The sequence below is a fragment of the Doryrhamphus excisus genome, linkage group LG12 (assembly GCF_037039965.1).
Source record: "Doryrhamphus excisus strain RoL-2023G ecotype Guam linkage group LG12, RoL_Dexc_Guam_v1.1, whole genome shotgun sequence".
Taxonomy (NCBI): domain Eukaryota; kingdom Metazoa; phylum Chordata; class Actinopteri; order Syngnathiformes; family Syngnathidae; genus Doryrhamphus; species Doryrhamphus excisus.
The window spans coordinates 17,294,197-17,416,092 of NC_136368.1; the positions used below are offsets into that span (position 1 = coordinate 17,294,197).

Here is a 121,896-nt window from a genome sequence, read left to right on the forward strand (position 1 = left end):
ACCAGTCCAGGGTGTACCCCGCCTCTCGCCCTAAGACAGCTGGGATAGGCTCCAGCACCCCCGCGACCCTCGTGAGGATAAGCAGTAGAAAATGAATGAATGAATGAAACTTGTAGAAGAAAATCATGTAGAAGATACATTTTCTAAGTTAAACTACTCTAACCACATCACATCACCATCATGATTTTCCATATTTCATATTATCCACTTCATGTTTTGCATTTTTATGGCTATTTCTTATATTCTAGGTTCAGTATCACAACCTTGACATCCAACTTCTGGTTCCTGCTTTACAGAGACGTCACAGTATGTGCTACAACCTGAAAAATATAATAAAATACAATTTCACTTGCTTTACTATTTAAGCAACGCTCCTTTGCGCGGGTTGTGTGAAGATTGGTACAAATGTCACAGTGACAGTTTGAAGGTAGCTGATTACGACTGATCTCCTTGGCCTCGATTTCGACCTGAGGCTCAGAAGAAAATGTTCCTGTTCCTGTTCCTGAATTGGAATAGCAATTGAGACAAGCGATGCTTTTTAGAAACGAGACTACTGCTGCTGCTGTTTCTCTCATGTGCAGTCAACTTCTCAACTCCAAAAAAACTCAAAAGTTGCTTTCTGTGTTCTCCTTGTGCTCCACGACTCCTAAATCTAAAGTTTTGAATCAGCTTTTTAAATTGCTACTCTAAGCTGCTGCTCTGCATTGTACCAGTGACACTAATGCCCACTCAGCTCGGATGGGCTCAAGACAGAGTATAAGTCACCATACTTCTACTCTTGAGAAAGCTGCCAGGCTCGCTGGGATCATAGTCGACTATACTATGTGATGATAGGACCACATAGTCGATGTGGGTCCTTATCTCTGCATCCTGGGGTCGAACCGCAAAACTCACAAGCCGGAACTTGGAACTTGACAAGTTGGACAAATGGTCAAGAGGTAGCGGTTCTCATCGTGTGTCCATGATGTTGGAGCTTTTTCATTTTAAAACACAAATTTTAGCGTTTGCAATTTGTCAAGATGGACTTATTGTGTACTTCCTCCTGTATTGTGTAATTCTGTGATAACCGACCTAATAACTGCTCGCCTACTCGGCCAAGCAAGCTTTTGGATCCACAGATGAACCAAAAAAGGAACCATGACGATGGACAACAAAAGCTCCGAGACACAATGGAAAAAAGGAGTATTCGTGCACTCAGACGGAAGACAGGGCTTGCGTACAAAGCCAAGATGAGACACTCACGAAAGCCTCATCTTAGATTTCCACCTTGCATTTCAGTGGTCGCCAACCTTTTTTGAACCCGAGATCCCTGGTCCTGGCTGTGAACCTGCGCTTTACTTTTATTTTGTAGAAAGTAAACCTTTTAAAGCTGTGGCATTAAATGAAAAGCTGTGTGTTATTATTGGCTCTTTGCATCAATTACTTAGCAATTTTTGCTGTTTTTTTTTTTTATTTTATTTTGTTTTTGCAGTGATGCAATAACAAATGAACACCCCCTACTTTTGTGAATTGTCATCAGGTTTGAGCGTCTGTTGTCGGCTCTAAGAGCAAATCTGAACCGTGACATTAAAATTGAGGTGCATACCGAATACCGAAGCATACAGCTAAAACCATAGCAGATACTGTATTAATAGTTGCATTACCTGTCTGTGCATGTCACTCGCAAAAGAATGTACATTACATAAAAAGCACATTTTTCCATTCCAATAGTAGTTTGCCTCGCTGCCATCTGAATATGAATAACTTATAAACAGAGAAAGTCAATGTTGATGTCAACAAGCTGAGAAAATTCCCAAGTGCTGTAGAGTTCTCACTAATGGATTTGCAGTGTCACAGTATGAGGCGGTTTACTGTTAATGTCAGTCGCATTGGAAACGTACTCAAACAGCATAGGGAATATAACCTCGTGCAATTTGTTGCTGAAAGTGAGGTGAAATTATAGTTGCAGGGTAGTATCGCCGCGGTGTGCAAAATAGCATACATTTTCCCTTAGCAAAAGGAAAGAAGTTTGAAAATATCCAATTATAAAGCAGGCTAATTGTGCTAAAAGCCTTTTGACGACCATGGGTATGTCGAAAGCCCCGGTGGGGGAGCCATTTCAGATGTCATTATTCAGCTAAATCAAGCCTCACCGACCCGAGAAACCAATTGGGTACAAACAAAAAACAAATGAGGAAGATTGCAATAAAGAACATGGAGTGTGTGATCAAGGGGAGACAAAACAGTTTAAAAAACTTAATCAACCCAAAAGAAGCCATGCCATGTGTGTATAAAAAGTGATAGGAATATGGTACAGTCTAAGTGGAACACATGGACATTTTGTTTTATAACATTAATTCATGGCAGAGATGTGTCATGTTAAATACACTATATGTTACATTGTACGCATATATTAAGTGAAAATCACTGCAACAGCAACATTTATGAGCAACAGAGTCTCCTATTAGCATTTTTGCCATTGTGACAAATTTGTTATGTCAGCCTTACCATAGAAATTTTAAAGCCAAAACCAAGAAATCTGCTGAAAAAGGTACCAAAAGCGAGCAAAATGTCCTAACCAATTTGCATTTGAAAATAAAATATCACTTAGTAGTAATAAAGTATATATTGTCACATTGTGATCTATGTCAGGGGTGTCCGGGGACCATTTGTTGCATTTTTTACTGGCTGGTGGCACATTATAAAAATATAACAAACAAAACAATTAAAATAAAAAAAACAACAATGGAAAGAATTGCAAAAAAATGTCATTTGAACATGCATCAGATTACAATTGAATGCATCACATAATCAGTTCACAGTTCCACATGTCCAAAAGGAGTAGGAAGAAGCAAAGCTTATTAAATCCTACCCCTCCATCTGGTACTTTTACAATCAGTAACTGTTACATTTGTTCACTTCCTGCTTTCTATAATACAGTTTAAGGATTTTTTTGTCCGTTTTTTTTTTAAACCCTTTTTTATGTGCATCTACGTTTTCTACCCGATGAAGTCAGAATGATTCAGCATGGTCGTTACTCGTCACTTATAAAGAGGTACAAGCCAAATTGTGCAATAGTCTGTATATATGTAGAGCTCAACTGTCCCAATCTGCTTTTCTGCCCCATATTCCGTATACTTTTCCTATTGGTTTAGTTTTGCATTCCCTCTTCAGATTCCTTCACTTCCAGGGCGCAGCATAGAAAACCAAGAAATATCGATACATGGTCATTTACCCATCAAAACGTTTCCCCGTCAAGCATTCGCCCATCAGAGCACAAGACACATTCATATTAATCAAACAGTAGGTTTTATTGATGTATGTATGTACAAAAAAACACCGTCAATGACTGATGCACGATCGTGCCACCTGTCTTGTAAAAGATTGCAAGATGCATACTGCAACGTATTGAGAGGGGTGTAATATTTTAGCACGCTTATGTCAGCCATAGATGCAGAATGCCGCTAGGTAGCGTGGCTGTTTTATGACTTCATGGAATAAGAGTTAAAACCAGTGCTAAAGATTCGTCTGAAATATACTATTTTTACATTTGAAATCGTCAATTTCCTTGGCCTGAGTCATCGTATTACGCAGACGTTAGATTACTTTGAAATATTTGACGGTTGGAAATAACAGAGATAAGAGACCCCCTTGAGTCACACATTTTGTTCTTTCAAGTAAATTGCATGATTGTGTCTTAATTAAACACATAACGATAAATAAAAACAATACAATAATGAACAACTGCATCAAAAAAGAAGGTATCGAGAGTTGAGTGGAGTGGTAAAAATGGAGAATAGTGCAGCAAGACGCTACCATGGCAACACATTACCACTGGCCATTTGGTTTCCAGATGTCTTTGAAACGGTAGGCTTCCATCTGCTTCAAACAGCACACCATGTTGTGAGCTTTTGAAGCATCCTTGGTCTTACCTCACTCTTTCATCTTTGAAAAAAAATGAACCATTCTTTTTCACACAGAACAGAAGAGGGACATTTGCTCAATATTTAGACTGTCATAACTGCTAATGCTTTTTGAAATGAACGCGAAGTTTAAACTGCAAAATAGACACCAAAAAATGTCTATTACTAAGCCAGTTCTAACCTAAAGAGGGCTCTTGGGACAGGGGACTTAGAACTGAATGAGCATTTAAATGGTAAAGCACATTACAATGTGACTGCCTCATTAGGCTTCCAGTATTGTCCATGGCTCATAGGAGTTAGGTTTAGGATAATGTTCATGGACTCTTTTGGTGATTGGAGCCATCAGCCAGTGTGCATGTACAATGGGGAAAATAAGTATTTGAATTCTAACAGAGACACAGAATGTCATAAAAAAAATGAAAACAACATGAAAAAAGGTTCTGAATTTTGTATCGATTGAGAACTATAAGACGCTACTTTTTTTCACACGCTGTGAACCCTGTGGTTTACAAATTTATGGCTAGAAGTACAGTTCCCAGGATGCTTAGAGTGCAGAAACAGAAAATAGTACATTTTCGCAATAGAAACTAATATCACATGCTTTGAAGTCTTAGCAGCTTTTTTTTTGTTTTGAGCTGACAAATCTTAAGTACTTTTGATCAGGTGTAGAATTATTACAGCTTCTGCTTCCACTGTGGCAGCTGTGGAACTCAGATTTAAAAAGTTCTGATGAAACTTTTGAAATACTCACACACATTTGTACATTGTTGAAATCTATTGCAATAAACCTACTATGGACTGGGCTGTTTGTCTTTGTATGGCGGTAAGCTTACAAAATCAGCAGGGGCTCTAATAATACTATTTTATTTGCAACCCATTTTTTAAACAAAATCATTTAAAAATAAACTGTAAAATACACAGGCAGCCACTGGAGTGAGGTCTCTTTCTCTTACCTCTTAAAATACATGAAGCGGATTTTGGACCAGCTGCAGACAGGAGAGAGAAGACAGGCTGACTCCAAAATAAAGTGCATTGCAGTAATCCAGCCGAGACGTGATGATGGATTAGTACTGTCTCCAAGTGCTGCCTCGAGAGAATAAGTTTCACCTTTTTTTAGCTGTCGTAGGTGAAAAAATCTGGACTTTACTACTGTGCCAATGTGGTGGTCCAGTTTAAAATCACTTTCACTGTAGACTTTACATACAATAGGAGAGACTCACATGACCTACTAGCTCCAATAACCATCACTTTTAATATTTAATTCATTAAAGTATAACAAACGTTCAGGGCCTTTAAGCTTTTTGGAGTGGTTGACATTAGGAGGCAACTCTAGCTGTCATCAGCATAACCGTGAAAGGAGATTGTATGGGACTAGAACTGTAGAAATCCTCCCCCTGAGGACTCTAAGTGGCTTTCGAATAGAGGATAAGGGAATCTTAAAGAACCAAATTATAGAATGAGAACCAGATTGTTTATTCCTGACAACAATGCCTAATACAGTCCCTGTATGCCTACAAGTAAGCGGGTCTTATTACAGTGCAGCTGCAAAAAACACCCTTCCTTTCCCAGCCCGGCCTTTTATACACTCAAGATTGTGTAAGAGGCTGGAGTCCTGGACTAATCAGCTTTCGTCACTGCTCTTGCTTGAACCGCTTCTTTCATGGTGTTTCTGCTTTCGTTTGTTTGCTGGGGCATCAAGGCATCTTTTCCTTTGTTTGCAGGGGCATCAAGGCATCTGGAACATTCTGCTTTTCCTTTGTTGCAAAGCAAGCTGTCAGATGCGTATCCGATGTTTGAGTAAATAAAACAGAGAAATACAGAGGCCCTAAAATTGAGCCCTGCAGGAACCCACATGACGAAGAGCAGAAAAAATAACACAAAAAGCTCTGTCAGCGAAATAGGACCTGAACTGTTTCATAGAAGTGCCACAAATGGCTACCTGATGCTGTAGACAGTATTTAAAATAGTGTGGTCCACTGTGTCGAATTCTGCTGTTAAGTCAAACAAGACCAGAGTTATGAGATCATCACAATCAGTTGCAGGTAGAATATCATTAAAAACTTGATTCAGTTTTATTTTGAATGTGATGCTGGGCCAAGTGGCCAATAAAATATGCTATCAATAACTACAATACATGCTTTTAAAGTTTGAAAAAAAAGCAGCAGCAGTATTGCATAACGAGAGTCACACTATGGGCAAAATCACTTCTTCCTTCAAAGGAGTGGAATATCTGTTGCATGGTTTGAAATGTGTTTTTATGTCTACATTCACTGAAGATGCAAGAATAGTCGAACGGAGATGGATTTGGTTTGGTAAGGGAGTGATTAAACATCTATTGTGGCAAGCTAAATACAAGAAGTGTTACTTTGTTGGTAAGCCGATGTGACACAGCAGACATGTCGTTTTTGTGATTGGCTTTGAAAGGCGTTTGCAGTGTGCATAGAGTTGTCAATGCCGCTTACTGAAAGTCAAAAAACATACTTGGGGCCAATTTTTGTCATTCATTCATTTTCTACCAATTATCCTCATGAGGGTCGAAGGGGGATGCTGGCGCCTATCCCAGCTGTCTTTGGTTGAGAGGCGGGGTACACCCTGGATTGGTCGCCAGCCAATCAGAGGGCACATATAGACAAACAACCATTCACACTCACATTCATACCTATGGACAATTTGGAGTTGCCAATTAACCTAGCATGTTTTTGGAATGTGGGAGGAACCCGGAGAAAACCCACACACGAAAACTCCACACAGAAATGGCCGAGGGTGGAATTGAACTCGGGTCTCCTAGCTGTGAGGTCTGTGCGCTAACCACTCGACCACCGTGCAGCCCCAATTTTTGTCATAGTTTTCACTAAATATCACTAATTTTGCGTGGGTTTTCTCCGGGTACTCCGGTTTCCTCCCACATTCCAAAAACATGCTAGGTTAATTGGCCACTCCAAATTGTCCATAGGTATGAATGTGAGTGTGAATGGTTGTTTGTCTATATGTGCCCTGTGATTGGCTGGCAACCAGTCCAGGGTGTACACCGCCTCTCGCCCCAAGACAGCTGGGATAGGTTTCAGCACCCTCGCGACCCTCGTGAGGAAAAAATGGTCGAAAATAAATGAATGAATTAGTTCTCCTCCTATTTTGTGTGGAAGTGGTAACTTTTTGGCTTCTTATTTTGTCTTTCCCCAACCTTGGCCACCTTTGTATGGAGTTTGCATGTTCTCCCCATGCATGTGTGGGTTTTCTCCGGGTACTCCGGTTTCCTCCCACATTCCAAAAACATACTAGGTTAATTGGCGACTCCAAATTGTCCATAGGTATGAATGTGAGTGTGAATGGTTGTTTGTCTATATGTGCCCTGTGATTGGCTGGCGACCATTCCAGGGTGTACCCCGCCTCTTGCCTGAAGACAGCTGGGATAGGCTCCAGCATACCCAAGTGAGTATAAGCGGTAGAAAATGAATAATTGGACGTTATTATTTTGAACATGTCACTTTTTTGGCTTTGTCGATTATTTTTAATCCGTTCCCTGAATGTGTTTCTGGTCGTGACATATTAGTCAAGATGGTGTCAGTTCATAAAACTTGCTGGGGAGCATGCCAAAATCAATTCATTTCACTCCTATTGTTGTTTATCTATGACAACAGTATGAAAAAAAGATGTTTTATGAAGTGAGTACTTTCATTTTGCTATTGGTGTCATGAGCACTTTCAGGATGCTTTACTATTGTTATGACACAGGAATTACGGTAGCGCTCATCTTTTCTTCTCGGTCTTCAGCAGCCCAATTTATGTACCTTTTGCCAATACCAGTCTGTCCCTGATATATAAGTGGCTTTTTTTGCTGCCCTTCTTGACACCCGGCCAGTTTCCAAGAGTCCTTGCTTTACTGCGAGCAGATGCACTCACACTGCCTTCTGCCATCCGTGAGCAAGCACTGCACTAGTGGTGCCCCAATCCTGCAGCTCAATGAACTTTGGGAAACTGTCCTGACGCTTGCTGGACATTCTTGAATGCCCCGATGCTAGCAGCAATATTGTTATATTGTTGCCCGTGAATCCCTTTTTGTGCTAAGCAATAATGACTGCATGATTTTCCTTGCAGGTTACCATGGTGAACAGAGAAATAAAACAACAACAAACACAACAACAAGCACAACCCTCCTTTTAAAGCTTCCAGGCTCTTATTTGAACTCAATCAGCATGACAGTCATCTTCAGCAAAACACAGTCAATGAATCTTTGGAAGTACACAGAAAACAACATGAGTACTGCAGCTATAAGTTTTAACAAGGATTAAAAAAAACATCACAGTACAGTGGAACGACACCAGGACCCAACGGCACGATCACAGGAGTGAAAAATATGAGTGACTTGGTAAAAGATATAAAGTGTATGGTGAGGAGCCAATCACAGGGCACATATAGACAAACAACCATTCACACTCACATTCATACCTATGGACAATTTGGAGTCACCAATTAACCTAGCATGTTTTTGGAATGTGGGAGGAAACCGGAGTCTCAGGAGAAAACCCACACATGTACGGGGAGAACATGCAAACTCCACACAGAGATGGTCGAAGGTGGAATTGAACCCGGGTCTCCTAGCTGTGAGGTCTGAGCGCTAACCACCCATCCGCCGTGCAGCCTTTTACAGCTTTAAAACATATATATTAATGAAATTGACTACTTCTCAGATTTTACTTATTGCAGGCTATTTTTGGTAACCTATCCCCTGTGATAAATGACAGAACACTGTACATTATACAAACAATAATAAGATTTAATAATAATAATGTATTTAATAATAAATCAAATAATAAATCATAAATTGTGACCAGTCCATGGTCTACTCCGCCTCTCACCGGAAATCAGTGGCATAGAAAATGAACGATAATAAACAAAAAAGCCTCACAATTAAATATGTATATATATATATATATATATATATATATATATATATATATATATATATATATATATATATATATATATATATATATTTAATGAAAATTAAATTAAATTCAGGGCTTTTTTTATTACAACTTTTGCCGATACCGCCGCAAATATTTTTGTGTTCTTCATTCACGTAAATGTTATTCCCAAATGCTAATGCTGTGTGTGAGTGCATCGAGGTGAGGTTTAATAATTAAGATAAGATATGTCTTTATCATTCTTACAAAGCGAAATTTCTAATTATGTCTGTATTGAGCACTAATTTGCATAACCTCAATTTAATTCATGTTAACACACTACCTGTCACTCAAACAATTTATTTCTGGAAAACAAATTCCATGCTGGTACCAATGGTGGGTCCATATTCATTTTGTACTTTTAATGCAATACAACTATAATTGTTTATATAATTATATAATATATAATATTATAATATAATATTATTATAAAAAAATTATATATATTAATTAATATATATATTAATATTTTTATTATAATATTATAACATAATTATAATTGTATATAATTGTATATTGTATATAATAAGTGAAATTCCCATTTGCTTTTCAAATGGTTGTGGAACAGAGAATGCCTGTCGTGACGTGGAGGCTTCAGATCGGCTATTGATGGAGTGCGAGTGATAAAAGCAGGAAGGTGAATAAAGCTGGAAGCACTTTTGCTTCTCAAATGCTACAGTGAGTTACAGCATCTACAAAGAAAATGGACTTTTAATGGGTGCACAGACGTGCCGACTCATGCATATGTATGCACTCAAGCTTGAGCTTATGAATGGGGAGAAAAATACACACCAGTTTATATCTCTGTGTTAACTCTACATATAGCGAATACATCAGCGCTGACACTTATGCTTTCATAAGCAATTTAAGTCCCATAACCCTTGCATGCCAAACATTGAATGAAGTTTCCATTTATTTGATTCCAAATGAGTTGTGTCAACCTATTACTGTTTGTGATGAATGTTTTGCTGTCCAGCTAAAAGCCTCCAGTACTGAGATTTATTGAATAATTTAATTTAGGCTGTCGGCAGTGTAGTTGTTTTCCTGACAAGTGTAAGCCTCATAAATAAACCCATATTTATATCAACTAATGGCTCCTTCTAGGTACAGGTGCTTTGCCTTTTATTTGCCAATAAAACTGCAAACATTTATTAGGATGATAATTACATGGGGGTATACTGATCAAAGAGATTATTATGACAGTGAATATAGCCGTCTTCGATGGAAATGCATATTCGTTCATATTATTTCTTTGGAAATTTACTGTTGTGCTTCCAAAATGATGGCAATGAACTCTTGAAAAAAATATTTATACAGCGGCAACAGTGACAACATAAACAATCTACAAACTATTGCATATTAGCTTTACTATTATGTCTTTTATTATGTCGTATGTCCTTTACTGCAAAAAAAAAAAAAAAACGGTAACTTAGTAGATATACACAAGGAGTAGGGAACAAACCTGCTGTGTACCCGCCTTGTCACATGCATATCCTGATTGCTGGTGTGTTGCAGAATTCAACCCTGTCTCTTAAAGTGGTCTCACTATTAAAACTTAGTTATCCCAATAAGACTGTCTCTCCTTTCCTTGCAACAGCCCTTTTCTCTTTCTTGTTACTTGTGGCAACATGGCGACAAGGAGAGATTGGCACAAAAAAAATCCACTTCTCATGGCAGCATGGAACACATACCAGAAGAATAATTAATAGAAAAAAGCGCTGACAACACCGTGGGAGTTTTGCCCAAGGAAATAACTAAATAGATCAAATTAAAGAACTCAATATTCATTACATGGTAATGGTTTTATTTCATTTGAACATGCATCAGATTACAATTGAATGCATCACATAATCAGTTCACAGTTCCACATGTCCAAAAGGAGTAGGAAGAAGCAAAGCTTATTAAATCCTACCCCTCCATCTGGTACTTTTACAATCAGTAACTGTTACATTTGTTCACTTCCTGCTTTCCTAATATAGTTCTTTTTTTTAGGTAATTGGGTATTTTTAGCCTTATGCATTATTTTAGCTGTTTGAAGATTAACTATATCAGCAAGTTTAAGTATTTGTGATTTTAGAAATAAGTAATGAATAAATAATATTTATTAATGAATTAATTTAATAATAAATAAATAATAAACAGCCAAAACTTATTTTATAATTTTTTTTAAAGCATTAAAAGTTGTGACGTAAAGTACTAAGAGGTTTAATCAAAATAATTAACTCAAAATGAATATACAATATAAAGCAATGGCATCATGTCTGTGCCAGTACTTTTGGATTATGAAGCTGTGTTAATAAATACAAATTAATTATAAAGGGTAAACATACAAAAACAAGGAGTCAAATAAATACTTTTCCCCACTGTGTTTAAATATATTTTCAATCTCAAGAACCACTTGGGAGTGCCTTCAAGTACCCCATTTTGAAATCATCGGGAAACCACTTATATATATACACTATAATGTGCAGAATATACTGTATTCATGGCTTCTGTTGACAGAGGTGCCCTGCACATTAATGAGTACATTAAGTAGCTCCCCCATCAACACACACACACACACCAACAATGGGAGATTTTGCATTGTGACCACTGTGACAGAGCTGAGTTATGACATGTTTGAGACCTTTATCACCTTGTCAACAGGAATGATGCATGCCTCATGGTGCCCCTTTTCCCCTTTCACAGTTTGTCTGCTTCTTGCTGTGAGACACTTATTTATGAATGCGGAGACAGCTATACATTAAAAACTGTCACATGTGCATCTTTGAAAAAAAAAAACAGACAACACTGTAAATCACTGTTGTGAAAGTGAAATGAAAGACTTGTGTGTGGAAAGGTCACGGTGTGTTCCTCACATCAGTTGCTATATATTAGAATAAATTGGATAGAACTTTATTGATCCACTGGGCATTTGCCTTGAGAGAAATTAAGGTTCTAGTAGCAACAACAACATATATTGCGTACCAGGCAGTGCCAGATATATATATTTTTAAATGTACAGTATTTCCATGAGAGACATATTTTTTTAAACACTGAATACAAATAAATACATTCTTTTTTAGGCAAGACCAACAATTTCCTTATGGAAATCTCTTTGTGGCAAACAATTCGATGTGCAACTACAACCATAGAAAAACAATAAAAAACAAAAGCAAGCATATTTTTGTATGACTATTTTTCTTTATTATTAGCATATTAGCTCTTAACCTCACCCACAAACGTAGCAAATACAAACTTTTGAGCGAGTGAGACCTCTCACACTGACACAAACATGTTTTTGTTTATTTGTTTCAACTCAAAATAAGATTTGTTTATTTATAATACTGGTTTTAAATTCTAAATGCCTACATATGAACATTCAGAAAGGATTATTATTAAACATTTGCCTTAATGGAACTTTGATGTACAAATGAAAATACCTAAAACACAAGGCAATAGTCATAAAACATTTCATCAAAATTGCAAACTCAATGTCTTTTAATTTCTCTTTAAAAAATTTAACATTGACATTAAAATATATAGAAATTAATAGTTATATTACAGTAAATATTATTTTATTACAATACTGTAGCTTTCAAATAGAAAGCCCACATTTTTTGAATGTTTCATGCGAGCTGTGATTTGTCCTACTTTTCTAGGTCAATGAACGCACCATGTACATGCACAGAGGGCTGTATGATGTATTTGGATGTATTTCTCCCCTTTTTCTTTCACCTCATATTACTTAATGGTTTCATGTTGAAGAAATGTTATTTGTATTTTTTGTAATGTTACAATGCAAACAGCTGGATGTTGTTTTGATATACAGTATTTGTTGTGGTTTATATATTGATAAATAAATATCTCACATAAATAAATACATAAAAATGGTAAATTAATTTCAGCAAACACACACACACGCTATAGTTTCATGTTGAAGAAATTTTATTTGTATTTTTTGTAATGTTACAATGCAAACAGCTGGATGTTGTTTTGATATACAGTATTTGTTGTGGTTTATATATTGATAAATAAATATCTCACATAAATAAATACATTAAAATGGTAAATTAATTTCAACAAACACATACATGTTATAGTTTCATGTTGAATTAATGTTATTTGTATTTTTTTTGTAATGTTACAATGCAAACAGCTGAATGTTGTTTTGATATACAGTATTTGTTGTGGTTTATATATTGATAAATAAATATCTCACATAATTAAGAATACATAAAAATGGTAAATTAATTTCAGCAAACACACACACACGCTATAGTTTCATGTTGAAGAAATTTTATTTTTATTTTTTGTAATGTTACAATGCAAACAGCTGGATGTTGTTTTGATATACAGTATTTGTTGTGGTTTATATATTGATAAATAAATATCTCACATAAATAAATACATAAAAATGGTAAATTAATTTCAACAAACACATCCATGTTATAGTTTCATGTTGAATTAATGTTATTTTTATTTTTGTAATGTTACAATGCAAACAGCTGGATGTTGTTTTGATGTACAGTATTTGTTGTGGTTTATATATTGATAAATAAATATCTCACATAAATAAATACATAAAAATGGTAAATTAATTTCAACAAACACAAAAGTATTGTGTTTGAGTACCGGTGTTAAGTCCCAGTTATCAGTTATCTGTACAATTCATGTGTGCACATTCTCTTATCTATACTTTCTGACTGTCCTGCCCATCAAGGCTCTGCTCCATGCTTCCATTGTACCACATTTCTCATTTCCAAATCAGATCCTTCCCTTTTTCCTTCTGTGTCATACAGATGTGTCAGTGGTGTTCACCCTGTTAAACATGGGCTCAGCAGGTTGCTGGAGGAATAGATGTAATCCCCTCCATGTTTGAATTTGGCTTACAAAGGCAAAGCTCCCCTATACACCTGCCTCACTGATAGCCACATGCAAACAGCTGTATTGGTGTTTTCAAAAAAGCACCAGATAAACCCAAGCTTATCTCCACGTGAACAAAGTGCAGCCGAGAAGTGAACATTTCAGCCCAAAGGGAAGGCATCAAGGATGGTTGTTATTGTGGATCAAAAACTCCTACACATCAGTACTATCATGTGACGGCCAGTTCGGTTTTTGAACCCCGATGCAAAGAGTTGTGGGTGGATGACAAATGAAAACGGTCTATTGCTATGAAGCACAATGAGCAAGAAAATACCTCATCCAAAAAATATCATGCTGGCAAGAACGAACAAAGGACTAAACTTGAAAAATAACTAGCTGGAGGCAGAGCAACAAGCTAATACAGGAACAGTCAAAAACTGTGCTTTTGTGCTTCCAGTGGGAAGAATGAACAGCAGTTCACTAAGCATTTAATATAACACTCAAAAAAGGCAGCCACAACAGGTATGTTGTTTGATTGACACTTGACACAACACGAGTAGCAGCTTCTTTCACTTGATTGACAGTTATCTATTGCTGAACAGTAATCAGTGACCATCCAGTCAGGAGTCGGAGCGTGGTACGTGCATTTATCGTAAAAAAAACCCAACTCTACACCCTGGCTTTTTAATGCATGACACTATGTTGGGAGGGGAAAGAGGAAGGATGATAAATACAATTAAATAATAAATAAACAAAAATAAATAATAATAATAACTATAATTATTATTATTATGATTATTATTCAGTTCAACATACATTTGAAAAACTATCAACCATACGGAAACTCAACCAGATCACCATCTACTGCTAAGAACAGGAACTATGACTTTATATGCTGTGTTAATTTAATTAACGTTTACATGAACCCAAATATTCCAATTCCATTCGGGTTATTTGCTCAAACGGAAAGAATCTAACCTTTGTATACACCTCATTCCGAAAGAAAAGTGCCAAACCGAATGAATATATAATCGGATTCACAGGGGTGGAATATTCCTTTCCCCAATCCGATTGAGGTATCTTGTAGTTGTCAGGGTGCGTTCTTCTTCGTGGTGTTTTTCTTCTTCTGTTGTTTATTGGCGGTTGGCAAGCAGCTTTCGTGTGCTTCTGTATACGCCATTCACAAGTCCAGTTTTATTAAAAAAGAAAATAAATATCTATATAAAACATGTGCTGAGCTTAATTATAAAATATTAGCAAGATTGAATTTTATCTTTTCCTGTTCCTGAGTGCGTTCGTTCAGCGAATGCTGAGATATGACGTAACATGCAGCTCGAGACGTTCTTGGATTAAAAAAAATGGAGGCGACTGGACTGCTGCGGAAAGTTCGTTTTTGATCGAAACTAAATTTCAAGACTGGACGAAGGAAAAACTGGCAATACGGAGTTATTCCAACAAGCGAAAGAAAAACTCGAGGAAGTCGGTATCACGTGATGTTGGTGTTTACGTTTTACTGCGCATGCCCCATTGACTATTCTGGTTGATTATAGCGGCGCAATTGGAATATTCCTTTCCATATATACCATTGTTTTCGGAAAGGTCATTCGGAAAGAGAAAAACTCCTCCTGTAAACGTGGCTATAGTCAGGAGTCAGAATAAAGTAACTTTCAACCTGTCGTGAATACGCTGCAAATTTTGAGGTGTGTATTCATGACATCAAATATAAACATGAATTTTTCATTCGCATTTGAGTACTACAACTGACCTTAAAGGTCTTTCAAAATACTGTATGCACTTCTCTTAAGAACAACTTATTGGTCTTCCTCTCTTCCCCTCTTTTTTATTCTGCATTTCTTCTGCACTCACAGAAATATAAAATTTTTATGGCTAGAGTTGGGACGCTGCATGTGCAATTGTACAAATGCTCTCCTTCTGAGCTAGTACATACTACGCAGTCAACTGTGTAGTAGTGTTTCTTATAGGTCCCGGGGTCTAAGCTTCTGGTTTCTATCTGAAGACACAAACCACTTTCTATAACTTGGAACATGTATGGATGGAGAGTAAATGTTACAGTTGCATTAATTATATTATTCTACCAAATACAATTGCAGTGTCACCACATGTACTGTAGTTTGATAACATAAAATGTGAGACCCAACGGCATCATTTCTATGAAAAAAATCAATTTGTTTATGTCGCTATGTGTTGTAATATTACAAACTTAATCATTATTGCTAAACAGCCTGAAGGGGCAGAAGGGTGGGAGGCTGAACAGGAAACTGCAACTTACCTTCAAAGCTTCGGCATCAAACCAAAGCACATTACTTCTTTCACGGTCGACTTCTCAGCCGTTCTTTCATGCCTCGTTCCAAATGTGTTGTGTGTGGGTACTTGATAAACCAGTAAATATCACTCAGTGTTCTCGCATAAGGAACAGCAACATAACTACTAACGAGTAATGGTGGGCGGATTGATTCAAACGTTGATAATATCGATACCAATATTCATTGATACCAATGAACTTTTTACTGCTGAGCCAAATCTTCCTTTTGGTATATACCATGTTTATATAACCTTAGAACACAATATGATGTGTGCATTGGAAATCTGTCAAAATCATCAAAAATGGCCAGTACTGAAGGGGACGGCTTTTGAAAAATGGATGGGCTTGAATGAGTTATTGATGGTCGTGACAGTGAGTTGTGTGAGTTAAGTTAAGTTAACAAAACTTGGACAGTAAGTGGAGGTACAACCGTGTATGGAAAGTGTGGAATCCTGAGAGGGGATTGAGAGAAAAGAAGGTGAATGATCTTCTTCCTGCTGCTGCCACTGTGCTTGAGAAAGGCTCTAATTGCTCAGTGAAAGTGCTGAAAGTTAGGGCACCTGGGGAGGAAACCAGACAGAATGACAAGGAAGCAACAACAAAATAGGACACCATTATCACCAGCAACAACGCCATAAACAATGCTTCCTATTTATGCATCGACCTAACAAGTTTCATTGCTCAAATAATATAACATTTTGTATTATAGCAAAAAAATGGTGTATTTGAAACAGAGTCCATGTTCACCTGGAGTTAAGAGGTCAGCGAAGCAGCAGTGAAATCCAGCTAGCTCATTGCGAGCCAAATAGGATTAGAATCAAAGTCGTAATCTGACGGTGACTTTGTTAAAACATGCATGATGGAGGCTGCGGAACTTGCGTGCCTTGAGACGAGACACGCTTTTGCTAAAATTAGCCTGATGAGGGAATACTGGGGCAGAGAAGATTTCAGGACCATTGGAAGGTTTGGTCATTTTAGACATTGCTCACATTCATTGTCATTGAGGAGTTTTTTATTTTTGTTATTATTATTTTTTTTATTATTATTTATTTATTATTATTATTTATTTATTATTATATTTATTTTTTTATTTTATTTTTTTTTTACAAATTCGGAAGGTTTGGTCATTTTAGACATTGCTCAACTGGCCAATGAATAAGATCATTCATTGTCATTGAGGAGTTCCGTGAGTTGTTGCATTTTTATTTTTGTTATTATTTTTTATATTATTTTTTATTATTATTTATTATTATATTTATTATTTTTTATTTTATTTTTTTTAATTCGGAAGGTTTGGTCATTTTAGACATTGCTCAACTGGCCAATGAATAAGATCATTCATTGTCATTGAGGAGTTCTGTGAGTCGTTGCATTTTTATTTTTGTTATTATTTTATATTATTTTTTTATTATTATTTATTATTATATTTATTATTTTTTATTTTATTTTTTTAATTCAGAAGGTTTGGTCATTTTAGACATTGCTCAACTGGCCAATGAATAAGATCATTCATTGTCATTGAGGAGTTCCGTGAGTTGTTGCATTTTTATTTTTGTTATTATTTTTTATATTATTTTTTTAATTATTATTTATTATTATATTTATTATTTTTTATTTTATTTTTTTAATTCGGAAGGTTTGGTCATTTTAGACATTGCTCAACTGGCCAATGAATAAGATCATTCATTGTCATTGAGGAGTTCTGTGAGTCGTTGCATTTTTATTTTTGTTATTATTTTTTATATTATTTTTTATTATTTATTAATTATTTTTATTTATTTATTATTATACGTATGTATTTTTTTATTTTAATTTTTTTTACAAATTTGTTGATAGAGATATATGTGGTTATTTATGATTACGTTTTGTGAAAGTATAACATTTTTCCTAACGTATTGTAGGATTTTACCAGTCTGTCACATTGAAGATCGAGGCTCCATCATGTGGCCCCCTGAGATAAATGAGTTTGACACTGTTGAAAAGCACTCGCAGGGACTGTTTTGCTTGCATGTAATTTTCCACTGAACGTGATGAGTACACATTGATCAAAAGGCTGTTAATAAATGTATTGATCCAGGTACAAAAACCAAGACCGAATGCTGAACAAGCAAGGCGGGTTCAAGAAGATGACCTGAATGTAGGATGCCGGACAAGCAGAAAACCTCAGATGGACCGTCTAATCAATAGACAGCCGTTGCAGGGTCTGAGAGCGATGATGAGACGTCAGGCTGACAGTCTGGGGACTTGACTTGAACGAACCCAAGGCAGACACAGCCTGAAGGCAGAATCAACAAGAGCTGCCAACTTCCTGAAAGATAAATAAGGGACACCTTGTTGGCTGGTCCTGCTGACCCGATTGTCTTCACCCCTTCCAGAGTGCGGGATTTGTTTTTATTTATGTATGGGAAATAATTTGTACACCATTTGACTGTCTGAAACAGATTAGTTGGACTTGCGTTATTTCCTATAACTTCAGTTTTTATACATTTTTCTGACATTTTCGAACATAAACCCATAATCGCAATTGTAACCTGGAATGATGCTGATACAGTCATGGACTTTGAGTGTGGTTGAAAAATATGTATTATTAATTATTGTATTAAATATGCATATTTAAAGATTGAAATCTGAACTAAATCAAGAATTTAAATGTTTGAAGGCTGGAAACCGTCACAGAATATACATTCATCCCTCGTTTATCATGGTTAATCAGTTCTATATTTGACAAAATGCGTAAAAAAAAACTTATATCAACATTCAAACACATTTATTACAGAAAATTTCACTTCATGTTATTTTTCACAGCAGAAATAACACAATTAACATATGTTTTGGTGACATAAGCACATTAAAGACTGTCCACCATCCACTAAATGCCGCAGTGAATGTCATTTGCTGTACCCTGTCCTATATTGCAGCTAATTACCCAATCACATTATCAGCATCGGTGGACCAAGCGTCATTAAGGAAAAATGGGGACGGAAAGCAATTTACTGACATTCAGAGAGGTAGGTTCTAACTGAAAGGGTCGCATTATGACTCTTACCAGATATAATTCAGATTTAATGATTATTAAATTGATACTAGCCATTATTACTGACAACCACAAAGATGTACTAAACATTGATCTATGTGCCCCTTGATGGAAAACGCATGGAAAATGGACTGCCCTGTGCTAACAAAACACCTTAGCTCTGTTTAATATGTAATAATATTGTTAAATGGCTTTAAAATATTAAATATTAGACATATGATATTAGATAGATAAAATTGTAGCTTTGTTGCTCATATCTACTGAACAATAGCGACACACTCAGTATGTTTAGTCACATTACTGAAATAATTCATTTTTTTTGTTTGTTTTTTTTTATTCAACATTGTAATTCAACATTTTCTCACTCACTCACTGATCTCCAAGTCCTTAAGGAGGCTTGTGGTGAACCTGGCGATGAAAACTGTGTACCCCAATCTCCTCTGACCGCACTTCCGCCTTCCAGCATCTTGTTGCAGCTTCCGTCACCAGGTCTGCGTAACACCGCAAGGGCCTACTCTTTGGCATCCACCAAATAAAGATATTCAGTTCAAGTGATGCTTAGTATATATTCTTACTTCAGGATGTCCTTTTCCTCTTTGTCAGGAAGTCGAAAGCAAAGTACAATAGTGAGTTAATTAATTCTGTAACATTATAGATTTTAATCACTGACTTGAAAGTTTAACTGAATGAATAGAAATGCTAAGTAGTGATTTTCCGTTCTCATCTTCCTAAATAGAATGAGAGAAATGCGTGCATTTAATTTAGTGGATAGGTCCGTCGTACAAGGTTCAAAGAAAATGCAGACACATTTCAAATTAGGTGTGAAAGCCTGTATTTCTTAACTGCTTTTATCAGTAATTGCATGCATCTTTTAATCACAACCTGATCTGGATTAATCATGAAACACGTGGCCACCAAGGTAAAAACGGGTGTCTTTATTATTTATGTATGAGGAAGAAAACAATTCCAACCATGCACCCATCCACTTTAGTATATGCCACTAATCCTCACTTGGGTTGCGGGGGTATGCTGGAGCCTATCCCAGCTGACTTCAGGGGAGAGGTGGGTACACCCTGGACTGGTCGTCAGCCAATCACAGGGCACATATAAACAAACAACCATTCACACTCACATGGGCATTTTAGAGTCGGCAGTTAGCCTAACATGCATGTTTTTGGAATGTGGTTGGAAACTCATGCACGCACACAAAGAGATAATATGAGTGTAAAGGTGACTATAGAAGTGTTAGTTCATGTCTAGAGAGCTCTAATAATGTTTACATTTTTTTAGAAGGTTATAAATAGGTAAGAAAATATCTAATTTAAATGTCATTGTATGGTCATGTCACCTTGTACTTCGGTATGAGGTGCATTATTAAAAAAAAATGAAAAAAAACTTAAACTGTATTATGGAAAGCAGGAAGTGAACAAATGTAACAGTTACTGATTGTAAAAGTACCAGATGGAGGGGTAGGATTTAATAAGCTTTGCTTCTTCCTACTCCTTTTGGACATGTGGAACTGTGAACTGATTATGTGATGCATTCAATTGTAATCTGATGCATGTTCAAGTGAAATAAAACCATTACCATTACCAAATAAGGACTTCCACTTCACAGAAATTCACTTATCACGGTTGGGTCTGGAACCAATTAACCATAATAAAGTAGGGATGAATGTACTCTGAGGAAAATACATGCAAGCACACTGTGTGGCCAAGGTGATTGTCTATTTCTATATTATATTTCTATATTCCAACTAAAAATAAATATACATACATTTAGCTAACATGCAGATCAGTGATGTTGGGTCTAATTGGCATAACAGTGATTGCACATTGACAGATTACTTGAGTGAAATTAATTCAGATCTACAGTGAATGTCGTGAATACGAGCCAGGATTTTATAAATGCAGCAAGGTCAGTACAAAAGTAATAATGCGAGCGGTTACCTTCAGGCCAGTGGAAGACAGGTACTTTTGTTGTATTTTTGTCTGATAAACCTGTTATTTCTCAAGGGCACGTAGTCAGCAGGTGCCATAGCTAAGCAATCTTCTCCTATGATAAATAGCTGTCTTTGAATTGCTTCATCAGTCAGTTTACATTTACTATGCAGTATGTTTACTCCCTCTTTAGTGTCATATGCATACTGTATGTACTGGAGCTATTTATCTCTGCTCTCTTATGTATTTTCATTGTAGCCCCTTATACTGCTAACAAAGCTTATTCTTCTTAACTACTCTTATTCATGGAAAATGTATACAAGTTTTAACTTCCTTCACTGTGGATAATGGGAAAACTACTTACAGAACTGCATACAGAAACTGTTTAAAGCATTGCATGTTATCTGATATCATTCAGATATCGAAAAACATGTATCTCATTTTAAACATCTAGGCTATGTATTCTCAGAATTTAATTTTAAATTAACAAATTTTTTTTACCCAGTTAAACCATTCCAGCATCCCAAAATGTCCCCCTGTTCCTGAAAATCCATGTTTTCCATACAGTGTTTCATTTCAGCTTCAGCTGTTCCGCAGCCACACAAAATGTTCAATTGCTCGCTCTCAAATGTCTCAAATGTTCCAAAACAAAATACCGTCTGCTGGGTTCAATATGCTTGTTATCTATAAATTGTGCTATTTTTACCAGCACTGATTTCACAAGAAGCTTTGAAAAATATATTTGCATGTTTGCTCCACTTACAAGTGGCCTACTGGGTGTTGTTAGTTTGTATGTGTTCAACCCCTCGACCCAGACTACAAGACATTTTCCAGACTGTTTTTCTCTCGGAAAAAATATGAGCTTCGGCGAGAGGCGGGGTGCACCCTGGACTGGTGGCCAGCCAACCACAGGGCACATATAGACAAACAACCATTCACACTCACATTCATACCTATGGACAATTTGGAGTCGCCAATTAACCTAGCATGTTTTTGGAATGTGGGAGGAAACCGGAGTACCCGGAGAAAACCCACGCATGCACGGGGAGAACATGCAAACATCCACACAGAGATGGCCGAGGGTGGAATTGAACTCGGGTTTCCTAGCTGTGAGGCATGCACGCTAACCACCCGTCTACCGTGCAGCCTACTTTAATTAAAAAGTATGTTCAAAACAAGTAAAAAGTAAGTTTTACTTTATATTTTTAGGTGTCTTTACATTTTTTTGTTGTCTACTGTCTACTATTTTGGACTACTTTATTTTGTACAGTACATATTGCCATTGACTTATGTACATGTTTTTATATTAATTTGTAATAAACTGTGTTGTACCACGATCAGGACTCTCCTGTCTGTCTCGGAGTCCAAAACCTAGACGGGCCTTCACAGTCAAAGGACTTTATGCTGTTGTGCTGACATGATTTGGTGTCAGGTTTCATGGCCTACTTGTCTGGCATGTGTCATCCCACTCTGAATGGTATCTACAAACACATGGTTTTCCTAGGCTCTGTCTCAATTTGTTATTTACAAGCTCCTCTCACCTGAAATATCATCAAGGGTGAAGGAGAAGTGTTTGAAAAAAATGACACATCCTCCCCTCTGTGCTGTTATTTAATGGAGGTGTCAATCAAAACGACGTGTACCAAAACTCAACTGGCTGAGCTTTTACAATTCCAACATACTGCATTCTGCTTTCGGAAAACAAGCAGGTTTTTAAATGTGCAATGCTGGTCATGTTATTTTTTAAATGTTATTTTCTGTTATTTTCTTCCACCTCGGTGTACATCGTGAGAGTTGTTGTTATTATGTACTAAAATTTTCTTATGTACTTTACTTACTTGTGTACTTGATTTGATAATTCACATGAACCTTCTAAAACTACACAACCCCATTGTGGCTGTGTTGTTATTGTAATTGTTCAATAGCAAAAAAAAAACACATATCAGCGTAACTGATAGAATGTCTTCAAAAAGTGAAATAGAACACAGAAGATTATTCAAACCACAAGCACTTAAATGGGCAAATGTCAAAAACAAGTCAAAGACCAGCACATGTCATGAATAATTTCATTTTTTTTAAAAACCCACTAATGTGACAATCTGAGCCGAGCTTGAAAGCTAACACTTATGCCTTCCAACGTATCATTCCTTTCCTGCTAAAACTCATTCAACAAGCAGCTTCATGTACTTCCATCCATGAGTAAAGCTTTGTATTCTATGCCGCCGATTTTGATATCAATCATCCATAAGTGAAATTGGCCGATACCAATGACATGGATTAACTATACATTTTAAAATCAATTAAATGTTGAATGCTATTGAATTAATGTATAAGGGTTGAAAATTAGGATCTACTCGTGACGGATAATGCATTTTTACGAGTACATGATGTGATATAAAGCCAGTTGGAAAACTGCTTGTAATACTAAACACGGTTCTTTTGAGAAAAATACAGTCAGTAAGGGTGACATATTGTTGTTAAGTTCGTTCACTTACATGGATGGAATACATTTTGCGAAAGCACGAAATCCAGCTGGGAAAGGGGCATCATTCTGGAAGATCTAGAAAACTTTCAGTGCTGGTTATCTTGTGTCGCTGCTCTACATGAGTCCACAACTCAATACAAAGGGTCGAAAAATTAGCATTATGGGTCCCTTTTTAAAAAAAAGTTGCAAAAATGCTTGTATTTGTTGGTATCGACATGTGACAAAATGTTTTGATTGTGTTTGCACGCACAAAACATTAACAAGGAGCGGTTACAATTACTGTCTAATTAGAAACAGTGAACAAATGAGCCAAAATGACAACAAAAATGTTTGTTGTATTTTTGTTTCATGAACTGATTCTCCTAAGCAAAATGCAAGAAGCCAGAGGTCCTGCATTGAGACAAAAAGATAAACTAATACAAACCCAACAACTGAAAGCAGGCACACATAAACACTACACTTCATTTTGCTTGTAATTACGTTAATGGAAACCTCATTGTTGGACCCAGTGCTTTCAAACCATGGATTTAAAAAAGGAACAAGGCACTCTGTTAAAGGGCCCATTGTCCTCGGTAAGCCCCTGGCTTAGACAGGGAGGCAGACAGGACCAGTTGTAATTAGTTTAGCTCACATCTTGCTGTGTGAGTGTTCGCCCATGCAGTGAAAGGTGTCTCCATAGGGCTATCTGGTTAAAATGAGCTACGATCTAAAAGGATTGGAAGTGTACAATAGGTGACAAGCCTTATAAGCCACAAAGATGGCTAAATCAATTTAGACGCATTTATGACTGAATATGCAATATAAAACACAATTCAGAAATATACAACAGAGTTTACTTAACATATTGACTCCTGGGTCATTTTGCTCAGAAAGGACCATATCCAAAAGAAATACAATTATCTGGATATGGGGGCTGCACAGCTAGGAGACCGAAGTTCAATTATCACGCTCGGCCATCTCTGTGTGGAGTTTGCATGTTCCCCCCGTGCATGCGTGGGTTTTCTCCAGGTACTCCGGTTTCCTCCCACATTCCAAAAACATGCTAGGTTAATTGGCGACTCCAAATTGTCCATAGGTATGAATGTGAGTGTGAATGGTTGTTTGTCTATATGTGCCCTGTGATTGGCTGGCGACCAGTCCAGGGTGTACCCCGCTTCGCGCCCAAAGACAGCTGGGATAGGCTCCAGCACCCCCGCAACCCTTGTGAGGATAAGCAATAGAAAATGAATGAATGATTGAATATCTGAATATGGATAGTCTAGGTATCAAAGTAAAGGGAAAACTCTGATGGCTATTATAAATATAAACATGTATATATATTTTTTACTAAGCTTTTTTGCTTAGTGAGTATAAGGCCTCATTAACACAATGTTGTCTGCCAATGAGTAAATTGGTTGTAAACAGTTGTAAAGTACCGTATGTGTAAATTGCATAATCTCAGTGAACTAATCATAAATGCGCAAAAAATTTGGGCGATGCGTATCAAAGTATGCCTCTGTGTGTCTCACTCAGATGAATGTGCTAACTTTTCCACCACCTTGAAGCAAATCAAGAGGAATTTTCAAGTAATATCTCTAGCATCTTTAATAAAAAAGGTGAGAAACACTATTAAATTTGAGATATAACTCACTCCATTGAACATCAACAGGGTTTTCAATGTTCATTTATCCCTTCCATTTGTAATGTATGTGCAGTTCTACAAGGGTGGGCAGGGGTGGCCATGCACTATCCGGCCACCCCACTTACTATGTAGATATTTCAGGTACCAGCTTATTGCCACTCGTATGTGAGTAATGGTCTCATCTTGGCCAGCCCAATGAAAAAATTCTGGAAACACGCCACTATGTAAAAGTATCATTATTTGTGTTTTTTGGGTGTTTGGAACAGATTCATTGGAGTGACGTTGTTTCCTATGTTGTTTTCATAGGATTTTTTTCCCCCCTGGAATAGATACTGAAAACAGAAGTACCACTAAATGGTAATGACTCTCCCAATATACACTGAGGTCTACAGAGAGGTGGAAGACTGTGATTTGTTCATGGAAAATACAGAAAATAAATTGCAGCTACAGTTTTACTTGATTTGTTTCCGAGTGTTTCTGTTAACACTCCACTGGAGGCTTTCCAATTTTATTGAGATGCTTTTTTTCTCACTGTGGATGTTTTTTTGGGAGGTGGGCTGTTCACACCTCGCTGAGCAGCCTCAATGTTTCCTAAGCGAAATTCGTTTTCCCAGCCTTTTCCCCCTTTTTGAATGGATACCCTTTCTCCTCATTTATCCTCACCACTGAAGACAAGGTTCTAAATAATCTCCCCTTTGCTGTAATCAGGAGAGCTCAGGAGGATTGCACAGAACCAGAGGGTTCATGTCATTGTGCTGGCCTTGACGGTCTTGATTTCATTGGCGTTTTATGGCAAGGTTCACCACCTGGGGGCTTTTTAATTTGCTCTCTATTGACTCTGTGTTAATTGGGTTGTTGAGAGATGCATCCAGATTTCAACCTTCAAGTTCAGTCGTCTTAAACCTTAATCGGGTTTTTCACACACTCGACAAAAGATGCCATGCCTGCTGTGATGCAAGTATGTGTTGAAGGGGAGGAGTGGGAAAACAGTGGAGGGGATATGTAAATAGGAAGGTGGAAGTGGAAAAACTGTAATTTTTAAAAGGGAATGTAAACGCGGATCTTGAAAACCTTTTAATTAAACCAAGTAATTAGCATCACTGTGCTTATGTGAACTCTCGACTTATTAGAGGCACAAGGATTTTTTTTTTCTCCACAATTTATTAGGAGTGTACCAGTATGCCATTATTGTGGTTTGGTACATACCTCAGTTTCAAGGTCACAACGTCATTGTGCCTTGATTTTCTGCTTTAATGACTTTTAAACGAAAAAATAAAATGCAAATGTATGGCAAAAAATTCTCAAATGAATGCAATTGTCAAATTAAAATTAAAAATACAGTATATAATGTATAGTATTAAAAAAAAACAACAAACAAGCGGTAATTTTTGGCTGCTTATTTTTTCTTTCCTCCACACTCATTCTTATGTCAGTCTTCTTTTAACCCACATTATGTTTGTAATACAACAACTTTCCCAATGCTAACAGTAAGTTATTATGTATTATTGTGGCTTATCATGTCTTCTGTATGAGGTAATATTTGTATAAAGGTGACTATAGGGGTGTTAAATAATCGTGTTCTACCATAGCCCCCATATTGTGCTTTAAACGGCTGTGCAGCTTGATATGAATTAAGCTATCCTGCATAAACACTGCTCAGACGGCTATGAATCAAATCTCGGAAAGTGACGATTCAGAATGGACACAGAGTAATTTGATACGGATGGAGAAGCCTCCAACTGCCGTTATTCCGACAGAGCAGAAACACTCAGCGGCGGATTTAACAGGATAATGGTATTGGTTTCACATCAGCGCAGACCACAGTGGATGAACTGTGAAAACAGAGGTTTTTCTATCTCAAGTCTCCCACTCTTTCACTGACTAATTATTCTTTAAGACCACCTACTCAGGCAACAAAAACACAATTGATTATCGAATATGGAAACCATCACTCCTGCTGGGGGAGGTCCTGGCATGTTGACCGGGCACACCCGCCGCCATGTCTTACTAACAGCCATGTGGGACTCTAGCGTGATGCTGCTGCACAGCATTATTGATTTGTCTTTTACTTCGTTTCCCAAAACATAGCATGCTTACTGAGTTTAGATCCTTCCCATGAGTTGTTTTAACCAAAAACAACAGTAAATTCAGTCAGGCTTGGCAGATAACAATGACATATGACATTCATTGTGTTTATATGCACTGCAGCCGTTCCAAAATTGCTCAATTTTTTACATTTGTATGTGAAATCCCACTTTATATGTATCACTAATTCCATTCGGGAAAAAGCATTGTGTTTCAATTGTAATGGTTTAATTTTATTTGAACATGCATCAGATTACAATTGAATGCATCACAAAATCAATTCAAAGTTCCAAGTGTCCAAAAGGAGTAGGAAGAAGCAAAGCTTATTCTGCTTATATTCAGCTTAATACTGTACAAAAATAATGGTGACCTCATTATTGAGACGTCTCTCCCTCCCTTGCAACACCCCTTCCAGTGTGCAAGACAACCATAGGAGTAATAATGTCAACTTTATGTTAAAAATATCAACTTTATTCAGGGCAATGAGAGACATATAATAATTTTGATGCTATCTGCCGCTGTTAATGTTGTTTACTTATCACTGACTAATCAAATGCATTGTTTTCACTCGATTTCCATTCCTTTTTAATAAACAAATGAAGGTTTGGTGTTAAAATATGAAATATTTATATTTCTACACAATAAAGATGTGTTTAGACATCATGTCTTCTTATCTATTAACAAAACTATTGACTTATTTCAGCTTTTGTGGCTTTAATTTGTCTTCTTGTTGATGTAAACATGTGCCCTCCTTCCAGCTTCCTCTGCCTATTTTGTGAATTAAATGTTGCACTGTTAGTCTTCCATGGAGAGTGGAATGCTGCGATGATCAAAGTAATCAAAGTGAATATTAGATCTGGGATCCCACATAGTCTACATGTGTTTATCTGACCTTTAAAAAGTCAAACATGACCTAATTAAGGTCTTAAATGAGTTTTAAAAGGTTGCTTTCAACCCAGCTCTTGCAATATATATTTTTTTTAGTGAATGTAAACATTAAAGTGACAACATGAGGATGCAGTTGAAAGCATGCAAGGTTTAATGCTCTAGAAATACAAGTACAAAAACAGAGTCCAAAAGTGATGACATATGTGCACCGTACTTCTAATTTTAGTACCTGCAGTCGACCATAAATACTTGACTTGCGCTCTCGTATGATTGCTGTGAGATGCACTCAGCTATGTTTTGCCTTTCATCCCATTTCACAGCCATGATGTCCTCTTAACAAGATGTCAGTCACAGCAGAGCTCTTAGCTGCTGCAAATCGCTGAAAGATTTTGAGAATATACTGTATAATGACAGCGCATCCAGAGATCAATATGCGGCCTCCCTTTGGGCAGGGAGAGGCTAATCAGCAGGGGAAAACAAAATGTGCTCTTGTCCTGCAGGTTCGCTGCGGACGCAAAGTGATGAGGAGGACGGACGATAGCTGGAATCTGAAGGCTATGAAGGACGGTGTGATGGGTCGACTGTGAAATGAGGAAATTCACCTTTACAAGGACATCCAAATTTTGCAGCGTTTCTGTTTGCATTAGGCAGACCTGAAAGTATTTGTTAGGTTTTTTTTTTTTTTAGAGAACAGTTAAAATAATGTCTAAATTCACTTAATTCTATCAATTATTGAATAAATATACATGTTAAAACTCTGGAGTCACTGAATTTCTGTGTTTGGTTTAAATTGCACAGCATGATGACACACTGTCACTAAGAATGCTGAGTATCAAATCATGTCAAAAGTGCTGACTTCAACTTTCATACAAGTTTTCAAATGGCGTAAATTGTAAACCAAGGTACACCCTGGACTGGTGGCCATGCAGCCAATCACAGGGCACATATAGACAAACAACCATTCACACTCACATTCATACCTATGGACAATTTGGAGACACCAATTAACCTAGCATGTTTTTGGAATGTGGGAGGAAACCGGAGTACCCAAAGGAGAAAACCCACGCATGCACGGGGAGAACATGAAAACTCCACACAGAGATGGCCGAGGGTGGAATTGAACCCTAGTCTCCTAGCTGTGAGGTCTGCGCACTAACCACTCGACCGCCGTGCCGCCCTCATAGAAAAATTATTGCCAAAAATGAAAAGGTAAAAAAGTACATGCATTTTTTTTTTTAATGGGACGTATTTGTTTGTATGTAGCCAGGACAACATACGTACATGCATTCACTCATTCACTCATACATACAAAAGTTCCTATGGCCTTCATCATATTCAGTGAGCGTTATATTTATTCGAGTTCTTCTCCACCTGCTCTGCCAACTGTGGGTTTAATGAAGCTGTCATATTTTGATGACTCAACGTTTCTCACAGCACGAACAGTTAGCCAACGGGGAATTAGCAACACATTTAGTCGTGGCAGGTTTTTTTCAAAATGCTTGTCTGAGCAATTTTCACAAAATCAACGCCGTCCCTTGTGATTGGTGTTTTACCTGTGATGACACAATCTTGTTTAACCTTTTTAAAGAGAAGCACCCCAGTACTTGGGGTTGCTGAGTCGTCTCTGTATTGCTATGGTAAGCGCTCAATGTGCAGGAGATGCTTGATCTACAAACAAGTTCCGCTCCTATGACAGCATTTTAGACATGTTTATGAGATTCAATAATAATGAATTTAAAAAAAGCAACTGCATGGCAGTTGTGTGGTTAGCGTGCAGACCTCACAGATAGGAGACCCGGATTCAATTCCACTCTCGGCCATCTCTGTGTGGAGTTTGCATGTTCTCCTCGTGCATGCGTGGGTACTCCGGTTTCCTCCCACATTCCAAAAACATTCATCCAAATTGTATGAATGTGAGTGTGAATGGTTGTTTGTCTGTATGTGCCCTGTGATTGGCTGGCGACCAGTCCAGGGTGTACCCCGCCTCTCACCCGAAGACAGCTGGGATAGGCTCCAACAACCCCCGCGACCCTGGTGAGGATAAGCGGTACAAAATGAATGAATGAAAAACAACTCCTTACTTGTAATCCTATGGTTGTCTTGCACACTGAAAGGGGTGTTGCAAAAGAGGGAGATAAAGGCCTAATGGGATTCTCAATAATGAGACCACTACACTGCTTATTTTTCAATGTCCAGTTCATAGGAGCAGATATTTTGGCATGTCTATATTACTGAATAAGCACTGCACTTACAGCTGATGATGGAATCCCATCCGTGCTCAACCCCATGTTCTCCAGATCCCTACTATCCCTGCACCAACCTATCTGGCCCATCTAAACTCCAATCTCAGTGAATGTTAACGTGACTGATGTTATTTTCTATCTCTGTTTTCTCTCTTTCCTCTTTGTTTGTCCTCCTTTAAACCTTGTACTGTTCAAAGGCCGTAAAAAATAAAACTGCAATACAAATCGAGCAGGAAGAATATCCCACACTCAACCCTTTTTACAACAAATCTGTTTTGGCAAGATACACACCCGTACTGCATGACTAAGCTGCTGGACAGGACAGGCTAGAAGAAAAAAATATATATATTTCGCCCAAAGGACAGCATGACAGATGTTGTGGTATATAGGAGCCTTAGGGTGTGCAGGAGCAGTAATAATGGGAGAAACATTTCCAGTGAATCTGCAATGGTTTTCCTTCGTTTCAAAATTGCTTCCACAATAAATCCCACAATGCCTTTGCGGGCAATAAAATTTCTACTTTTGTGAAACAATGACGTTGCAATACCTACTTTTGACCTCTGACGTTGGTGTTGACGCTACAGGCCTGTATGTGTTCATGGTACCTAAATTAATACATTTATTTAAACTTCTGCAGCAAAATATATTGCATGACAACATCCACCAGATGCTGTGAGACCCTCAACCAGGTACGAGTGGACGGGGAATTATTTTAATTTAGATGTTGAAGCTCAATTGTACAATTACTGTACCATTTCTGTACCATGTACCAGGTGCACCGAATACTTGTACCCTCAAAGGTCATTATTTTTTCATCTTCTTCTTCTTTCTCTTCTGGCTTTTCCCTTCAGGGGTCGCCACAGCAAATCTCCTCCATCCAACCCTGTCTTCTGCATCTGTCTCTCTCACACCAACTACCCTCATGTCCTCCTTTACTACATCCATAAACCTCCTCTTTGGTCTTCCTCTACGTCTCTTATATCTCCAATATATTCACTATCTCCCCTCTGGACATGTCCCAACCATCTCAGTCTGGCCTCTCTGACTTTATCTCCAAGGTCTCTAACATGTAATGTCCCTCTGATGTACTTGTTCCTGATCCTATCCATCCTGGTCACTCCCAATGAGAACCTCAGCATCCTCATTTCTGCTACCTCCAGTTCTCCTTCTTGTCTTTTCTTCAGTGGCACTGTCTCTAGACCAAACAACATCACTAGTCTCACCACAGTTTTGTATACATTATTTGTTATTCAAAGTAATATTTTGGTTGATTTGAGTTGTGGAAGTAAAGTGTTCACTGCAAAAGTACACTTGAATGGTGAAACTTATGAAGCGGCATGTAAATTAGTGTTTATAGAAACCTATTTGCATTTACAAATATTCAACAAAATATCACTTTTTGTAAGAACTTAAAATCAAATCAGATAAAAGTTGTCCATTCCTCTTCGTCACACAAACTCACACGGAAAAACCCATCCTCTGCTTAGCATTCAAGCCTTGTCTTCTTTGAGCTGCAGCGACACAGACCCTTAGATTAATGACATGTCCACTCCTGATGAAAATTTTAAGACCAATTAAAAATGCACGTCAAACGGCAGCTGGCAATGTGGAGATGTTGCACGGGGGCATTCCTCATGACTGAAGGCCTTCATGATAATGACTGAGGTTTTCAACAAGACAACGCTGCTGCTCACTATGCCTGCCTGACTAAGTGGGCCAGACAAATAGCGTCACTTTTTTGGACCATCCTGCGTGTTCCCATGATCGAAATCCAAATGAGAACATTTGGGGATGGATGGCATGGGTGGTTACAAAAATAGACATCAGTTCCAGACAGTGGATGCCCTCCGTGAAGCCATCTTCACCACCTGGAGCAACATTTTCCTAGCCTTCTGGAGGTGATTAACATGGGTGGCACAGAATGGTTGTTGAAATAAATTGCTTACTCAGTGTTTTTGTCTCACGGCCAGGTCTTCTTCGAAGTTCTACTTAGAACCTCATTAAGATCCAACAATAGTTGTAAAATGTAAATTCTTGGAATTTTTAAACTGAACTAAAAAGTCCAGCCTTGCAAATCCTGGTCAATGTTGTTGAGTTTGAGTTTTGAGTTTTTATAACCAACCCAAAAGGACGACAAAAAGTAAATGCACAAGTAATATGAGTTTTTTTAACATATACAGTTGTTGAATTTTACACATTATTGGAAACTAAAATAATACTATAGTCTTATATTGTATTCCAATAAATCACGCATTATTTCAAAAGAAAGTTTTAAGCACTTTATTTTTTGCAGAAATGGAAGAAATGAATCAAAAGTGTTCACACATTCAGCAAGACAAAGTGTTGCTTTTTTTTCTCACTAGAGATTGTTGAAAATTTGCTGTGCTGATTGTGGAGGATTAAAAGCTTTTTGTAAAATGTATGGTGCCAAATGGGGATGAGTAAGCTGTCCCAAGAGCCAGAAATTGTTCTGGGCTGTAGTGAGTGAGGTTACATTGACACATAGAGAGAAAAATGACAGCACTACCAAAATGAGCTCATTCTTTTGCGCAGGCTGCTAAGCTTGGAAAGACACCCTCAACCACAGACCTTGGAGGAAAGGACTACTCAGGTTCTTTCCTTCAACTATTTCATATCTCCCGAAACAACATCATTTATTGCTTCACCTTTGGCATCCCCTCCATCCATTGTTTTCACACCCATAATACGAACATGCAGTATCAAAACACAAGGTACTCAAGTAGAGAACTCGAGAGGTTTCTGTTAAAACTGCGAATGCAGAAGAAGTGAAACTGAATTGAAATGTTATATGAAATATGTGGAATTATGTGCAAAGTAGGAATTTTTGCAATGTGGAAAAGCCTGAATGGTAATGGTTTTATTTCATTTGAACATGCATCAGATTACAATTGAATGCATCACATAATCAGTTCACAGTTCCGCATGTCTAAAAGGAGTAGGAAGAAGCAAAGCTTATTAAATTCTATCCCTAATCAGTAACTGTTACATTTGTTCACTTCCTGCTTTCCATAATACAGTTCAAGGAATGTGTTGAAATATGTGGGGAAAATATCTATTCATTTCAGTGGGAATTTTTGGGAAGAGAAATGTCAGATTGTGGGATAACTGGGAACATTTGGAATGATGAAATTCAATTACCTGAATTTTGTGAAAGATCTTTTCATGATGAAATGGTTTGAATTGGTTGAGAAAGTCGTGAGAATTCACATCTAGCATCACATAATCAGTTCACAGTTCCACATGTCCAAAAGGAGTAGGAAGAAGCAAAGCTTATTAAATCCTACCCCTCCTAGTACTTTTACAATCAGGAACTGTTACATTTGTTCACTTCCTGCTTTCCATAATACAGTTTAAGGAATGTGTTGAAATATGTGTGGAAAAAATCTATTCATTTCAGTGGGAATTTTTGTGCCTGAATTTTGTGAAAGAGCTTTTCATGTTGAAATGGTTTGAATTGGTTGAGAAAGTCGTGAGAATTCACATCATCAAAGGACGTTATGAAAATATGGATTTCAGGGAAAAGTAGGACTGTATGGGATGTCGAATATTGTTTGTCAGAATTTCCTAAAGGAGCTGATGATTCATGTTAAAATGGTATGAATGAGCTGAGAAATGTGGAACATGCATTGAGAGAGAAAGACAGGGAGGATTACTCATAGAATTTATTTTAGACTGGCGGGTTTCTTAGTGTCTTTATTAATGCTGGAATGATGTGCAGAAGAAATAAACTAGCTTTAAATGGGACTCGGGACCATGGCTGTTTCCAAATTCAGGGTCTGCACCTGTCATAGCGTGCATTTAAGGGCTGCCGATGTCATTGCAGTCTGTCTTAATTTGATAAAATGTGAAGGCTCCTCCGAATGCAGCCGACTAATGTGTCCTCCTTCAGCGCTGGATCAGAATGTACCTTTTGACAGTCTATCACAGCCTTACGTATACCAACATTTTTTGAGTGCTTCAGTCCAGCCCTGGGAAATATTTCAACATTGCATTACAAAGACAAAGCAGCCGCTTCCCAATTAGTGCCGTTCAAATACACAGTGGCTCATCTTCCTCCCGTTTTTTCAATTACGGTCCAGGGCAGTCTAGTACAGGTAAGTCCTTCCTTCGGAATGAGAACCAAAGCCAACGCCAACGTTAAGAGGGTGGCGTTTACCTATATACATTCGCACAGCCGCACTAAATAACAGGGATGACTGTATAAGTGTATACATCCCTCATTTATTACAGGTCATAAGTCAGTTTCCGTGAAGTAGAATTCCTTATATTCTGTATAAATGGACTAGTTTTGTAATTATAGCACAAAAAAACCCGTTCCCAAACTATTAAATGCTTTGTTTTAACATCAAGCCCACCACACATGAACTATCACTAACACTACACGTCCTTTATTTACGTAACTAAACCTTGGTTGTTTTTGAAGAAATAATTCCAAGCTACAGACAAATATTTAGACAACAATAACAATAAAACGATACCAACTTTTTTTTTCTTTTTAATGAAGCAGTTATACAGGAACCTTTGGTTTTGAATTCATTATAAAAAGTCAACAATGTTATCTTATTTTCTCTTGGCTTCACGGTTGGGTTGCATTCAGGCTCCTTGACTGAAAACGTAATTTACAAAGCAAGTTTAAATAAAACAGGGCTGAGACCTGTGAGGAAAATTAATTTGAAGATAATTGTGGAAAAAAGGGATGCGCCTGATGAACAAGCATTAGGTCAGGGCATTTTTTGGCATCTCCAGATGACTTGCTGAGCAGCAGATGGTAAAAACTAAATCACTTGGCTGCAGCTTCATGCATGGTCCTCTACTGCCACCTGCTGGTCACACACGGGGAAGGATTCTTTTTGATGGTTGACTCCAATGACTCCTCTTGCCATCATGTTGGAAATTGAATGACGGTTGCAAAGAAAGCTTTTAATCTAAACCAGGGCTGTCCAAAGTTTGACCTGGGGGGACTTTTTGGGGGATTACTCCGTATGTAAAATTAGGAATAACCATTTTTTTTAATGTTCAATGCTAAAAACTGCAGATTTGTACAGGATCAGAGCTAATACGTGGTGGCCAATGGTGGCCATGGTTGCTCCCACTGACCATCCATCTCTCCAAACAGTTTCTCCAGGGTCTCAGCCCTCCATGGCACCGGTTTGACACCCCTGATCGAGACATTCCAAGTATCAACTTATTGCCACCCCTATGTGAGTAATGGTCTTATCTTGGCCACCCCAGTGAAATATTATATTAAAATAATACTAATGATTGGCCACTCCAAATTGTCCATAGGTATGAATGTGAGTGTGAATGGTTGTTTGTCTATATGTGCCCTGTGATTGGCTGGCGACCAGTCCAGGTTGTACCCCGCCTCACGCCGGAAGACGGCTGGGATAGGCTCCAGCACCTCCGCGACCCTCGTGAGGAAAAGCAGTAGAAAATGAATGAATGAATAATACTAATGAATTGGATTTACAGAGTGCCGTTACCTTAAGCGCTTCACAGTGAGACCACATCTGTAAATTGTCCCAAGCTAGTCTGGAATGACCTAAATCTAATTGGAACAGCGCACAGAATCCATGACCCCTCTACCAATCATTAGGATCCATTACTCTTTATTCTTCTTCTCAATGTTATTCTTCCTCATTGTAGCTGAACAGGCACACACTGCCTTCTGGTACGGTAGATTGTTCTTGAGTGAGTTTCATGTGAATAAGATACAGAATTGAACTGAATTCATTTTTCAATCTTAACATATAAATAACAATATTTTTTTTTCTATTTAGCACTAGCACTTGCATGCATACTCCCTACTGTTATTCTTCTGCAAATGTTTTAACATAGTTGTTGTGTTGAAATGTCCAATGCTCCTGACACACTTTGAGACGCAAATTGCACTTGGCTTGCACTCGACTGCTTTGCACATAAAGTACCGTTACACAGCCAACATGACAACAACCCTATAGGCTAATTGACTCACACTCGAGCAACTGTGCTAGCTCGCTAATGCGTTGCATTGAATTGCAACCACTTCATCTCTGGTTAAGGCAGCGATTTCAAATTCATGGCCCACGGGCCAGACCATATTTTGTAGCACCATACTTGACTTCAAAGTTTAGTGTAGACTGCGACAGAAGCTGCAATACCTTGGGAGGAGGCCACAACAAAGATGCAGAGTAATAAACATTCATTCATTCATTCATTTTCTAACGCTTTTCCTCACTAGGGTCGCGGTGGTGCTAGAGCCTATCCCAGCTGTCTTCGGGACTGGTCGCCAGCCAATCACAGGGCACATATAGACAAACAACCATTCACACTCACATTCATACCTATGGACAATTTAGAGTCGCCAATTAACCTAGCATGTTTTTGGAATGTGGGAGGAAATCGGAGTATTCGGAGAAAACCCACGCACGGGGAGAACATGCAAACTCCACACAGAGATGACCGAGGGTGGAGTCGAAACCTGGTCCTAATAGCTGTGAGGTCTGCACACTAACCACTCGACCGCCGTGCCGCCAGTAATAAACATTAAGTGTTCAATTTCAGCGTTTAATTACGCTCAATGACTTCATTTTGGTTACAAAATTCAGCCTGATCAACTATTGAACACAAAAATGGAAGATCCGGAAGAGAATAAACTTTGTTAAGAATGATACAGTCGATCTATCAAAACCAGTTTACCCCCGCCAACTTCACCACCACCACCATTATGCCCTTAGTGAGAATAAAGTGGCTTCTTGAGCAAAAAATTCAGAAACACAAATTATCCACTAAATCCACAAATCAATGAATGACATCATCACACACACCCCCGCCAGTCCCCCCCCCCCCCACATCATTACATCCTACCCATGTGTCCTTTTCCCATTGTATTTCAGTACAGGGTCTTATCAGCCAAGATTGCTTCCCAGCTCAAGGTCACTCCCCCTCATTCAGCTCCCTCTGCTTGAAGTATTGATGCTAGTAGATCCATGGCTTTTGGCCACTAAAGCAAAATCGATATCCCCGAGCGCTTAGTGCTTGTGCTCTAATATCCTCCAAACACCAACTGCCAAAATGTTTATGCTGTATTCATGGCACATGGACACCCAGAATGACAAGGAATGACACAGCGGGTAACTTAGACGCATCAGAAATCAACCATTGTGTCATGAATATCACAAGTATAAATATAACACTGACTAGTACTGACACTGGCGTATTATGTTAGGTACTGTACAAGTTAATGGCAGCTCAGCGTTTCTTTCACTTTCAGTTCATGTGTTGCTGATGAGAGTGAGTTATTGATGCGGAGTTTAGATCAGGGTGAATAGCCTCATTTCGAACAAGGTCTTTCTTCTTTCACAAGGAGTGCAGATATCTCTTTGTTGTGTTTACTTGAGAGAAAACACTGGCGGGTTTGACAAAACAGCATTTGCATTAAAAGGCCAAGTTCTCAACTTCCCATCATGCTGATTGCTTTTGGATTGGAGGATGTTTCACAGGTGTGTACTCAGACCACTACTACGCCTTGCCAGATGGCGACACAATGCAAACATGATCCGTGGATCTCATAGCTCCGTCTGTGTTTGCATGAGATTAATTGATGCTGGGACCTCTTGACTTGATGAACTTCTCAGTACTGCATCCTCGTGGACAAACAATAGCAGAAAACAAGGGTGTGGGGGGAGTTGTCGCTGTGCAGGCAGACGTCCCTGCTGTGCGTCTAAAATGTCGCAGTGGGAGGGAATGAGTGTCGACATCCTTAACTCATTCTATCCCAGCCATTTTTCAAAAGACAACTCCTTCCGTGCCGGCCATTTTAGACGATTTTCACAGATATTTCAAGGCACACAGAATATTGTGTTCTATGGCTATATAAACATGGAACCTATCAAAAGAAAGATTAGACTCTTGTCCTTCATCAGAAAGAAAAAAACACGTTTCTACCATTTTCCATTCTTTAGTAATCAGCAATACAATATAGGTAAATTCCAGGAAAATATTAGTGCTGACTAGAAAAGGGAGAAAATATCTGAAAAACTATGCCATCTCAGAGAAGAAGTACATTTGAAACACTTATAAGCTAGGACTTCGTTAAAAACCACAGCATTTCAGTATGTGGAATCAAACTATGGAATGGATTGAGTAAGACCCTCAAACAATGCACAACGATGAGCCAATTCAAGAAACAATACAAGCAGTTGATGTTTGCTAAATACAAGGATGAAGAGTCTTGAACCAGTCATGATGTGCTATATGTATCACTATATTGACACTTACTATGGTACCCATTATGTCATTGGATGCTCATATCACCTCGTACTTCGGTACTGGACAAAAAATTAAAAATTAAAAAAAATAAAAATTTGAAAAAAAACCTTAAACTATATTATGGAAAACAGGAAGTGAACAAACATAACAGTTACTGATTGTAAAAGTACCAGATGGATGGGTAGGATTTAATAAGCTTTGCTTCTTCCTACTCCTTTTGGACATGTGGAACTGTGAACTGATTATGTGATGCATTCAATTGTAATCTGATGCATGTTCAAATGAAATAAAACCATTACCATTACATAAACAACAAAAAAGAGTATTACAACTATTTACAATATTATCACATTGTAACTGAACTATGTGTGTGGGGGGTGTGTGCATGTGCGTGTGTGTATGTGCATGTGTTAAAATGTCCTTACAATGTATTTTTGTGTGTGTGTGTGTGTGGTACGCAATGTAACAGTTGCTTTTGTGCAAGGTTTTCCTCTTCCTGTCAGGTCATGTGTCTCTTTTCTCACCTCTTTTCAAATGCACTTCTGCCACTTTTACATTTCTCTCAATTGAAAAAGTAAAAAAGCATGTTATCGATATCGGCCGATACTTTCTATATTGCGCCGATCAGCTCTGCCCCCACTGCAGCATCCAGAACAAGCATGTCTACCTTGTATGAACTTCCTGTCTTCGTGAGAGTGATATTAGTTTCGCACGCTGCAAAACATGCCACAATAAATGTTTCTTTAAAAAGTTGACAGAGTGTGGTTAGTTTTTGAGGCTCGGAATGTGAGTAGCTTTTTTTCTAATGCAAATATACTGCACAGTATTACTTTTTTACACATTACACATATTGTTTTGAGAAGCCAAACTGATTACTTGTGAGACCCCAGCGACTCCCTGAAACTTTGTTCTATATCACTAAAATCCAACAAGAACTGGACTTAGGAGACAAGGTGAGAGGTGAATCACCGTTGATGGACTACACTGCAGATGGGGATGTTATACAAATTGATGTAAAAAAAAAAAAAGCTGAACTATCCCTATATTGGGAGGTCAAGGAAGGACAGTTGATGGGAACGTCTTAATATAAATTCATACCAAGACTGAAAATAATCCATCTCAAGAACATATCACACTCACTCACTTGACAGTATATTCCTGCACATAATAAAGTCAAGTTAAGTCAATTAATTAATCGCTATCACTCCTCCTGTGAGCTGATGAATGATAGAAATCACCGGCAAGGCTCGCTCTTCGGACACTTTTGATGTACAGTATGCAGTCCTATGGTCTACACATGCAAACCTGAAAGCTTTTTGTGGCAATATACGCGGTGGTGCTCGCAGTCCATGGTTATAAAGCAGTGGTTGAATTAATCTTGAAAATGTCATGAAGGTCAGTGTCTGTGATAATTCAGTGTCAAATTCCAGCCTCATTGGTTCGAATGTGAGGTTGTACGTGACTGGACAGTTTTTAAGCAGATTTTTTTTTTTCCTTGAGCATCATTGCAGCCCATGAGTTATATCTGTTGAACGTTTAATCGCACACAGTGAAGGAACTGCAGCAGGAGATAAATAGAAACCAAAAACTGCAGCACAACATCACTGCTGGAAAGAACAAATGATGATGGTGACGAGAGGCGCGGGTCTGCGGGTTGTTTTGGGACAATCCATTTTATATATTTTTTATATGTCTTTTTATTTTATTGATATGGACACCGGGGAGGTAAATGTCATAATGGTCTGTGCTATAGATGTGTGCTTGGCGAATGATTGATTGTTCTGGCATTTGATCCTCCAGCTCTCGATGAAGGATGGGGTGATGGAGTCATGAAAGCACCCATTGCTCCCCCTCTTATCTTTTCCTATTTGCTCAGCCATCATCTGTCTCGCCTGCCATATATATTTCTGTGTCGCTTTTCTTACACAAGTGCCTCTTGAAAACATGCTGCTGTATAAGACTTAAAGATTTCATCTAGGGATTTATTGTTCTACTTTTCTGATGGCCTGGCCGCAGTCAGCTGGTGATTTCAGTGGGTCTCTGTCCACTTGAAATAAATTGTGCTGGTAACAAACTATGAAATGTTATCAGAAAACTATTGAGAGGGTAAGGAAAAATATATAAAATATAGACTCCAGGTTTCTAGACGCTTATTAGCATCTAGAGCAAGTATTCTGGAGTTAGTCACACCCCCATTCTCAACTAATTATTTCCTTATATACACCTGCCTCACCACGTTACCTGTATAAAAAAATCACCTGCTGACATCCAAACAACTGGCCAACATCTCCACCAAAAGCAAAACCAAAGAGCTGTCAAAGGACATCAGGGACAAGACAGTTGGCCAGGACAAAGCCGGGATGGCCTACAAGAAAATTGGAAAGCAACTTGGAGATAAAACATCAATTGTCGTTCCAGTTATCAGAAAATGGAAAAAGAGGTCCCTACAGGCCCACCTGAACTTTTGCCACTACTGCAGAAAAGACCTGGAAGAAGCTGATGTGGTCAGATGAACCTAAGATAGAACTTTTTGAGATCAACTAAACTTGCAAAGAACATCATCCCTACCGTCAAGTATAGTGTTGGAAGCATCAGGATTTGGAGCTACATTTCAGCCAAGGGGACGGCACAAAGCTGTCACATTGAGGGGAGGATGGAATTATGGACCAACCCCCATTTCTCTTGAAGAGAAGATGAGTCAATGATGGATGTTTCAGCACAACAGCAGTCCTAAGCAATCAATCCATCCATTTTCTATACCGCTTATTCTCACAAGAGTCATGAGTATATGCTAGAGTCTACCCCAGCTGATTTTGGGCAGGGTACACCCACCGGCCAATAGCAGGGCACATATAGACAAACAATATTATCAACATTAAACTAACATACTTGTTTTTGAACATTAACTTCACTTTTATTCTCATTGAGAATCAGAAATAGTAGCTTATATGGAAAGAGATTATGCGTATTAAAGCAGAATAAAGTCTTGTATTATTCACTGAGTTTTATCATTGAATTGGAACAAGAAAGAGAGATTGAACAAAATAATTAATATTGTGTATGACGGCTGCACGGTAGACGAGTGGTTAGCACCCAGGTCACACATTTTGTTATTTAGTGGAATATAAACAGTTTATACCACTTATCACTACATTTGGTGACTTCCACGTTAATAATATGTCGACCCACAACAGCGACAATAGTGCAGCCTTACTGGATCACTCAATGTTAAGGAGGCATCTATATAGAAGTTATTATCTATATATAATTTCCTTTTTTCTTAGAAATTAATATATATATATCAGCCACCATAAGAACATGTCTAGGGTGTAGTTGTAAAATATTAACAACATTGAAACTTATCTTTTCTTGTTTAAAATTATCATCACAATTGTCTGTTACTGATACTATCTGCATTGAATTAAGACATAATTGATACTTTCAGATGCATTGCAATAATTACAAAAGCCTTTTACATGCTTCCCTATCATTTTGAATGTCTTTAAGTACTGTTCTTGTAAAGAAGCAACCATGGAGCATACGGAACATATATTGAACCGACGTTGTTTTAGAAGGACTTATTTGAGCGCTGCACCCATCATGGAGGAGAGAGGAGTTTTTGATCAGTTTTAATCTCAAGGTAAGACAGATTTTGGCCTCATATATTCATTTATTCTGTAAACACGGGTGAGCAGTCAATAATTCTGATTTGTATTCTGTCATGTATTTTTATTGTGGGTTTTAATTTACGGTGGCTCCACACACAGAAAGGACCCAAAACAAAACACATGCAAAGGGAAAATGCTGCGAATTAAAGACGCTGCAAGCATATAAACATAAATAATTAAATCGGTATTTTATCCCAATGCCAAACTAATATCTGTTTGTGATCTTTTACTATTCACCTTAGCCACTTTTGACCTTCAAAGGAAGATGATTTGTCTGCGATGGCATTCGCGGCTTCGGACAGGGGCTCCATTCTGTGTTTATTCTCACCAGAAAGTTCACAAATTGGCCTCACTGCAAGAAGCCAGAACTCTACCCTCAAATAAAGTCAAAAGCTTACTTTACCCCTTTTCTGACATTGACGCCTACATGGACAGGTATTTTTGATTTGTGTAGAATTTCACTCCTTATCTTAACAGTTGAAAACCAAGCAAACATAAACAACAACCTGTTTGTGTCTTAAATCTTTCAGTTCTGTGGATAGAACACAGTTCCAGCTTTTCCATCCTTCTGTCGAGGACATTCTAAAAGCTGAGAAGCTTTTCTGTTCTTCACCATCACATAAGATTGATTACTATATGTCAGCTGAGAGGATGGACCACACGCCTACGCTCAGACAACCAGAGGTCAGTTGCACGCTTTGGACACACTGCAAACTCTTCCCTTGTCATCCCTGAAAGTTCTTCTTCTGTCTTATTTGTGATTGTTTCAGCCATAAATGCTTGATTTTGTAGCATTATGTTCAGTATGATCATAATAATTTTTTAAAAACATTTTCTTAAGTAAAAATTGCTGAATTTGCAAATTTCACAACCAAATACAGAGTGGACCAGAGGTGCCGGGCCGAGTTTTTTAATCTGTCACAAAATGCGTTGTGGGGTATGTGCCTGTTTCTGTTTGTCAGCATGTCATCATCACAATGTTTGCAGAAAGATTTGTTGTACAACATGACTTACTACAGTCTGTGTAATGTTTGATGTCATTATTCCAGCTGATCGGGCAACAACTTGCAGAGAATACCACGTCACTGGTTTGAAGTGTACGCCAGGTGTAAATACTGTGACCATATAATTTAAATACTGTGATCTTATATTTAAATGATATCTGTAAGACCATGACATGCTCAGACGCAAGGAGCACGGGAGCTAATGAAAATTATTACATATAATGCAATATATTATGATACTTATTTTGTCCCACCCCTGTCCTGGTATTCGTAAATAGAGATTGAGCCCTCTCACTTTAGTAAATCTTGAATGGTAAAGAAACAGATTAAAAATCTTATTGACAGTGGTGTTGACTAGAGGCTTTTAGAACAAGATTCTACTGATTAGGGCTGTTTGGCATGCCGAGTGCCAGCACTACACTGGTCAAGAGATGATGTATTCATAGCTTACTGGCAGAAAGCTCTTCCACCAATCTATTTTGTGTCTAAGAGATGGATGAGCCAGAGCTGTGTCCTGAAGGGTTTGGCGGTCACACCCACTGCAGCTATCATGTTGGTTACAAATGTTTTGGATGTAATTTAAGGTTCTATAAACATTAATGAGGCTGATATTTTATTTAAAAAAAGAACACAACTCTTCAGTATGCCAACAAAGGAAGGTATACACAAATGTGCTTTGCTCCAAGCAATGCCGCTTCATTTGCATGGTGTTTGTTTGTATCTCCAGGTATGTTTTATCGGGCGAAGTAATGTGGGAAAGTCATCGCTTATCAAAGCACTCTTCTCCTTGAGTCCTAATGTGGAAGTCAGAATCTCCAAAACCCCTGTGAGTAGTCCTGACGGACAAGGATTTGGTCGCTGTAGCAGTAGCAGTAAGACTACATATAGTAAAGTTCAGGTTTTCATGTGTCTCTCACATGCACTGCAGTTATTTGCAGTAGTGCCAAACTGTGCAAAATAATAGTTGTTCAAACAATCAATATTTGTGCTGCTTTGATGTCTCACTTGAGAGAGACACTTATTACCTCAGTTGCGGAAAAGACAGAGACAGAACTAGATCTGATTTCTAAAATTGGTCTCAACACTTAGCTTGGGCAACCCTGATCATTTTCAAGATTTTCCTTAATAAATAACTGCTTGTTGGGACCAGCAATTTCAGTTAAATATATCACATAGCAGACAAACACACTGATAGATGAGAAGTAATATTAAGTTTATAGGATTTACAGAAAGTCTGCAATAATTTGAAGTCCTACTTAGAACGTCTAATTAATAATAGACAAGATAATAGTAATATGATTTTAGGAATAAAAGGTTCTCCAGCATTGTGGATTATTCTAATTTACCTTTTTGTAGTACAGTTAGTGAGTGATGTATACTTGGTAGTTATTTAAAAAGTAGCACGCAAGCTGTGGGCACCCCTAGTTTAGAGGATCAAAAATGTTATGGGGAGTTTCACTATTCAGCAGTCTTGGAACGTAACCCCGTCAAATAAATTGGATCAACATTATGTTGTGCATTATATTATTTGGACTGCCTGACATGAATGACTGCAGATGTCTAAAAAGAGCAACTAAATTTGTGCAGTAATAATCAAATTAATACAGTTAAAAAAAATCATTTCAGGGTCACACCAAAAAGATGAACTTCTTCCGAGTGGGCAAGGTTTTCACCCTCGTGGACATGCCAGGTTATGGACACAAAGCACCCAGAGATTTTGTGGATATGGTGGAACCATATCTCCACTCAAGGAAAAAGTAAGATGTTGATTTATCTCCTTGGTAGAATATGTGTGTGAAATGGAATGTTAGATTAAATATGTGATGTCGTCGCCAAAAAAAGTACTCATCAGATCACCAGGGAAGTGAATTATCCCAGAAATACACTTACCATCTATATAGACATTACATGGAATTTAAGTTCAAAGTTAGTAGGATTAACCTACGTTTTGCTTGACAGCAAGTAGCTGAACGGTAATATTCACAAGGCATTCTTGGCAACAGGTACACAATTCCGTACGAAGCATCCATTTTGACCCATGAATATGCTTGTATGCTTCACTGCTTCCCAGATATGCATTTTGTTGCCTTTCGCTGGTTTCAGTTTTGAGTTGCTGTGTGTAGCAGGATGTGTTACGTTGAGCGGCTGCAATTAGAATACATTACTTCCTGTATGTGTACATGGCTTGTTCAGAGAGCCGAGAGACTATCCACAGTAGTCCCTCGCAACATCACGGTTTGAATTTCGTGGCTCCATTTTATCACGATTTTTGAAAAACATATTGAAAATACAGTCCGTAATGTTACTGTAATGTTTGTTGAGACGCACATGCACCAAACTTGATGGCCGGAACAATAGGCTTTTGCCTGTCTGTCAAAGTATATAGGTTGATTATTGGATCACACACCCATTGCCATTCAGATCCTTGCTGGAGTACTGGAACATTGAACAGTTGGACATGTGCAGAGAAGGTCATATTAAGTTTGCATGTCAAGGTTATAGTGCATTTTTAGGTTCATCCCGAAATTTTAGGCAAAATCTGAATATCCTCAAGTTGTCATCTGATTTGCGGATTTGTATCTTTTGGTTTCTTCTAGTCTTGTCAGGACATTCTTGTTGGTCGACGGCAGCGTTGGTCTGCAGAGGATTGATCGGATCGCCCTTGAAATGTGTGAGGAGACACAATGTCCATATGTGGTAAGACGGTCACCCTGTTCAATAGGGGGAGTAACGGTTATCCATTATCATGACTGGGTACCTTCCTCTGTTTTAAGATTGCGCTGCGGTTCATTTTAGGTACAGCCTAGAACAAACTAGAAAATATTTCAATTTTGAATGCACTCAGAATGCAGTCAGAATTTTTAGAACGGACTTTGAATATCCAAGAATGAACCAATAATTTACTCTTGTCACAAACCTCTCTCTTCCATTAAGCAATGCCCATGATTTTAGCATAAGCTGTTCGAATGCCGGAGCCAATGGGCCAGCAAATTAGGCTCCATGTTGCTGCAGTCCTTCATTTATACTCTGGAGGAAACAATAGTTAGCTTACATATGGCAGCTCTCTTGGCACGGTATAAAAAAAACGTGCTTTCAGGACATTTGCCTCATCGTCTGGTGGGAGAGAATAAAAAGAGAACTTCAAAATATTTCAGTGTGCACCCCTGAAATTATTCATTTGTCACTTCCGTTTTCCACGATTTACACATGTATTGGGCTGAAATGAATTTTTAAACTTAAAAAGAAAATATGTGATAGTTTTTCTTTTATTTAGTCGAGGAAATGCTATTCTTAATGCTCTTCAAATTGCTGCTTCAACATTTTTGTCATTTTTCTCCTGATTCTGACGTCAACACTGAATTAATGGCGAACGTGCTCATTCAGCTATTTAAAAACTCTCGACCCTTTCTGAAAGGCCCCCGCTGTGACTGTATAATGAAGCGGCCCCATTCTTTAGGCACTATAGTCAATTATTCGTGCTCTCAGGCTATTAAACGTTTGAACCGTCATTAAGGCTCTGACAGCACAGCTTTTAGGAAAGATGGACTATTACTGGGGAGAAAAAAGAAAACTTAAATCTTTTAGTTTAAATGGTCCTCTTCTACTTACCTATCTACAGACAACGGGGGAAATAATTATTTGAATTTAGAATTTTTATTTTATTTGTATTGGGATTGTATTGTATTTGTTCCTCAAATGAAACATGATTATTTGTAACAAATTTTGGTTCAAACGGTGACAAACAAAACAAAAACTGACATTTCCCTTATGAGGCACGGTGCTTCACGAGTTCAGGGAGGGTGATGGCGAATAGGTTGGTGTGCATCTTGTTGTGCCGACAGTTTGGCAAAGGCCATGGAGATTTGGCTCATTTTAAATGGATGTAATGCACATAGCGCTGCCCATCCCACAAATGAATGTCACACATTTCAATCATCAATCACACCTCATTCACACTCCAGTTGTTTCTTTTGTTCATTTCATTGCAGTACTCCTATCTGGCCAGCAGGTGTCAAAACAAGACCTGATGAATACAGTACAAAAAATGAGATGAATTCAACCATCTGTCGTAATTTGACTTAACATCTGACAACATTGTTTTCACAGATGGTGGTGACCAAGATTGATAAATGTGGTCGTGGCCGATTGCTGACAAACCTACTGAATTTCCAAGATGTCATTAAATCAGAGACCACAAGCTGTTTTCCCCAACCATTTCTGGTCAGGTTAGTGTCTTCTTCTTTGCCCACTTCAAGGTTGTTTTGTGTGGTGATGTCTTGTTTTTTTTTTTGTATTAAGTCCAACAAATTCAGTTTAACAATGTATCAATCCTAAATCACAGTGCTTAAGTCAAACAGAAATCCCTTGTTTATCGCAGTTAATTGGTTCCACACCTGATCATGATAGATCGATTTCTGCAAAGTAGGATTACTTGTTACATCATGATACTTATTAATTAATATATAACATTTGTTTTGTGTTATTTTTTTCCTGGAATTAGTTCAAGATAAATTTACTACAAACATTCTAGACTGTTAAACCTAAAATCAGTAAGGGATCAAATACTTATCTGTCCCCACTGTAAATTGCTGTGAACTTACCATGGCGAAAATCACCCACATGCCATTGACTATAATTGTCTGTACCTAAAATAACAATTCACTTTGCTGACCTTTTTGACCTCTCCTTTTTCCCCCCCCATAACAGCTCTCTTCAGTTTTCGGGGATTTACCTCCTGAGGTGCTTCATTGCTCATGTGACGGGACAAATCCAAATTACGGACACCTCTCCAGAGTGACGAGGTATTAGCTGTGTTTGAAAGAGTGAGGCTGGGTCTTGGTGAAGGTACTTTCAAGTTATACTCTCTCAAAAGACGTATTTTTAAAAATGCACAGTTGAAGATTGAAGATATGTTCACATTTGTAATGTGTTTTTGTGATTGGCTGGCAACCAGTCCAGGGTGTACCCTGCCTCTTGCCTGAAGACAGCTGGGATAGGCTCCAGCATGCCCGCAACCCTAGTGAGGGTAAGGGTATAAAAATGGATGGATATATGAAATCTGACTAAAAAATCCAAGTCAAACATCACATTTAAAAGAATGTTTGAAGCTAGTATGTTGAGGAAATATGTTTGATTGTCATACCATGGTTGTTTTTGTTGCGGGGAATGACTGATTTGTAACTGTGGCAACTAAGGAGTTGTGGCCGGCTGCTATATGTATATTTTTGTTTGTGTTTTTTTTATTGTTTTCTTTGAGGCTGGATTCTGGGGATGAAAAGGACAAAGACAATAAGACTTCATCTTTCAGCTCCCTTTCATTCTGGATTGGAAAGTGTTTGCGTTTATGTTATATTGTTTTTTTAATTCTTTTTGAATTAAATAACTTTTAAATAAAAAAGAAGTGAAATAAAGTCATATCCAAAGTAAATGCAAAGCTGTTCTTGAAACAACAATTACAACATGTCGAAGTGCGACTGACACTAACAAATAGGAGTTTGGATACACTGAAATAGTTTTTTGTTTTTTTTTTAAGATTTGCCTACATGTTTTAGTTTGGAGGTTTGGATGGAAATATTGGATCTAATGTCATTTCAAATTTGACAATGATAAAACAAAAATTGAGTATAGTTGTAACTCGCTACATCGCAGTTCTGACATCACTCACTGACTCTACATCACGATTTTTGACACGTGTGTGTGTACATAAATATATATATATATATATATATATATATATATATATATATATATATATATAATCTGTGTGTAAGGTTTAGTGTGGACGAACATTAACATTTACTGGACTATTGCCAACATCACAAGACTATTTCGTCTGACTTTTGTCTGCTGTTGGAATACAGCAAGGATTAATGTTTGCCACTGGTCAACCATTTAAGGGATAGTTTGGATTTTTTTACATAAAGTTGTATGACATTCCCTCAGAAATGTTGTGCATCAACTGTGACTTACCCCCCACCTCCCCCTCCCCCCATTTCATTCTATAAGCCGAGTTTTGGTCGGATTCTGGTGATGAGGAACATAGTTCTGGTTAGTTGGTGTGGCCACTTAAGTAAAGAGTTTGGCATCTCAAAACAATATGCATTCAAAATAGAAATACATTTACATAAAAAAATCAGACCTCACAGTCTCTCTGCGTTACTTTCTCTCCCGTCATATCATTGTGCATCTGGTGCCTGTCCATTGTTTCCTCATCCGGACTATCCCTTATGCTATTCCTTTAATGTTTACAGAGCCTGCAGCTGTGATGTATGCCTACTTGTATGAGTCTCGCTCAGGGTGCAAGAGGTCAATTCTGGACGAGCCCTCATTTGTCTTAACCTGACTGTAAGGCCACTGACTTACAGCCAACAATGAAGGACAGAGCAAAAGCACAACACTAGGTTTTAGGTCCAGTTCTTTCTCCTTCTCAGTCATAGTCTCAGGCTATGGCTTTTAAGCCCCCTCAAGCGGCACCCAACCCAGGTGTAGGGAGTTGACCTGATTCAGGTCCAGTAACCTAGCGAGAGCAGCAGCAACAACACAACCAGACGGCAGGAGCCGTCACATCATGTATATCTTTCCAATCTAGACAAACAAAGCTTTCCAACGACATACTGTATAACACGACAAGGCCAGGCTGCGTAAAACCAAGGCTTTGTCACAAAATCAGTAGCATGCCATAGCAATGGGGAGGGGTTAAATAAAATTTCAAATTAGTTCACCTCAGATGATTGTGTTACTTAACAGTACATAATGAAGAAAAAACTGATTTAACTGCAGTTAAATGCAGTCATAACTTTTTATAGAAACAAGTGCTTGAGGGGTCAAGGTAATAGCTTTAAAATCTTTTGTGCTGCCATTCCTGTCACTTCATAAAAAGGTAATCTAAACAGTGACCTACACCTCACAGCTGCATTGTCTTCCCTTCAGGATGCTTCATGTGTTATCTACAATCAGCTCACTTAAGAAAATGACCATGACATGACATAAATTCTCACATTTTAACAGCCCGGGAACACAGACATCACATTTAAAGCATCCCGAATGAGGAACAAGAAAGATAAAGGAAGATGGAGTGAGATAAAGATTAGATAAGACTCTTGTAATGCTACCTACTTCTAGTATTTGATTACCCGTGTTGGCATACCGCATACCAAAATCAAAAGTGTATTTTAAATAAATACCTTTTCATGAGGGTGACTAAAACATTTAAAGGCATGTCATATGGATCACTCTTTATGTACATTCTCCTCTGATCCTCATTAGTATGTCAACAGTCATTTGTGGCTTGTGCCTTGTTTTTATTGGGTTGTGGTGCAATGTAAATTTAACATTTAATGAAACGTAACAAGAAAAAGTTGTTCAAACTTGAAATAGTCAAATTATTCCAAGGTTGGCAACTCCGTCCAGTAGATGGCATGCTTCTTAATATCCCTCTGGATTCTGTTGCCTTAAAAATGTGATGAGCAGCAAATCTCTGGACTTTTTCTGGTCTTATTGAACACAATATGAAGTCACATACTGGTCCCCATTCAACTTTTCAGAATTTTTGTGTGTCTTGAGAACAGCTTTATAGGTACACAGTGTTACATTAATCCTTCGTTTATCACAGTTAATTGGCTGCAGAGCCAACAATAAGTTCATTTCTGCAAAGTAGGATGCCATATTTCTAAATTAAATATTTTCATACTTAAGAGCGTAGACTAGCTGTTTACCAACTTGTAAATATGACCCCATAGTCACTTTTACACTCGTATTGCAGAATATAGTAAACATAAAAGATTAATAATAAACAATTTCAGACATAAATAAGATTACTATATACTGTAGATTCGCACATGTTCATGATAGCTTAAACGAGATGGGGAGAAACTCTAATTTACTGTCTAAAGGGTATGCTTTTTCAACTTTTTTCCCCACTTTTTTGACCTACAAATGTGGTTAGAATGTTGTATTCTCATATTAAACGATGCAAAAGTTTCAGATAATGAGGTTTGCGCACTTGGAAGTGAACCCTAAAAGTTTTTTGTTTTTTGCGGTAACCACAAAATCCAAAGAAATAGAGCTGAATAAGTGCAGATTCTGGAAGAACTATAAAGCTTTGTGTGCTGGTTATTGTGTGTAGCTGCTCTATAGGAGTCTACAACTCAATACAAAGGTCCGAAAAATGAGCATGATAGGTCCCCTTTTAAGAGGAATTATATTTCTTTCTCCCTGTAACAGTGAAGAGAATTTGAATTCAGTAGAAGGGGTATCATATTGGATGTTATGATCTTCGGGTATCTAGCACTTGGACAGTTCCCTTCCTTTCAGAGAAAAGTATCCATCGGCAAGATGGTGAACCTCCAGTTGCTTATAAGGCTCTGTTTCTACACTGAAATGTTTTTGGACAATACACTATTATTATTAAAAATAGGTAAATGACTAGAGCTCTATGTGATAAGGCACAGTATTATATTTTGTTCATTAAACTTTACAAAGATCGTCACTGACCCACAGTGCATCAAAATGCATTTATTCTCACATGGGAGCGCTTTAACCTGCACTGAGTGAACCCTAAAAAGACAGTCATATATATATTTTTTTTTATCATAAAACGTACATTTTATGTGTGCCTTTATGTGCATACAACGTGTACTCAGTGTGGAGTACAAGCGGCTGCTCTTTTGACCCATCATAAGGCAGAGCCATGTGACAGACCAAGCGGAACACATACACATAATACAGTACATTCCTGTTATTTTTCTAAAGTAGCGCCCTGCTAATTCATGTCAAATATGTGTCATGTCCCATAGAGTATTTGTTGCAATGAGCATTCATTAGGGCTCAAGCACTATTGTAATCGTAATGTTTCTTCTTATTATTATTATTCTTCCAACGAAATGATTGCCTTTTTGAGGGCCTAAACATGCCCGATGAGGTAGCTTGGGCATCTGGTTAGGATGCCTCCCGGACGCCTCCCTGGGGAGGTGTTAAGGGCATGTCTGACTGGTAGGAGGCATCAAGGAAGACCGAATTGTCACATGACAACCACTCAAATGTTTCCTATAAGTCATTTGGGGAGTCAACGAGTTCATGTCGATTCCAAGCTATATGGGACACATGTTGGCACATATAAAGTGTTGGTGTCAAGATGACTTTCTTATGAGTTAAATTCTCAGGGCATGATGCTACAAGTAAGCTTAAGTTTAACTGTGTAATAAAGTTTAAGAGTCCAAAGGGCCTTTCAATGAATGATGGCACAATCGCACTTCAAAACGATTCTTTTATATGCATGTGCTTTTGAACACTGACCCTATAAAAACGACAGTGGTTAATTTCTTTTTCACACAAATTTCCTTCCCCCTGTATTTGAAGCAGTGGGCTGGTCTGTTAGGTCATCGTGTTATTGAATAACCAAAAGAACGGGAAATGAGTCAGTCCACTAAAATCTACAAATTACAAGCTCCTGAAGGCACACTTCCATTTGTCTCTCAACGGTAACTGCCACGGATAATTCTCCTCGGCTGTGACATTACCAACATGTCTGTATTCGGGGAAACAACTGTAAGACATGGTGCCTGCGTCGCTGAGGCCACGATCTGCTCCGGCACTAATTGCCTGGTTCCAACCAGTGACTTCAATGCAACACTGAGTCTCGTATTGAGTACTGTGCTTACCATCATGCTGGCTATGGTCATGTTTTCAATGGGCTGCACCGTTGATGCCAAAAAACTTTGGGGGCACATCAAGAGACCATGGGGCATCATTATTGGCTTCCTCTGCCAGTTTGGCATCATGCCTTTCACGGCCTTTGCCTTATCGATTGCATTTGGTGTGCTGCCTGTTCAGGCCATTGTCATCGTTATCATGGGTTGCTGTCCAGGAGGCTCCGGTTCCAATATCATCTGCTACTGGTTAGATGGAGATATGGACTTAAGGTAAGCGACTGTCTGGGCTATGTGAAGAGCGTGTGAATGACTGGGGCGGCTCAAGTGGTAGAGTTGTTGTCTCCCAACCTGATGGTTCTGGGTTTGATTCCCAGTTCCCCCATGACCATGTTCAAGTTGTCCAGTTGCTCCTGATGAACCAACCTTTATGGATTAATATTTGAGTCTGAATAACTGCACTGCATTTGTCGTTGTGCAAAAAACTGATCACCGTTTCTTATTATGTTTAAAAAACATGTTATTATTAGACAGGGTTATAGGATTAACAGAACAGTATTAATTTCTTTCGCACAGTATCAGTATGACAGCCTGTTCGTCCATCCTTGCCTTGGGAATGATGCCACTCTGTCTGCTTATTTACACCTCCATCTGGACATCTTCAGACACCATCCAAATCCCATATGACAGCATTGGTAAGTAGACAAGTCAAGGTACATTCTGAACAAAATGGGCAAAATTGACGTGAAATCTGTTTATTCCTCAGGTATCACTTTAGTGGCCCTACTTGTCCCAATTGCAGCAGGAATATATGTTAAACGTAGATGGCCCCACTTGGCTAAAAAGATCCTCAAGGTATGTGTACACATCCAGGGAATTACTTCTTTCCGTCATAAAAAGTGACACTTAATGTTGTGTGAAGGTTGGGTCCATTACAGGGTTTGTACTCATTATCATCATTGCGGTGGTTGGAGGAATTCTGTACCAGTCTTCCTGGACTATTGCCCCTTCCCTATGGATAATTGGAACAGTGTACCCATTCATTGGTTTTGGGCTGGGTTTCCTTCTAGCTCGGTTTGTCGGTCAACCATGGTACAGGTAAGTTGATGGATACACAGTGAAAAAAGAATTTTTAGATTGTTTTTTGCAAAGTTATTGACACTCATCGTAGCTGTTCATCCACATTATCAAACCAAACCATGTCAGCATTAAAGCATTCAAGATAACAATTTTCCACATTCCAAAAATTCCCAATTTTATAATAATTCCTAATTTTCCTTACAGCATTTCAGTTCAGCTGCACAATTTCTAGAGACATGGCCTTCTCCAGTTTTACTTTAATTTCCTCAGCATGTAAACACTACTTATTATCCTGATGTGTTTTTCAGGTGTCGTACAATTGCACTGGAGACTGGTTTTCAGAACTCCCAGTTGTGCAGCACCATTGTCCAGCTGTCCTTTAGCCCGGCTGAGTTGGAGGTGATGTTTGCATTCCCGCTGATCTACAGCATCTTTCAGCTGGTAGTGGCCGTCCTGTTTGTGGGAGGTGAGCTTTCATCTTAAAGCTTTTTAATGTTCTTTTCTCAATAAATCGGTGATGTTAGTAAATCATTAATAACCAAAAGGTGGGGGATAGCAGCCTTTGATAATTATTTAAATGAGATGCAGTGTGCGCAAGCTCTATATTCAAATGTGTTTGGCAAGCTTTTATCAGGGGGGGTCACTGTAAATTGAATCTGGGAGTTAATTGGTTAATTATTGTAGGCCATACAGTGGGGAAAATAAGTATTTGAACCTTAACTTACAAATTTATCAACAGTCCAGATTTTATGATAGGTTAATTATATTAGATCCGTCCATTCATTATCTGGGGTCCACGCCCTCAGCAGGGAAACCCGGTCTTTCCTCTCTTGATAATTTTGATTTTGGGGTCACAAAAATGGTTTTACATGTGGTCTAGAACCAACCAAAGTTGGCTACATGCCAAGAAAGCTCATTAGTCTCTCCTACTGTCTTAGTCAATAAAACAGACACAGACTAATGAAGTTACTCTGAAACAATCCCATCGGGATGTAAACATTTATTTATGCACATGCATAATTTCACAATTGAATACCTGCTCTGTAAGAAAAGTACCACCTGGAGTGGAAATGCGCCTCGAATGCAGAGTTGGCACTGAAGGTGTAGATGTATAACTGCATTATAAAATGATAAAAAACCTGCAGAGAATATGGCAGGCGGCTTAGTTGCAGTAAGTTCACGGACATTGATCAAGGTTCATGACAATAAAATGTGTAATCACAAGCATTATAAAACATACCTTGGGAAGGTTGTCGTCTACGCCAAGATGGTTTACACATGCAACTCTGCCAAGGCAAATTTAGTTCAATAACAGACATGGCTTGGGCAAATGTAATGTGGTCAGGTGAGACCAAAATTTTGCTCTTCAGCAACAAGTGGACTCAACGTGTTTGGAAGCAGAGCAATGCTGAATGCATCCCCACTGTCAAACATGGAGATGGAAATATTCGTCTTTAATAACAGGGTGGAAAGCTAATTCCCCTGCTGTGGTCACTGCAGTATAATTATTCCCTTATTCATTATACCTTTTAAAATGCAGTTATTCAAGTTCAAATTGGCCTGGTGGGAATTCCATCACCTCCACCATTCAATGAATTTCATTTGATGAAGATGCTGAGATGTTTGATCACTCATTCAGATCAGTCATTGAGTTTTCTTGCTTTTCACTCTGCAGGTTACCAAGCCTATAAAAAGTCACGTGGTCGGGGAACCGCTGACACAGACAGTGACTCGCCGTCGTTGGAAGAAGGCCGCACCGAAGAAGCAAAAGGGAAGCACGCTTATGTGGAAAACAGGGCATTTGAATTTAATGAAAACAATGTCAGTAAAGGCAAGGCTGAACACTTGGACAAGAACACCCAACTGTGAGATGACTGACAACCAGCGTGACCTGCACACAAGCATGGCAATGCTGCTGACAAGCTACCAGCTGTGAAGACGCTCTGCAGGCTGGTGATGTGCACTACAGTTTTACTATATTTGCAAGTTGTGTGATCTTGCAAGAAATGGTTGACCCAACTAACTGTTAAATATTCTGTGTTTTCATAGCTATATATATATATAGTTGAAACCAGACAGTTTACATACACTGTGTAAAAACACACAACACACTTTGTTTCACTCGCTATCTGAAATGAAATCAGACTAAACTTTTTTCTGTTTTAGGTCAGTTAGAATTACCAAAATTATTTCTATTTGTTAAATGCTGCAATTACTTGAGAAAGAATATTTAGAGATTTTTTTTATTAGTCTAAAGTTTATGTACCGTAAAACGGGTTATAAGGGATGGCGGGGTAATAAGGGACAATTTTTTGGGAAAATGTTTTAAATGTAATTCTGCCTTTTCATGTTAAACAGGAAGCTGCTTTGTGTTGTTTTTTTCAAAGAAGCATATATTCTTGAACAAATCGTTCAAAAAACATTTTCCCGAAAATTGTTCCGTTTTACGGGGTCCACAAGATTACAATGTCTTTAAGCATTCCCTTCATGTGGGAAAGTCCACATGATGACATGGCTTTGGAAGTTTCTAATGTTAAATGACAAATGACAACATTTGAATTCCAGCCCTCCTACCGCTCAGTAAACCTCTGGTTTCAACTGTATTCTTATATGCTCGCATGAAGTGTGGAAGTGGTGTAGTTGTTAGCTTTATATCAGCAGTGAAAATGCACATGCACAGAGAATTTAAGAGAATTCACACAGAGCTGCACCAACATGTGTTCAACCTTGTCCAACATCAAAATGTTCAGCCCATTCGGAACACGATGGCCAGCTAGAAATATCCCCCATTTTATGTAATTCCACAGTTTCTGTGACACTTCTCATTTTTCTCAACTGATTCCAACATCAATCAAAAGGTTATTTTCCACATTACAAAACTTATCATTTTTGCCAGAATTCTACATTTTCCGGACCAAAAATTAGTATCAAAATGAATTTAAATTTCCCACATTTCTTGAAGTGGTTAGCATGGAGGTCACACAGTCAGGTGTGATCGGGAAGACCTTGATTCGATTCTCCGCTTGGGCGTCTCTGTGTGGAGTTTACATTCTTCCCATGGGTTTTCTGCGGGTAGTCCAGTTTCCTCCCACAGTCCAAAAAATGCTAGTTTAATTGCCATCTCTAAATTGTCCATAGGTATGAATGTGAGTGTGAATGGTTGTTTGTCTATATGTGCCCTGTGATTGGCTGGCCACCAGTCCAGGTTGTACCCCGCCTCTTGCCCAAAGTCAACTTGGATAGGATCTAGCATACCCTCATGAGGATAAGCGGCATAGAAAACGGATGGATGGATTTTCCACATCCCAAAAAAAAATCCCACCTCTACAGTAATTCCTCATTTCAGCATTTTAGTTCAATTTCAAACCTTCAGAACATGCAAAGGTGAAACGCATCGCAAGGCAACTCTCCACAAATTGCCTTTTCTAGTTACAAATAATGTTCTACATGCAGCAAGTTATCAATGCCAATTAAAACTATTATCTGCCTTTCCACATTTTATACCTCATACGTGAAGATAATATGTTGAGGGCTTACCTCACGATTCCTTACATTTTTAGACACAATTATTCCGAGCAATGGTGATTTTTATTGTGACAAATTTAATATATATACCTGTATACGCCACTGTATTTATGACCTTTAGACACAACTTTACTAATTTATTAATCCATTGTACTTTGCACATAATGCTACCAGCAGTCCAATGTATAAACTTTATATTGCTGATAATTAAAGGTGTATTTAAAATACTACAGATAATACTATTCACTGCCTTTTGAACGGTGCCATGTATAACAGAATCTTGGATGAGAATCTCCTGGCTTTAGCCAGAACACTGAAGACAGGTCATGGTGGGTCTTCCATCATGTCAAGTGAAACATACGGCCAGAGCAACAAAAAAAGACATTAATAGAGACCATATATCAAAATCGTAAGATTACCTTTTGCACATTTGATCTTAATGAGGATTTAAGTAGAGCTACAGTGACATAGAGTGATATTATTCTCCCTGAAGAAGTCCTGCAGTGTTGTCCTGTTGAAAATGCCAGCTGTTACCACAAACGAGGTGCCCATGGTGGCCCCCAACTATAAGGCTGTGACCTCAAGCAGTTGCCTTCCTTCCTGATGGCAAGCGGTACCCCTGCCTTTTGCTGTTCTGTTCCAAACTACTTGGGTTGATTGATTCCCTGTGTCCTGTGTTGTCAACAGGCCTCTCCTGTTTCTCCATTATGCTCCTCTTGTCTTAACAATAAATGACCTTGGTCCTCCGTCACTCAGGATTGTTACTTTCTTGGCATAGTCGTCGGAACCTTCAATCCTTACAGCATCTATCTCTTGCCCAATAAATGGTTAAGAAGTTTCAAGTATTTTGTTTTCGCTCTCAGGCCTCATTCCAGTTGTTATGTCGTTACTTTATTTTGCAATGTTATTTTTGGCAGACTTTTAATTTTTCATACTTGAATCTTCAGATTAAAAAAGTGGTTCACAATCAAGAAAACCCAAGCGAGCAGAGATATCCCAACGGGTCGTATGATTTGGTTTTAGATGGACTCTATGGAATAAAAGACACCAAAGCTTAAAACACTGATGCATGTATTTCGAAACTTTGATACTATTATGATGATTATGATGATCCTTTCATAACCCTGCTACTACTATGACATGTTTATACCTGATGATATGAACAAGGTAGTAATGCAAAGAGTAATTGTACATTTAATGGAAAACGTGCACAGATGGTAATTAAAGAAGACGGCAGAGAATACTGGTATGCAAAAGTATTGTTGCTTGTTAAGATACAGTTAGATATAAATATTGTTAGTTACTAAGCAACAAACAATGTTTAGACTTGAGTGGAAATGTCATGCTATTACTTTTTGTGTAAAAAATATAAACATCACCTGACATCAACTCTGGAAGATCTGGAAATGCATAGTTGATCACCAGCTACCAGTTAAGCATAGCATAAACGTCACTTTGTAGATGTCATATGACATCAGTCAGCTGACTTAAAAGGTAAACTGCACTTGGTTTTGGAATTTTGTCCATCACCCACAATCCATATGTGAGACGTAAACATACATACATATGTCGGTTGTAATGAGCTATCTCTATGTACATGCATGTTCTACATGCTCTCGCCTGTAGTCAGCTGGGATAGGTTCCAGCATACCCCTACTATCAGGATAAGCGGCATAGAAATGGATGCCATATGTATTGGCATATTGAATTATGTGAATTATTGAATCATATCTACTTTGATTACTTGTAAGCATTATTATTTAGTATAGTAGTTCTGGTTATATTTTATGTCCAGTATGTTGTACAGTATGTTAAGAGATAGATCAATTCGACTTGTATGCTGAAAAAGTGTCTAGAAATATAGTACATACATAATATAGTAAATATATATTTTCTATAGTTAAAGTAAGAGGTAGATCTTTGGGACGGTCATTTTGAAAGAAGCTCGCAGGCAGAAAGTGTGAGCACCCCTTGTTGAGTTGATACTTGACTACCACCTACAGGTAACACTTAGCATTACAACAAACACTTGGACGGCTCACCCGTCATGTTGTGCGTGTGTTATTATTATGGGCTGTTTTGTATCCTCATTTTGTTTGGACAAAATGATGTACAGTTGTACAACACTGCAAACTACAATCGCAATAATACGCGTAGTTTAAGCATTTTTAAATCAAGGTGTAAAGTAAGCTAGTAAAGTTGGTCGAACATCCATGATGGTACTTTTCCAAACAGTATTGTCAAATTCATGGACGTGTGATCTACGTGTAATCTACTACCACACTTTTTTAATGACTGTCACTGTCCCACTTAAATTTAAGTCCAACACTAACGGGAAGTCATGTATGAATCACGTTTAACTGTCAAGTCAAAGTGTACTTTTGTGTCACACGTCCTAAAGTGTCAACTTCTGAACATTTCAAACAACACCCTTCCGTCCTGCCACTCGCCCCGCCTCCATGAGTACAGATGCCTTCACTGTCTTCGGAAAATTCCATGAACTTCAATTGAACCAAGTGCAAGTAATGTTTCCGTAATGAAAATTAATTACTATGTTCACGCGAATACCTAAAAAATGTCGAAGCGGCGACCAGACTGTATGCTGGCTAAAACTTATCTAAATGAAATGATTGTAGTACGGTAAGGTTTACGAGGGGACATGAATGCATCGCTGTACCGTTTTACAGAAGGCAACAATCGACGGAAGAGCAGCGATCATTTGGTGAGTTTCTCACAATCAAAAACGTTTTTTACTGCTATTGCCATAACAACTATTTTAGTATTTGGACTGGAGCCTAACTCTTTTTTGTCATAAAGATACAAGGAAGCCTACACGTCACTTTCTTCAACCTACCGTTATTATTATATTATGGTCAAACTTGGTTGCTTCTCAGTTAAAAGCAAATTGTGTACCCGTTATGGAATTCATGTAAAACTAATAGCGTGTATTGTCACCGGTTTGCCGTTTACACATGACTTTGATGCATCAACCGTCTGCTAAAACGGTTAAAAACCCAAACAAATAATGAATACGTCGATTGATTACGCAATTGCAATTGGTTTCCCTGAATGTAACATTTACTACCGTCAGGAAACGGTCCCTTTGCTGTGTGTTGTAACCCCCTAACAGCAGGGGTGTCCATTTTGGGACCCAGGGGGGCTATTTAAGGTACAGAAAATTGGCATATTCTACCAAAAATAACTCAAAACTAAGATATTTTGTTCAGCTAGTTTATTATATATTGACCTACATTGAATTGGTTTTGCTAGGTGGGAAAAAGGGGTGGCCACACAGCTTGGAGACCTGGGTTCAATTCTCCGTTCGGGCATCTCGTGTTTCCCAATGTGTGTGTTTTCTCCAGGTACTCCGGTTTCCTCCCACATTCCAAAAACATGCATGCCATGCATGCTAGGTTAATTTTGGGGACTCCAAATTGTCCATAGCTATGAATGTGAGTGTGAATGGTTGTTTGTCTATATGTGCCCTGTGATTGGCTGGCGACCAGTCCAGGGTGTACCCCTCCTCTCGCTTGAAGACAGCTGGGATAGGCTCCAGCATACCTGTGACCCTAATGAGGATAAGCGGTAAAGAAAATGAATGAATGGTGGAAAAAGTTTGGACACGTCTGACCTCATGTATCTTTCAAACAATATTATATATTATATTATTTTGTATTTAAATCCAAATGGTCAGTTATTAACTATCAGGTGCATTGTGGTATGCCGTGGCGGTGTCCTGAGTGCTGTTTGCTCATGTGACACTGATAAGTTGTAGGAAAAACATCATGTTGACACACTATCGATGGGTGTCACTGTGCAGAAACCCCAGGAAACAGTTGTGGTCATACATAATGCATTGTGGAAAATTGGCATGCTAAAGAGGAATCACACACCAAACTTAATTAATATTGTAATAGCCCATGCTTTTTATAATTGTATGGAATTTGGTCATTTTAAATATTTTTTATTAACCCCTCACCTTTCATTTCACTTCAGAGGACACTGGCAATCTAACAAGTTGCTTGCCAACTCCAGTCACAAATCCTCACCAAACTTAATACGGCCATTTACTTCTTTTTAGTCAGATTTGCCTTTTTTATTTATATATATGTATATAATGTGTGTGTATGATTTGGCTTGATTTGTCTCTTGTAGAAAATGTTCCAGTGAGGTTGGTGTACACCAGCAATGAGTCTAAATAGTTCCTGCCTGTGGACCGAGGTTCCCCAGAGTAGCACTGCCCCATGTGACCGCTGCAAGCATGCATGCTGCAGCTATGATGGAAACATCTACGTCCTGGGAGGACGAGACAACAGGACCCTGAGGGACTTCTGGAGGTATAGTGTAGGTAAGACATAGTAGCTCCTAACTCTTTAGTAGTCGATTGAAGTTGCCACCCTGATTGAAGTTGCCACCCTGGTTTCTTCAGTTTCTTATTCATTTTAATTCCTGGCACAACTTAAGGTGCTTTTATTTGGACAAATGACAACAAAAAACAGCTCATCGGAGTTAAATTTTTGGCGGTACAATGCTATAGTTATTGGTGTGACAACTTCATTTTGGTTATTATCAAGAAAACCTTGGAAGTTGCTCGATATCAGCTCTTAAGTAAATGACTCATGGCAAAACAGGAAGGTGTTATTCTCGCTGCCACATTGTGACATTTAGACTCCAGGCGACTCCAAATTGTTCATATGTATGAATGTGAGTGTGAATGGTTGTTTGTCTATATGTGCCCTGTGATTGGCTGGCCACCAGTCCAGAGTCTACCCCGCTTCTCGCCCAAAGAAATTGGGATAGGCTCCAGCACCACCGTGACCCTTGTTAGGATAAGCGGTAGAAAATGAATGAATCCTTTTCATTCATCATTTATTTACATGTAAAGCTATAATTGCAAAATTATGAAACATGTTTGTGGTAACATTTTTGGCTTTCTGGAACAGGATTAATTGGATCTGCATTATTTCTTGTGGAAAAAATTGATGAGAAATATTTTCAAATAATTTTGAGAAAAATACGTTTACCGCCCGTGTTTTTGTTTTTTAATTTCCAATTTGTAGTGCGTAACGAATGGACAGAGTTGAGCTGCACAGGCGAGACGGCACCAGAAGAAGTGGAGGAACATTCCATGGTCGTTTATAAGGTATACATTTTAAGTTCATGTTTACATGGAAATGTGATTTATTTATATTTATACACACATAAACAGAAATGTTTTACTGCTCATTGTGTCTGGACTAAGTTCAAATGATGTGTACTTTTTGAAGGGCTTTATATACGTGTTTGGAGGCACACTGGATTCGGCATATAGCATGCTGAGATGTCCCCTCTGGGTGTTTGATATTGGTGAGTTTCTCAGTAAGGTGAGGACATGGTGATTGGAATATTAGCAGCAGATGCTATTTGCACTATTGCACTGAGACAAAACATGATGGCATTCTAAATACAGGTTTTAACATTATTAGAGCGCTGTGGCCGTGAAATAACACCCCTATAGTCATGTTGGAATATTAGCAGCAGATGCTATTTGCACTATTGCACTGAGACAAAACATGATGGCATTCTAAATACAGGTTTTAACATTATTAGAGCGCTGTGGCCATGAAATAACACCCCTATAGTCATGTTGGAATATTAGCAGCAGATGCTATTTGCACTATTGCACTGAGACAAAACATGATGGCATTCTAAATACAGGTTTTAACATTATTAGAGCGCTGTGGCCATGAAATAACACCCCTATAGTCATGTTGGAATATTAGCAGCAGATGCTATTTGCACTATTGCACTGAGACAAAACATGATGGCATTCTAAATACAGGTTTTAACATTATTAGAGCGCTGTGGCCATGAAATAACACCCCTATAGTCATGTTGGAATATTAGCAGCAGATGCTATTTGCACTATTGCACTGAGACAAAACATGATGGCATTCTAAATACAGGTTTTAACATTATTAGAGCGCTGTGGTCATGAAATAACACCCCTATAGTCATGTTGGAATATTAGCAGCAGATGCTATTTGCACTATTGCACTGAGACAAAACATGATGGCATTCTAAATACAGGTTTTAACATTATTAGAGCGCTGTGGTCATGAAATAACACCACTATAGTCATGTTTACACCCGTATTACCCAATATAGTCTTATTGATGTTTAACACATATTAGACATCAATAAGACATAACATAGACTCACACATTTGCACTGGCAGAGGTCTTGGTTGTTTTTTCTAGACTGCATACTTGATTTTAGCATTCTTGTAAAAATGACACACATATTATAGTACATAATATAGTATGTACAACACACACACACACACACACACACAGGGTGTACTATAGAACTGGATGCCTTATTGTGGATCTTATTAAATATATTACACAGGCTGTACAAAATAAATATAAAAAATATAAATGTAAAAAAAATACAGGTCAACCTAAAGTAATTTTTCAGTGTATTAAAAGTGTTACTCGTCATTGTCAGTACCACTTAGACATGGTGCTGTGCTAATACATGGTACAGCCTTTCACACATCTCAGGTTTCTACTAGTATCTATTAAGTACTTTTCCAAACTGGTGCCAAAACGTTTACTGTTTGATAGATTCCACAACTTGTCGGTTCATGTTTTCCCCTGGAGTCACGCTATCCTATGTTTTTCTTCCGTGTGTTTCAGCAAAGCAGAAATGGGTGCCCTGTCAGAGAAAGACAAGCTCTCAGGTACATTATTTTTTTAAATGCCATTTTTAAAACTGGTACTGTGACACACTCACGCAAATATTTTATTTACCTAATTATGTTTGCTAGTGTGTAAAAATAAATCGTTAAGGACCAGGCACCTCATTTATAAAACATTGCGTAGAAATCATATTAAAAGTGTGTGTACGCCCAAAAGCTGATAATGCTGTACGCCTAAAAATATTCAGATTTATAAAGCACACATGCATGTAATTTTCCCTGAATACTGTCATTCTGCTCTCGACACACCCACATTTTACCATAAATGGTCAATGCAAAGTACCTCATAAATGCTGTGGCCATATTTAATGAGCCTTTGTTGCATTTCACTGGGTTCTTCTGAGTCATGGATGCTGAGAAGCCAAAGACTAGGCACACATTTGCATTTTTTGTTTTTACATTTTTCCCATTTTTCCCAATTGATAGCATATAGATGAATATAAACTCAGCATAATCAGTTTATCTAATGTATGTGATTTCAAAGCACAACAAAAGAACAGCCAACCATTTAGAAATATACTGGTGTGCTCATTCTCACGCAAAGGTTATTTTTATAAAGCACACCTTCGTCGCAGGAGCACGAAGTGATACGGCGGCAGAGAAAATAACGCAGAGCGATTTGTGAGGTCTGATTATTTTGACTAGGCATTTTTGTGATGCAAATGTATTATGCTACTTTACTCAGCACCGAAATCCGACCATGTCATACAACTTAATGTCAAAAAATCCGAACTATCCCTTTAGTCATGAGTTTTTCATTAGTCCCTCAGTAACTACTGTATTCTGTGTGTACCTTATTGTAAAGTAAGACAATATTTGTATGTCTAAATGGCTCTAATAATGTTAAAAATCATATTGAGAAAATTGTAAACAGGTTTTTAATGCTCCAAATATTCAATTTCTAAAGAAGGACTTCTACTTTGTGGAAATTCACCACAATCACAATCAGGTGTGGAGCCGATTAACTGCGATAAACGAGGGAATGAATGATGAATGATGAATGATGAATATATATGTTTTGAAAGTAAGTTGACATTTGACACTGTGGACGTGTTGTTTTCCATGGAAACAGACCCAAATGCCGACCAACAGAAAAGGCCACAGTGCGGTGGTGGTTGGCTCATCCATGTTTCTGTATGGCGGCTTCATAGACATTAAAGGATCATCTCAGGAGTTCTGGAGTTTGGATTTTGGTAAGTGAATATGAAATAGTTATATTTACTGTATCTGCTTTATTTGGTAAAAAAGCAAATATACAGGAGCAGGCATGTTTTAAGTATATTATACTAGTATATGTGTGTATGCTTGATAGACACCATGGTTTGGTCGCTGCTCAATGGTTGTCAGCAGGGATCCCTGAACCCAGGCCCAAGACACAGTCACTCTGCAATGGTCTACCAGAGTTGCATGTACTTGTTTGGTGGCTTGAAAGGCTTGCGAGAGCAGAGAGACTTCTGGAAGTGGAATTCTATCAGCAATACATGGACTTCACTCAAAACAAAGTAAGTCAAATTTAATCTTTTCATGTCATTTAGATGAGGTATTAAAACAGCAAAATGACACTAAAATCGAAGACCTGCTACGGATTTAAGTACACATGTTTGGCTGGTTGTGGGGAAGAATGTCTATTTGCTTTACAAACACCTCAAGTGCGGCCTTTAGGAACTCCAACTCCTTTGGTATGCAACACGTTTGTGCAGCCTTCTCACATTGACATCTCCCAACGTATAAAGGCAATTATCCCTCATGGTGTATGATAGACATGGGCAAATTACGGCCCATTAAGCGTTTTAATCTGGCCCACCCAATGTTTCCAAATTACTTTATTAAAACTCTTTCAAGACCAAATCTGATATCGGCAACCATACCAACTACCATTTGCTCAATTGGAGTAATTCTATTTTCTAGCTGAATTATAAAAAAATATTACAGCTCTAACAAGAAGAGGGTTTGATATAAAACAGAGGGGGGGTTTGTTTACAAAGGAGCGTGAGCCTATGTGGGAAAGAGGGATGCAGAAGCATTCCAAGCCATTTTCATTTTGTAAATAAGATGACCCCTGATACAGCCAGTAGTACAGTTAAACATCCACACTTTATGTGATGTGGTGAGGGACGACTGTACTTTAAAAATAGCATTGCAAATCCTGTCAATGATGACAGCTTGTGTTTTAATGAAATAGTATGTAAGAGTTTGATTGGTCCGGATTAAAAAGCCTAAAGGTTTGACCATGCCTGATCTAATCTACTCATCTCATCATGAATTCATGTCATGAACTGCATTACAGAATTCCAAAGCCCCTCTAACACAGTGCCTGTGGACATTTTCTCCAGATTGGGACCCTCTAAACTCATTGGCCACTCAACTGTAGCCTACAAGGACAGCATGCTTCTTTTCGGGGGAGGAGAGAGCCAGAACTATCCAAAGAACTGTCTGTGGAGATACAGTTTTTCCACGCATACGTGGGGACAGGTGAACACACTGCTGGGATCAAGCGCTCCAGACAAGATGCACCACTGTTGTGCTGGTCTAGGTACCAGTTACACAACCAACACCACCAGCATCTGCTCAGAAACCTACACAGGCCGTCAGCATGAGAAGTTAAGGCCATTCAAAAACAAATGTTTTCCCGCTCCGATCACTTTTCTGGGCTCAGAGAGCGCGATAGAGCTTCAGACGTTCAACTTGGACAAGAGTCAGAAGGGCAAAGCTGGCAGTAATGCCACAGAACCGGACAAGAGTGTCTTACTGGTCAAAAATGAGCATCAGTTGGGAAGCTGTCTAACGTATGAAAACAAAGCATTCAGCAAACACTGGAGCAGCACGGAGGAGGACCTGCTGGAATTCGATGATGAAGACATATCACAACATTTGCCAGATCTCTTACTGGTCCTGGGGGGCAGACCGTGCACTGGACATAAAGCTATCTCTGTGTGGCAAATGACTCTGGCTGACACTTGACAGCACAATTTAAAGGAGCGAGAACGGGCAAGAAAACAGTGTTATTGTGTCATATTACCTCTTAAAATATTGTCACCACATATTTTGTACCGTATTACATTTGTTTAGCTCTGTTTATTTATCACACTGCACAGACAATGATAAGATTGCAAGTGAATAAATGGTAAATCTCGCTAACGTCCCTCTTGGGTGCTAATACAGGGACTTTTTATGTAAATGACACATTTGTGAGGTTATACTAAAAAAAAAGCAAAGCAAGATAAGCAGTATTAAACAGTATAACAGCCTTCACTCAGCTATGAACAAGATGCTTCAATTCCTACACTTTTTGCAAGACTTCACATAATAGCCAGTCTCTTCTGTGCTATTCAAGTGCTACTCCATAAATATCTTGTTATGACGTGTGCCATAGTCAATCCAAAGGGTGGTCGTTAATGCATATTTTCATGCTTTTTATTCATCTCCAAAATGATGAGTCCCAATCCTTTCAAGTTCTGAAACGCACCACAGCTTCAAAAGGTCTAGATTTAGTATACCTGTAGTCCTTCATTGCAGCCTGTTGTTTCTTGGGAGACTAATATTTACAAGAAACATTGATGGCATGCCATAATCATCGCCGGCTACATATGGAATTGGCAGGAATTCTGGTGTTATCTCTCCACACTCAGTGGAACTTATTTGTCCTCTTTGTAGCACCGTTGGGTGGCTTCCATTACAAATCTAACAGATCACATGCACGTCACAATTCCGACTGATGTGGGCCCGTTGCAGGCAGCCGAAACATGCATCTTCCTTTAGTGGAACCATTTTATCTCAATGCCCTTTTCTTGTAGGTGTAATTTACTTGAGTGACGGCGCTTGTGCACAGTAAATAGAAATATATTTGTTTGTTGTTGTTCCAAAATATGTGTGACTTCCTCAGGAACAATCACTACAGTGCTGGATTAGGACATATGAAAAAGTGTTTGGCCCCTTCTTGATGTCTTTTTTTTTTTTGCATATTAGTCACACTTAAATGTTCAGGTCAATTACAACAGAAAATGCATGTTTTTTAAATTGAATTTATGTTTATGTTGCATTCCTTGATAAAAATCCATGTATGTCCATGTAAAAAGGCTATCTATGAAATATCAGGCAATACATAAATACATACAGGTGATATTAATGCTAACACCTTGCGAAGGTGATTTATCAATTAAAATCACCTGCCAGAGAAGCTAGTTGTAGAGTAAACCTAAAGTGTCTCGGCCCTCCATTGACACGTGGTCTAGATGGTCAGAGGCGTGGCCGGAGAATGACCAATGGCGACCTAGCCCACCACGTGTAGCTCCACCCCCTGGGAGCAAGGCAGATGGATATAATTGGCAATTAACCTCATTCATAAGCGCTTCTTTCTCACCAGGAACACCTCGGGTTGCGGTTTCCAGGTTTGTGGTTCATTGTGTGTAGTTTCTTGTTAGCTTTTTCGTCACTACAAACGCCGTGAATGCACCTAACGCTTCAAAAACCAAGATGGACGGCCTTTGTGCCGAGTTTTACACATTGTGTACATAAAACATCATACCAAGGACTCATTGACACAATTTAACGGGGTTTGAATGGAAGTTGAACGCATTCAATTTCATTCCAATTTACTCTTTAAAACAGCAAGTGTTTTGCACTCCCACCAAGAAATAGCTTTCTTTGGTGTAATTTGTAATGACTGTTTACGACCACTAGATGGGAGTGTTGTCCATTAGCAAACATAACCAGGTAACGGCACGTGGACTTGTTACTTCTATGTGCAACTCGAATTTTCAGTCTGTTTGAACATACTGTGTTATATACTAAGTAATATACACATACAAATACTTGTACAATACTGTATATGCATTTTTCCTGTGTGTCCGGATATTAAGGACACCCTGTATGTTCATGTTTGCATCCAGGTGTTGTATTTATGTGTGAAAGCTAAAGAAGAATCACAGTTTAATGAAACAGAGACAACATTGATGCCATGGAAATAACAGCTTTTCACATTTTCAACAGAACAACACATTAAAAAACTTATTTTAATTATTTATCCTAAATGACAAAACTACCACCATAAAAGCTTGTCATCTACAGCAGTGGTTTTCATCTGGTGGGTCAGTATCTGCGGGGAAAAAAACAAAACAAAACAATGGAATAACCTGATGCACCTTGTGCTGTTGACTTGCTGCATTGTGCAATGTTTGTGGGTCCCTGACACACAGCTGCAGATATCTGCTGGAGAAGCGCGAGTGACAATGACGGCACAACAATGTCTCACCCTTACAGCTTATGTTGTGTTGCAAACAGTTCCCTTTAAATATAATATAATATTTCACCAGTTTGAGATGAAAAACAAATCTGCAGGTTGTCATTGAGTGGACATATACTATGCTAATCACTAATATACAGTATATAGTGTATATATATATATACAGTATATATATATACAGTAGTTACTTGTGGTTATTTCTCTAATACATTTAAATATATAAGAATATTTATAATTTTGTATACTTATTATAGTTTTTTGTGTGATTTATATGTCTATGATGTGTCCAGCCTTTAGGAACAGATTGTGTGTATATGAATATTTGGTAGAGTAAAAGCCAAAGAAAAAGAAGCGTGTAATGTCCAGTGTGGTGGTTGGTGAGAAACAAAGGGTTGTGTTAATCCCTGGCGTCTAGTTGGTGGAAATCCCCACGTGGTTCCGTCTCCTATTAAAAAAAAAAAACTTTGGAGGTCTTGTTGTGGCGACTGCAGAGGGAGAAAGGACTCTGTGTCTGGAGCATCAAGACATCATCATCATCAAGACAAAACCGAGCCGCTCATTTTTGCATGCAAGCACACAAGGGCGCACGGTACCGGCGCGCAATCTACCGGCGAACCTTGTTGCTTATCTTCAGGATGACTAAGAAGTTTGAATGAAAGGACAAATGGACTTGGAGACTTTTATATCGTGGCTCAACTGAACTTTTATTTTACGCGTGCGTAAAGTGGATGAGTGACGTTCGGGAGTGTGTACTAAGTGAGGTTTGGAGGATATTTCACTGACCCACCGTGGAGTTCTTTTGGATTTTATCTCCAGCTTTTCCCAGCTCGGAATATGACGTCCACGCCGATGAAGATGACTTCCTCTGCAGCGGTTTTGTTTTTTCTCTGCCTTCTTTCGGCGCGCTCTGAGACTCAGAGTTCGTCCGCGGAGTCTTGCGCGTCGTGCGGCATCAGGGCTCCGGACCAGTCGGAGCGCATCAACGTGGACTTCCTGGAGGCGGTGAAGAGACACATTCTGAACAGACTGCAGATGAGGGAGAGACCCAACATCACTCATCCCATCCCCAAGGCAGCGATGGTGACCGCGCTGAGGAGGCTGCACGCCGGGAAAGTGCGGGAGGACGGCCGGGTGGAGATCCCCACTTTGGACGGACACGCGTCCTTCAACAACGAGGTTCTAGCCGAGACCTCGGAGATTATCAGCTTCGCAGAAACTGGTAATATTCTAATCATTATTATGAATCATAATATTAATCATTATTCCATCAATATCTGGATTGAACTTTATGGATTGTTTGATAGGAAATTCACATTTTGACAAGTAAATAAGACACAGTTTCCATTTCCAGGATTCAGCCCGCTAAACCCTTCTATTGTAGGGTTTTAAACATATTTCAAAAATGTACTGTAAATCTGTCCTTGAACCCTTTGGACGAGATCCCCACCAGTCACAATATGTCTTCGTGACAAATTGGAGTTTGAATACACTGAAAAATGTGCCTTCAAAATAACTCCTTTGGAGGTATGGACTGGAAGACAAAACAAGGCCATAGTTTGACTCCTGACTTAATCCCATGTTAAATCTGACAACGATACTACAAAACCAGGTTTTCCTTTGGACACTCTTGGCCACACTAGGTCAGAGTCTTCACAAAAAACTCCATGCAAACAAAGCTCCATGGCTTCCAGATACTGTATCTTGTTTGTCGCGACCGTTTTGTCACATTGTTTTTCTTAAAATAAAGACAAAACAAAGAAAAAGGTGCAGTGCTGACCAACATGTATCAGTGTTATTGGGTCGGTCATCATTATTGGATGTAATTGGCCCAAGCTACGTACGAGTAGTTGATTGGCTATTGTGCCACAACAGACAGGCCCATCAGTTATCTATTAGTTTGAATGATGTGTCTAACTTGCTAAGTGGATTTATGATCAATAATATATGGAAAATATGCACATATTGTATATGTGTGCGCAGCAGTGGTCAGTGCGTTTTTATGAATGAAAGGCTTGGTGCGGACATTTATAGGACAGTACAACTTTGACTTTTACCTTCTGAGAGGATGCATTCAAGTTTATGGTTGTATTCCGGAATGGTGTACTGCTGCACACACAAAAAAAATCACCCAAAAATCTCAATCTGGATACGGATGAAAATGTGATTTAATTTTGAAATTATGATGCTTTTATTACTTAACGAGGTGCAACATAAACATACGTGTCATTGTACTCATGGTATGATGGCTGACACTTCCTACTCACTCACCCCGTGCCCCAGCCATCCTTGCCAACCCGGGTGACTTGGATCCCCCCAGTGAGAAGTGATTGCATTAATTAACTGCCTTTTCATGACTTGTCTTTATTAGGTGCATGTACTGTAAATACTATGGAGTGATGAGTGACGTGATGGATTACTTTCAGTCGTTCTACTGATTTGTGCATGCGTGCCGCGTGTGAGAAAATCATTGTGATTCACATTTTCGGAAGAATCATGCAGCCATAATGTGTATCAAATCTCTACCAACTAATTATTTCAACACAACATGCAATTAGGAGGAGGGGTAGAACCCCAAGTGGCACAGCAAGAGGTTGTGGGAGGACAAAGAACATCTTTTACAGTCTATTTGTCATATTCAATGTGTTTATTCCTTCTTGTGCATTTTTTAATGATTGCCACATGTCTTTCATCGGCGCTAGCGTATTATTTTAACCAAAACACTGTGCACTTGAGTACACTTAACCTCTTAAACCCTGGGTCTTTATGCTCAAAGACTAAATAAATGAGTTTTTTTTCTGTGCATAAACGTAAAGGAAGCTGCTTGTTCAGTGAATTTTAGTGGTAAAGGAATGATACTTGTACCAGTGGAAGTGTTGGAAGGCATGATTCATGACTTCTGCAGGTCTCGGACTCTTTGCTTGTTTTCCTCATTGAAAGCGCTACTAGTTGGAATTATTTCAGAATTAATTTTAAATTGGTTTTGTTGCAATTTTAGCTGACGTTCTGCCGATTACATGGATTTATATTGTGTATTGATACAAGCGTTGCGTAGCAGTTACCATAGCAACAGAGAAACAACCCTAGCCTTGTGGTATGGCAGTTTTTTGGGGGGACAAAAATGAGATTTTGAGTAACTATAATGACATAAACAGACGCACACGCATACTCAGTGTCTGCCTTTTCTCATTGGCCCAGCCATGGCAGTTCCACTCAATGGGCTGCTGTCATGGAATGATCTGAGTGCCCTCATGACAAGGGAACAAAAACCAAGCCATTATTATAAGAGCACTACGTGTTCCTGCTGAACTCGTCATGTCAACGACAAGAGAAGAAAAGTGAGAAAAGAAAAGAAATTGCACAGAATAATGCATGTGACATTTGGGTGCATGGAGAGTGCTGGGGTAATGTTGTGTATGTGCGCATAATGCAGTGTTGCAAAGAATGTTTTTGTTTTGTCATTCTAAATGTCCACTGGCCTTCTTTGCTGCTTCTTCTTCTGTTTTTTTCCCCCCGTTCAGCTCTATTCTTCCTCACACCTTTGAGCCTTTGTGTGGTATTGTACCACGGAGCTGGCTTGGGTCCCTTGCTCCCTAGTCCCGGTTTGCCTCCTGGCCAGCTGGCTCGCGACCCACAGATCACATACTGCCAGCTGGGCCAAGGCTCAGAGGCAAGGTCTTCAGGAAGCCAGGCAAACCTCAATTGCCGATGCTGTTTCCAGTGTGAGATGAGGCCAGTTGGAGACGTGGAGTATGGTGGGCCACCAAATGAGTATTAAAAAGGATGCTGATGTGGTTTCGTGGGGCAATGGATGATGGTTCATTGCTCGGATTCTACTCTCCTGAGCTGGTTTCTTGTTGGCACAAAAGTTTGGAAAGCTGGGAATTTGTCGGTCTTAGTCCACAAAGTAAAACTGTGAGCATGTAAGGACAGAAATGATATGCCGTCATTTAATGAGATAAATAAGACAAGAGGGAGAATAATGTATATGAAAGGTATTCTTAAATTACTTCTGTTGTCATCTGGTGCAAGAGATAGACTTTAAATGACTTTAATGATGACTTTAAATTTAAAAAAATGGTCTTCAATGACCTCAGACCTCAGTTGTCATTCAATCCCAGCCATTTTTCAAAGGACTATCCCTTCAGTACCACACATAATATTATGTTCCATGGTATAAACAGTATAAACACCAAAAGAAAGGCTGGACTCTTCCCTTTCATCGTTGTTTGTACCTTGCGTAATAACTGTTATATATTCCACTATTTACGTTTTTATATAGGCTAATATTGAATATTAAAATTCTGGTTAATACAAGAAAATTGTGTGCATGGAAACGTGATTGTTTGTGAAGAGCGAGGTCAACAGAAAGTCGAAAAATGAGTTCTCACCGTCTGGAATAAGTGAACATGTGATGAGAGGAGGCTTAATTATGGGGGTGGTCATTAACTACAACCCTGGTCCTTATGAGGGATCAGGTGGGTAGGTTTACTTCAGGACACAATTCTTTCACGAGGACCTGTCACTCATGGCACTCTTGGACCTTCTCCAGACATTTTCCACAATCAGCCATGAGTGTATGTTTCAGTGCTGACCTTTCTTTGTCTACCTTGTGATCCAATACATGATTCATGAACGTTATGAAAAACGCATCTCCAGTTTACTTCAACTGCAGTCAATGTAGAAGCGATGCCATCGTGGTTTAAACGTCAGGACCAACGTTTTGCATTTCAACCCTGGCCCCTCCATCCTCTCTCATTTCTTTCCATCACCTCCTCACCCCAAACTGAATCCGAGGCAGAAGACTCACCCTTAGACCTACTATACGCCGTAGCCACACCCTTTGACTTCCACGACACGTCGTCTTGGCAAGCAGCCTTGAGTGATAAGTTACCTCTCTAAGCGTAATTGCTTGCATCCACAGCCCCTTGTCCCAGTGTCTGTGGCACAGGTGAGGACAAGCTGAAGCAGCCCATTATTCATGCAAGCCCACCCAGGTGTCCTCCCCCCTGCTGGGTCAGACAAGACAAGTCAGGGCCAGTTCTAAACAGTATACATGAAAAGAACTGTCCTCAAAGGGACCATCAGTGGCAAAAAGGTAATTTTCTTTGGTGGCTTGGTGTACGCTGCCACCACGAAAAGACTCCATCAACTAAATGACCATTTAGTTTAGTAAAAACAAATGAATGAGGTGAAATGGGTTTGTGAAAGGGATCCTATCTTGCTCCCGGTTCCCAGTGGGGCACAATAGTACATTTTTTTTATAAAATATCAACTTGTGTACAGGGTAAATCTGCATTCTTCTCCTCTTGGCCGATGAGGAATCGAGGTTTGCCTCCAGCTCTCAGAGATGCATAAAGCTCCCTGAAACGGTAACGTGTTCATGGTTATCAGCAAATGGAATGGATGCCAGCTGATGTGGCTGTGCAAAAGGAACGTTGGTAAAGCTCACTCTCTGACGCTTTAAAGAGCTGCCCCGGACAATGACTTGACAGCTTGGGCTTTTAGCTTGTTGCCTAGCGCTGCTCAACTTAACTCTCGTTTAGAGAGGATTTGTGGACGCGGGTTCGAGCACTGGCAAGGGTGCAGGGGGCTGAACTGCATAACACAATCAGTAAAGAAGAATTGGATAGAATTGGATACTTTGTCATAGTTTGTTTACTAAAAAACAGCTAAAATAACATGTTCGACTGTCAACAAGTAATACAGGCTAGTCTTCATGAATTCACTAATAAGAATTAAATGAAATAATACCAGAAACCGTACAATTTGGATAGCTGCACATTTCTATGTGGCACAAACATCTGTATAAAAACAAACTAAAGAGAAAACGGCAAACTGGGCTCGGTTAGTACATCATGCATGAATGCAGCGTCAACAAATGTCTTACTTCATCCTTGCATATCCAAGGATATAGGACTCAGAAGATCTGAGTGCAAATCTCAGCTGGGCATCTCTATGTGGAATTTATGTCCTCCCATATGAGTTCTTCCCACATTCCAAAAACATGCTAGGTTAATTGGCGACTCCAAATTGTCCATAGGTATGAATGTGAGTGTGAATGGTTGTTTGCTTATATCGGCCCTGTGATTGGCTGGCAACCAGTGCAGGGTGTACCCCGCCTCTTGCACAAAGTCAGCTGGGATAGTCTCCAGCATATACCCTTCTGTGACCCTCATGAAATTTAAGCTGCAAGTGAATGAATGAATAATAATAACACAATATAATGTGATACAATATAATCATTTTGTAATCAGGTGAATCAGTTTTCAAATGAATGAATCATCATCACATGATTACTACACGTCTGAAATTCTGTTTACTAATAAAATTTTGCGAGAAAAACATTTGAATTACATTTTAATCGTGTTTTTCAAAGACCATATAATTTAAGTTGAATTCATATGTTTGCATTTCCTTTTTGTATTTATTGTATTTTTGCATGAATTGTGTATTTTCTGGCATTCCAGAACACACTTGTGGAGGTGTGTTTGTGAATTGGAGATATATACCCTCCTGATCAAAATTTTAAGACCTGTTGGAAAATTTTGCACTTTTAGGTCTTCTAAGAGGAGGTTCTAAGTAGAGCTTCAAAATGCAAAAAGTAGAAATGTAAGACGAAAAAATGTTGAAAAAAGTAAGCAAGTTATTGCACACAACCATTTAAGTGAAATAGCCTTTAAAATACAAAAGCTTAACAAAAAAGTGGGTTCTATGTCATTGTTTTGTCAGGTGTTGACAGTGTGATGAGGTCTCGATGGCAAAGGCAAAAAAGCTTTTTCTCTTTGAAAAGCAGTGTGCAGTTGCGACTGAGGTTGGACGCAGTAAGACTTTTTAAACATTTTAAAAATAATAACTTCCAACCTTACTGGCATGACAAGGAGATCCTACCAGAGATGTTTCCCACACGGTACAGTGGAGGGGGCGTCATGCTATTTCCGTCATTGGAACAATGGAGCTTCAGGTTGTGCAGGGGCGTCAAACGACCGATGACTATGGGGAGATTTTACAAGGGCCAGCCCTCATGACTGAAGGCAACAAGACGATGCTACAGTTCATCATGCCCGCCAGTCAAAACAGGAGGAATAACCTCACTCTTTGGACTATCCATCCATCCATCCATCCATCCTCCCTCCCTCTATGCCTATTATGCTCATTTATGCCTATTATGCGTATGGACTTTATGAGTATAAGTATAGAGTCCTTCTAATGCTTTCTATTATGACCGTTTGGGATTGGATTTGTTGAAGAGCAGTTAAGATACAGTTGTTGGTGTTTCATAAAGCCGCCCCCCCCCAGACTATCCCGGTGTGAATGCAAAGTGCTGTATCTCTGACAGTTCATCAGACTGTAATTGTATTCTTGTTTCGTTTCAAGCTCCCCTATAAGTTGCAATCGGAGCCGTTGAGGCAAGTTAAAATGGTGCTGAACGAGGTGAGGTTACATGAACTGCAGCTCACGGGTCCTTTTACAACCATCACAGATAAAAGTGGCGGTTAAACGGAATCCTTTATGTCAGTATGTACTCAGTGCCCACTTGATAAGCGACCTGGTATTATTGTACGTATTAATGCTCCGCATGGGAACGGGTGTGTGCACAGATGGATAGAAAATGTGTGCATGCAAAACGCTTGAGCCCGACAGTGGCGAGCTGGTCTGAACAAGTCTGTGGTTTACGGGAGGAAGGGGCGCGAGGCGTATTTAAGAGGAGGCCCGTTTTTTTGGCATCCACATGTTGACACTGACAAACACTAATCAGTCAGCAAACAAAGTAATTTGGCCACTTTTAGGGCACCACTCTGCTTGAGAACATGTACCGAGTGAAATAGAAACCTTTCAAGATGCCTTTGGGTAAATTGGAAGACATAATTAGACTCTCATTGGCAGTATTTTCCCCCCCTTTTTTTCCTCCTCTAAGCCCGTCGTCACCTTTAGACTTCTGGAATCTCTTCATTGTGCCCTTTTAGAAAGTGGCTTGTGTCATGTAAATTGCTTTTATTTTTTCCCTCATCATGCATTTTGCTGGAAAGCCACGTGTTTCAATGCCGGGCTGCTGCGCGGCTGTCTCCCAGTGCCTCACAGGATGCTTTGTGCTGTCACTCTGAGGGTACTTGCATTGGAAGGAGGAGGCAACGGGTGAGGTTCAGTGGGGTGCTAACAGCGAACTCAATGAACCCCACAGGGGTCTTGGCCATGTCCACCACCCTCCCACCTTTCCTTGAGCTATTGTTTTTTGTTTTTTTTATATTTTCTTTGATGGGCGACACGGCGGTCCAGTGGTTACAGCTAGGAGACGAGGGTTCAATTCCACCCTCGACCATCTCTGTGTGGAGTTTGCATGTTCTCCACGTGCATGCGTGGGTTTTTTTCCCTGGTACTCCGGTTTCCTCCCACATTCCAAAAACATGCTAGGTTAATTGGCGACTCCAAATTGTCCATAGGTATGAATGTGAGTGTGAATGGTTGTTTGTCTATATGTGCCCTGTGATTGGCTGGCGACCAGTCCAGGGTGTACCCCACCTCTCGCCCAAAGACAGCTGGGATAGGCTCCAGCATATGCCCTCCCGCGACACTAATGAGAATTAAGCTGCAAGTGAATGAATGAATAATAATAACACAATATAATGTGATACAATATAATCATTTTGTAATCAGGTGAATCAGTTTTTAAATGAATGAATCATGATCACATGATTACTACACGTCTGAAATTTTGTTTACCAATAAAATTTTGTGAGAAAAACATTTGAATTACACTTTAATCGTGTTTTTCAAAGACCATATAATTTAAGTTGAATTGATATGTTTGCATTTCCTTTTTGTATTTATTGTATTTTTGCATGAATTGTGTATTTTCTGGCATTCCAGAACACACTTGTGGAGGTGTGTTTGTGAATTGGACATATATACCCCCCTGATCAAAATTTTAAGACCTGTTGAAAAATTTTGCGACCTTTTGTGAGGAAAAAGCGGTAGAAAATCTCGTTGTACATCTTGTATAATGACAATAAAGGCCATTCCAAAATGATTGATTGATTGATTTTCTTTGGTCTATCATCATTTGGTCTCGTCACAAACAAACATGATCTTTTGTCCAATGTTGCAGACGTTGTGCCAAAAACTGCCACAGAACACCCGACTGAGTGATTTCGAGCTTAGAGCAAAAAACGCTCTTTAACCCATTTGAATACTTTAAGTACTCTAAAATGGTACCGATACTAGCTTTATGAATGACCTAATATAGAAACTAAACTGTACTGTAACTGTATGGCTGTAATTCTGTTTACTATCACGGTTCATGTCTTCATTGTTACTATTGCCACTGTTTCATTTCACTGATATCATCTCCATTGTGACCCTTACTTAGCCATCATTGACATTTAACTCATGCAGTCCTGTTTGTCACTGTTGTTGTTATGGGAATTGTTGTTGTTGCTGCCGTTTTTGTCTCTCTCTCTACTGCCCCCCCCCCCCCCCTGTTTCTCTTCTTCTTTTCTGTGTTTCTTCTTGCTTCGGTTGCTCCAAATGCGCATAACAAAAACATCAAATAACGGCAAATAAAATTTCATTTCGGGACACAAAATAAACAAGTAAATAAAGAAAGAAACTAAACTAACTACCTGCGAGATTCGTGTTGGGTGTGTGAGCTGAGATTGTTATATATTTATTAATACCACAAGATTCAATTTACCTAAGGGTAAAATACAAGTTTGTATGAATGACAGTGTACATTTACAATGGACAATGTAACATATCATCTTTGACATGAATTAGTAATACTTTTGAAAAAACATCACTTTTTTACTGTATTAATTCCCTTTTTGTCCCTTTCTACTTTGTCTCCGCAGATGAGTACACATCCCCAAAGTCCAGTCTCTACTTCCTCATCTCCAACGAAGGCAACCAAAACCTGTATGTGTCGCAAGCCAACCTGTGGCTCTTCTTCCGGGTGTTGCCGGCTGGTCCAGAAAAAGGACTCCGAAGGAAGGTGACGGTCAAAATCCGCTACCAAGAATCTGTGAGTGATATAGAAGGAGGCCCGGGTGGACACGTCGGAGGAGGCGCAGGTCGCTGGGCCTCGGTGGAGAAGCGCGTGGATCTGAAACGCAGCGGTTGGCATACTTTCCCGCTCTTGGAGGCGGTGCGGGCCGTGTTTGGCAAAGTTGGCCGTCGACAGGACCTCGAGATCCACTGTGATGAGTGCGAGACAGCCGGAGTGGCTCCGGTGCTCGTCGACCCAGGCGACCCGTCCCACCGACCCTTCTTGGTAGTACGTGCGCGGCAGGTGGACGGAAAGCACCGCATTCGCAAGCGGGGGTTGGAGTGCGACGGCACCAGCGGGGGGCTATGCTGCCGGCAGCAGTTTTACATCGACTTCCGTCTTATTGGCTGGAACGACTGGATCATCGCACCGGCGGGGTATTACGGCAACTACTGCGAGGGGAGTTGCCCGGCATACATGGCCGGCGTTCCGGGATCGGCATCATCTTTCCACACGGCCGTCGTCAACCAATATCGGATGAGAGGAATTAGCCCCGGTTCAGTCAACTCTTGCTGCATCCCCACCAAACTGAGTACTATGTCCATGCTCTACTTTGACGATGAATACAACATCGTTAAAAGAGATGTCCCGAACATGATCGTGGAAGAGTGTGGCTGTGCTTGAGTCCCAATTTGTCCCTTAAAGGCCTTTTTGTACAAACAGGACATTTTTGTACTGTATACATTGACAAAAAACATCTGCACGCGCAGGCAAGACACATTGTAGTACAATCAAGTATCATCATTTTTTGGTTGCACATGTCCATATGAGTGTATGTATTTATCAGACTGAGTGATATGTTGTCCGCTTTGAAGCGGACGGCATCGGGAGGAGAAGGGAATGATGATCACCAAATTGTACTTTTTGCTTTTGTTTGCCATTTCTGGTTAAACGCAACGGCCTGGCATTGCCAACTGAAAGAAGATACAAAGCATTTAAGGGAAGTGACACAATCGAACTGCTCCTCAGAACCCCTAAGTACTTTAAGCACATGAGAGACTTGTTTTTTTTGTTTTTTTTTGAAGCACTGACAATTCATCAGCTTATACAATTCAGAACACAAGCACTTCACCAGTATGCCGACAGACACAGTCTGACCGTCCTCTGGTGGAATTATACCAGCAGCGCTTAATGCCTCACAGGATTTACTCTCTCTGCACCGCAGCAGCAACAGAAAGTCCTCCGCTATTTTTTTTTTTTTTTTACTCTTAATTCCAGACCTTGCACCTCACTTTCCTGCCTGTCTGAGTGCTGCAGGCCCTGCGACCAAGATGACCAAGACTAGACACATCTCAGAAGTGCACTTCGATAGTGCACGGGAGTAAGACCCCGGGGAACCGAACTCATTCCTACTGCTCATTTAAGACTTTGTGGGACAATTGTTTTCGATCCAGTGGGTCGCCATCGTGCAGTGCAGCACTTGTAGAAACTGAAATGCACACCCTGATTAGCACTTGTTTAAAGAATTGCCTTTTAAGGAGTGTCCTGTCCTATCATGGAATAAGTGCCACAAGCTATGCAATGTATAGTCAACTCTACCCGTAATACAACACGCTCTGTTAGACTGAACATGGGGGGTGGGCGATACTGCAAATTATGGTATCGATCTGAAATCAAGCAAATACAGCACCAGTATTGCCGATATTGACACTTGAAATTCTTTGAGATTATTGAATGATTTTGCCTTTAATTTGTTGCTTGTAATTATTTTTAGAATAAAAAGCAGGACAAAGGTTTTAGGCAATCAAACAATATATATTTGTATTAATTAAATTAATTAAAAAAATACAGTTTTCTTCCATACAATTTAGCAAAATAAGGCTCTACAATTGGTTGTCGTTCAAATCCTTCAAAAGCCCCCATCTATAACAATGTCACAATATGAGAAACAACAAAAAAAGCATGGATCTCTCCCTCTATTCAGACCACGTCGGGTATTGACACCGTCAATATTAGAATCGATCCGCCCACCCCCTACCGAACGCTCTTTCTCTGAATGTCTCCGTCTTTCTTGTGTTTGCTTTCTCACTCTTTCGCTCGTCAATCCTCGACTCTTAATCAATACTTGAAATGTAATCTTTCGCAATCCTTTCTCAAGCGAATGATTGTTGTGATGTTTGCACTGAAAAGTTGCAGGATTAGTGAAACAAAAACTGCCATTGAAAAGTTATTTTTATAGTAAGTAAGTATATGTTTCAGATGTATTTTACATAACCAATGGAACCAAAGAGGCCATGATTTTTTTTTTAGCTATTGTACCAAGAGGTCATTGAGTTATTGTGTATAATAATACTGTTTTGATCATTTGCAAAAGGCCTACTTGTATCAGGGTACAATACATGATTTTGTTGCTTAGATCTTTTTGTCGATACACATTTCATTTTTCATCTTTTAATTCTATTTTTGTTTCTGTTTTCTATTTAATAAAACACTGTTTTTAGTTTCTGTTTAAGAATCACCCTAGCCAAACAATGTCATCTGTACAGCATATGTAAAATAAAATGTTTTCTTAAATATTTTACCACTCTATAATTGTTTTTATGTGTACTTGTGTGTACTTTTCTGTTACAGAGGATGCCTGCTCCAGTGTGTTGTTCACCAATAAGAAGCCAAAACCATTTCAAGTATAAATGTCCCTGCAATTATTTTATTGGCGACATGGTGACAATCTGGCACGCACCATGATGCAACTCAGTGTGTGCTCATTGCTCATCTTAGGTATTTGATGGAGAAATTCAGCAATTTTTATTTAAGAAAATGTTGAAAACCTCACCTGCCTCCGATAATTGCACGTCATTCATATATATTGTAAATTTATTACTTATTTGAAAAGAAGTGAACTTAACACTTTTTTGTGCTTTGAACCAAAAATGTACTTTGAATTGAAAAAAATACCCTATAACTTTATTGATGTCTTTTCTGCATTTTTACTACTGTGACAAAAGCCATGAAAAAAGAAAAAAAAACTGCTGACACACTTTATGGATTAAATCTGTCAGAGGTTGATTTCTGATGGAAGGCGCTTTGGGCTGATTGTAACTTAAAAAGGTGTGGCTAAAATAGTTGGGAAGTACAAGGAAAACACCCGACTGGTTTTAACACATGACTTGTCTCCTTGCCATCTGTCAGGATGATTGCCTCTCGTTAGCTGGAACAGAAATTGCAACTATGATTTGAAGGGTTTCAGCGGAATGTGCGCTTATCCGGCAGCATGCAGATTCACATACCTGCCTTATTCTGGCTTTTCTGCAGCGTCATTTGTGCTTGCACAAATACTGGATGTACTTTTAGATAAGGTGACTGAAAAATGTGACAACTTTCTTGCACTGGATTTAAATGCAATGTTTGTGTTTTACAGAATATGTTTAGAGTAGCTTAAAGGAAAACTGCCCTTTGTAGTATCTTGACATATTTTGACAATTTGAAACATTAACAAAACTTATTTCCGAGGCACAGGAACCTACGCTACTTCCATCAACAGCAGCAGCAAAGAAACATGGATGGCACTAAAAAAAATATATATTTTTATTATTAAATAAAAATAAAAATAAATAGGGCGGCACGGCGGTCGAGTGGTTAGTGCGCAGACCTCACAACTAACCACCCTTAGCCATCTCTGTGTGGGGTTTGCATGTTCTCCCCGTGCATGCGTGGGATTTCTCCGGGTACTCCGGTTTCTTTCCCACATTCCAAAATGTGCCACTCCAAATTGTCCATAACTATGAATGTGAGTGTGAATGGTTGTTTGTCTATATGTGCCCTGTGATTGGCTGGTGACCAGTCCAGGGTGTACCCGCCTTTCGCCCAAAGATAGCTGGGATAGGCTCCAGCACCCCCGCGACCCTCGTGAGGAAAAGATGAATGAAAGTTAATTAATAAATGAAAATAAAAATAAGAAAGCAGGAAGTGAACAAATGCAACAGTTACTGATTGTAAAAGTACCAGATGGAGGGGTAGGATTTAATAAGCTTTGCTTCTTCCTACTCCTTTTGGACATGTGGAACTGTGAACTGATTATGTGATGCATTCAATTGTAATCTGATGCACGTTCAAATGAAATAAAACCATTACCATTACCATTACATCTACAGTAACCATCAAGGTCCTCCCTCTACGTCCATACCAACATCATCCATGTAGACCTTATTGATATTTACTTTGAATATGTCATTTTCCAGCTCTCTTATGACCAGGGTTTAAGAGGTTTTTAAAACACACACACGTGTGGGCAAACACACACGGAGCCTCCCCAACCCTTAGGTATCAGCTTAAACAAATATTGTCCCTTTGCCCTCCCTCATCTAATACTGCCACAGGTTGAGGTCATGACAGCTGCCAAGTTGACGGGGTCAACTGGTTTATCACCGCAATAGCATTCATTCTTCCAATCCACGGTACGTGCTTGCTAATGAATTTATGACTCTTCTTTGCCTGGGGGTGGCATTCCTCTGCCTCGCATTGCTTGGATTTGGTTGAGGGACATGGAAGAGTGAACTAAGATCATCATCTGTACCACTAGTTCTCTTATCCCAGAAGACACCTGAGCCGTTTATGCTTAAAAGAAACATATACAAGGCATTTGTGGTGTGTTTTTTCCGAAAATACTACTAATTCATGTCAAGGATTTGTGACGGTACATACTGTATATATACTGTATGTTACATTGTTCATGGTATATGTATTCCTTTTTGCATATGCACTTTGAAGTGAAGCATAAAACATATAATCATTGAAAATAATTCAATTTTTGAATTGATTTAGTCACTTATTATTTTTGCAAATAAGGCCTACTAGTAATATTTTCCAAGATTGTTTTACATTTCACCTCCTATTAGAGCATTAGAAGTATTACATGGCTTTAAAATGACTTTTAACTGCAAAAAAAAAGTACTGCTGTTTTTTTTGCAAAGCCTCAGACAAACACTCCAAAATGTTAATAGGTTAATTGGCAACTCCAAATTGTCCATAGGTATGAATATGAGTGTGAATGGTTGTTTGTCTATATGTGCCCTGTGATTGGCTGGCCACCAGTCCAGGCTGAAGACAGCTGGGATAGGCTTCAGCACCAATCCTTTTCTACCGCTTATCCTCACAAGGGTCGCAGGGGTGCTGGAGCCTATCCCAGCTATCCCCAACTGTCTTTGGGCGGGTACACCCTGGACTGGTTGCCAGCCAATCACAGGGCACATATAGACAAACAACCATTCACACTCACATTCATACCTATGGACAATTTGGAGTTGCCAATTAACCTATTAACATTTTGGAGTGTTTGTCTGAGGCTCCGGAGTACCCGGAGAAAACCCACACATACACGGGGAGAACATGCAAACTCCATACAAAGATGGCCAAGGGTGGGGAAAAACAAAATAAGAAGCCAAAAAGTTACCACTTCCACATTAAATAGGAGGAGAAATCATTCATTCATTCATTTTCTACCGCTTATACTCACAAGGGGCACGGGGGTGCTGGAGCCTATCCCAGCTGTCTTTGGGTGAGAGGCGGGGTACACCCTGGACTGGTGGCCAGCCAATTACAGGGCACATATAGACAAACAACCATTCACACTCACATTCATACCTATGGACAATTTGGAGTCGCCAATTAACCTAGCATGTTTTTGGAATGTGGGAGGAAACCGGAGTACCCGGAGAAAACCCACGCATGCACGGGGAGAACATGCAAACTCCACACAGAGATGGCCGAGGATGGAATTGAACCCTGGTCTCCTAGCTGTGAGGTCTGTGCGCTAACCACTTGACCGCCGTGCAGCCAGCTCTGATTCTGTTTACTTTATTAGCAATGACTACCAGGAAGTGTTTCTAAAGGAAAGCTACATTTGTTTGTTAAAAATTCTATATCTTGAGTTGAAAAACAATGAAAAACAGAACATTTTCATCACTTAAAAAAAAAAAAACTCAGGGCGGCCAGGAAAAGGATATGGTCTGTAAAAACAGGATGTTTGGTCACCTTCGGATACATTTGAGTACATTTAAAGCAGTGAAATGTGTCACAATGGCCTCTTATTGGTTCACCATGTAGGACCAATCCATCCATAGACCGTTTTTTCACGTCCTGTGATATTAGCACTTTGGTATCAAATGAGTTCATAGAGCTTACATGACAGGATTTCTATTATCCACGATTTAAGCGTGACCTCATGTTTCAGCCTTGAGAGATCATGTAGAGGCACTCTTATTCTAAGGATTTATGGTGCGGGCCCCCTAAGACAGGAGGCTTATTCCACTCCTGTTTACTTCTTCCTACAACCCAAAGTGACATTTTGACCTCTGAAGAAAAGTGGACTGTGGTCCCTGCAAACTCTCTCACAGGCGGATTACTGGAGGACTAAAATGGCTTTCCAACATGAAAGCATATTTGTGAACCCTAATGAGCAAAAAACTTAATTAATCCAATTATTCTTAATGACTGCATTTTTATCCTTGCATTTCTTCTCTGTGCTTGTTCTTTTGTCATGTTAATAAAGCCAACAACAGGCGGAAAAAAAACATTTTAGTTGAACTTCACTTCCTCTCTAATGAGTTTCCAGCAGGATAATTGCTGTGTTTTCAACGTAATACATGTAAATCCTTGTCACTTGTATATATTTGGGGAAGCATGTGCCTGCTGGATGATTACTACGGACCGGGAAACATTCAGGTTGATTGACAACAAAAGCAACACTTGACTGGTCACGCATGGCCACTACTTGGGGGGGCGGGCGGGGGTGTTGTGGTAGCTCTGCCTGCAGGCCACATGAATGTGAATATTTAGAAAAGCCTATTTGTATATGAATAATCTGTAATAAATAATGTCCTGGGGTCACTATTGTCAGCCAATATTGGCAAGAAATTACATATCAATTATGGTAACATTTTTTTTTTGCTGCTAATGATATGATATCAGTGAGCGAGTGAATAAGTGTTTTTACTCACTTTTTTTTGTCTCTTTTGAGATTTATGCTTTTTTTATACCTATGGACAATTTGGATTAACCTTTACCTTAACCTTTGGATTAATTAACCTAGCATGTTTTTGGAATGTGGGAGGAAACCGGAATACCCGGAGAAAACCCACAGAACATGCAAACTCCACACAATGATCCAGAGGGTGGAATTGAACTCGGGTCTCCGAGCTGTGTGGCCTGCGCTCTAACCACTATTTTATAACATCATATGCAAATTATGTGCAGATTAGAGGATGAGGTCATCTAGCGACATGCATCAGATTACATCGAATTGAATGCATCACATAATGTCCAAAAGGAGTAGGAAGAAGCAAAGCTTATTAAATCCTACCCCTCCATCTGGTACTTTTACAATCAGTAACTGTTACATTTGTTCACTTCCTGCTTTCCTAATATGGTTTAAGTTTTTTTTTAATTTTTTAATTTTTTAAATTTTTTTTGTCATGTACCAAAGTACGAGGTGATATGACAATACAATGACATAATGGGTACCATAGTAAGTGTCAATATAGTGATATATATAGCACATCATGACTGGTTCAAGACTCTTCATCCTTGTATTCGCTCATCATTGTGCATTGTTTGAGGGTCTTAAAGTAAGAGTAACCTTAAATATTGATATCACTTACCATGTATATGCATTTAGAATTGTTCAACTATTAGTGTTGTATTAACACTTTTTGGCTTTCTGAAACTGATTTATTGTATTTACATTATTTCTAATGGGAAAATTTGATTCGGTTAAAGTCCATTTTGGTCAGAGATGGACCTTCTGGAGTGATTGAATGACTCTAACCAAGGTTCCACTGTATTGATAAACAGAGGTGTTATATAATTCATGACCAAAACGGCTGTGGTTTTTGCAAATATGTTGGTATTTTCATCAGATTTGTCATACTGTTTGACTTTTGCTTTCTCATGAATGCTGCACTGACAGAGGTGGTGGGGTCACAGTGGTCACAGTGTATGATGTGTATTTTAGGGAGTTCAGCGTCATAATGTCAGGGCTGTTCCTTCCCAATTTAGCAAAATAACTGAAGCCTTGTCACCACCCCCACCTCCAAAACGATGTCTCCCTGTCAGCCCCTAAACCTCACCTCCTCACCCCACCTTCCACCGTACTGACCTACTGACTCCCACCAGAGTACACAAAGATTTCATTTGTGCTGTCTATGCTTGCTAATGCTGGCCTGAGGATCGCCTCACATTTAACCAATGAGTAGAGCAGTGCAGTGCAAGACATGAATGGATGTAGTAAAAGAGGTCACTGACCCATGGTGTTACTTCACAGGGAGGTATTTGTTAACACTGCTACATTTGTCTACCAATGAGGTAGGGTTATCAAAGCAAATGTTTTTTTTCTCAATGTGTAAGACTTAATGGGTCCATTATCGTATGGGTCTAAAACAGACCTGGGGAAACTACAACCGGTGGGCCATATGTCCCATTAAGGAATTTTTCCAAATTGTTTACTAAAACTAAAAGTGCTAGATATTGTCTTTCTTACCAATACACGCTATACATCCCCATCAGCAGTGTAGTACATCAATTGGAGTTTACCTCTGGTAAAGAAATGTAGTTCTGGTTAGTTGCTGGGGTTACCTAAGTTAAGTTTGGCTTCTCAAAACAATATGTGATCGAAAGAATCATACAAGAATGCCGCCTTAAAAAAATCAGACAATTATTTGCAAAGCTAATTTAAAAATACCACAAGTTTTAAACCAAAAATAAATATAATGCCATCCTTTTCTGAAACTAGAGGTCCTGGTAATCCAAGGGACTTTGTTTTTGTGTTTGGCACATTTTTACTGTGTTTTTGTTTGATTACACATGGACTATGTTGAGGAGGTCAATACACAGCTGATTCAAGGAGGAAAGAAATCACCGGAATCCCAGGAAATAGAATAAACATTTCCAATACTTCATTGGTTTTCAATGTTTTATATTTCATAGTTTTATGGTTCATGGCCCATTAAGCAAATTTTTCCAAATTTTTACTAAAACTAGATGTGCTAGATATTGTCTTTCTTACCAATACACGCTATACATCCCCATCAGCAGTGTAGTCCATCATTTGGAGTTTACCTCTGGTATAGAAATGTAGTTCTGGTTAGTTGCTGGGGTTACCTAAATTAAGTTTGGCTTCTCAAAACAATATGTGATCGAAAGAATCATACATTCGCATGACAAGAATGCTTCCTCAAAAAAAATTCAGACCACAGACTATCAGACTATCACTCACCTTTACTTTTTCTGATGTCGTAAAAATGGTTGCTATTAAAACCTCTCCCAATCGCAGCTCTTGTGGCTACATTATTTGGAAAGCTAATTTTAAGATACCACAAGTTTTAAACCAAAACTAAAAATAATTCCATCCTTTTCTGAAACTAGAGATCCTGGTACTCCAAGGCACTGCATCATAGAACTTCCCAAAGTACGTGTTTTTGACACAAAGCAAAGTGTGGGTTTTCACAATGGATTTTGAGATTTATTGACAAAGAGGGACAGCGAAGCAAGATTTGTATGGCAGTTCTAAAGAAAAAGTGTTGTTTTATCTAACATTTGGATGTTTTTTACTGTTTGTTTTTTATGTTTATCACATTTTATTGTGTTTTTGTTTGATTACACATGGACTATGTTGAGGAGATCAATACACAGCTGATTCAAGAAGGGAAAAAAAATCACCGGAATCCCAGTAAATAGAATAAACATTTCCAAAACTTCATTGGTTTTCACCGTTTTATATTTCATAGTTTTATGGTTCACTTGTGAATCCAAACGTAAACACTCCATCCATCTGGAACTTGGGGGGGGAGGTGTTTGCTTAAATGTTAGTAGCTTTTGCGTCTTTATGTGTGCATGAATAGATGTGCGTGTCCTGGCGGAAATTCCAGAAAGGGAATATAAGGTGTGACCAAGGATCATCTCTGACCACTTTAAAGCAGGCCCGTCATCGGTGCTCCTGTATGAGTCTCGGCTCCAGCTGCATTTCTCTCTGAGGGTTCATTATTCTGGCAGGTGCCCTATTGTTCCTTCTTTGCGGGCCTTTTCATGAGCATACCAAAAACACAACACGAAATATGCAGGGAGGGGTGGTGGTAGCTGCCTTTGTCAAAGTGAAGATGACACAGAAAAAGTCTGGCATCAAAAGAAAAGAAGAACCTTTGTTTGTTCGCATATGAGAAGCACGAGGAAGGAGGAAATATAATGTGTGTTCAAGGAGATTATTGTTCTTTTCATAGTAATGGAATCATGTTAGGGTACTGGATGATGTGCCCCTTTTTAAGGTTATGGTTCTGGTCAAAGATGTTGTTGTCGGGACACTACACCCCCCACAGTGAGACAATGTGAGTGTCTTTGTATGATCTCATGGGAAAGTCATTTAGGTCTGCAATAAAAAGAACAAAGGAGCTGTTGACAGATGTTTCAGTAATAGTTTTTTTTTTTTTTTTTAAATCTTATGATTGTTGGTTCACGACTTGTGCCTTCTACTTTAAAACACCTTTTCAAGAATACATATAATTATGTATGTTCTGCAGTGGAACATTTTTCAAGTGTCTTAATGTTATGGCAATGACATTTTAACCCATGAGAAGCCATGGTGACGTATGTCAACATTTTAAAATGAGTCCAATATAGCCTTAGGCTTGGCTTAAACTCATTAAGTTTAATAAGAAGTGACATGTGGAAACATTTCCAAGTGGTTGTCATGTGACAGTCATGTGGTTGGAAATAGGAAATATGGGTTTGGATCCAAGAGAATGAGCCAGACGCAGCCCGCCCCGCATACAACAAAAGTTCCTCCTGCTCTAAAAGTGCAACATAGTGTCTCCATGCTCACTCTCACAAAGACAGGAAGTCACACACACGGGGGCGGAGCTAATCAGCTCTATTTGTCCTCCTTTGCTGGGTTTTTGTTCCAAAGATGGCCCCTGCTCCAAAGTTTGGACCCCATGTGTGTTGCACCAGGATGGTGAGGTGCCGCCAAACTTTGCCTTCTTAGCTATGTATGTATTTTAGCGTTTTCAGATTGGCATTATACTTCTTCTGCACAATCAGCGGCGGATACTTCCCCTTTGGTGCTGTCATTATCAATGTTGATGGTGATTAATGGTAAAAGTGATTAAAGGTGCAGACATGCCCAAACATCTCTGTGTTTTGATGAACTTCTTAAGTAACTGCAATCAAATGTATAATTACTACAACTTCTACCGCAGCTGAACAAACAGCAAACACCCAAAATGTCAATGGCTGGGAACACCAAGGAAGGTTGGGTTGCAGGGTTTGAAGTGTTTAAAGCACTTCAGGTGCAGTTCCAATAATGCCTCCCACGCTGCCACGACCCAGTTCTCCAGAGATCAGCTTTTCCCCAAATGAGAATTGCCTTAAAATTGCTCTACAAAAACTGAATAGCAAAAATGCAAATAAAACACTCACAGTTTCAATAATTCTCAATGAACAGATTATTTCCTGCTAGAAGAAAAAGTGGTAATTTTAATTATTTTGAAATATATATTTATATATTTAACATGAGCAACATAACACCACAGATATTTGACATTAATTGGTTAATTTAGAAAAAAAATGATGGATCATTCTGAAAGTGGCATGAAAAGCATGAAAAATTTGTTTTTTTTTCTAACCAATTTACATATTAAAATGAAGTATCGATCACGTTTTGGTATATTTCATGGCAGTTTATTGAAATCTCAACTGTAGTGTATACATTCAAAATATATACGTATTTACTTAGTTTTTGATAAAAGCTTGAGTTGCACTTTGATTAAATAAATGAGAAAATGTCTTTCAGTGTGATTTTTTTTTTAAAGTTCAAGCAATCATAAAAAAGTGATATTATAACAAATTACGATGGTGAGGCATTTTTATGTTAAGCAAAGATTTTTGCTTTGAGCATCAAAACTTTTTAAGTGGGTTGAAGATGAACGTTTGCGCCTGTTTACCAAACACATAAGTCATGGATGCATGTGAGCGCATATGCGTGTGTATGCAGTACAACCCTTAGAGATCTGAAAGATATCATATTTTAACAGTGTCCATGACAGTGTGAATGAAAACAATACATCATTCATCCAAACACATGCCTGGAACCATCTGCCAAGAAAGATAAAAATAGAACTGGAGTAAGAAACAAAAAACCAAAACAAATCCCTTGTATCTCAGGGTGATGAGCAGCGACGGGGAAATATTTACCTCTGTTTGTTTTTGCATCGACCATGTTTAAGTAGAATTGCATGCTTATGTAATATAAGAAAGACACAAGCACTTTTACCCGCAACCCTGCTCATTTTGCAGCCTTGTCAGTGAGACACTGCGTAGGACACAAAGAAGTGCTTTGGGTGGGGTCTCCTTTGGGTGTGGACTAAGACAGGAATAGGCACGGGCCATAGTAGCCTATTAAGCTTTTTAATCCAATTCGGCCAACCTTTCCAAATTCATTCATTTTCTACTGCTTATGCACATGAGGATCGCAGGGGTGCTGGAGCCTATCCCAGCTGTCTTCGGGCGAGAGGCAGGGTACACCCTGGACTGGTCGCCAGCCAACCACAGGGCACATATAGACAAACAACCATTCACACTCACATTCATACCTATGGACAATTTGGAGTCGCTAATTAACCTAGCATGTTTTTGGAATGTGGGAGGAAACCGGAGAAAAAAAAGAGAGAACTTGCAAACTCCACACAGAGATGACAGAGGCTGGAATTGGACCCAGGTCTCCTAGCTGTGAGGTCTGCGCACTAACCACTCGCCCACCGTGCAGCCCCTTTCCAAATTGTTTTATTAAAAACTATTGAACTCAGAAGCTGTCAGCTGCAGCAGGAATTACGATGCTATTTTTAAACAACCTAGGCTGGAACCACTTGTACAATCAAAATAATTCCCACCCTTTCTGAAACTAGAGGTTCTGGTATTCCCAGGTCCTGCATCACTGCAGCTAAGAGAGGTGCAAGGCTTTTATACAAAGCAGAGTGGGGGGTTGTTTACAAGGTAGCATGCGGGATTACGGAAGCAAACTTTGACAAAATCAGGTAGAAAGGTGGTATTTCACCAACATATGGGTGTTTTTTTGTAACAGTTTTTTTTGTTTTTCACTGTTTGTTGTGTTTTTGAGGTGGTACATACACAGCTGATTGAAGAACGAAGGAAAACCTCAGAATCCCAGGAAGTAGTAAAGACAAAAAATCTGATGTTCTGTTTGTTTATTCAAATGTTAAATCAAAGTCAAGTCTTTATACCCTGGTGTAACACTTAAAATACGGAGTAATGCCAAATGTTAAAATAAGAAGTAGTCCTGTGAAACGCTGCAAGGTTTATGTACATACATACTAATATCAACACTATATTAGTTCACATAAATATGACATCCATGTGTTTCTGGCGTAGCCCCTTGGCCAGTCTTTAGATGCCATTGTGTTTGCCAACCCCTAATCTATTTCTTTGGGCGGGGTCCCCTTTGGGTCGAAGTAATGCCAAATGTTAAAATAAGAAGTAGTCCTGTGAAACACTGCAAGGTTTACGTACATACATACTAATATTAACACTATATTAGTTCACATAAATATGACATCCATGTGTTTCTGGCGTTGCCCCTTGGCCAGTCTTTAGATGCAATTGTGTTTGCCATCTAGAATCTATTTCTTTGGGCGGGGTCCCCTTTGGGTGTGGATCCACGACTGAGTTTGTGTATATGGCAAAGATCAAAATGAATGTTTGCAGTTCCTTGGCTCAGGCTCAGTGAGTGTGCCACCCACAGTCTTTGATGGCTCTGATGATGCAGAAGAAGAGATACCATCTGAAGTTACTCACCCTCTAAACTCTTTTTTCCCCCCCGCTCTCCTTTTTTTTTCATCTCCGATTGCATTCATGGAACAGGATCCGTGCTGCCGCTGAATCGCTGCATGAACATACAACAAAGGCATCTGTTGTACCTGCCAGTCACTGTGTGCAATTTGACATCCAAATAGTGATGTTGTTGACTTTTTCAGGTGCATTCTGAACATTCCGTGTTGCCTCCTTGCCAGGAGGATATGCAAGTCACTGTTGACGATGAATAAATGTTTAAGCTGGTAACATCTTTTCTACCCTTTGAGAACTGCCAATTGACAAACTTTGTTTCAACAAGAGCAGACACAGCCTTTAATTATACGCCAAGTTATCCAACCTCCATAAAGTTGAATCATGAGTCACAGTGTTTTCTCACACCACAGCAGATAATCATAATGATGATAAAACCAGGGCCCGGTGCCTAAAATAGGTAACAACTTCACGGAGTTTGCTTTTTGTTTTTTTTTAGACTGTCACCGCAACAACCATTTGTAGGCTTGCAGACTGAGGTAATGCCCTGTGAGAGATTCCTGATGCCTTACCTCACGGCTGTCTAACCCAGAGACACCTCAGTTATCTCAGCCACTTCCTTCTCTTGACGACCGCGCATATCAGCTGAGGTAAGGATGGATTGGCTTGGTCCTTGAACACCAACCCCGGGGGTGCACAGACCGGATTAGAGTTAGGTGCTGAAAGGGCTAAAGTCAAAATTCTATTTTAACAAAATGACGTGGGTTGTTTTGAAAACCTTACATCAGAAACACAGCTCAGTGACTATAAAACTAATTTTCTTCTATCCATAAGTGGATTTACCGTGTCATTATTTTATTCTTCATATCCCCTTGTAATTTTCAACACTAAATTTGAGCTTTTTTAAGCTTTTTCTACAATTTGAGAGTACATTGTCCGACAGAACGCATCATGGCAGGACTTCCAAGTAGCAGGAGCAGGGCTCCAAATGACGGAGCAGTTGGCGGAGAAAGGCTGGACATCTAATAATAATAATAATAATAATACATTTTATTTGTATAGCGCTTTTCAAAATACTCAAATACACTTTACAGAAAAATGGAGTTGAATAAAAGCAAGTAAACACAGTAAAAAAATACATAAAATGCAACACTCATTAATTTATACACAGTTAAAACATGAGTAAAAGCGGGGTGTAATAAATTAAATTATTTTGGGGGGGTTATTTGCTTCGCCTTTTAACTGTCATGCACATACATAGTTTGCCCAGCGTTGACTAGGTTTTGACTGCTGATTCACTGTGAGCCTCAAACAGACTATACTCCATCAAGTGTTCGATGAACCTTTCAATGTCTCAATGGGCAGTTTTGTGGCGTTGAAGGTGACGAGGTCGACACCAGTAAGGGCCTTCATTTGGGTCGAGGACAAGTCTGTCTTGACGGACAACCTATCAGATCCTACGGCTCAGCACAGGTGTATTTTTTGCGGGGTCTACCGCTTCACTTTTTTGTTTTCCGTAATGCTCAGGAGCTTTCAAAAAAAAAAAGTAGAATGACTGTTTTACTGCATCCAATGGCACGCTTGACGATCTGATCACGTTCAAGAAGAGAAAGCTTCTTGGCTTTAGTCATTGGGAGGGCATGACCGTGTAAATGCCTGACAGAAAATGAGAATTTTGAGCAAATTTTGGCTTTCATAGCCTTTTGATCAGATGAAAAAACACATATTTCATAAAAAAAAAATTTGTAACCTTAAGTTCCAAAAATGCTGGCTGCACGGTGCTGGAGTGGTTAGCATGCAGGCCTCACAGCTCGGAGACCTGAGTTCAATTCCACTCTCTGCCATCTCTGTGTGAAGTTTGCATGTTCTCCCCGTGCATGCTCGGTTAATTGGCGACTCCAAATTGTCCATAGGTATGAATGTGAGTGTGAATGGTTGTTTGTCTATATGTGCCCTGTGATTGGCTGGCCACCAGTCCAGGTTGTATCCAAAGACAGCTGGGATAGACTCCAGCACCCCCGCAACCCTCGTGAGAACAAGTAGTACAAAATGAATGAATGAAAGTACCAAAAATGTTTTTTTATGGAAGGTTTTTTTTGGAAGATGGGCAAAATTCCCACTTATTTACCACTTCATCTAAAAGTTCCTCTCCTGCAAGAGAGAGATTTCCAGGAAGTTTTGAAAACATTAACAGAGGTTCGTAAGGCAGCAAACGGAGGAGGGTCATTGTAAGCCTTATGACAGCATTACCATTCCCACCACCACCACGGGTTAGCATAAGCGCCTTAATGATAATGCGCCATACAGTCTGGCCCCCATGATTGCCTCGTTGACTTAGAAAGTCACCCCTCCTGGTAGATTAGCCACACAGGGGCCCTCCACCTCCTAATGACAGAAGTTACCATTCCCTATGAGGGACGTGCTGCAGCATGTAGCATCCATACCTTCTTCCCCTCCTCCTCTGCCACTCAATACATTTGTGTTGAACGCTAAGACTGTTTTGGGCCCTTAACCAGAGCTTTACCAGAGAGAGACTAAATAAAGGAAACTGATTGTGGAAAAGTATTTGATCCCCTACCAGGGTGACCAGGTGTGTTTGTGAAGTACACAAAAGTACACAAATTAGTCCTGTCCCTTTTTAGGAAAGTACTCCTAATCTCATTATGTAGATAAAACATTTTTTAGTTGTAATAAAGCGTGGACGGTTTCACTTTACAATACGGTACACACATTTAGAGTACAGGTAGTAACTGAGGAACTAATGCACATACATTTAGAGTAGTTACTGAAAAACTAATGAAGTTTCGTAGGTTCGTTCCTCAGCTACTGTAATTTTGTGTACTTTATTGTAAAGTGTTACGGTGTGGACTAGAGAGGTGTCATAGAATAATCAACTTTGATTGACTGGCGACTTTGCCGTCATTTAAAACGGCTGTTACACCAACTGTCCCAACTGTGCATTTTAATCCAATAAATTAAGTAAATTAAGTTACTATTGTTCCACGTTTATTTGTTTATTTGTGTTTTAGCCTTTTTTTGACATGGAAAAAGTCGCAATCATCGGGATTCTCATTAGTTGTGCTGTTAAAAAGAAATCAAAACAGTCAACGATTAGCCGACTACGGACAAAAATCGAGCAAATCAGATTTGACTGTGAAAAGCCTAAGTCGAAGACGGCCCAAGTGGACTGTTGGCCTCTGCTTTGGCTTGCTTTCAACTTGGCCACATTTCTCTTGTACATGGTCTCGAGGCAAACTCAAACGCCACTCCCGTTGTCGTGACAACAACCGTGTCCTCCCTTCGACAGCGACCATAACTTGTTACGTAACATACTGCTCGCTTGACATGTAAGCGTAATGCGTGTCCTCTCGCTGCAACGGGGTATTTACACTCTGAAAAGTTCCCTTGCGCTTTGTACATCTGTGTGCTTGTGTGTGGTCATCTGGACATAAAGAGCAGCTCCATTGTCTCCATTCAAAGGTGAGGGGGACGGGGGACCTGAAAAGCACCTCTCATCCAAACCCACGGCTACACTTGACATGCAGGGGACAATTCCCTAGGCAAAGATTGAAAAGGTGCTGGCCAGCTGAGCGGGACACTCAGAAAAAGAAAAGAGAAAGAACCAGAGAGGCCTGAGCCTGAGGGAGGAAGGGCAAATAGAGAGGGTAAAGAGTGGGGTATATAGAGAAGGTGGCGCTGGAGTGTGATTATAACTCATATGCAAATAATTGAGAGGAAATACTACCTTATTTTGCAGGGGCGAAAATCCTTTGTCCCAAGTTGAAAAGTAAAGATACCAAGTTCAAGGGGTGTGTTAAAATGTGAGTCGTGAGGAGGTAAGTGGGGCCATCAGGAGGGCCTGGGATCGCTAAAAGTACATCTCCTAGAGCCCAGGGCATGCTATGAGAGGAATACCAAGCTTTGCGAACAATGAGGAGAGGGCCGAGTCACCCCTGCCTAACAGCCATTCACCACACTGGCCACTCAATTGGCGACTCCAACTGCTGCACCGCCTGCTAGTCAAGTCAAGATACAGACGCAGTCAGAAAAACTGCCAAGTACCAGCGCTGATGCATCATCCGCATCATTGGGATGGATCAATTATGCAGGAAACAAAAAGAAATACTGTTTACTGCCAGTATACCTCATCAAAAAAAATCCTGCTATTCATTCATTCATTTTCTACCGCTTATCTACATGAGGGTCGCAGGGGTGCTGGAGCCTATCCCAGGCGGGGTACACCCTGGACTGGTCACCAACCAATCACAGGGCACATATAGACAAACAACCATTCACACTCACATTCATATCTATTAACAAGTCGAGTCGCCAATTAACCTAGCATGTTTTTGGAATGTGTGAGGAAACCGGAGTACCCGGAGAAAACCCACGCATGCACAAGGACAACATCTCCTAGCTGTGAGATCTGCGCGCTAACCACTCGTCCACCGTGCAGCCTTATAGGAGTCATGTCTTAAATTGCTTATTTTATATATATATATTACACTGGATAATACTAGGGGTTCTTCCATCGATCGACTATTGATTGGTATCAGCCGATACTTGCATCATAATGCTGATCGGCTCCGCCCCACTGCAGCATCCAGAACAACAATGTCTCCCATGTGTGGGACTTCGGGGGGCAACCACTTAGCAGGTGTCACACTTTTAGTGCAGGAGGAACTTTTGTTGTGTGCAGGGCTGTGTCGGGGATGATGACGCATGATGCGCATGCCCTCTGCAACCATTTCTGACTATGTGAGCACGGTCATGGTGGGTGCACGTCAGTCTCCCCGGTTCGGGGGCCTGAGGTGCATCTTTAAAGACTTAAGATAGGTAATTAATATTTTACAGTATTATACAGCAACTGATTTTTTAGCCAAGTTTTTAACAAAAAGAGAAAAAGAAAAGTGTACCTTTTCTGTACAAAATGAAATTTATATCAGAGGTCTGTACCAAACCGTGATTATGGTGTCGAGTTACCCCCCCATCAATTCCAACTTGTTTGTTTATTACCTCTTTATATCCTTTTATTCAAATGCAAAGTTCCCCAATGTGATCAGACTCATGCTGCTTGAAACACTAAGTGACCCTGCAGGCGAGCATTCTGCACTTTTCCAGTTCAAAGAGCTGATATTTATGTGCACACAACCCTCTTTTGGGGGATTGTTTTTTGATTTGTGGTTAACTCCCCGGAGCCTCTGCCATGATCCAAGGCTTGTACAGCGTGTCATGAATGACGGTAAATTCCAACATTAAACTCTGGTGAATTATCACTACAATAACACAACGTGTGCATTGTCAGTCAAGTCCTTTGATGTCAACACTTTTAGAAAACAGTCCCTGAGGATGTTGACATTGATGCCATTTGACAGGACTTTTTTTTTTTCAGGCCGCAACAGGGATTTGCAGAAGATTATTCTTTTTGCGGACATGACCACATTCATCTTTTCAAGAGGTTTGAGCCGTCTTAGAGGAATTTGGGGATGTTGAGTTACCGTGTTTTCTATTTTCTATTAAAAAGAACAAGCTTTAAAGTTGGTTTAAACCACACAAAAACACAGTTTATAGTGCTATACTGTAACATGATTGTCACTTTGATTAAAAAAAAGACCTGTTATAATTTTTCCGCTTTTCTGACCTATAAATGTTATTACAATGTTGTATTCTCATGTTAAACAAGAAACAAAGTTTCAGATAATGAAGTTTACGCATTTGGAAGTCAGCCTTGTAAGTTTCAGTTTCAGTTTTTTTTTCTAACACCGGCTCTCTGTGACTTCCTTATATGGGCGTGCCTGGGTACAAGCAGTCTGGGACTAATCACAGAGGAGTGGGCGTGCCTGCAGGCAGGCCATGGTTGGTATGAATTAAAACAGACCGTTTTGGAAATCCAAGGAAATACAACTGGTAGAGGTGCAGATTCTGGAAGCACTCGAAAGCTTTCTGTGCGGATTATCATGTGTAGCTGCTCTATAGGAGTCCAGAACTTAACTCAAAGGGCCCAAAAACAGCATAATAGGTTCCATTTAAAGAAGCTACAGGGCATTTGGTAGATTTCACAGCTTATACTATAAGAAGTTGGACACAATGTGGCAGCAAGATCAACACAGACACCACCTTTGTCTTTTGTTATTTCTTGAAATTTCAATTACTTGCGTTGTTTGTCAAACAATGCACAACAATGAGCCAATTCAAGAAACAATACAAGCAGTTGATGTTTGCTTAATATAAGGATGAAGAGTCTCAAACCAGTCATGATGTGCTATACATATCACTATATTAACTTTAATTATATTTGTTTGCCATTTAAGTTGTTTAATTGTCACTTTAGTTAGTTAGTTTTCCATATAGAATTCATTGGTTTTGTTCCTAATTTCTCATCAGTTTCTCCTTTCTTTGAGGTGATTGGTCAGGGCACAAGCATGGAGGCACGCCCATGTGAGTGCAGGCCAGAGGCATATGATCACCTTGATTGGACTCTCCCAAGTGTCACCTGGAGGAGGGGGGGGTTAACTGGGTAGTTTCTGGGTAAAGGACGTTAAATGTAATATAGTGGTTAAAATGTATACAGAAATTTGAACTTAAGTGTGGTAATATTGAAAGGCTTTTGTAACCTAAAGGAAAGGTGTTGAAAGTGTAAATATGGTACCTTTTAGATAAATTGCCTCACCCTCTCATTGGGGAATTATGGTTGGCCCTGCACGGGTAAAAGGGGCTGGGGTGAATTGTTGGGGAGAAGGCCTGTTGTGTGTGCTGGGGGAAATGCTGCTGGACTGTCTGGTGAAATGAACTTGAAGCGCTCTCAAGCCCATGGTCTGGTGTGCGTTTCAGAAGCTATGGCTATCCCGTGCTAGTAAGAAGCTATTTTTACAACTAAAATCTTACACTCACCTTCTGTAAATGTTATAACCCTGAAAAGGGGGAAATATGTGAATAAGGATGGCCGGACACAATGTCTCCCTCTGGCATCCTCATCCAGAATGCTTTTATTTTATTTATTTCACATACAAAAAAAACATGTATGTCAAGCACACAGTAGCCATTTTGTTTCCCATAAGTAGACCTGCACAGCAAATCAACAAGCCAACAAACAGTGTCCCTTTCTACTTTTTCAGACAATTCAAACACAAAATATTTGCATATTATTTTAAACATCCAAAAAAAGAACATATACTGTGCATGTCTACCTAAACAAATACACATATTACACATAAACCGTGCCATTACCCTCCTAACAGACGTTGGTTAGCTAGCTTACAGTACCATGTAGCATCAATTTATAAATAGACGCGATGCTTTTTAGTGAGCACCTTGCAACACAAACAATATATCATATGAATTGTCTCCTGTTGTGGATTTGGCTCCTCTTTATGTGATGTTGACTGAGCTCATTCAGTCTCTACCAAAATCTTGTGAAAAATCAGTCAGGAGATTTCTGTTATTCATAATGTGCTGTATTGCTAGCATATTTAACACATTATTCACTTAAATTTGCACATTTCAGTGGTTGTGCTTTGAATTGTCTTGTTTTTTTGGTTTGGTTGACCTCTGATCCGACGTTCTTTTGATCACCTGAATGTATATCATGTGTATTGAAGTACGGCGTGTCAGCTCCCATGCCAACACAGATGGAAAAATGCTATCGCCTTGATTTTAAAAGGTTAAATGGTCAATTATCCACACAAGTTTTGTAGACCATAAAATACTGGAGCAAAAAAGAAAGTTTCATGGATGGAATTTGTTGTCTGAGTGGAAAATAACAACACATTAACTTCAATTCAAACAGCAACATAATTGTATATGAGTCCTTGCCCTAAGATCTCGGCTTGATGAAGCACATGTAGACCTACTCTAATTTCCAAACCACATGTGAGAAGTTACTTCAATAAGAAGACATCAATCAAGCTTGAAGCGTTAGTGTGATGCATGTGATGATGTTTTTATGCCTTCTTCACTGGTTGTCATGCCATTAGTTCTGGGGAACATCACAGCTCAAGTGGATGGATGAGCAGTAAATCAAATGACACGGCTTCTTTCATTTTGCCTTCTCTGTGAAAAAGCAATATGACCAGACGATCACGATTTGCTGCCGATCTTAATGGACTGTATTTTTGACGCTGGGTTGTTGATTGGTTTGGACCCCAGATGCAGAAGCAAAGACAGTGGATTAAAAACATATTTTTAATTGTATGCGCATAAGAATTGTTCTACAAGGTAGTCTTCTACAAAAAACAGGAACCCAAGGCCACTGAGTTGGGATGTACGAATCTGATCTTCAGGATTAAATCGGCTGCTGTATTTTGAAGATCGGATAAAAATTGGCTTCTGTCATAAGATCGGATTGATTTGTAAAACGTTTGTAACTCTCCGCCACACTCAAACACTGTAGTTGCAGTAATGCGCCTCAAAGCTGATTGCTACTTGAGTCCCACCAACCGCAAAAAGAAAATAACGCAACACCACCATGCAGACGATTCAGGTATACTGTGGTAAAGTTAGTTTCATGATGGACATTGGATATTCAGCTCCTTAGCTACAGCGGTAGTTTCCTCTCACTGTGCTTGGACTGCTGCATCATAGTTACTATTGCGTTGAAAAGAGTGTATATATATACATATTTTGGTTACATTATTTTTAATGAATTTTCATAACCATATTCAACTCCACATATTTGTCAAATTTTGCAACAAAAACTTATTATAAAAAAAAATCAGGATCAAATTGGTAAGACTATTTAAAAACAAATATCTGCTCAGAAGCTCAAAAATGTGGATCGGGACATCCCTATTGCCACTCCAAAGAAATCCCACTCAGCTCAGCTCAAATCAGTTTGGGACAGATTGGACAATACAACAAGGCAATGCAAGTCCATTGTTATATGCTGCACAGGAAGCAGGCCAAAAGTTGTTCTCTCAGCTCCATGAACGAGAGCGAGTCGTGCAGAGGAATGCTTGAAGGAACCATCCAGCATCTTTCTACTCGGCAATCAGCTCCAGGTGTGCTTTGTTGGTTCGGCTCTCACCGGAAAACTGATCTGAAAAGGGAAACACAAAACACAGCAAATGGGAAGCAACACTAAATAGTTTGCCACTTACAAATCCACACTCATGATATTTGAGGGCCGGGTAACTTAAATTGTTGTATTTTGTTTGTATTAGCTTTGTTATTGATGTTATTGTATGCAATTGCTCCCCCTCTTACAAACATAAGCAGGCAGTTGTTGTTATTGTTGTTGCTGTTTTCTGTTATTGCTTTTTGTTCTCTGCCATCTCTGTGTGTCCTGGCACAATAAAGCATTCAGATCACTCATTACCGCATGACTAAGCTGCCAAAGAGGACAGTTTAAAAAAAAAAAAGGTGCCTTTGTACCCTAAAGCAAGTATTGTATTTTTACAATGCCTATGCATGAGACATAGAAAAGCTAAATGTTCATATTAGACACAGAGTTACTGTAATTGTAATTTTACAAATCATTTTCTCACACACTCCAACCAATCAACTTAGATCCATCATGATACGGGTCTGCACAAAGCAACTGAGGTCAATGGAGGACTGATGTGCATGCATAATGTTGGTGTATTCAGAACCATTCAGGCCCGGAGAAAATAATAATGTGCCCCCATTTCTCCCTTCCAACATATACTTTAGACCCTTGTATGTATTGTCCACAATAGAAGGGATTATCACCCCCTTTTATCCCCTTCTTATGGGTTTTGTGTTGATTCTATGGTTCATCATGTCCAGCTGGCAATATTAACCCAGATTACTGCCTGCTAGTGTCATGACACTAGCAAAGTATATACTGAGGGGAGGCAGTTTTACGCTCTGAATCTGCGTACAGTAATCCCTCGTTTGTCGTGGTTAAATGGATTCCAGACCCGACCGCGATGAGTGAATTTTGGCAAATAGGAATATTTTTGTTGTTAGAGCATAGAAAACCTATGACCTTCTAAATACAAAGACTGCTGTTTTCAAATACATATTAGTCCTATATACTTTTTTTTTCCTTAACTGAAATACATATGTGGCCTTACCGTTTATCTGTATGTGAAGTACATCCTCATCCAGGAAAAGCTTTGATATTTTGTTGTAAAAGTCTTTTAAACTCCTGGTGAGCTTGAGTATATAATCCTCCATCTTGGCAGTCAAATGTATTCATTTGGCAAAACATAAAAATATCTAGCATTTGACTTGTTGCCCTCAAGCTGGTTATACAGGCATATAAGAAGTGTTTTTTTTCAACATTTTATTATTGGCGACATGCTGACAAACAAAGTGGTCATGATCCAACTGCCATCAGCCACACGGTAAGCAGTCCTTGTGCCTCCTTAAATACATTTAGAACACATTTCAACTAAGGATAACAGGACATGGTTCAAGAACTTATCTGCTACAATAACAATGTCGCTATAGCTTGGTTAATATGTATTGTGAACTACCTGCTTGATTTAGAACCATGGTTCCCAAAGTGGGGTACGCCAAGTGCCATGGTGTACATGCATAACAATGAAAAACAATTAGCGCCTAACACTCACAACTAAGAGTGCACTTGAACACCTCACTGAGCAAGGAGATCAGAGCGGGAAGGAGACAGTGTCAAGTTGTTCATTGCTCAGTGTGCCATATATAAGCAGATAAGCAAGTCGAAATGATTATTTTGTGCATTGAGAGTGTTTAATGTTGAAGATATAATTTATATTGGTGTTCCAATTATTCCCTGCATGGTGCAGTGGTGAAAACCTGTCATTGGGAGTAGATATTCACTCAAAAACAAGGCTTTATTGTTTTGTTTTATTTATTTTTTTTATTGTTTTTGTATTTCCAATTAAGAAGGGGGCAGTGGTTATTTTATGAGTTGGGACACCATGGGGAGATTCCCGTCAGATTATGGACACTTCATACTCAACAAGCAGGATCAAAACTAGCAAACTGACATCAGTGCTGAGCTAGCTTTTTCCAAGACTGGTGCATCACTTAACTTCTCGGTCACAAGTTACTGCTGCATTCACAGGCACTTGGAAATTTCAGGAAACACATCCAAACATGCACATACAGCTCAAATCATGTTATATTTACAAAAGCAAGCACTTAGTTCTTATTGCTCATAATAACAGTAACTGAAGTGAGGCTACATTCAGTTCATTCAAAGGGAACAATGCCATCATCAGAGTGGTATAAGTTACTTGAAAAAATTACTTAAAAAATTGTAAATTAATTTAAAAAATTAAAATTACTATTAAATTACTATTACTAAATTATTAAGCATGCAGGAATAGGGCTACATGGCTTCAGAAGGGGAACCACTGATTTAGAATATACATCAATGCACAAGCATAAAACACATACGTAAACATACATACTATCTAAACAGCTGGCCTTGGTACATTATGCATATGAGATGAAGTAATGCACTGTAACTACATGGACCTTACTTGGATTAGAGCGCGAACAAGCATTTAGGGCTTTGCTTTAATTTTGGTTTTACTTTTGCACACACAGCAGCATCTGTCATCAAAGGCTTGTCTCATGTTTACACTGGCAGAAGCTTCATGTGATCTACACTGTCATTAGGTGATGCAACATGTCTGGTCTTTGGGTGCTCTTCAAGTCACCACATAAGACACTCTTTTTACTGTATCTTTTCCACTGACATAATATGACAAAAACATCTTTATTCTGATGCAGAAATCTGTTCATTTTAACAGAAATCAATGGAACTAGGAAAACTCAGATAGAAATTATGTGGACAGTGACAAGATTTTTTTTGATAAAGCATTTTTTATTTAAATGTCTTACTCTTTTGAATGCATATTGTTTTGAGAAGACAAACTCTTTACTTAAGTGGCACCAACAACCAACAACAACTATGTTCCCCATCACTAAAGTCCAACTAGAACTCAGCTCACAGGATGAAGCGGGATGTCATACAACTTCATGTAAAAAAAAAAAAAAAAAAAATCCAAAATATCCCTTTAAGCTAGTTCTTATTGTCTTTCCAATTTCGTTCCTCCTTTTAGGCATGCATCATTGTAAGTCTTATTCAGTTTGTATCTGTCTTCGGCATCGTATATGCCTTGACCTTGTTGCTATTTTTCTGGTTTGGTGTTGTCCACTTCCAATAGTTACTTCTCCTAATACTTCTAGCTTATGTCACTAATTGTATGTTTGTTATATCTATGGTCTACAATAAACACAGTTATACTACTCAGTTTATCTGTCTCAGCTTTGGGGTCCAACATTCATTAGTTCCGACACATTAAAAAAATGTTTTAAGGGCAAAAACCCATGTTCGAGCTTGGATTAAAGGCCATAAATATGCATTTTTAAAGTATCCATGCCCGTATGAGCATAACCTGAAACTGATATTTTGACCTGTAATAGCCCTTGATAATGAATTATAGACTGTTTTTCAGTTCTCCAGAGATACATTTTATGGCATACTATTTATACTTCTTCCTCTTTTGGGGTGTTTATATTGTAAATGATAGCAAACAAATAATTCTCTGAAGCCACGCTTAAGGCCGGTTGGAAATTTTGTGCTTTTTATCCAAAACAAGAGCTGTGAATCCTGACTTTTGGTAACATCCTCAGGGTTTATATTCATTTGTTTTTTAAACTGCCATGTCCTTTCCATCAGGGCAACAACTAATGTTGTTTGGTTGGATTTGATCCTATCCAATGAATGGCTGAGAAGTCTGCCGCCAAGAAGAAAGGACCTTTGGTCCAATGACGACGCTTTTGAAGGTAAGTGGCAGTTCCTTCTTTAGTACCCTTCCCACTCCTTTGTTTGTTTTTATTGATTTTGCCGTAAGCACAAATGTGCTTTTGCAAAAACTCTTAACAATTCAATGTAATTGTGCACTTTTTTGTAATAATACTATAGTAAAGAATTGGTCGAATTTGACAGGTTGACATAAACAGGGTCAACTTAAACAGGCTTCGCTGTATCAGTGGTTGGAATCTGCCCACCCTGGTGTGCACATACCATATTTCCAAAATGAAAATAACATTGGCTGTGAAGGAAAGGCACATGGGGTAGAGGAAGCCACGCCGGCTCTCTCTGAGGCGCCCTGCCCCTATCTTGAATCCTAATCCGATGAGCTCACACACAGCATGTTCCTCTCGTGAGTTCTGCATGATTTGCGCTACCCCAAGAGATAAAGGACGGATGGGGTGCTGGTGTCCTCGCGGGGAGACGAGTGGAGTGGGTGTTACAAGGAGGAGGGAGGGAAAGGTTGAGGATTTGGGGATTTGGGGTTTGGTTCAAGGGAAAGGGGCGGAGCGGGGACAGACTTAGGCCTCGATGTGCATGTTTGGGGGATCTCATCATCGCCACCCCTCACCCCCCGTCCCGGACACTGACCTGTTCATACAATTCATATTAAAAACTCAGATGACCCCTGAGACTAATCTTGTGACCTTAGCACATTAGCGTGACCGTTGGTGGACACGAGAAAGGACAGCCATCACTTCGGTCTGAGTCAACAGATAGTTGATTGTGGTCCGTGTTTGTGGGGTGCGGGGTCAGTGATAGAAGTGGGGTATTGCGTGTGGAATAGTTGGTCACAGGGACCCTCATTGTTAAAGATCCATTATTACAAAATAGGCTGCAAGAGGCGGGCCGTGGGATAAATTAAAACAGACAGGAAGCATGAAATCCAAAGGAATACAGCTGGAATAGGTACAGATTCTCGAAGCTCTAGAAAGCTTTCTGTGCTGGTTATTTTGTGTAGCTGCGCTCTAGGAGTCCACAACTCAATACAATGGGCTAATAGTATAATAATCATAATACATTTTATTTCAAAGCGCCTTTCAGGACACCTAAGGTCGCTGTACAGAAGATATAAAAACAGATAGGTCTCCTAAAAAGCCTGGGTGTGTTTTTCTAGTGTGTTTTATATAGGTTAATTACAGAAAATATAGTAAGAACAGTTTAAATATGATATTTGTACTCTATTGCAGCATTATAAATGTAAAATGGCTTTAAAATTAGATCTAATGGCCAAGAATATCAAGTTGTAGATATGAGCTTCTGTGAAATGACGGTCATATGATAACCATTCCAAAATGTTTCCTATACCTCTTAGGAACTTCATGGAGTGACACAAAGATGTTTAGGACACATTTCAATTGTTGCTGATTTGGCTTTTCCTGGGTTAATGAAAAAAAAAGTTGTATTTAGATTATACAGGATCAGGCAAAATAATCTGACACATTTGTAGGTTAAAAGGCAAATAAAGTAAAGAAACAAAAAATGTTTTTACTTTCGAAAAATACATATAATGCCTTTTTTTTTCGTTTCTTTTTCAGTTGCTGCCATGAATTGGACTGATGAGCATGGCGCTTTCATTGTGGAAACGTTTATCAAAACAAACAAATCTCTAACTGCAACACAACAAGCGTTCCGTTTGCACTTCAATCTTGGTAGACATGATCCCGTACCAGTTCCAAACCCATAACATCTTGTTATGGGTTACCAACTTCAGAGCTACTGGATCTGCACTGAACCCAAAATCAACCTGCCGACCTCGCACCGCCAGAACTGATTTAATTTTTAAAACATAATGAAACAGAATGGCATTATATGTACTTTTTGAAAAATGTTTGTTTCTTTACTTTATTTGCCTTTTATTTAACCTACAAATGTGTCAGATCAAGTTCTGGTGAAGTTACATGAACGGACCAAGCTGCTTGTTGCGGTGTTGTTTTTCAAGTCCTCAATGAATGTGGACTTGTTCAGAATTTATGTCCATGGAAAACCCCTTCAGAGTGTTCAGAGGCAGATACTGTGAGGAGATTACTCACAGGCCTCCTTTCGAGGTCCTTTATGGCCTACGGAGTCTGTAACAAGCCAGCCATTTGGTCAGTAATGTTCAATTGCAGCTCAAAGCACCGACTTGTTGTCTCTGGGACCTGTGGACAACTCGTGAAGCTCTTGGAGGCTACTTTTATACGGTGATAAAAAAAAAAGGGGCCAATAAAGCCTTCTCACCAGAGGCAGATCCTCCCGGCATAACAGTCCTTGTTAATCACAGCAAACAGTTGGAGATCCTTTCAAAGGGGATTATATCAGGGTCAGGAGCATTTGGACCTTAATTACCCTTGACATAATGTTTGACCATTCTGTTGCCACTCGGGAGGGCAACACTTATTCAGGGGACATGGGCCTGAGGGTTACCGAGGTTACCCACATTAACACTGACACAACACCCCACCCCCAGCCAATTTCTTCAACGTGTAGTCAAACAAGTCCAAGTGCTCTAAGCCTACTTTTAACAATAGTTAGAAAATGATTTGTCTGGGATGTAAAAGATGATGTTAGTACTGCTGAGTGCTTTGTTTGTAGTGTCTCTAGATTTTGGACCACTCACAAAATGTGGTATTGGGCTCAAATATCAGGATCAAAATGGAAACACTCAACAGTTAGATATAAAGTACAGAAATATATAAAGTTTAGGAATTAAGGTTTTAATTTTATCTGAAAGCTAAATTTCCCTTACTTTTTGTGAGTAGTGTATAACTGAAGGGTTGAAGGTCATTGGTTCCAACCTTCCCCCTCACAGGATCTGTAGTTGAGAGCACCGCATCCTTGTTCCAATGCCTGTTTACAAGACAGCAGTCTGGTCAAAACTGTGTGTTTTCTTTCAAATAAATTCTTAGATATCATAGACAAATACTGGAAATCAGATTTTTTTATTAAAATACAAGACAAAAATATGTTCTAGATGTGCGCTATGCTGTTCTCTGGTGTTACCGTTTTGATATTGTGTGGAGAAATGCGGAAATAACTACAAAATTGTACTTAATTCACCAGCTGTCCTACCAAAAAGGACAGCCAGGACACACAAAAACCTTTTATTAATGAATTCATAAATATATACTGATCTGGTACACAGAAAATGTCTTTCTGTATGTTTTTTTTTTTTACAGAAACTAGTGCTGACCTCCACTCTGAGATCTGGTTGTAAGTACGTATTAGTCTGCGCTCTTCAAAAACACTCAATGGAACTCTCAAACTAACAGTTCATTTTAAATAAACCCCCTAATTTCAGTAAGTGGGAGCACATAATTGGAGTTACTTTGACTGCAGGGCGGGATTGACAAAGGATTAGGGAAAAGTTGGATGGACTGGGAGGAGAAGGCACGGAAGAGGTAATCAGTAATTACTGTGAAATTGCATTTTTACCGGTTACCCAATGCCATTTTGATCCCTGACTCCATCAAGGACAAGCAACTGAGTGACACATACTTAATTAGAGAATGATTCCAATAACAGAGACACTGGAAATCATTTTACTTCTGGAGTTGCATCTACATGTAGCCTCAATGGGGTACAAGCCATTGCCTTGTTGTGCCAGTCCCAAGTCTGGATAAATACAGAGGGCCTCCAACGTAAAAATGTTGCCAAACCAACTATGCAAATCAACAACATGACTTCCATACCGGATCAGTCAAGGCCCGGGTTAACAACAACCGCCATCAGTGCTGTTCACCCACAGGGTGCCGGTGGAAATTGGGTTACTGTTGGTCAAAGAATGAGAGAAGGAGGACGTGCCCATAAGAAGAGAGAGAAGAGGAGTGCCAAGAACCTAGAACTGAGAGTAGGGACAGGAATGACAAGAAAAGGTAGAGAGTTGGTTGACCGGCCATCTCTGTGTGGAGTTTGCATGTTCTTCTCTTGCATGTGTGGGTTTTCTCCGAGGCCTCCCACATTCCAAAAACATGCTAGGTTAATTGGCGACTCCAAATTGTCCATAGGTATGAATGTGAGTGTGAATGCTTGTTTGTCTATATGTGCTTTGTGATTGGCTGGCCACCAGCCCAGGGTGTACTCCACCTCTCACCCGAAGACAGCTGGGATAGGCTCCAGCACCCCCACCCCCCTCGTATAAGCAGTAGAAAACAAATGAATTAATTGAAATACTCAAAAATGGTGAAAAATAAAAACAATAAATCGTATAATTTTGGTGTAGAAAAACATGTGCTCTTCAGCATTCACACAATTAATGCATGCACTCAGTATGTATATAATCAGTCAGGAAAATGTTTATGGTCATGCCACAAGGGACATCACAGCAACATACGTATAAGGCATTCATTTAGAGGCTCCTCAGTGGTTTTAGAAAAAAAATAACATTTTTACTTAATGAATATGGCAAAGGTGCAAAATGTCCATAGCGAGGTGCTGTTTTAGAAGCTGCTTTATGGCTTCCCAGGAGAGCTACTTAAGTCATAGTGCCTACAGTCACTGTAAAATAATAAGCAGATATTGTGTGGCATTTAACGATAAATACTTTTTTTTTTTAAGTCTCCACCAAGAAAAGAAAAACGTAGAGCTTTGACTCCTCATAAATCTGTCATTGCACACATTTAAGTGTTCATTATGCTGGCTTGTGTTCTTGTTTTGTACCTTGTAGTGTACATTGTAGTGCTGAAAGTAGCAGTTTTCAGAGTGGGGCATATTAAGAATTGTATTATGAAAATGTGCATAAACATGTTAATGTTTCCCATGGCACATTCCAAACCACATTAGAAACATTAATCTGTGAATTAATGAATTCCTAATGGGTTTTGTGAGGACAAAATCACGTTTTGTCATCAGGCTTTCCTTCCAAGGTCACTGGCTAAGAGAAATTAAGACCATGAAGGAGAATGAACATATTGTATGCAAGCTTAACACCAGTAACAATTCCATATTTGTTGGTTAAAACCGCTTTGACAAAACTGAGCACTTGTTAGCTAAACATTGAAAAGCTAATCAGAGCTGCACAATTATTTTGTGAGGAAAAAAAGGCCAATAAAAAGGCAGCAATTACACACCCTGAGTGTTTTATACACATTATATAGTGGTAACGCAATTGTTGTGTCACTAATTTTATTGTATATAAAATCAATATTATTATTAAAATGTGTTGTAATAGAATTACCATAGGGATCCTTGGATTGGCTCACTCTTCCACACATATACGGTATACACACTGCAGGATGTTAAAGGTCTAAGTGCGAGGTATACCCTGGACTGGTGGCCAGCCAATCACAGGGCACATATAGACAAACAACCATTCACACTCACATTCATACCTATGGACAATTTGGAGTCGCCAATTAACCTAGCATGTTTTTGGACTGTGAGAAGCCGGAGTCCCCGGAGAAAACCCACGCACGCACGGGGAAAACATGCAAATTCCACAGGAATAAAATGAAACAATTTCTAACTTTTATCCTTGGATTTGTCTTGCACACCGAGAGGGACGTTGCAAGGGAGAGAGAGATACGGGATTATTGTGAGGATGAAGTCTCAATACTGCACTGCTAGTAATCACTGTCCATTTCAGAGAAGCAGCTCCTTTGACATGTTCAAGGATACAACCAGACATGAATTTCTACACTTTTTGAGCATTCAAGTTCATGTTTCACTTTAAGACTCCCTCATGCTTGGGAGACATAATGAAAAGAGTATATTATTGTACAATATTAATAATTAATGAAAGTTTTTTGCCACACAGCAGTCATTATTTAAGTTGCTCATAAGACAGGCATAAAGCCCTCCTTTCTTCCTCCATTGCTTTCATAAAGGATACCTTGCGAGTGTGTATGTGACAGGGTCTTTTATGCGTACTTGGAAGAACCCCACCCTGGTTTGTGTAATTTGTTGTGCTCATTGTTGGACAATGTAGAAAGGAGCGGTTCTGTACTATTGAGATGGGAGGAGCCCGACCCGATGCCCTGGTCTGTGCTATGTGTCGCTTGAATAGACAGCTAAGGTGTCCATGCCCCCACAGTGTGGGAAAGGTGGTGCACCTGCAGCAGCTTGACAGCGGCTGACACAAGATCGCGTGCTAACTTTGGATGCCGCAGCCATCATGAGGTGACACTCCACATTGACGGGTACAGTAGGAGGGTCACGCTCCCATGCTGTGTTAACAACTCCTGTCTCAGATCAAACAGATCAGGTTCACATGTGGCTTCATGTACGGTGCATTGTATTTTGCTAACTCTATGGACACACAGAAATAATATACAGCATACACATGGTATAATATGATGCCCTGCAGTGTAATACGAGATGCACTAATAGTGACCTTGGTGTCCAAAGTTTGCTGCATGTATGTTATTGGCCGGCACCAGATTCATCCATCTATTTTCTACACCACTTATCCTTGTTAGGGTCCCGGGTAAGCAGAATGTGCAGTACAGGATACCTTAGTATGTGTAAATTAAGTATCACAAGATTTGGTGTTGGGTGGCTGATTCAAGATGGCTGAATAAACCGATGCTAGGAGTAGTCCGGTAGAAGTCATTAATAGTACAACATTTAGTTTATTCCACTCAATATTGTACTATAACCGAGGCACTGTATGACAACTGAGGCAAAATTTTCAGCACCGAATAATACAAAAACTGGGTCTTTTAAAACTGAGGTTTTATTTCATGAAATTTTCATGACATGATGATGATCTCGGACTTGTTTTTCTCTTTGTAACACGTGAATATATGTTTATTGATTAATTACGTAACATGAGTGTGAATGGTTGTTTGTCTATATGTGCCCTGCAATTGGCTGGCAACCGGTCTACCCCGCCTCTCGCCCAAAGACAGCTGGGATAGGCTCCAGCATACCGCCCCAGCCCTCTGGTGGTGATAAGTGGCATAGAAAATTATTTTCCTTTGTCTTTTTATGGCTTTTCTGCAACATTTATTATTGTAAAGAAGTTATCAACAATGCAAAGTATGGCACTTTGGACTTTCAGTGACCTGGGCTCATACCATGCATCTGTTATTGTGCTGTCGCTATTCCAGCTGGGTGTTGGTCTGATATTAGATTGGAACTATTAAAGAAATATTCCTTATTCAAATTTACAACCCACGGACACATTGAGCTTTCAACTTGATACTGTGAGGAGCACGTCATCACTCACAGAAAAACCAATGCAAGCCGATAACTAATTTTTACTGTATGTCAAAATCGGCACATCCCTACTTAATACATGTCCACATTACTAGAAAAATTTCCGCTAAAAGTAACTGATTTTAGAAAAACGAATGACAAATTACCACAAGGAACTGGGCAAACAGTCAGACCGGCATATGCAAAAGATGACTTAACCCTTTCATCATTCCTGTACTCTATCCAAATAAGTAGCTTCATTTACTCATGATTTTATTTTTTTAGTCCAGGGTTTGACAAAGTGAACTGCATTCATAATTCCCAAACATATTTTCGGCATGAAATTCCCAGCTATTACTAAACTATTACAAACACAAATGCAAATCTATTCAGGAACGGTCTGAAATACCATTACCAGTATTTATATTGTGTTTAAGTGCATCAATCAGTCTCTCTTCTTTCTGCATGACATGTCCCCTGATGTGTGTACGTGGCAACGCCTCCATTCCTGGCATTCCTCCCTGGAACACACAAATAGGACCCCACAGAATGGGATCAACAAGACGACATTCCTCAGGCAAGTTTTAACACAAAACACTGTCCTGCTACTGTAAGTGGGACACTGACGGGAGTAGTGTTATATAAACCATCAGGGGAATGATGAAGTATTACTCCACTTGGTTTATGAGGCTTCAGTGGAGCCATTAGATCCCAAAAGATATTACTGTATGTTAAAATATGAATACTCTTTTCCAGGGTTTCCTTAAAGTCATAAGTTCATATTTTAAAGAAACAAAAACTATTTATTCGATTGAAACATGAACAGCAGCATGCAGCGGTTCTCAATTATTGTTTGCCATGCCCCCCTCCAAGGTATAAATACATTTCATGCCGCTGCCCCAGAATCAAAATACTATTAAGAAGCTAATAATATGTATTTATTTGCATGGCTGTATGAGCATTCCAAATAAAATGAGCTGAGATAACATCTGCAACAACTTAAAACTATAAGTTATGTTTACTCACTGACCCCCTTACACCTCACTGTGTCTCCCAGGGCGGACTATTTGAGAAGCATTACTGTAGTGCATTTTAGGTTCATCCTGGAATTTTATTTTACCCAAAAGTCAAATATCTTGAACTTTTTGTGTGTGTTTCACACGTTTCATTGTCTAATACAATGGTTTGCAAAGTGTGGTCTGGGTGCCATATGCGACCACATTTCTTTTTTAACTTTATAGTCTAGGAATACAATTAAAGAACATCAGAACATTGCAAAAAAGGGTAAGAGCCACACTATGTACAGAAAAATTTATGAGATAAAAACGTATCAGTCTCATATTAGGTAAATGAGGCGGAACTTTTTTGGAGTTTTTTCAGAAGGCTTTCTAAGCGGAATAGTTGCATCCCAATACATGCATTCGCAGCAATCTCTTTTTAGTTGTTTTTATATCTTAAGAACGCACAGAAAAGAGAAAGATGCACTTATGACACACAAGGATTGTAGTTTTCCTTTAAAGCTACAGACACACAAAGACGCTAAAGCACTTTTAAACTGTCTACAGAATATTCCAGAATGAAGGCATAACAAACAAAAAAACATATCAGTCCTTTGAGTGTGTGTCCACAAATTAGGACAGCAAAATACAAAATGGAAATCTAAAAAAAAAAAAAGTTAATACCCTTAAAATGTTTAGTTTTCATTGTTTTTGTTCTCATGTTTGTAAGTGTCCTAATACATTCGTTAACCATGCTACGTTGCATTGAGCATGGCTCTGACATCCGTTAATTTTTCTGTGTGGGGCCCTCAGTGAAAAAGGTTTGGACACGCCTGGTCTGACATGACTGTTGATCGGCGCTGATTGGTCGTTGGCTGTTTGCCTGCGGGACAAGAAGTTAGCAACAAAGCCACCTGACACGCGACAAATACCTTCAACTGGACCGAGTTCACCACAGTGTGGCTGTTGTTCCAGCGCCCAGGGATTACAATTAACTGGCCACTCCTGTTGAGGCTTAATGACCGAGTACTGCAAAAGCCAGCAGCGGGGACACTTCCTGAGCAGTGCCGGTTTAGGCCTAATTGGGACTGGCACAGCAATCCTCACTGCTTATCTCATAGCCAGCTGAGAAATATCAGCAGTGAAGTGTGAATCAAAACATGCTGATTGCAGGAAATTCTGATAGAGCAGCACACATGATGAAAAGGCTTCCACTTCTGGTCAATTTTGCCCCCTCGAGGTCAAACAAGAATGATTGATGGAGTGAAGATTCATATGTGAGACGCAGAATAATTTGACTTTCAGCGTTTGTTACAAATGATAATGACCATGGCTATAAAAAAAAAGTAAAGGGACTTATGGGATCTCCTTTGTTAGAAGAGGTTCCAACCAACACATGTCAAGCCCAAAATCAAATGGGGCAGGGGTGGGGGTTCTGGAAGGGAGGTCCAAGAGATTTGGGTAAACCATCTGTTAACAAAAGCTTTCGGGAAAGAGCACTAATATGGATTTAGGATATTATTCTCTCTGCAGGTGGGATTGTCAAAGCCCCCACGGATTTCTCTGCAAGGAGAGACAAGCCTTAAAGATAAAAAAAAAAAAGGAGAGACCAGTCAAAATGGTCAAAGATGAGCTTTTTAAAATCTCTATTGCTCCTTCATAACTCAGTAAAAATCATGCATCAGTAATAGGGGTGTAACGGTATGCCATCAAATTATATTGTTATTATTATGTATTATTATTAATCATAATAATAATAAATTTAATTTATAATGCACTTTACATCAAATGAATGATCTCAAAGTGCAATTATATTGTATTATAATATTATCATATTAATTTTGCTAATTATAATTAATTAATTATAATAATAATACTAATTTTTAAATGATCCTTCAAAGCTACACTTTGGGATAAAAATCTCTTTCTATCTGTAACTCTGAACAAATGCCCATTGGAACATGATGACTCTCCACATTTGGTAGAAGAATGTATGTAAGAAGGGATCTAAGAATGCCTTCCAGCCTTCTCGCTGCCGGCGTTTATTCCAACAGCAGCCGTCTTTGCCAGGCTTAACAGTGATTTGTCCTCTTTTGCTAACTTGTTTGTTTATCGGGATTGGACAGACATTTAAAGCTGCCAGGTGTTTTACCAGCAAGTGCAGCTGCAGTGGAAGCTAATAACATTTGTACAATTAGTGAAGCTTCTCTTTGGACTGTTCGGACAGCTAACCGTCCACTATCACCGATGGGTTTCGAAAGAGTGGACTACTGTGTGATGGAGAGCACAGTTCACACCAAATTTCCAAGTGATTCTAAGAGAAACAATGCAAGAGAACGAGTGGCTGACAAAGTGTGTGACAAAGGAATTATTAGAGTGTAGGTGACTTTTGTGGTGGTTTTAGTTCTGGACGAGGACGGCGGTCGCTGTGGGTGACTGGCCAATCACAGAGCGTGAAGAGTGAAGAGTGAATACATTACCCAATTTTTAAAAAATAAACGTTATTTCAAACAACACCCTCGGCCATCTCTGTGTGGAGTTTGCATGTTCTCCCCGTGCATGCGTGGGTTTTCCCACATTCCAAAAACATGCTAGGTTAATTGGCGACTCCAAATTGTCCATAGGTATGAATGTGAGTGTGAATGGTTGTTTGTCTATAGTATGTGCCCTGTGATTGGCTGGCGACCAGTCCAGGGTGTATCCCACCTCTCGCCCAAAGACAGCGTTGTGAGGAGAAGTGGTAGAAAATGAATGATTTCTAACAACTATAGAACCGTATACAAACACAATGAGGATTTCCCTTATGGATACAGCTGTACTCGTTGACTAAGAAAGAAGCCCCTGCTTTGCAAATAAAACCTCCAGCTTGAAATTTGCAGCTGTCCACATGGACAAGCCAAATAGTTTATGGTCATATGACACATATGCGCCAACAGGAAGATTTAAGTTTGAAAGGGTCAAGGTGAGGCTTTCAAACCTAAGACCACTATAGTAACTGTCAATCATGCTGATGGTCGTATCATGCTGTGCTCTCACTGGTACTCCTAACCCTTAAATAATAAAAAGAGTAACAGATTTTAATTTATTAATTCATAATAATGTTTTTGTAATGTTTTTGTCACCTATATGAGCTCTTCACTAGACTACATAGTGACTCAGGGGACTTTTGTTTATTTGATCAAAAATTTCTTTTAATAAGAGGGCGACATATCCACTCCTGACGGAAAGCTCAAGACTAGGGAAAATTACAAGTCTTGGCCTTTTCCGTTGATGGATTGTAACCAGGTTGTAAGTAGAGCATCAAACCTCAAAAAGAAGAAACAAAAGCATTGTGTTGAACACTGCATGAAACTCAAGCAGGCTGTTCATCTGTTGATCAAAAGTTGAAGACCATAGATTGTCATTTTCGATCAGTCACACTGTCATTACCCCTGATGGCAAATGGAAAAACGCTTGTTTTCTTTGAACATAGTAGAATTGTTGAATAGCATAAGCCATGACTCTTACTATACAACATCATTGTTGAGGTTGGATGCAGTAAGATGATGATTGCAATGTCTTAAAATCCTCAGTATGATGCATCAAGCCCAGAAACATTTCACAAGGTTGAATGGACTTTTCAGTGAGGACAAGGGCGATTGCATTCCAATAACTATCGGATGGCATCTGTGAGAGATGGACTTAAAGATGGAGCTTCAGGTTTTACAATGGCATCATCCATCTAGACTGAAGGTCTTATTCTCTGGCAATGTTTCCAAAAAATAGTTGAGCCAAGACACTTACTTTGCATTGAAACAAATCTCACGACATACATAAAATGTGGCTTCACAATTATGTACCTCCTGCCGTCTACATCTGTCTTTAAATAGAGGCTATAACCTGCAACACCGCAAGTCCGGACTAAGTTGGCTGAGGTCCCGGAGAAGCAGTGTGTCAGCAAACAGCACACCAGCAACCACAAAGACAGCACTGACAGGATTTGTCAGGTCTGGTAGAATGTACCGTCCCCCAGCATGGGGTAGCGACTGCATCAAGAGTGGCAGATGTTGGTGAACCAGAGAAAACATCTGGTCATCCCAAGAGGAGTTTCAACAACAGTGCTACAAGCAGACAACGTCTTGTGGTCTGTGGTGGAGAGGAGGGTTTTCTCATAGAACTCGCCGTCCTCTGGGAAGAAGTTATGGAAGCAGCATAGGAGCAGAAGTGGTTCAAATATTATGACATGGCATCAGAATGCCAAGTGGTCAGCTGGAAAGCCAGGATTTACCCCCAAGAGGTCAGATGCCTTGGATTTGTGGGAAGATCAGCAGTCCAGTTGCTACAAAGTGGCAGGGGTAGCAGACATGGACCCAAATATTCCAATTCCATTCGGGTTATTTGCTCAAACGGAAAGATACTTTTGTATACACCTAATTCCGAAAGAAAAGTGCCAATCCGAATGAATATATAATCGGATTCACAGGGGTGAATCCTGCAAGGGAAAGAAATATGTGTTCATGTTTCACATAAGGATTGTGAATGATGGGTAAAATTCACCCCAAAAAAGTGCAGTTCCCCTTTAAGATTTTTTTTTCAGGCATGTATCAAGGAATGGAAAATAGAGACATGGAACAAAAACCGATGGGAAAATTTTTCAATGTCCAATATTTTTCCGAGCCATTGTTTTTGTTATACATTTATCTATTTCTTTGTACCAAATGCAACATAATATAAAAGAAAAAATATATATAGATTAGCAAATAAGATGAAACTAAGACAGATGAATTGCCGTACAATTAAGCAATTAAATGCCCATCCTATGTTATATGAGAGGGTCTTTGGAATTAATTCACAGTTAATAAAGACGACTAAAGCCTGCTTAGTGGACTTTGCCCCGATAGACACAGAATCTGGCTCAGGTGATCCCATGCGTAAAGATATGTGAATCTGGCCACTCAAGGGGTTCTGCGGTTTTGGCTTGATTAGTTACATGGATGTTTTTCCTGATGCTGTTGGGAGATCCTGCTGTTTTGTGGTAAACCATACTTCTCTGGTAATATGCTTTAAGAAATAACTTCCCGTATGAGTTTTGACTCTGTCCAAAGGCGTAATGGTTTCAGGAAACTCAGTAAGTATGATGCTCAGCAAGTGAACAAATAGTTGAAAGAAAACTTCCTTAATCAAGGATGACATGTTGCCCATGGTCATATGGGGCCAAGTCCCCCCAGCATGGATCCCTTAGTGGAACAATACAGGGTAATAGAATATTTCTCACTCTGAGTAACTTCCTCATTGGATCCCTTTGTTGATAGTTTAATTGCTTTCAGACATAACGACTGCCAGGAATCGGGCTAGATAATTGGTTAATAAGGAGCAGTATTGGTGGAATCATTCCAGGAATATCTGGTTATCTTTGCAGAGAAACTATTGCCAAATGTTAAAAGATATTTACTTTTGGTATTATCTTTCAAAATATTTCAATGTTTCAAATGTAGTTCTTCCCTGAGATCATATTTCTCCTCTCTTGTAGAGAAGTATTGGATGACTTTTTTAACTAACTAACTAAATGTTTAGCCTTATGCATTATTTTAGCTACCTTGATTCAATCACTTTCGTGAACAAAAAAAGACTAAAACTATCCGTAACAAAATACCTTTTATAAATACAAATGAACAGTGTCATTTACCTGTATATTGTTTACATCATTTTTGTATCTTTCATCTATGAATTGTCACAAGGATACATGAAATGAGCTTGCATGAATCATGTGTTTGTCTAAAGGGACATCACCTGGTGTCTATTCTCTGAATGGACATGCTCATACATGTCACCTATCCCTTTACTTTGGTTACGCCCTTACAGTTCTTTCTGGAGGAGTTTTCTTTCTTTAAGATGTCAATAAACCAGCGGTCAAACATACACTTTTAGAAAAAATAATTATGGATACATGTTGCGCTGACTGATTTATAGTCAAATAATAACTAAACGCTGACACACAGACACCTATCTTCAACCTGGTGTGACGGGTTAAAAATAATACATATCATGCCTGTTCAAGTGACAAAAAAACAAGATAAAAACATCACCCAGTAAATTAAACTCACTGTACATAATAGTGAAATTATTGTAGTTAAAAAGCATTGAAAAAGCATTGAAATGTTTGAAAAAGAATGTGTTTGTTGCCTATGTTCTGCTTAGTCTTCTTTTTGTCGCCATTCGAAGTCTGCTGGGATGGGCTCCAGCGTGCCCCCAGCGTGCCCCCACAACCCAAGGAGAAATTCCATAGAAGATGGATGGTGAAAATATATGAGAAAAATATATTTCTGTCCTCTATTTGTACTGGTAGTCAGCTAAACTAACTAAATATATGTGGGTTAGGGTTAGGGTTGGAATATATGTGAAATAAGTCCCAAGTCAATCACGCTTTTAGGATATGCATTGCTACTAGCTCCCATGCTAAACTTTGATTCTCAATTTTGTGTGTCCTTCTTAGCTTGTACTCTTGGTCCCGGCATCTAGCTGGACTGCTCTGGTTCCCCATTACTGCAGATGTGATATCTGCTCTTTTGGACACTGAACTTATTATTATTAGTTACTGTGTTTTCTGCGCAGAGCTGCCAATTGACTTTGGTTTGCGTCATTTTTCATATTGCCACAACTCTCGTGTCTCCAACCACGACCGGCCATCACACATATGCTATTATTAACTGTCAACTTCTATTTATATTTAATTATCTTACTGTTGTCACAGTGGTGTTTTAATAACAATAACTCGGATTTACAGTTGTATAAAACTAAGATGACTGTGTTGTCTAAACAAAGCGACTGCTGATGGGTGAGTTACTGTTGCCTGGCAACAGAGGTGCCAGGTTGTGTCGCCCTGCCTGCTCGGACGAGTAGGGCGCCGACAGCATGTGAGTTTGCGCTGGCGTAACTAGGGGCATGGCTTTCTTGCCGCGCCTGGTGATCGGCTGCTGCCTGGGGGAAAATTGCGGGGCACCCGGGGTTGCTATAGGCGGGGAATCTGGGCAGCTAGGAACTCTGGCGCCCTGGGGGAGATGGTGGCAGGCTGGATTGAGGGCCTGCTTCCCTTGCGTCCTCATCCAGAGGGGTTCACTATGGCGCTATGGTCTGCCATTGGGGCAGTGGTGTACTGTTGCCTCTGTTTGGGGGGCCTATGGTGAGGCCTTGTCCTCTTAGGTGATGGGTGGTCTGCCCGCTGAGGGTTGAGGGGGTGTTGCTGGCTGTGGGGTCCCGGGTCCGAGGGCCTACTGGCATTTGATGGCCTCGGGCTGGAGGAAGCTTGGTATCGGACTCTTTCTGCCGCCACTCTTCCTGTTCATGGGGGCTGCCCCGTGTGTAAGAGGGGCTGGCAGGGTTTATGATTGTGGGTGTCTTCTCGCTCTGTTGTGGGACCCTCTGCGTGGAGTCAGCCATGGCATCGCCAACATGACATAGTGAAAGAGGTTCTATGCGGAAGTAGTACATTTTTGGCCACTTACTTTGTCCTTCTTTTCCACTCCATTCCAAACCATTTTATAAATAATTATAATAATGATCCTGTAGCCTGTGCATTACAGTAGAGCAATGTTTTGTAAACAAATAATTAACAAGTTTAAAGGTGACTTATAGGGTTGTTATTTCATGGCTACAGGGCTCTAATAATGATTACAAAACTACAATGTGTTAAACGGGTTTATAT

At 39.2% G+C, this 121,896-nt stretch overlaps 4 protein-coding genes and 1 long non-coding RNA gene across 7 annotated transcripts; all 5 read left to right on the forward strand.

The window, feature by feature from the left end:
• The first annotated feature begins 42,151 nt into the window (after positions 1–42,151).
• On the forward strand, positions 42,152–48,684 carry gtpbp8 (GTP binding protein 8). Its single transcript, XM_058082422.2, has 8 exons — positions 42,152–42,240; positions 42,511–42,703; positions 42,799–42,952; positions 44,000–44,098; positions 44,899–45,029; positions 45,870–45,969; positions 47,380–47,498; positions 47,980–48,684. Exons 2-8 carry the CDS (start codon positions 42,534–42,536, stop codon positions 48,068–48,070), a joined length of 864 nt encoding a protein of 287 aa, XP_057938405.2. The 5' UTR covers positions 42,152–42,240; positions 42,511–42,533; the 3' UTR covers positions 48,071–48,684.
• A 3,609-nt stretch (positions 48,685–52,293) lies between these two features.
• slc10a2 (solute carrier family 10 member 2) lies at positions 52,294–56,845 on the forward strand. The gene is made up of 6 exons (XM_058082535.2): positions 52,294–53,192; positions 53,496–53,614; positions 53,686–53,774; positions 53,842–54,017; positions 54,308–54,465; positions 55,675–56,845. Exons 1-6 carry the CDS (start codon positions 52,795–52,797, stop codon positions 55,866–55,868), a joined length of 1,134 nt encoding a protein of 377 aa, XP_057938518.2. The 5' UTR covers positions 52,294–52,794; the 3' UTR covers positions 55,869–56,845.
• A 3,255-nt stretch (positions 56,846–60,100) lies between these two features.
• On the forward strand, positions 60,101–68,245 carry klhdc3l (kelch domain containing 3-like). 3 transcript variants are annotated; one of them, XM_058082947.2, is made up of 8 exons: positions 60,101–60,246; positions 61,680–61,872; positions 62,585–62,667; positions 62,792–62,870; positions 64,205–64,248; positions 65,339–65,459; positions 65,579–65,768; positions 66,600–68,243. In XM_058082947.2, exons 2-8 carry the CDS (start codon positions 61,713–61,715, stop codon positions 67,225–67,227), a joined length of 1,305 nt encoding a protein of 434 aa, XP_057938930.2. In that variant the 5' UTR covers positions 60,101–60,246; positions 61,680–61,712; the 3' UTR covers positions 67,228–68,243. The 3 variants fall into 3 exon arrangements, with proteins under 3 accessions (XP_057938930.2, XP_057938931.2, XP_057938932.2); XM_058082948.2 differs by lacking the exon at positions 60,101–60,246 and adding an exon at positions 60,339–60,693 and having other exon boundaries at positions 66,600–68,244; XM_058082949.2 differs by lacking the exon at positions 60,101–60,246 and having other exon boundaries at positions 61,721–61,868; positions 66,600–68,245.
• A 1,629-nt stretch (positions 68,246–69,874) lies between these two features.
• On the forward strand, positions 69,875–82,303 carry inhbb (inhibin subunit beta B). Its single transcript, XM_058082924.2, has 2 exons — positions 69,875–70,727; positions 79,354–82,303. Exons 1-2 carry the CDS (start codon positions 70,343–70,345, stop codon positions 80,169–80,171), a joined length of 1,203 nt encoding a protein of 400 aa, XP_057938907.2. The 5' UTR covers positions 69,875–70,342; the 3' UTR covers positions 80,172–82,303.
• Positions 82,304–100,069: 17,766 nt separating this feature from the next.
• Positions 100,070–115,902, forward strand: LOC131136259 (uncharacterized). Its single transcript, XR_013629567.1, has 4 exons — positions 100,070–100,182; positions 105,967–106,073; positions 113,756–113,794; positions 115,029–115,902. It is a non-coding gene; the product is annotated as an uncharacterized LOC131136259 (long non-coding RNA).
• The last annotated feature ends 5,994 nt before the right edge of the window (positions 115,903–121,896 follow it).

Coding starts and splice junctions, on each gene's coding strand:
- gtpbp8 (XM_058082422.2), top strand. CDS start 42,534: ATGATTTGTCTGCGATGGCATTCGCGGCTTCGGACAGGGGCTCCATTC. Junction 45,030..45,869: donor TATCTCCACTCAAGGAAAAA/GTAAGATGTTGA, acceptor GGTTTCTTCTAG/TCTTGTCAGGACATTCTTGT. Junction 47,499..47,979: donor CCCCAACCATTTCTGGTCAG/GTTAGTGTCTTC, acceptor CCCCCATAACAG/CTCTCTTCAGTTTTCGGGGA.
- slc10a2 (XM_058082535.2), top strand. CDS start 52,795: ATGTCTGTATTCGGGGAAACAACTGTAAGACATGGTGCCTGCGTCGCT. Junction 53,615..53,685: donor AATCCCATATGACAGCATTG/GTAAGTAGACAA, acceptor TTTATTCCTCAG/GTATCACTTTAGTGGCCCTA. Junction 54,466..55,674: donor GGCCGTCCTGTTTGTGGGAG/GTGAGCTTTCAT, acceptor TTCACTCTGCAG/GTTACCAAGCCTATAAAAAG.
- klhdc3l (XM_058082947.2), top strand. CDS start 61,713: ATGAGTCTAAATAGTTCCTGCCTGTGGACCGAGGTTCCCCAGAGTAGC. Junction 61,873..62,584: donor CTTCTGGAGGTATAGTGTAG/GTAAGACATAGT, acceptor TCCAATTTGTAG/TGCGTAACGAATGGACAGAG. Junction 62,871..64,204: donor CCTCTGGGTGTTTGATATTG/GTGAGTTTCTCA, acceptor CGTGTGTTTCAG/CAAAGCAGAAATGGGTGCCC.
- inhbb (XM_058082924.2), top strand. CDS start 70,343: ATGACGTCCACGCCGATGAAGATGACTTCCTCTGCAGCGGTTTTGTTT. Junction 70,728..79,353: donor TATCAGCTTCGCAGAAACTG/GTAATATTCTAA, acceptor TTGTCTCCGCAG/ATGAGTACACATCCCCAAAG.